At 38.2% G+C, this 144,179-nt stretch overlaps 2 protein-coding genes across 7 annotated transcripts in view; one reads left to right on the top strand and one right to left on the bottom strand.

Moving 5' to 3' along the window:
* A1CF (APOBEC1 complementation factor) overlaps nucleotides 1-24,072 on the top strand; it is an 87,081-nt gene extending 63,009 nt beyond the window's left edge. For 3 of the 5 annotated variants that reach the window (XM_012505857.2, XM_003255157.3, XM_030809303.1), the window contains 6 exons: nucleotides 3,446-3,543; nucleotides 7,821-8,094; nucleotides 10,053-10,234; nucleotides 12,889-13,025; nucleotides 14,053-14,204; nucleotides 17,216-24,072. In XM_012505857.2, the coding sequence (XP_012361311.1) occupies nucleotides 3,446-3,543; nucleotides 7,821-8,094; nucleotides 10,053-10,234; nucleotides 12,889-13,025; nucleotides 14,053-14,204; nucleotides 17,216-17,367 (995 nt within the window). In that variant the 3' untranslated portion in view covers nucleotides 17,368-24,072. Of the gene's footprint in view, nucleotides 1-3,445; nucleotides 3,544-7,820; nucleotides 8,095-10,028; nucleotides 10,235-12,888; nucleotides 13,026-14,052; nucleotides 14,205-17,215 lie in introns of all 5 variants that reach the window. The other 2 variants (XM_012505856.2, XM_030809302.1) reach the window with 1 other exon arrangement.
* Nucleotides 24,073-64,642: 40,570 nt separating this feature from the next.
* On the bottom strand, nucleotides 64,643-125,027 carry ASAH2 (N-acylsphingosine amidohydrolase 2). Of its 2 annotated transcripts, XM_003255155.4 has the most exons (20): nucleotides 124,901-125,027; nucleotides 121,623-121,873; nucleotides 119,595-119,744; nucleotides 113,304-113,480; nucleotides 111,841-111,968; nucleotides 110,606-110,683; nucleotides 95,596-95,716; nucleotides 92,073-92,198; nucleotides 90,297-90,383; nucleotides 88,368-88,472; nucleotides 88,161-88,242; nucleotides 83,331-83,446; nucleotides 82,208-82,302; nucleotides 80,985-81,024; nucleotides 80,147-80,242; nucleotides 76,375-76,470; nucleotides 74,104-74,250; nucleotides 69,975-70,034; nucleotides 66,841-66,929; nucleotides 64,643-64,835 (listed from the first exon to the last, which is right to left on the bottom strand). In XM_003255155.4, exons 1-20 carry the CDS (start codon nucleotides 125,025-125,027, stop codon nucleotides 64,646-64,648), a joined length of 2,361 nt encoding a protein of 786 aa, XP_003255203.2. In that variant the 3' UTR covers nucleotides 64,643-64,645. The 2 variants fall into 2 exon arrangements, with proteins under 2 accessions (XP_003255203.2, XP_003255204.2); XM_003255156.4 differs by lacking the exon at nucleotides 88,368-88,472.
* Nucleotides 125,028-144,179: the final 19,152 nt, after the last annotated feature.

The following is a 144,179-nucleotide window of genomic DNA, read 5'->3' as shown; positions in this document are numbered from 1 at the left end:
CTGTTCTTCCTGGCCCTCTGCAAAAAAAATATGAATTGCAGAAGGTGAACAACTAGCAGACATCTGCTGCATTAAGAGGGAAAAGTCAGAGCTAACTAGTTTATTTTATCTTGTAAAGTATGTACTGTGCCAAGGGTATACTTACCTAGAAAAATTTCTGGAAAGAAACAGGAAAATGACTCTTTAAAAATTCCATTTAAAGTTTAGGTCCCTTAGAGGAACCTACATATTACCTCAAAATATTTGACCATGTATCAGTTTAACCATGATGAACTTGAATAATATTATATTGCCACTCAGAGACACAAAAGATAATTAGAACAAAAATTGAGACCTGAAGATGGTTTGTTCTTCCCCACTGTAGCCTAAGGGTATCTGCTGAATTTCCAATTACAGTCATTCTACAAAATCTGATCTTCCTACAAGAGTTTAGCAGTATTAGAATCACCTGAAGGGCATGTTAAATCACTGATTGCTTGGCCCATCATGGGTGGGTTCAAGCATTTCCATTTCTATTAAGTTTCCAGGCAAAGCGGATTCTGCTGGTCAGGGCACCACACTTGGGGAACCATGACCCTCTGATAACCTTCCCTTTGGCATGCAGGTGTGTTTCTCCTCAGGTTTGTGTGTTGCTGACAAGTTGATAATAAACACAGCAGTAATTTTCCAATTCCTTGCATCATGATTTCAGAGGATCTTTTTCTTCTTTGCTAATGGATGATTGAGTAATAATGATCACTCATATTCTATGGACTCACCCTCTGCCAAATAAGGATCATTTATTAAACAAACTCCTATGCACTAAAGAAGAAACATATTAAAATAAGCCATGTGGTGAATACTATTGTAGAGAAAACCAACTTTTATGACACAGACTCTAACTTTTTAACTTGTCTGTTTTATGAAGCTAAGTTTTTAAATATCAAATTTTCCAAAATGAGATGCACCTGGAAATTATCGTCCAACAGTGTGAGATAATTTCAGATATCTGCAAACAGAATTTCAGAAAATCTAAATTCATTATCATCTCAAATGCCACCTAACTAGTGTAGATGACAGAAGTTGGGATGTGAATTAACTGATAATATTCCCTTATTCCATGTGTAATTACAGAGTAGCTCTTGTGTCCAAGACAGTAGGCAGGAACCAGGTGAAGATGATACCAAGAAGTCTCTGAAGCAGGTCCTGTTCTCAGGGAGATAACAGACCAGTGAACCTAGGTGGAGAATGACATTGAAATATGAACCAAGCAAAGACTGGAAAGATGAAGGTCATCATTGACCAACGTCTTTCTTCTCAGTTACTAAAACAAGTCAGGGGATTGAGTCGTGATCATCACCCCATGTGACACTGAAAGGAATGAAGAGACTATATTGGATATTCAGTTAATTATATGTCCCATGCTTCATGGTCTCAGAGAGCTTTATTTATGCTTAGCCTGGCCAGACAATTTTGCTCTGTATAAACATTGCCATAAGAAGTCAAGGGTCAACTGTTGAAGGGAGTGAAAACATAAGTATTACAATGTCTTTAAATTGTCGTTATGTTACAGGCTCACTATTATTCCAAAGGAAGATAATTCTTAGTCATTGAACCACGTGGGAGAGTAAAAACTCCAATTACCTTTGTTACCTTGAATCTAAGAAGATAATGAAACTTTGGTAGGGACAGAAAGGACTTCCCCCTCTTCTTTTCCCTGGCATAGTGTCTCATCCTATGTTGTCTCCTGGGACTCTCAAGGTACACCCAAGTGAGTGTAGGGTAAAAGAAGATAATTGGCATGCTAAACTAATAGCGGTTAAACAAATTTCCACCTTACCTTCACTCTAAGCAAAAGGTCTATTTTTAAAATGGAGTAAGCAACAACATTTTAAAAATATAACATCCAACTATCTCGGTACAATTCTTTTTCATTTTTATATGTTGCCATCATGCTCAGCAGTTCCTTTACATAAAAATAGATAGTTGGTTTGTTTCGGTTTTCTACACAAATAATATAAATAAACTTTGCAAATATTTGTAAAATACCAAATATATCAATTAAAATATGAAAACCCCCTTCATTCTTCCCAACTTTTCTCCCCATTCCTGAAGTAACCCCTGTTAAGAGTTTGGTCTCTATCTTTTCAGTTCGCTTTCTGTATGAGTGTGTTTATATTTGTGTGCACATATATATGGTTTTGCATTATTAAAAACACAAATGCTGTAATATTGTACTTACTATTTTATAACTTTTTAAAAATTAACAATAGGTCTTGGGCCAGGCATGGTGTCTCATGCCTGTAATCCCAACACTTTGGCAGGCCGAGGTGGGCAGATCACCTGAGGTCGGGAGTTCGAGACCAGCCTGACCAACATGGTGAAACTCCTTCTCTACTAAAAATACAACATTAGCCAGGCACATAGTGGTGCATGCCTGTAATCCCAGCTACTCGGGAGGCTGAGGCAGAAGAATCGCTTGAACCAGGGAGGCGGAGGTTGCAGTGAGCTGAGATCACGCCATCACACTCTAGCCTGGGCAACAAGAGCAAAACTCTGTCTGAAAAAAAAATAGGTCTTTAATATTTCCATGTAATCACATACAGGTCTATTTTCTTTATAGACTCCTTGGTGTTGGTATAAATGTAGCGGATTTAATCACTCATGAAAATAGACATTAAATTGTTTTATTTTTGCTCTTTCAACAGTAGTGTAATTGATATCCTTATGCATGATCCTTGTACATGTGTGTGTTTCTGTATGAGACATTCCTCAAAGTAGAATAGTAGATATTTACATTGTTTCCAATCTTTAGCTATCATGACAGCAAGGCAGGCAAGCAACTTATCTTTGTTCCCAGATGTTCTTTTGGAAACAACTTTCTTTTTCTTCTTTTTGCTTTTTTATTTTAAAGATTATTGGATAAGGATATACGGAATCCAGTTGCAGTTCCTCTCTGTGTGCACTCTAAATCTCAGTTACCTTGTCAGAACTGTAGTTACCTAAGATTTAAATTTTAAAAAGTAATTTAAAGTTAATTACATAAGACGAAAGAGATAAAGACATTTTGCTGGGTTGAAAAGCAAAAGTAATCACCTACATATATGTTTGTAAAATGATCAATAATTGAGTTCGACTCAATTCAACAAATATTTTACCATGCAAAATGTACTATCTTTTACATTACATAAGATGCAAAAGAAGATGGCATTCCCACCCTTAGACATCTTGTAATCTAGGAAGTCAAAAACACAAATCCATAACAAATTACAATAAGTCAGAATATAAATTTTATTTTAAAAACTGCAAAAAAAATCTTCTGTTGAATGTTCTTGATGAGATCCTTACTTAAATATGAGGTATCCATTAAAAAAATCAAATACTCTTTGCAGCTAGGTGCTAAAATATATCACTTTCAGGGCTCTCTTAATTTTGTTAATGGGGCAACCTTCACTCTATTTTACAGGTGCTGTGGAGAGGGTGAAGAAAATTCGAGACTATGCTTTTGTGCACTTCAGTAACCGAGAAGATGCAGTTGAGGCTATGAAAGCTTTAAATGGCAAGGTAAGGTAGAACAAAGAAAAAAATATGCAGATTCCATCCAAGTTTGGTGTGGATATTACATTCAAAAGCGCAGTCCTGCAAGCCTGTCTCACTCCAGCCTTCTCTGACATGGCTGCCTCAGTCCATTTAAGATGTACTAAAGAGAAATGATGGAAAATACAATGGAAGCTGGAGATGTACCTAATATATCCAACTTTACCTCTATTTTTTTTTTCTAATTTGGACAAGTCACTGGCCCTCAATTTCTGTGGAAAAAGGAGATTTAAGTAGATTATTTCAAGATGTTTTTCACAATTCCAGTTTTCTCTCATTACTTCAAATAGATTATCATTTTAGTGCAGTATTTTAGAAGCTGATGAATTAAAAACATGTCAAGATAGCTGTTATTCTGCCTTCATAGTTTGATCTTCTACTTGGAAAGCTTAGAGTCTCTCACCTTGCCAAGAGTAGGGGCTGGGGAAGCTTCTATATCCTCACTACTGAGTTGTCCACAAAAAGCAATATAATATTTATATATCAAGCCAATAAACATTTAAAACCTTCTGTAGACCACTTATCATGCTAGGATACAAAAAGAATCAAAAATGTTTGACAAAGAGTTAAAACTTGATTGGAGGAATAAGATAACTACACAAACTCGTGCAAAGTACAGGCAAGTAAATATCATAAAAAGAGATAAATGTGGTGAGCAAGTTCAGAGGAAGAAGTAGGCTATAAAGAATAAAACATGTTCATGGATATGAGAAGATAATATTTAAGAGATGCCATGAAAATTGGGTATAATTTCAAAAATCAAAATACGGAAAGACAGGCAGTCTTAGAGGCAAAGAATTTGGGAAGAGCAAGACAAGATTGGAGAACAGGAAAATGTGGAGTAACTTGGTTGGAACATAATGCTCGTGGGACTGTGTTACCTATCAGATCTGGCATCAGTCAGAGTCCCAAAAGAAAACAAACAGCAAAGGAATTAATTACAAAAGTGTGAGTTGGGACTAGGGAAATCAAAAAAGAGTGTCAGAATTTGGGGCTCACAGCATTCTGGAGTCAAAGGTCCAGGGGCTGGAGAATTAATAGAAATCCTGAAAGGGGAGAGAATTGTGTAGAGCAGATCTCTTTGCAAGAAGTAGCTGGGTGCAGTGGCTCACACCTGTAATCTCAGCACTTTGGGAGGCTGAGGTAGAAGGATTGCTTGAGCCCAGGAGTGCGAGACCAGCCTGGACAAGACGGCAAGACCTCATCTCTACAAAAAATTAGCCGAGCATGGTGGCATGGACTACTACAGTAGTCCCAGCTACTCCGGAGGCTAAGGTGGGAGGATCTCTTGATCCCAGGAGGCTGAGGCTGCAGTGATCTATGATTGTGCCGTTGCACTCCAGCCTGGGCAAACAGAGTGAGACCCCATCATTAAGGAAAGAAAGAAAATAGAAAAGAAGGAAGTAGTGATTTTGGTCAAAGGACACAGTCAGCCCAAAGTGACCTCTCAAAGAGGGATCCAGCAGAATAAATACCCCAAATTCACTGTTGTCTCCTCTCCAACCTCCTACCAGGGTTCCCCATTGGCTAAATTCAATCACAATCTAGAAGGCTAAAGAGGACCCCAAGTAGAACAGCCTCCCAGAGCAGAGAGCAGGCTGGAGCTGGTAGGTGGTGAATTCCACAGGGAGGGGATCCAGATGGCAAAGGGAGGATCTCTTAGCCTAGGCCCTTCAGACACTGTGGAGCCTCTTGCATATTAGCTCCCCAGGGGCCCACTCAAACTCAAAAATGTTTGAGTACTGGAGGGTTGGGTGGAGAAAGTATTCACTCTGAAATACAAAAAAGAAAACTGCAAAGCAAAAACTAATGCATAAATACATGTCTATAAAGAAAAGCATTATTTCATCTTCACTGATGATCACATTTAGTATCATAAAAGTGTTATTACTTGGAAAACAATTTGTAAGTTAGATTTTCTCTGTATGGAAACATTCCTGAGTATTCATGATGATTGCTGGGAAGGAACAGCCATCACAAATTAAATGACAATAATTACATTGGAATAATTATAATTGAAACATATTCAAATTCCCAATTTTTGCAGCTAGATATTTTTAGAGCAATTATTTACATATATTATTTAGTTAAATATATATTTAATATTATATTTGATTATAATGTGATATGGAAAAATCAAAAGTAAGTTTTCCTAGGAACTATGAAGGTTTTTGAGCATATATATAGATATTTATATTTAATTTGTTAGATGAGGTGAGATCTTGAAGTTTTTTCTACGGTAATTATCACATTTACAATTTAGGAAAATTAGCCTAGTAAGAATTGACTTTTTAATACAGGTGAGAGAAACATGTCATAGAAACTAGTTATAAAGCTATTATAGTCAACCAAATGGGACAAAATAAAGTCTTGAACTTAGGTAGGAATGGAATGTAGGAGACAGCCATATAGAGAACAGTAGCGGATAAATTCAAAGGACCCAGGAACTCATTGGAGGAGATAGGGGTAAAAAAGAAGGACAAGTTATTATAAGCTTCCAATGTGGTAGGTTGTTATGAAAGTCAGGAAGGGAAGCCTATTCAGAGAGAAAAATGATGAATTGAGCTTCAGAATGATTATTCATTTATTCTTTTTGTAAGTCTATGAAGTGAAAGACATTTTACTAAGCTTGGGCTCTACAGATTAATAAGATACTGTCCTAGCTCTGGAAATATCTAAACCAAATAACTAAAATACAATATTGAATTTAAAATGCTTTTGGATGGGACAGAGGAAGGCAGAACAAAATTTATTACAACAAGATATCTGAATTTGCAGCAAAGAATAATTCCATGCAAAACATCTCTTGATATGGAAGTGCCTATAAGCAGAGACCTATTTGGGTCTCTCATCTTCCTCAAGACTGGACTGAAGATATAAAGAATCTTATGCCCAAGGTCCTCCCCTATTTTCAGTATGCCAGGTCTACCTTTTCTAATTACATCAACATCAATATAAGATTGTTGAATATCAGCTGGATTCTGTCTATCTCTCAGAGTATTCCATCTAACTTATTTGACACTGGCTCCTGCTACTAAAAAGTAAGGTAAATACATAATACTGGGGACAAATTGACCCAGGGCTGAACAAAATGGTCAGGATGACCATGAAGCACAAGCTTTGTCCAGCAGACTTCAATAATCCAGGAACCACTGAGTCACTGTTGAAATCAGAGGGTAAGGGTGCACGCTCAGCTGCTGTGAATGGGAATTTCTGTAGAAACACTTTACATAAAAGTGTTCTTTATCTAAAACAGAGGATCTTCACATTCTTATTCAAAAACAAAGCCACAAATGCTTTCTGACAATACTTTGTTCCTTTGATAATAAATACATCAATCTATCAAGAATTTGTTAAGAGCCATCTTTGTTTATTGTGTAGGCAAGCAATACATGGAAGTTAGTAGCACACGTAGATCTACATACATCCATTATCTTTGACATCTGGAGCTGTTTGCAGTCTCAAAATTTGGGTCAGTAATTCTTGAGGACAGGTCTTAAGTGGTGCATGATCTGAGAACCTCAATACTACTCTCACTCCCAACTACTCCTGACCCCTGTCATCCCTGTTTATTAGTTCCCAACTGTTCAGCAGATCAAAAGGTGGCTTCACAAGGAAGAACCTGTGGCAGGCAATGCAACAGCCTCCCGGATTCCTCTTCCTTTGGTAGAGCCACAGTATATCTCTCTTCTCCAGTGAACACTTACTTGTGTGGCTGCTCTAAGGAGCAAGACGGTTAGTGGGCTATAGGCTGGAAGGGCCTTATTTGGCTGCCCATGCTAAATGCTAGTAACGGATAAGATTTCGTTATTGGTTTCCTTTCACCTTCAACTTATTGTGCTAGGTAATGGAGACTTCATACCATCCATAACAAACCTAAATTGCCTTGTAGTTATATAATTATATAAATATGTAATTTAAAACACATATATGACCTAATAAAAAATTACATAACTTTCTGTCTCAGTGACTGTAACCAGATTGTAAATTTATAATGAATATGTCAATGGACACTGGCCAATATGTCACTGTCAAACCTGTTGGCATCTTATGCAACTTACCAACAAAATGACTCAGAAAAAGTTAAACTGGCATCCAAAACAAACCTATAAAATGACAAGATACAATCAATAAACCTACAGCAAATAGTCTAACACTTAGAAGGAGTCATGTTATTAGGGCTCAGCCACGCTTGGTTATCTTCATATCATCTCATGTTGATTTTTCTTTGCTCTCTACAACAGGTGCTGGATGGTTCCCCCATTGAAGTCACCCTAGCAAAACCAGTGGACAAGGACAGTTACGTTAGGTATACCCGAGGCACAGGTGGAAGGGGCACCATGCTGCAAGGAGAGTATACCTACTCTTTGGGCCAAGTTTATGACCCCACCACAACCTACCTTGGAGCTCCCGTCTTCTATGCCCCCCAGGCCTATGCAGCAATTCCCAGTCTTCATTTCCCAGCCACCAAAGGACACCTCAGCAACAGAGCCATTATCCGAGCCCCTTCTGTTAGAGGTAACACCAGTCAGATCTTGCTTTAGAGTAATCCCAAGATTTCAAATGACTCAAATTGCAGTAGCCTTAGATACATTAGATGGGTCCACTGGGAGAAAATCACTGAAAAATTGTTTATTAAAAATCAAGTATTATATCAATAGTTTTCCTTTAATAGGAGTCTTTTTTCACATTACAACTGGTTATTGAAAAAACGTGGTCAGAACATTGTGCAAATGAGCCTAGTGCACAGATCCAAACTTTGCATGGGCCCATAAAACTTGCACAAACTAAAACCTAGTTCTATAATTGTTAGCTTCTTCTGTATCACTTGTCCACCATTGTGTAGTCATCTGTGGCTCATTACAACACTTCTGGAATAGACTAGTATAGTCCAGTGGAAACCAATTACCTCAAATAGCAAAACCCTTTCAAGGCATGTGTGTATTTGAGGTGACTCAGTGGCATTGTCTTAATATACGAATCACAAATTATTATAAATATAATCTGACCTCCTCCAAGAAATATGTGTTATACTTTCTTAGAAGCCAAATTATTAAGGAAATTACTATATTTCTTTAGTACATGGAGAACTGAACACCAAATAGAAAAAAAAAACCCTCAATCAGACTGCTAATAAAACAATAAATATTTCACATTTGAATCCTGTAAGAATTCTAAATGTTTGAGCAGTTTTCCAAGCTCCATTTCTTCAAGGAAGCTAGAAGATAAAGAAAGCCTTTATTTTATTTCCAAGCAACTAGCTTGTCCCTGTCTTTTTGGCTCCTTCAGATGAGTTTTTCTAGGATATGGCTAATGCCGACTGAATCCCAGTTCTATCCTCCAAATACGACATGAATCTGGGCAATTAGATAAACAAACTGTGTATTTAAGTCTATTCTTGGGTTTGACTTAGAAGCAAAGAGGCACATCTAGATTACTGCGGAAACAATTATCTCATTATGTTTTACTATTTTTCAGTATAACTAAATTGATCATCTTAGGAGCTCTAGTCTTCAACAGCCTTAAAAGTTTCATACTCATAATTACTTGCCTCAAAATTGTAATGCAAATGAAATAATCAGGATTTCCTTTAGGGTAACTCGTCTATGTGATAATAAATTATATCATTGCAACATTATGCATTTATAATGTAAAATCACATCATTAACCAATCCATACATTAAATACAAATTGTCAACCAGTTATGATGTCAAAAAAAAAAACAAACTCCACTATAAGGGAAAAAATGCCTATCTTATAACAAGAAAGGAATCAATTAATGATATTCATGGATGAAAGGTAATCAATTTAATTTTTTATCTCTATGCCACCAATATAAAATCAAAGTAGCAACATGGCCAAACAAAAATCAAAAGGAATCTATGCATGAAACTCAATGGAAATTTAAGCCTCACATTGACTGAACATCAGAGAGGATGGTGAACCTAAAAGCATGCTTTCTAAATGTTTGTTTTACAATAAGTCATTGGAGGTGGGATAATTAGGGAAGCCAGAATTTATTTCTGATACACTGATCAGTGACAGTCTCCATGCAAGACTGATTTCAAAATAAGTGGTTGCATTATTTTGGAATGTTCTAATAAATACATTCCCAGTCTTTATTAGTCTGTATAAAATATCAAGAAAATGTTACCTAAAGACAAAAATTGCAAATTTTCTATCCCAAAATTTTTAAGTTGCTTGTGTACTTATCAATAGTATTGTGCTTATCAATGGCATTGTTTTCTTCTGAAGGTAGTTTTTCAAAAAAGAGAGAGACACCTATGTTAAACCTTACCTTATGTTGAGTTTCATTACATTAGAATCCTAGAGTTTCCCACCCATCTCCAGGGCAATAATCAACGTAAATTGGGCTAACTTTTCCATTACAGTAAGATTCAGGGTGATTTTCTGGTGGTTTGATTCAGTTTAATGCCTTCTTACGTTCCTAGAAATTTACATGAATGTACCTGTAGGGGCTGCGGGAGTGAGAGGACTGGGCGGCCGTGGCTATTTGGCATACACAGGCCTGGGTCGAGGATACCAGGTCAAAGGAGACAAAAGAGAAGACAAACTGTATGACATTTTACCTGGGATGGAGCTCACCCCAATGAATCCTGTCACGTTAAAACCCCAAGGAATTAAACTCGCTCCCCAGGTAGGTAATGTTATTCCAGAAATAGTTTCTTTAAGTTGTACCAATAAGCATCATTCACTTTTATCAAATGATTTGACTTGATCCCTACTCAAGCTGTGGATTTTTTTCTTTTAATATGTAAAGCATCCAATCAATGTCACACCCTTTGAGGGAATGCTGGGCATCAGGTGCCATTATTCTATTATAGGTCCTTTCTCTTTTTAAAAAAATCGTAAAGTTTAACACCTTGAACAATATTCCACTGAAATGCAAAGAATCTGAGAGCTATTAAGAATTATCAACCTATACCCGAAATGAGGCAAAGACCCCATCTCAGAATAAATGCCTATTGTATGTGAGCCAGGTTGGTTGGCAAATGAAGAGTATTATGGCTGTGCCCTGAATAGACCATTTAGGACATCTTTTCTTGGAAATACTGTATCTAAGAGAATACTCCACCATGATATCTAGGTGAATTATTAACTATGAGATGTCATCAGTCATACCAAATTAACTCTTCCTCCATAGTTATATTTTGGCAGTGGCATTACAGAGAATTTTTACTGTGTTCATTTAAGAGTTCTAAGTTTCCACACTTCAACATTAACCTGTGGTTTTTATTATTGGAAAATTAAAAGCTATAAAAGTTTCAATATGGAAACTGACTCCAGGGGTTAAAAATAAAACAAAACAGAGTCTATGCTAACCCTGAGACTGTTCCCTGTGGGAGTGTGATAGCTGCTGATCTCTCTGAAATACATTTTGGCTGAATAATCAGAGTTACAGTTCGTGTATCTTGAAGGAAACTTCCCTATTCCCATGACAAAGGTGGACTTATAGCCCCACATTTATGGAAGTAGCCCTTATAATTTCAATCCAGAAGAAAACTGGTTTTCTAAAAGCTCATCTTGGGTAATTTTTAATGGGATTTCTGGCTTTCTTTTATGCACAAATTAGCTTATCTAAGGTTTCTGCTAGCCCCACCCAGGGAATTAAAAAAAAATGCCTATCAGAGTGTTAAACAGCAATCATTTGTTCACATAAGATTTAGTAAACTTCTCTTATGCACCATGTAGTGCACTAGGTGCTGGAGATGTAGAAGTGAATATAACAGAATCCTCACCATGAAAAATTAGATGGCAATCCAGTGGGAAAAAACTGACATGTAAACATATAATTATAATGAAATCTGGAAGTGATATGATGAAGTTTGTTCAGAAAATATAAAAGCCACTCATCCAGTTTCTCTTGGGTTAAAACCCAAAACAAAGAACCTGATTAAAGTATTGGAATACTTAGAAATATTTTAAGAAAATAAAAAATAATAGTCACAAATTCTGAGAGCTGCGATAGTATGAAAAGAGATCTCTTCGTTTTACATTAAACTCAAGTGAGAAATTCATCATGTCGTATATTAATATGTGAGTAACAATCTCTATCAATTACTAAAAGTTCTTTGATTAGTGTCTGACCTTCTACAACTATGGCTTAGAAATGAAGACCATGCCACCACCAGCCAACATAGATGGGGCCTAAACAACCCCAAAGTAGAGTTACAAACTTCCAGCCAGAAGCAGAGAGATAAGCCCTTTCCTGCAAAGTCAGCAGTGAGAGCTGGTGTTCCTTCTGCCCAGGTTTGCTCACCTGGCATAAACAAGCAGGCATAGTATCTACCAGCAAAAGCTCCTTTATTATTGCCCAAGGACTGTAGAGAATGCTCTGAGGATGACAAGAGATCCTACACAACAAGGGTATTAAAAAGAAAATATCAATAGAAAAAACAGGAACAATCTACAATTAATAAACTGGAAAATATCATGCTATTGCAGCTAGGTTAGTTAACATAAATGAGGTAAGAAACCTCAGAGACACATCCTGAGACATTGTTCTGTCTTACAGAGTTATTTTCTCAGCCTTATGCCCTGCTTTCCACAGTCTACTGAATCTGCTGACTAACGAGAGCATCAGGACCTCTGGACAACAGAAAATGGCTTCAGAATAAAGAAACTATGAATCTTTAGAAAATACTCAGTTTGGAGTAATTACAGAAGAAAAAAACATGCAGGAGGATGCTAAAAAGCATACTGTCATTAAGCAAAAACAAAAAGAAAGCCAGAAATAGTGTCTTACCAAACAAATAAAAACATTGCAACTGTCAACACCCATCTAGGAACGCTCAATAAATACCAAGCATTAAACTTTTTAATTCTATTTTTATGAAATTGTGAGATTAAAACCCTATGACAAATGACATGAAATAATATATTCTTAGGTTGTCATCTCCAAACCATTATAAACACAGAGATTGAGAGTAATAATGAGTAAATCTATACAAATCTATACACACAGTGTTGGAGCAACAATTTTTACAAAAACAAATATTCCAAACAAATCATAAAATAAAGCTTTTGGTAAAAAGTTACAGCCAATGGACTAAACTAAAAACATATTACAGTAAATGGTGTGAAAGTGATTTTATGAACTAATAGACCTAACATTTTAAATGGAGTTCAAATTGAGTTCATCTTAAATTTTATGAGTCATTAAACCATGTGGCATTTTATATCTTCAGATATTAGCTTGAACTCTGAAAATTAGAGTTTAAAAACCTGAAAACTTGGGAAATAATGTGAATGTGTCATTTGAGGGGGAAATAACTTTCTTTATTCTTGTAGATATTAGAAGAGATTTGTCAGAAAAATAACTGGGGACAGCCAGTGTACCAGCTGCACTCTGCTATTGGACAAGACCAAAGACAACTATTCTTGTACAAAATAACCATTCCTGCTCTAGCCAGCCAGAATCCTGCAATGTGCGTAACTTCTCCAAATTCCTTACCATTTTAGAGCAGGATACACTTATAAATTAAATGCATTTAGTCACCATCTAAACAAGATACTGAGATCTACTACCTACTCATTTGTCATTAAATGCAAATATTGAGATGTGTAGTTGGGATGTGCCAGCCATGAAACCAGCATATAAAGGCCCCCAAATTTCATATACACAATGTAGGTTGTGTAGTATCACCAGTCAGTGGAAAACACTCAGTAGTGTAAAATGTAATATAAATAAAAACTATAGCCCATTCTTGGCTGGGCGTGGTGGCTCATGCCTATAATCCCAGCACTTTGGGAGGCTGAGGCAGGTAGATCACTTGAGGTCAGGAGTTTGAGACCAACCTGGCCAACATGGTGAAACCCTGTCTCTACTAAAAATACAAAAATTAGCCGGATGTGGTAGCCGGTACAGGCAGGTGCCTGTAGTCGTAGTTACTCAGCAGGCTGAGGCAGGAGAATCACTTGAACCTGGGAGGTGGGGGTTGCTGAGATTGTACCACTGCACTCCAACCTGGGCAATAGAGTGAGACTCCATTTCAAACAAACAAACAAAGCTATAGCCCATTCTTTCATCTGTGCAGTGTTTAGGTTGAAGCATATGAAATTACCATCTCATACATAATAAGACAATGGCCCATCATTTAATTTTGGACCAAAGATATGACCTCTCTGTTAGTGGATATCACCTCCTGAATTTTACCTTCAGCCTGCATTTCTATATATTTTAGGAACAATTTGTTTCACTTGTGCTTTAGAAAAGCCATGTAGTGAATTACTTGTACGTCCCAGGAATGTCATCAACCACTGATGTTCTAGATCAATTTGTAAATATTCCTACATGCAACCTATATTTAGAAGCTTTAATAGCAAACAGAATGAAAAACGCCCACTCAAAATACCACCATCCAGTCATTTTACAAAGCTGATAGTGCCTTAAGTTTCCACCTGACTCAGTTGTACCAGTTTAAAAATGCCTACCCTGACTGACTTGCTTTCCAGTCACCCTTTCACACCTCCAAAGCTGAGTGCCTATGTGGATGAAGCAAAGACGTATGCAGCTGAATACACCCTGCAGACCCTGGGCATCCCCACTGATGGAGGCGATGCTGGCACCATGGCTACTGCTGCTGCTGCTGCTACCGCTTTCCCAGGTATGGGAAAATTGTGCCAGAAATGGCGCCCTGCAGAGAGTATTTGGGAAACTCTTTTTTGGTACCATTGAATCATAGAAATGTTTGTGTACCCTACTTACAGCAATCTGACTTGCACCACCTTGGGCCAAAAAGAGTTTCCCAAACGAGTGACTCATTAAAACACGAGGCAAGAAAATCAAGCTGGGCAGCAGAGTGGGTTCTGGTCTCAGCTCAGCTTTAAACTGCTGTGTGATCTTGAATGAGTCAGTCTCTATGAGTCTGGTTTAATTTTTACTTTTAGTAAGAGAGTTTGAAACTACCGATAGATATATGATGTTTATTAGAGCTCTTACTGTGTGCTAGGCACTCAATTAAATTGTCAGGAAGCGTTATAATATCTTAGTAATGCTCATGATACCACCAAGAGTTAGGTTCCATCAGAAAGACCAGTATACAAATGAAGAGCCCATGTACAGAAAGATTAAGTAATTTGGCCAATGGCAATTAGCTTTTCAGCAATCTTTTCTCCCTCTCCAGTCTTCAATCTACTTTTATTAATTTGATTTCAAAAAAATATTTTTTAAAGTCAAAAATTGTGTGTGTGGGAGTGAGAGACAGACAGAGATCTTTTCAATATGTGAATAATCAGGACTCAGTTCAATTTATTTGTTCTATAATTTTGGTCTGGGGCATATGCTGATTGCTTAAAGCAAAGCCTATCCGTGGATCAACAATGCCTTCAGAGGTCACAATTTAAAAGATTTGTCCCCATTTGTTATGTACCCGCAACAAATGGTAATAATTAAAAATGAATACTTTAGAGATTGAAGGGGATCAGGCAAGAAAGTTGTTTAGGAAATTTTTTCTCAGCTGAAAATTTTTTATCCTTTTTTTTAGTAAAAGATTATTTCTATTGAAGAAATCTGTCATTTTTGACTTGTCATTGTGTCAGTGTGTGCCACATAAGTCCAAATTAGAGCTCTAAGTAGACCTAGAAACATGATATTCTTATCGATTAATTAATTCATATATCGGTCATGTGTAGGTGTGAGAAATTTTATCTTCCTCACACCCACTGCACCTTGGGCTCGTTCTCAGTAGTGTTTTTTGGTTTTGGGTTTTTTTTCTCAAAAGTTTTGAATATATCCTCCATCATGGCCAGTGGGGCTAACATTAATGATGTTTCACATCTGAAAGTGACCTCAATTCTGGCTTTGTTTCTCTGTAAGAACATGGAGACACTCTGTGGTGAGTCCCTCGGAGGTTACCAAGGTAACAGCTGACACTGCAGAGGGCAAGGTCCTTCCTGGGCAGTGTGGGGCCAGCAGCCAGTGCTTGCTTTCCACATAACAGGGTGTTTACATGTCCATTTACTCAGGATGCCTGCCAGGGCTTCTCAGTTCTTAGAGAAAGTTGAGCCCCTGTCTTGCAGAAAGCTGCACCCGAAAGACACCTAACAAATGTACTATTAAACTAATGAGCCACTGTCAGAAGAATTTTAAAGTTTGCTTTCACATTGGAAAGGATTTGCTTTTACCCAAGAATGTTTTATCTTATTCTCACTTCTGTTGGCTTCTGTGAAAAGTTAAAAATATTTGGGGCATGAGTGTTGTCTTGGGAATGCCTAAGGATCTGAGAGCCTCTCTTATAACTTTGCTGTGGAGTCAAGCAAAGAATAATAGGCTCCAAGGGAAGAATTGGTTTGAAACCCAAACACCCTGGCACTTAACAAATTGACCAAGTTGAAAAAGAAAATTCAAAATCCCTAACGGTAAAATCTCTGCCACAAACACATGCATGCATGCGTGCACACACTCACACAATTATATTACTCACTTAGTTTAGAAATACTGTTTCCAAAGCTATGAAAGTAACGGTTAACACGTGTCTCCTATCCTTGGAAAATGGACCAAACTTCACTAGTGCATTAATCAGCATTACTGACCAAAGTGAATGCGCCAAGAATGGATTCAATTTTTGTTCAAAATAATCCAACCAGCTTCCTGCCACCACTTTCTGAGAAGCCACTAGAAAAAAATCAATGTGTCTGGGGTTGGTAAGGCTTCTACTGCACATAAACCAAATGCGGTTTAAAACAACAATGAAAAACAGGTGCCCATTTGTACTTAAGTATATTTCTCTCTTTCTCTTGTTATCTTTTACAATTTCTGGGTAATCCCAGAAATACTCAGGTTTTAAACTAAAACAATACAGAGAAATAATGCTTTAGATAGTAGCTAATATGCTCTCTTCTTCAGAAGTGAATGCTCATCCACTAGACACAATGCTAACGTGAAAGCGCATAGATTATTTTTTTAATTCTCAGATACTTTGGTTCTCTGAGGCGGAGAATCAGCATCAAGGCCTCTGAATACACCAAGCACAGGCTTGATGAGGGGCTTGGGAGGTAAGAAGGTGCTTTTGCCATTCATAGTTAGATCTAAATATGGACAGGTTAGGCATTTGCTTTTAAGGTATTATGGAGAAGCACACTTAACCTTTACAGTATTTCTCCTACTGATCTCCCAGTCTTTACACATCTTCTTGGGTAAAGGCAAATGTTTTAAATGTTTCATTTAGGCAGGTGTGGGGTTACAGGAGAACCAGTCCCACAGATCTCCACCTCCCCACATACGATGCCCAGCCAGCCGCTCAGTCACCTTTTCTCATTTATAAATTTGGAGACCCTCAAAAAGTTATAAATCACAAGCTTTAATCAACTCAGCATCCTGTTAAGTTTCTCTTTCTTGGACCCTATCCCAAGCATCTCTAATTCTCTGAAGTATAAAGTGATTCTGACCCAGGTGGTTGACCCCACTTTCGGGAACATTGTCCTAGGACTTTTTAAATGTCATTGAAAATCACTGAGTCCACTTATTGTGTCCTTAAGGACACTTTTTAAAACATATATATTAACTTTTAGCTTTAAGCAATATGTTAAATGTTCGTATTTCTAAAAGAAGACAAATAAGCCAAAAGGGAGCAAATGTGAACTCCTTTCATGAAGTTTTCTCTGCCTCTTCCTCCAGGATATGCTGTCCCTAATGCAACTGCACCTGTGTCTGCAGCCCAGCTCAAGCAAGCGGTAACCCTTGGACAAGACTTAGCAGCATATACAACCTATGAGGTCTACCCAACTTTTGCAGTGACTGCCCGAGGGGATGGATATGGCGCCTTCTGAAGATACTTTTTTAAATTTAAGAATAAGACACACAAAACTATTAAAAAAAAGAAATAAACCTCTAACTCGGTCCCCCAATGATCATAAATAATATCTTTCCTAAAGAAATGCTTTTCCAGAGACTGTCTAGCTTATACCAATTATAGAATCGTGAAGTAAGAACGTTATTCTGAAATGAAATCAAATGTTAAAGAGCCTTTTGTTTAACAGAAAGCTGGAGAGCCACTACCCCAAAAGTTGTTCTTCCAATCTTCCTGAGTGTTTGGGGAGTATGTTTACAAAACCTGCCAGGGTGAAGAGAGATCTTTTAGCTGGCAAGATTTGGGAGGGAGGGAGCAGACATGGGCAGTCAGTAACAATCCAGTTAAGCCAAGTAAACTCCAGAGTCTTACCTCTGGCTCACAGCTGCTTTTGTGATACATAAAGTCACAAAGAGGAAAAGGGAAGGGAGGAGGTTACTTTTCAAAATGCATTCACCATGGCTCACTGTGTGGGGCATGACTGCAGACCTGAGCTCATGAAAGACTGTCCAAGATTTTGTGGGTTCAACCTCTCTTCAGCCTGAAAATTCCATCCAGTCGATTTGTCACAGATCAGGATCTTCCTGTCCCCTGCAGCCCATGGGGGCTTCCTAGAAATAGATATGATATGTTGTAGATATGGTTAAAACAAATCCAGGCCCCATTGTTTATTCAGCTCATTAGTCCACACCTATTTTTCCCTAGAACTCCTACCTTTTCCAATAATCATGCCAACATGAAATGACCTTTTCTAATTTAAAATTTTTTGACTTTTTCATACTGATTGATTTTCAGCATCTCAGACTCATTTTTCTCCTACCTAATATCATAAAAAAGTAAATCAGATATACAGAATATCATTTATGATACTTCTTCCTTTCAGCAAATTGACTGAAAAGTCATTTTAAAGAGAGAAGTGCAGATTTGCTCTCATTTCTTTGATATTGTTGCAGTATCCACCCCACCATCTAGCAATCAGAAATGCTTATATTAACTTGGGTTTAGCTTTGAATTATCTAACCCATTTATTTTAAATCCGCCAGGAAATCCTCTAACTTTCCTTCCTTTTTGTTTCAATAAGTATCAGGCAGCTTCACCATACCGGAGTCCTTTTGTCTTGAAGCTGCCACAGAGAAATCTTAACATCAATCATTGCTGATTAGAAACTGTTTCAGACAATCAGCATGGGTGTTATTTACCAAATTCCCCCTAGAGTCCTAGGCCTCTTCTCCAGGAACACCTGATGATGAAGCTGGGGGAGGGCAATGGTGCTACAAAACCCGGAACAGAGGTAAAGAGAAGGCACTACTTTCTTGCCATACTTGTAAATGATTGCTTTGTTCAAACATAAGTAATCTAAGTCCAACACCAAATACCTGTTACTCCTACATCAATCTCACTAGTAGTTTAAGACACAGTACTAGAATTTTCATTTTTTAAAAATCCCTTGGCCTTTAAAAAAATTCACAGAACACAAAGGAAAACATAAACACAAAGACATGGAAAATCTCGTCAATTCCTTAATGGAATTCTGTGATCAAAAAGCAGGCCAGATTCTAATCAAAATCAGGTAAATTTCAATCACAATCAGAAGTACTTGTAACATTTCAGTTGTCCTAACTCCAATGAGATAACGAAGCCTCCAAGGCTACAGCTGAAACTCTGAAAGGCCTTGTGTTTTCTATTTTACATTTAGCTTCTAATATTTCCTAGGACAGTAGTTCCCAAAGTAGGCTGTACATTAGAATCTCCTGGAGAGCTTTTTAAATACTAATGCCAATATCATATCTCATAACATTTACACTAGAATTTCTTTGGATAGGTGCCTGGCATCAGTATTTTTTAATGATCCCTAGGTGATTTCAATGTACACCTAGGTTTGGGAATTGCTATATTCTTGTATTTATACTCTATCTCTTTATTTCTTTTCCTTTTTATTTCACTTTTAGTAAATAGAAAAATGCAATTAAAAAATCATCTAAGTTAAGACAAATAACCAAATCATATTTATCCCATAAATAGTATGAATTTAAATGTAACTTATGTAGGCTTCAAACTAACTCTAAAAATGAGAAAGTAAAACAACCTTGTCCTAAAACAATTCTTAGATCCAAATTTACACTCCCCTACAGATCTGCTTTTATTCTCAAAGACAGTGATTACATTGACATAACAAATGTCCACTGGGGCAGGCAAATTTCTACTGAGTCTAAAAAGCATTCCAAATTCTAGGAGCAAAAGTTCTGATTTTCCTTAAAATCTTTGCAAATAAATAGCAAAGGGTATTCTGGATGTCTTGTCAATGCAAATTAGGTTTGATTTAGAGAAGTTTTAAATTTAATCGCAATGAAAAGATTACTTAATACATGAATCTTTTTATGAGAAAAAAAACCATTATTCTGGATAAAGTCATAATTGCTTTTTTACAATATTAAGAGCAGACACCTAAACATACAATAATACCAAAGTATTGAGAAAATTACCACTGGAACACCATCTCAAGTTATCACACCATTTACCTCTTTAGAGCCAGTTTTGTGTAAGTAGGTAGATGTGGTTTTGGTTTTTTTGCTAAAATTTTACCTTATTTTAGTAATATCTAGGGAATACTTTGAATTCCATTAAAATATATTCATAGAAAGTGTTAATGTGTTTACCATGCCATATGTTTATTTTTACTTTCCCCAAGTTAGGTAGATAGAGCAAGTCCTGCTACCATAAGTTTAAAATTATTAAGACAACGGGCTTTTTTAAATTGCTGGTAGAACCAAAGGCTAATTTTGCATAGGTTTATATTTTCAGACTTAAGAAATTAGCACCTATTTAATATCTTCATACCTTCTGCATCACTATCAATTTTTCTATAATTTCTTATTTGAATGCTTCCTAATTCTTTATAGAAAAAATTAAAATTAGTCACCCAACCAGGTGATAATAGCAAAACAATAATTTAGGAACATCCAGTAAATTTGAATTAGTTCTCTAAATTTTGGTAATTAATAGCTTATTGATAATTAAAATCAGCCTAATGTTGCTTAAGTAGGAGGAAATTTATCAGCAATGCAATTGGGTATCTATTTTCTTTCCTATAAAAATGCTGCCTCTTCTCAAACTGCTTTATTTCTCTCCCACTGCATTAGTAGATCTAGAACAGCACCTTCAACTGCAACAAAATATAATTCTCCTAGATGACTAGGATATCCTCCAATCTGGTATCATGCCAAACAACACTGTGTTTGGGAAGCAGCACCCAAAATGCTGCTAAAAAGCTACCTCATATCAAGAAAATACGGATTTCAAAAAATATCTGGCACAGTGGCCCATGCCTATAACCCCAGTACTTTGGGAGGCCAAGGCAGGAGGACTGCTGGAGGCCAGGAGTTCAAGACCATCCTGGGCAACATGGAGAGACTCCCGCCTCTACAAAAAAAAAAAAAGAAAATTTAATTGGCCAGGTGTAGTGGTGTGGGCCTGTGGTCCCAGCTACTTGGGAAGCTAAGGCAGGAGGATTGCTGGAGGCCCGGAGGGCAAGGCTGCAGTGAGCCATGTTCACATCGCTGCACTCCGGCCTGGGTGACAGAGCAAGACTCTGTCTCCAAAAAAGCAAAAATAAATATCTAACAAAAAGGGACCTGTTTCCAAACCACAGTTTCTTAACTTTTTCAAGATGGAATAGAAATTAAACTATAAGTATATACCGATAATAGCTGTGCAGGAAATTGGTTTTTATTTTACTTAAAAGTTTTTTTTAGAAAAAATATTATTCTGATTGCATAGATTAGCAAAATATTGCATCAATATAATTTTCCATTTTTATTAATTTTTATTATATTCTAAATGACTGTTTTATAATTTTGTCTTGGACAACTGGGCCACAATTAGAATCCACATAGACAGGGAGGTTCTTAGGTGTGCCATTTGTAGAATAAAGGGCAATCAAGTTAATATTTGGGGTAAATTTTCATTGCATTCTAACCTATGAAGTTTGATAAAGTATATTATTATTCAATAACTCCAACACTAAAATTTCCTAAAAGTAACTTACAACAAAAAACGAACAATGTGCTCAATATTCACATAAAATCATGATTATTCTCTTCTTGCATTCATATAAAAGTTCCCAGGGGGAAGAAAATGTATCTAAAAATTAGACTAGAAACTTGGCACTTTTTATATATTGTAGATACACTTTCATATATTGTAAATACATCTGTTAAAGATAAAACTAAGTTTCTAACATAGCACTACAAGGAAACTTTGGATAAATATTTTTAAAAAGAAAATATTAATAGGATAACTTAAGATTTTGTATATACTTATTGGAAGACAGAAAGAAATGAGGCAATAAGTATTCCTACCTGACATGCAAGCACTGTCAATTAGGTTTTGTTAAACTGTCAAATTTGATTTTGAAATTTTAGTTTGCTTGAATAATATCTTGAAAATGCTCTGAATTTTACTAGAACATATTCATAGAAAGTGTAATGTATCTACCAGGCTCTATGTTTGTGTTTGCCAACATTAGAAAAACAAAGCAAGTTGCACTATAATGAGTGAAACTAAGGAAAATGGGATTTTTCTGACTCCCATTCCCTCTCTGAAACAGTAAAATATTTAAGCTTTTTTTATTAAATGAAAAATGGGTACAGAATACTCCATTGCCCTCCAAATGTCCAACATTTTTAAAGCCATGTTGTCTAACAATGTTTATACAGAAAATAGAATGCATAGGTTTAATATAGATAGCAATATATATGTAGGCTCATTTGTGGGAGATTGCAAACTTTATGTACCCCCAATTCTCCCTGGTTTTGTAGGAAAGCTAAAAGAAAACCTTGTACTCTCACTAATAATGAAATTCATAGCCAAGTTAGAAAGGGAAAATAACCTGAAAACCAAAATACCTCATTCATTTAAAGATGCCTGGAATAAAATATGGAATACTTCTGTACCTACCTCCCCCTTACAGACTTTTCTCCTGTTTTGAGAGAGAAATTCAAGAAGAAGAATACAGCTTGTTCTCTCTCCACAAATGATACTTTGTCTAAGGGAATAGGAGATACCAAGAAACAGTATCTTTAAAAAAGTAAGCTGCCCACAGGCCTTCTTGCAGAATGAAGAATATCAGCCCCATTCAGGGTTTACCAATGTCTCTCTGAGGTGACAATACATCCTGGTTTTCCAGGACAGTCCTGGCTTAGGTCTGCTGTCCTTCTATAAATATTAACAATGGTCCCTCTTATTTCCAAACGTGTCCCAGTTTAGACAAGAAATTATACAGTGTCCGCCCCCCAACACATACACACATACCACTATCTGTATGGGTTGTCATTGTTTTCTTGTTGTTTTTAATTTTGTAGAATTGGCTTTGCCTTCTCCAAAGCAGATAACAGCTTAAACTAAAGAGCCCAGCTACTTTTTCTGACTGAGCAGGGTCATAGTAAACAGAGAAGAATGGATCACTTCCTCCTCTGAAATCTCCAGCAATCCACTTTCTGTCCAACTATCTCTCTACCCAGCCTATTTTTGGTCCTAGTTTTCCTCTCATAACCCCTGGGCTGTGAGTCCTGAGTTATGCCTTCATATGGCATAGCAAGCTAGTCATTATTATGCCAGGTTAGGCGGCGGGGCAAGACAAAAGATAGCTCTTGGAGACACGTGCTTGGTCTGTAGAGATCCACAGGGCACTAATAGGGTATTAGAGCATTTACTGGTTTCTTTCTTCCTTGAGTTGAGTTACTTCTATCCCAAAACAGACAGGTCTTACGTAAACCTTCACCTTAAAAACGATATTGCCTTTTATCCTTCTGCTTCACAAATTTGCTCCAACACTAATTCCCTTGCATTTGATTTCATCATTATGATTGTTCACCAACCATTCTTCACGAAAAATCCTCACATCATGTCATATAAAGGTTTTATTATTTTTAATGGAAAATAATATTGAGAGATTATTTTCCTTTTTCATAAAATTTCCCTTTTCCCCTCCCTCTATTCTCTTTACTAACATTGGAAATTAAACAAATTTTACAGGCTCTGTTGTTATTAACCCACAAATCTATTCTTCAGAGAATATATGATCAGCCTGTGTTTACTATGCACCTACTCTTATACCAGAAACTGTGAATACAAATACATATATTTCCTACTTCTCTCTTTAATTGGGGCACACAGTCTCATGGTCCATTCTGCATTTTTCAAAATTGAATATAATTGCATCACGTGATAGGTTTTGCCACTTAGAATTCTGAAAATAAATCAACTCTGTTCTAAACCTTAAGTTTCCACTATTATTGCCAAACTCTGGACTGATACAATAAGCCTTTTAAAAGGTGAATTTAACACTTGACCTATTACGGTTATTTAAGTAAAACGAGTTTTCAAATATTTCCCCCAGGAGAAATATAAAGGACTATGCAAAGATAGAAGAAGGAGAACAAGGTTAGTTAGCGGTCCAGAAGGAGAATTCAAACATGGAATTGATAAATTCACCTGCTGAGTTATGATATTAATGAGCAGGTACCTACACATTTTATTTACTTGAAAACATTTTGGCCATTAACTATTTCTGTTTTCTAAATATATCTGTGTTTATAAAATTTTAAAATCCGTATCACAAGCCTTAGTCATGCCTTTCTTTGCAATAAATGATTTGCAGTGAAGTACATATACCTTTTTACAAATGTAAATTTTATTTTGAAACTTGGCATTTTCTTCATAATTCCTAAGATATCTTTGGGCACACAGACTACAGATAAATCTATTTAAATCAATTCATCATTATCACTGGCTTAAATATTTAAAGTAACCATTGGAATTTTTATTCTTATTCCTTCATAGAATTCTCCTTTTCTTCTATGTTTCTGACTGCAATACAGCCCGATATTGTTATTCCCTATATCTTAATGAAAAGCAAGCTGTCAGCAAAATGCATCCATAGTTTCCACATGTTTAACAATCACTTTCTTCTTTTCTTTTTTGTTATTATTTTTATTTATGTGAAGTTAGTTAGCTGAGGTACCAAAAAAGAGACAAAGACAGTATTAAAAAGTGTGCATAAAGCACTTATTTTTGTACTTTAGTACAATGTTTTATAGAATTTTGTGATCTATCTAAATATATTAAGTAAAAGTACACCATTCACTTGTTGGGAAAATAATCTTTGGTTTGGAAGATATTAACATAATGGGCATCTTAGAATCATAAATCACATGAAATGAGAGACAATGCAATATTGTATAATTCCTGCATGATGCAATTGTTTTAATTGAATTTTCAAGTGCCATTATAAAGTTTTAAAAGTTATCAATATGAGTTGTTGCCTAATTTTTTCTTTCCTAAAAATAAAAGTTTTTCTTTTTGTGAGTAAATACCTGAATATTAATAATCCATAACTGCGAAGTGGTTTTGACAACTTCTTTACATGATTCACATCTTCTATATAAGTTCACTCTTCTGAGATTAAATGTAACTTTTAATAATTAAATGCATTGTTTTTCAATCCATAAAAGGACAAGAGAAATACTTAGCAATTAAAATATAGAGAAAACATGACTTCAGAAAGGTAAGTGGGCCCTGAAATCAACATTTGCCTGGGGGCATCTGCTGATCCCTAAGAACTAGAGCAAACTATTCCTCCAGGACCAAATCCAGCTGCCTGATGTTTGTTGGCCCTTGAGCTAAAAACGACTGTTATGTTTTTAAAAGGTTGAGCTGAGAATGTTTTTCACATTTTTGAAAGGTTAGTTTAAAGAGAAAAAAAAAGGAAGAACATGCATGTAACTAAGACCATATATGGCCCACAGAGCCTAAAATATTTACTATCTGTCCTTGACAGTGAAAGTTTGCTAAGCTTGCCCTAAGCTAATACCACATATTTTAGTTTCTGTTACCTGTAGCACCCCACTTCTTGATGCCGAATTCTGAATTAGCTAGGATTAGGTTTGGTTGGCAGTGACAGTATTCCCAAACAGCAATAGTTGAAATAAGATAGCAATTTATTGTCTCTTACCCAAAAGTCCCAAAGGGCAGTACAATTCTGGTACTGTGCTTCACAGTTTCATGAACATAGGCTTCCTTTTGTTGCTTTACTTGAATAGTCTCAATCTCATCGCCTAAGATTTACATCCAAGTAGAAAGATAGAGAAAGGACAAAGAAAGGGAAGGACACCCATGAGCTGTCCCTTTAGGAGAGCTACTGGAAGCTGCCACAGGACACTGTAGTTTATATCACATTGGCCAAAATTTAAGCATGTGGCCACACCTAGCTGCAAGAGAAGATGGGAAATGTAGTCTTTATCTAGGCAGGAAAAAATTCTTTTACTATGAAAGAATGGAAGAATGAATACCAAGAGAAAACTAGCAAAGTCTGCTACAAATTCCTACATCACAGGAAGGATGTGATGTTTAAATTAAGTAGGTATATGAAAACATCTGGTGCTGGCCTTTCATGATGGGTACTTACGAATCTTGCCTCTGTATCCAACCACCTGATGGAGGTGTCTGCCCACTGCACAGACAAAACCAATTCACTGAGACCATGACATTGCAATAAAGAGTTTAACAGACATGAGGCCAGCCATACCATGTGGAAGATAGAGTTATTATGCAACTCAGTCTCCCTGAAAATTCGGAGACTAGGGTTTCTCAAGGATAGTTTGGCTGGCTAGGGAGTTTGCTTCTGGGTGGGGCTATGGGACCAATCAGAGGGAGTCAGTGGGCTTAGGTGAAGCCATAGGTAGTCAGAAATGCAAAAACCTGAAAAGACACCTCAAAAGGCCAATCTTAGGTTCTACTACAGTGATGTTATTTGCAAGAGTAATTGGGGGAGTTGCAAATTTTGTGACCTACAGAATAATGGCTGGTTATCCTTTAGTGGACACCTTAGAAGAATTCAGGCTCTACACCCTCCTAACCTGGTAGTCTTTCATGAGATTTACAAAGGCAGTTAGTTCGAGGGAAGGAGCATTATTTAAACTATAAACTAAATGTCTCTCAAGGTTAGCTTGGCCAAGCCCAGGAATAATTAAGAGCAGCTTGGAGCTTAAAGGCAAGATGGGGTTTGGTTACATCAGATCCCTTTCACTGTCAAAATTTTCTCAATGTTGTAATTTTTGCAAAGGCAATTTCAGCTCTTTTACCCTGCCTTTACCAGCTAAAAGGAAACAGCCAATTTACCTTAGAGTTTCTCGAAGTATTGTCACCCATTGAAAGTGTCACTGTGTAGGGAGGATCCCATTGGCCCCACTTCCCGGTATTCACACAATCGTATAATTTCCTTCCTTTGTGTGCATAGTGGACCTAGTAACTCCATTCTAATGAACAGAATATGGCAAAAGTGATCGGATATCACTTCCAAGGTTATGTTATAAAAGATTGTGGTTTTCACATTGCTGGCTCTTCTTGCCTGTTCACTGTGATGAAGCTGGCTGCCATATTGTAAGCTGGGCTGTGTAAAGAGTCACATGGCAAGGAACTGAAGGTAGCCTGCAGCCAACAGCCCATGGGGAACCGAGTCCTGCCATCAACCACATGATTGCTCTTGGAAGTGGGTCACTCCTCAGCAGAGCTTTGAGAGGACTGCAGCCCTGGCTAATACATTGAGTGGACTTTATGATAAACTTCAAAGCAGACAACCAAGCCAGCTGCACCTGGCTCCTGCCCCACAGGAACAGTGATATAATAAATGTTATTTTAATCTGTTAAGCTTCAGGATAATTTTTTGTGAAGTAACTAATAACCAATGTAACAGTGAAAAGCTAAAAAATTACAATGAATGTGAATGTGTTTATCATCTGAGAGTCACAGCAATCGACGATTAATATAACAGTGAGAAGTTATAAAGTTACAGGGAATTCATATGTGCTTATACCTGAGAGTCACTGAAGCTGTTGTGCAAAATCAGAGAAACCAACTCAAGTTTTGAGTTTATGGATAACTGTTGCTGATGTCAATATCCAGAAGCATATGCCCAATGTTGGAGAAGATAAGAAGTTAAAGAAGTGCTATGTATCTGATACAAAGTAGGTGCTTAAAAATGCTGGTTGAGAGGAAGAAAAAAGGGATAAAGGAACAGATAAAAGAGAGTATGGGATAGAGTGGAGGAAAATGAGAGGAAGGAAGAAAGAGAGAAAGGGAGGAAATGGAAGCGAAAGAAAAATGGAGGGGAGAGAAGAGAGAGGAGAATCTGGACTTCTGAGAACCAGGAATGATATTAAGTAACAGCAAGTGGGTGGTATCTTTGGCTCCCATATTTCAAGCAATTCTGAGTAAAATTTCCTTTTCCTGAGCAATGTCATAATATGAACAACTTTAGATCCAAAAAAGTTACACTAAGAAAAAAAAATCCTCTAAGTCTGAACATTCACAAGGACACCTGATATAGTTTCCATGAAAAGAGTGAACTCTGAAGCAAAAGTCCAGATTCTGGCCCCAGTTCTGCCACTGTTTTATAAATACCTGATTCAGACTCTCAGACTCTATAGCAGAGACTATCAATTGAAACATGTGACTAACAGTGGTGGGCAGACTGTATTAGTCTGTTTTCATGCTGCTGATAAAGACATACCTGAGACTGGGAAGAAAAAGAAGTTTAATTGGACTTACAGTTCCACATGGCTGGGGAGGCTTTAGAATCACGGTGAGAGGTGAAAGGCACTTCTTACATGGCAGCGGCAAGAGAAAATGAGGAAGAAGCAAAAGCGAAAATCCCAGATAAACCCATCAGATCTCATGAGACTTCTTAACTATCACAATAATAGCATGGAAAAGACCAGCCCCCATGATTCAATTACCTCCCCCTGGGTCCCTCCCACAACATGTGGGAATTCTGGGAGATACAATTCAAGTTAAGATTTGGATGGGGACACAGCCAAACCATATCATTCTGCCCCTGGCCCCTCCAAATCCCATGGCCTCTCATTTCAAAACCAACCATGCCTTCCCAACAGTCCCCCAAAGTCGTAACTCATTTCAACTTAACCCAAAAGTCCACAGTCCAAAGTCTCATCTGAGACAAGGCAAGTTCCTTCCACCTATGAGCTTATAAAATTGAAAGCAAGCTAGTTACTTCCTAGATACAATGGGAGTACAGGTATTGGTTAAATACAGCTGTTCCAAATGGGAGAAATTGGCCAAAACAAAGGCGTTACAGGGCCCATGCAAGTCCAAAATCCAGTGGGGCAGTCAAATTTTAAAACTCCAAAATGATCTCCTTTGACTCTAGGTCTCACATCCAGGGCATGCTGATGCAAGAGGTTGGTTCCCATGGTCTTGAACAGCTCCACCCCTGTGGCTTTGCAGGGTACAGCCTCTCTCCCAGCTGCTTCCACAGGCTGGCATTAAGTGTCTGCGGCTTTTTCAGGCACCCGGTGCAAGCTGTCAGTGGATCTACCATTCTGGGATCTGGAGAACAGTGGCCCTCTTCTCACAGCTCCACTAGGCAGTGCCCCAGTAGGGACTCTGTGTGGGGGCTCTGACCCCACATTTCCCTTCCACACTGCCCTAGCAGAGGTTCTCCATGAGGGCCCCACCTCTGCAGCAAACTTTTGCCTGAGCATCCAGGCATTTCCATGCATCCTCTGAAGTCTAGGCAGAGGTTCCCAAACCTCAATTCTTGACTTCTGTGCATCTGCAGCCTCAACACCACGTGGAAGCTGCTAAGGTTTGAGGCTCGTACCTTCTGAAGCCAGAGCCCGAGTTGTATGTTGGCCCCTCTCAGCCATGGCTAGAGTGGCTGGGACACAGGAATGAGAATAGCATGGGAAAGACCAGCTCCCATGATTCAATTACCTCCCCCTGGGTCCCTCCCACAACACATGGGAATTCTGGGAGATACAATTCAAGTTGAGATTTGGGCCAGGACACAGCCAAACCATATCACAGACCAATATTGTTTCAGTAGCACACAGTCAACATATTACTACCACAAGGCCTACTTCCTTGCCACTTGCCAGATTTTCTATCCCCTCTGTATGCTCCTAACAATAATAAATACGATAAAACACCCCAGGGAAAGCAAATATCTGGCACATGGGCAGACACTCTCCTCTCCCATACCCTTGGCAGACATTGAGGAATGACTCATTGATCTCCTATTGGTCTAAGTCACAGCCTCAGAATCCTTTTCAGCACAGAGCTCCAGGTAGTCATTACCAATCAATCAGCATACCAATGAATGATACCACTGTAAATTTCCACTTTCCTCATCATTACATATTCAAAAAACTGAAGGTATCATTAACAAAACCACTTAATAAACAGCTTATTTTAAAAAGTGAAACTTTTCCACAACCAATACTTGAAATATTGATCTATGGAATTAACTACAGATTTCTTAGCTTACATGGCTATATAAATATTCTCTATATTAACTTTCTTCTATTCTCACTGTTTTCTTCCCCTTTCTTAGTAGGTCCAACTGTCTATTATTGCTTCAGTAAAAGTATCTGGCTAAATATCAAACAGAGATTTCCTGCAAGGCTTTCTGGCTGTGGTTTTTCAAAAGCTTTAGGGACTGGAAGAATTTGTGGGGTATTTGAAGAAACTGAAAGGGTGGCAGAAAGTGACAAAAGGAGAGACAAACTATCACAGAAAAGCAAAGGGAGAAATGCATATCCTCATCCACAAAACATCATGGGGATGGGAAGAGAGAGAAGGAAGAGACCTCAAGAACCAAGAACATAGGGAATTTAGTTCCGACTTCCAAGCAGCACCATCCAGAAGTAACAAAATCTCAAAGAATGGCTGCAGAACAAGTTCAAGCAGCCTGGGCTATATATCCATGCCTCAAACATGGCAAGGGCTTCTCTAAGGGAATGAAAGGCACTGTAGAGACAGAGACATTGGCCTTCTCCTAAATCGTCTCTATGACCCAATGATGAAGACCAAACTCTCCCTTTCCGTGGCTATATTCTGGCACTATACAGGATACTAAGGATTGCAGCAGAGTCTCAAGAATGGGAAGATGAGTCTTAGCAAATTTTTATTTTTACCTGTCTAATAAGATGGGAGCTCAGTGAAAAATCAAGTTGAGTTGCAGAAAAATAAAGCAATGTTTTCTTTATGTTGTGTTTATGGGCTGAGACTTGCTACTCTAACACTCGAGGTCCACCTCAACATGACTCCCATTGGGCTTTTTAATCCCATGCTACCTTGCAGAGTGGCATGAGCACTGGCTTGGGAGTACTCACTATTTGATCTTGGAAAATCACTTAAACTCCCTGATTTTGTTTCTTCATCGGTTAAAGAGAAATCATAATGTCTCCCTCACAGGGTTACTGTGAGGATTCATTGAAATTATATACATTAAAATACCTATCACAGTGCCTGACATGGTAAGCATCATAAAAATAACAGACATCATTATCACAAAAATCTGCAAATGTAGCCTAGTAGGGTTTTCACAGAAATTTTCAGGTTCATTTCTCTATGGAACAAGTAAAAATTAAAATTTCAGACTGGAAAGAAAGAAGTAACACTGTCTTTATTTAAATACAACATAATAGTCCAAATAGAAAATTCAGTAGACTCTACAATAAAGCTACTTGTATCTTATTTCTTCTTTAAGAAATAAGAATAAATTTGCTCTTAAAGAAGAAATAAAAGTAGCTTTATTGTCATATTATTTATTTGTCCTATTATTTATTATCATTTCTTTGTTCATTTGTCCTATTTTTTCTTAATAAAAAAACAATAAGTGAGTTTAGCAAGGTTTCAGGGTATAAGATTAATCTACAAAAATCAATTTTATTTCTATATACTAGCAACAAACTACCCAAAGTTGAAATTTAAAAAGCAATACAACTGGCAATACCATCAAAAAATATGAAATAGGGATAAATGTTTTAAAAAGATATAAAAGACTTATGCAATGAAAACTATAAACATTGCTGAGAGTAAATAAAGAAAACCCAAATAAATGGAGAGATACACAATGTTCATGGGTCAGAAGACCCAATGTTGCCAAAATGTGAATTCTCCCCAATAATAGTTTCAGTGCAACCCCAGTCAAAATTCCAGCAGGTTTATTTAGAAGTTGTCAAGATGATTATAAAATTTATATGAAAATGCATATAGGACCTGCTAACACAACTTTGAAAAGAAGAACAAAGCTTGAAGTCTTGTACTACCTGACTTTCAGAATTATTTTATAGCTAAAGTAACTAAGACATTGCAATATTGGTGTCAGATATTAAAGCAGATCCATGGAACAAAATAGAGTCCGAAGATTTTATATATATATATATATATATATATATGGCTAATTGATTTTTGACAGATGTGTAAACTTAATTCAGTGGAGAAAACATAGTTGTTTCAACAAAGGGTGATGAAAGCAATTGAATATCTATTGGTAAAACAATAAAGTTCGATTCATATCTCACACCATACAGCAAAACTAACTCAAAATGCATCCTAGAAAAACATTTAAAACTTAAAACAATAAAACATCTGGAAGAAAACATAGGAAAAATATTGTTACCCTAAGATAGGCAAATATTTCTTAGATATAACACCAAAAGCATGATCTATAAAAAACCAAACTGATATCTTGAACTTTATCAAAATTTAAAACTTCTGGTCTTTAAAAGAGAATGAAACAAGCCACAGACTAGGAGAAAATCTTTGCAAGGAATATATCTTATAAAGTCTGTGTATCTAGGAGATATAGAGCTCTCAACATTTAACACTAAGAGCAAAAGCCTCATTTTTAAAAATGGACAGAGATTTGAATGGACATTTCACCAAAGAAGATATACAGAGGACAAAATTACCTAAAAAGATGTTCAACATCATTAGTCATTAGAGAAATGCAAACTAAAATCACAATTACATATCCCTATACATGTATTAGACTAGCTAAAATTAAATAGACTAGCTGTAAGAAATGTTGGCAAGGTTGTAGAAGAACTGGAAGTCTTATACGCTGCTCTTGGGAATGTAAAATGATACAATGAATTTTGAAACAATTTGGCAGTGCCTTAGAAAATTAAAGGTACACTCACTGTATGATTCAGCCATTCCACTTCTGTATATTTACCCAAGATAAATGAAAGCATATTTCCATATAAAAACTTACGTATGAATGTTCCTATCAGCTTTCTCTGTAATAATCAAAATCTATCCATACAATGGAACACGACTCATCAAGAAAAAAGAAATAAACTATTGATATGCTACAACATGGGTGAAATGGAAAATAATTACATTGGGTGAAAGAACTCAAACATAAAATAACACATACAGTATTAATTCATTTTAAACAATTCTGGAAAATGGAAACTACCCTATAGTGACAGACAAACTCAGTTTCCCTGAGTTTGGAGCTGAGAAATGTAGGGAGATTACAAAGAAACACCAGGAAGCATCTGTGGGTGACTGATATGCTCACTATCTTGAATGTGTTGACATTTTCACAGGTGCATACATATGTCAAAGTTTATCAAATTGTGTAATTTAAATGTGTACTATGTATTATGTATCAATTGCTCTTCAATAACACTGCTTTTTAAAAGAGTTTAACATATTCCTATCATATAATCCAGCCATTCCATTCCTAGGTATTGACCCAAGAGAAACAAAATCATGTATTCATACAAAGACTTGTGCATGAATGTTCATAGTGGCATTATTTGTAACAGCCAATAACTGGAATAAAACCCAAACATTCACCAACGGGTGAATGAAGGAATAAACAAATTGTGGCACATTCATTCAATGGAATGCTACTCAGCAACTAAAATGTAAACATGCTGCAACATGGATGAATGTTAAAATAAGTATGTTGCATACAACAGAAGCCAAACAAAGGAGAGTAGATACTGCATGATTCCATTTATATTATATTCTAGAATATGCAAGTGCATGTAGAGTGAGACAACACAGGTTGTGATTGTTTGGGGAGAGGGGCAAAGCAGCACTAGGAAACTTTCCAGGGTGATAGATTTGTTCATCATCTTGACTATGATGATGGTTTTGTGAGAATAGACATGTCGAAACTTATCAAATGTTATAATTTTATTTCTGTAATTTATTTGTGCAATTTATTGCATGTCAATAATACCTCAATAGAAAAAGGAAAAACAAAATGAGCATAAAATAGCAAAAGCAGTAAATACTTTCTGGGTATAAGAAAGCATTGGCTCAGCTAAATTGCTGTCTGCCCTTCAGCAAGTCCTCTATCATCTCCGGACCCCCATTTCTGATTTTGTTATGTGAAAATCAGCTTGATGCTCTTTCATATTTGTTCCACTTCTAATAGGCTATGCTAATATTTTTAATCATTGACATCAAGGTTCTTCAAAAGACTTTAAAGAGCCTGCCTGTGAGCTTCCTTAAGAACCTTCAGAATTCATTAACTGAAGAGAGAGAAATGGCTCACCGTCCACATTTCTGGGTCCCCAGGGAAGGAACCACATGCTCCCCAACTTGTGCAGGATCTCAGAACAAGTGCCCCAGGTAGTAAAATGTTTTATAAGGAGACCTGACTCATTCTTGTTTTGGTAGCTCCTATAGGTCTGCAATTCTGCCACCATCATCCCACAAATAATCTAAAATTTTAGTGAGAACACAACCAGGGAGAGCTTAATTTGAAAGATGATGATGCTTCCTGCCTTTCCAAAGGCAGTGGGTATAGTTGAAGGCAATATTAGCCTATATCTTCCATCTAACAGTTATGAAAATTTAAACTCCTATTTTTAAGGGTGTGTACCCACCATGCATGTGTATGGTTACATTATAACTTATTAGTACTCAGAGTGAGCTCTCTTTGCTTGCTTTTTCTAACAAGAGCTGGGATAAATCATAACCCTTGACTTGTCTTACTGATTTCCTGTTAGAGGTTGTGGACTTTATTGTTAGCCTAATGTTTCTCTGCTAAGTGCCTTGGGACTCATAATCCAACCACAGTCCCATCCCTGAATCAAAATCATGAGATAAAATATTCATGAGATAAAACACCCAATCAAGTGTCAGTGTGAAGGCCAGAATATTCTGTGGCTTGTCATTCGACGGAGCTTAGGAGAGAAGCAGAACCAGATAATGATTCATACCATCTGCTTCTGCATAGTAGAAATTTCCTAAAGGTACATAATTTTGATGTGGCTCTAAAGTGCCTGGCTCAATGCCAGGGACCAACTGGGGAGTTCAGTGACCTGAGTTCTAGGTCCAGATTTATAACCAATTTAACCTGTGTTTTGGTCAAACCATGTAAGGTGCCTAGCTGGTCAGGCTTCTCTTTTGCAAAAGGACATAAAGGGCTCCTACGCTCCCTTCCCTTAAGGAACTAGTTGGGTGACCCAAATGAGTGAATTACACCTGTAAGACTCCAGGGAGTAGGACACAGTTGTGTCAACTCTGATCATTCTGAAGAGTGCACCTTTTGCCTCGATGCATCCAAGTACAATGAATACTGAGAAAAATAAAATGTGTGCAAAATAAAACTTGCCTACAACCCACAGTTTTTAAACTCTGGCCTCGAAGATTGCCAAAGTCTATTGTATTCCTAAAAACCTAAGATTGTCCAAGCCACAGTGCACTGGACAGTATGTGTACAGTAGCTTAGATCAAGTATGACATCCAGTGGCCTATTTGGCTAATGACACTTAGAGACTTTGAAGGAATCTGGGGAATTCTGGTCTCTTTGGCATTTAATCTTGCAGAAAAAATTTCAACTGAAGAATGGGAACTGGAACTAACTAGTATTCTCCATTGGGTTGCAGGCACTGCAAGAGGAATTTTTGCCATTTATTCTGAACACACCTCACAGTAACTATGCAACCAATATTATTAACTACCAAAATGGACAAGAAAACAGAAAGAGACATAGAGATGAACTAAATTTGCCTAACTATCTTACCAACCTTGCAAATAAGAATTTCTAAATACTATCTGACTCCTGAAAACATGCTGCACCCATCATTCCAAGACTTCAGAGAACATTTTTCCAAGTTTCTATTTTACAAATGTGGAAATTAACCTGAGGAAGGATAAGTGATACCCAAAACATAGCTACTTAAGGACAGAGATGAGGCTGGAACCCAAGGATTGCAGAAGATCTACCAATTAATTATGAGATCCAATATATCATAGAAATGTCTTTACCTCCAAACAAGGCCCTTAAAACACAGACTATGTGGAGGAGGAGCCAAGATGGCCAAATAGGAACCGCTCCAGTCTACAGCTCCCAGCATGAGCAACACAGAAGACGGGTGATTTCTGCATTTCCAACTGAGGTACCGGGTTCATCTCACTGGGGAATGTTGGAAAGTGGTTGCAGGACAGTGGGTGCAGCGCACCAAGCATGAGCCGAAGCAGGGCGAGGCATCGCCTCACCCAGGAAGTGCAAGGGGTCAGGGAATTCCCTTTCCTAGTCAAAGAAAGGGGTGATAGATGGCACCTGGAAAATCGTGTCACTCCCACCCTAATACTGCGCTTTTCCAACAGTCTTAGCAAATGGCATACCAGGAGATAATATCCTGCACCTGGCTTGGAGGGTCCTACACCCAAGGAGCATCACTCACTGCTAGTACAGCAGTCTGAGATCAAACTGCAAGGCAGCAGTGAGGCTGGGGGAGGGGCACCCACCATTGCCAAGGCTTGAGTAGGTAAACAAAGCGGCTGGGAAGCTTGAACAGGGTGGAGCCCACCACAGCTCAAGGAGGCCTGCCTGCCTCTGTAGACTCCACCTCTGGGGGCAGGGCATGGCCAAACAAAAGGCAGCAGAAACCTCTGCATACTTAAATGTCCCTGTATGACAGCTTTGAAGAGAGTAGCGGTTCTCCCAGCACGCAGCTGGAGATCTGAGAACAGACAGGCTGCCTCCTCAAGTGGGTCCCTGACCCCCAAGTAGCCTAACTGGAAGGCACCCCCCAGTAGGGGCAGACTGACACCTCACACGGCCAGGTACTCCTCTGAGACAAAACTTCCAGAGGAATGATCAGGCAGCAACATTTGCTGTTCAACAATATCTGCTATTCTGCAGCCTCCGCTGCTGATACCCAGGCAAACAGGGTCTGGACTGGCCCTCCAGCAAACTCCAACAGACCTGCAGCTGAGGGTCCTGACTATTAGAAGGAAAACTAACAAACAGAAAGGACATCCACACCAAAACCCAATCTGTACGTCACCATCATCAAAGACCAAAGGTACATAAAACCACAAAGATGCGGAAAAAACAGAGCAGAAAAACTGGAAACTCTAAAAATCAGAGCACCTCTCCTCCTCCAAAGGAAAACAGCTCCTCACCAGCCACGGAACAAAGCTGGATGGACAATGACTTTGACGAGTTGAGAGAAGAAGGCTTCAGATGATCAAACTACTCCAAGCTAAAGGAGGAAGTTCGAACCTGTGGCAAAGAAGTTAAAAACCTTGAAAAAAAATTAGACGAATGGCTAACTAGAATAATAATGCAGAGAAGTCCTTAAAGGACCTGATGGAGCTGAAAACCACGGCATGAGAACTATGTCACGAATGCACAAGCCTCAGTAGCTGATTCAATCAAATGGAAGAAAGGGTATCAGTGATGGAAGATCAAATGAATGAAATGAAGTGAGAAGAGAAGTTTAGAGAAAAAAGAATAAAAAGAAGCAAACAAGGCCTTGAAGAAATATGGGACTGTGTGAAAAGACCAAATCTACGTCTGATTGGTGTACCTGAAAGTGATGGGGAGAATGGAACCAAGTTGGAAAACACTCTGCAGGATATTATCCAGGAGAACTTCCCCAATCTACAAGGCAGGCCAACATTCAAATTTAGGAAATACAGAGAATGCCACAAGATACTCCTCAAGAAGAGCAACTCCAAGACAGATAATTGTCAGATTCACCAAGGTTGAAATGAAGGAAAAAATGTCAAGGGCAGCCAGAGAGAAAGGTCGGGTTACCCACAAAGGGAAGCCCATCAAACCAAAAGCAAATCTCTCAGCAGAAACTCTACAAGCCAGAAGAGGGTGGGGGCCAATATCCAACATTCTTAAAGAAAAGAATTTTCAAACCAGAATTTCATATCCAGCCAAACTAAGCTTCATAAGTGAAGGAGAAATAAAATACTTTACAGACAAGCAAATTCTGAGAGATTTTGTCACCACCAGGCCTGCCCTAAAAGAGCTCCTGAAGGAAGCACTAAACATGGAAAGGAAGAACCGGTACTGCAAAAACATGCCAAATTGTAAAGACCATCCAGGCTAGGAAGAAACTGCTTCAACTAACGAGCAAAATAACCAGCTAACATCATAATGACAGGATCAAATTCACACATAACAATATTAACCTTAAATGTAAATGGGCTAAATACTCCAATTAAAAGATACAGACTGGCAAATTGGATAAAGAGTCAAGACCCATCAGTGTGCTGTATTCAGGAAACCCATGCCACATGCAGAGACACACATAGGCTCAAAATAAAGGGATGGAGGAAGATTTACCAAGCAAATGGAAAACAAAAAAAGGCAGGGGTTGCAATCCTAGTCTCTGATAAAACAGACTTTGAACCAACAGAGATCGAAAGAGACAATGAAGGCCATTACATAATGGTAAAGGGATCAATTCAACAAGAAGAGCTAACTATCCTAAATATATATGCACCCAATACAGGAGCACCCAGATTCATAAAGCAAGTCCTTAGAGACCTACAAAGAGACTTAGACTCCCACACAATAATAATGGGAGACTTTAACACCCCACTGTCAACATTAGACAGATCAACGAGAGAGAAAGTTAACAAGGATACCCAGGAATTGAACTCAGCTCTGCACCAAGTGGACCTAACAGACATCTACAGAACTCTCCACCCCAAATCAACAGAATATACACTGTTTTCAGCACCACACCACACCTCTTCCAAAACTGACCACATAATTGGAAATAAAGCACTCCTCAGCAAATGTAAAAGAACAGAAATTATAACAAACTGTCTCTCAGACCACAGTGTAATCAAACTAGAACTCAGGATTAAGAAAATCACTCAAAACCGCTCAACTACATGGAAACTGAACAACCTGCTCCTGAATGACTACTCGGTACATAACGAAATGAAGGCAGAAATAAAGATGTTCTTTGAAACCAACAAGAACAAAACACAACATACCAGAATCTGTGGGACACATTCAAAGCAGTGTGTAGAGGGAAATTTATAGCACTAAATGCCCACAGGAGAAAGCAGGAAAGATCTAAAATTGACACCCTAACATCATAATTAAAAGAATTAGAGAAGCAAGAGCAAACACATTCAAAAGCTAGCAGAAGGAAAGAAATAACTAAATCAGAGCAGAACTGAATGAGATAGAGACACAAAAAACCCTTCAAAAGAATCAATGAATCCAGGAGCTAGTTTTTTTTAAAAGATCAACAAAATTGATAGACCGCTAGCAGGACTAATAAAGAAGAAAAGAGAGAAGAATCAAATAGACACAATGAAAAATGATACAGGGGATATCACCACCAATCCCAAAGAAATACAAACTACCATCAGAGAATTCTATAAACACCTCTACACAAATAAACTAGAAAATCTAGAAGAAATGGATAAATTCCTCGACACATACACTCTCCCAAGACTAAACCAGGAGGAAGTTGAATCTCTGAATAGACCAATAACAGGCTCTGAAATTGAGGCAAAAATTAATAGCTAACCAACCAAAAAAAGTCCAGGACTGGATGGATTTGCAGCTGAATTCTACCAGAGGCACAAGGAGAAGCTGCTACCATTCTTTCTGAAACTATTCCCATCAATAGAAAAAGAGGGAATCCTCCCTAATTCATTTGATGAGGCCAGCATCATCCTGATACCAAAGCCTGGCAGAGACATAACAAAAAAAGAGAATTTTAGACCAATATCCCTGATGAACATCGATGCAAAAATCCTCAATAAAATACTGGCAAACCGAATCCAGCAGCACATCAAAAAGCTTACCCACCGTGATCAAGTGAGCTTCATCCCTGGGATGCAAGGCTGGTTCAACATATGCAAATCAATAAATGTAATCCAGCATATAAACAGAACCAAAGACACAAACCACATGATTATCTCAATAGATGCAGAAAACGCCTTTGACAAAATTCAACAAGGCTTCATGCTAAAAACTCTCAATAAATTAGGTATTGATGGGATGTATCTCAAAATAATAAGAGATATCTATGACAAACCCACAGCCAATATCATACTGAATGGGCAAAAACTGGAAGCATTCCCTTTGAAAACTGGCACAAGACAGGGATGCCCTCTCTCACCACTCCTATTCAACACAGTGTTGGAAGTTCTGGCCAGGGCAATCAGGCAGGAGAAGGAAATAAAGGGTATTCAATTAGGAAAAGAGGAAGTCAAATTGTCCCTGTTTGCAGATGACATGATTGTATATCTAGAAAACCCCATCATCTCAGCCCAAAATCTCCTTAAGCTGATAGGCAACTTCAGCAAAGTCTCAGAATACAAAATCAATGTGCAAAAATCACAAGCATTCTTATACACCAATAACAGACAAACAGCCAAATCATGAGTGAACTCCCATTCACAATTGCTTCAAAGAGAATAAAATACCTAGGAATCCAACTTACAAGGGAGGTGAAGGACCTCTTCAAGGAGAACTACAAACCACTGCTCAATGAAATAAAAGAGGATACAAACAAATGGAAGAACATTCCATGCTCATGTGTAGGAAGAATCAATATCGTGAAAATGGCCATACTTCCAAAGGTAATTTATAGATTCAATGCCATCCCCATCAAGCTACCAATGACTTTCTTCACAGAATTGGAAAAAACTACTTTAAAGTTCACATGGAACCAGAAAACAGCCCGCATTGCCAAGTCAATCCTAAGCCAAAAGAACAAAGCTGGAGGCATCACACTACCTGACTTCAAACTATACTACAAGGCTACAGTAACCAAAACAGCATGGTACTGTTACCAAAACAGAGATATAGACTAATGGAACAGAACAGAGCCCTCGGAAATAATACTGCATATCTACAACTATCTGATCTTTGACAAACCTGACAAAAACAAGAAATGGGGAAACGATTCCCTATTTAATAAATGGTGCTGGGAAAACGGGCTAGCCATATGTAGAAAGCTGGAACTGGATCCCTTCCTTACACCTTATACAAAAATTAATTCAAGATGGATTAAAGACTTAAATGTTAGACCTAAAACCATAAAAGCCCCGGAAGAAAACCTAGGCAATACCATTCAGGACATAGGCATGGGCAAGGACTTCATGTCTAAAACACCAAAAGCAATAGCAACAAAAGCCAAAATTGGCAAATGGGATCTAATTAAACTAAAGAACTTCTGCACAGCAAAAGGAACTACTATCAGAGTTAACAGGCAACCTAGAGAATGGGAGAAAATTTTTGCAATGTACTCATCTGACAAAGGGCTAATATCCAGAATCTACAATGAACTCAAACAAATTTACAAGAGAAAAACAAACAACCCCATCAAAAGTGGGCAAAGGAGACGAACGGATACTTCTCAAAAGAAGACATTTATGCAGCCAAAAGACACATGAAAAAATGCTCATCATCACTGGCCATCAGAGAAATGCAAATCAAAACCACAATGAGGTACCATCTCACACCAGTTAAAATGGCGATCATTAAAAAGTCAGGAAACAACAGGTGCTGGAGAGGATGTGGAGATACAGGAACACTTTTACACTGTTGGTGGGACTGTAAACTAGTTCAACCATTGTGGAAGTCAGTGTGGTGATTCCTCAGGGATCTAGAACTAGAAATACCATTTGACCCAGCCATCCCATTACTGGGTATATACCCAAAGGATTATAAAACATGCTGCTATAAAGACACATGCACACTTATGTTTATTGTGGCACTATTCACAATAGCAAAGACGTGGAACCAACCCAAATGTCCAACAGTGATAGACTAGATTAAGGAAATGTGGCACATATACACCATGGAATACTATGCAGCCATAAAAATGATGAGTTCATGTCCTTTGTAGGGACATGGATGAAAGTGGAAACCATCATTCTCAGAAAACTATCACAAGGACAAAAAACCAAACACTGCATGTTCTCACTCATAGGTGGGAATTGAACAATGAGAACTCATGGACACAGGAAGGGGAACATCACACACCAGGGCCTGTTTTAGGGTGGGGGGAGGGGGTAGGGATAGCATTAGGAGATATACCTAATGTAAATGATGAGTTAATGGGTGCAGCACACCAACATGGCACATAGATACATATGTAACAAACCTGCACCTTGCGCACATGCACCCTAAAACTTAAAGTATATATATAAAAAAAAACACAAACTATGCTCAAAGACCCTTTGCCTTACTTCAGAAAAAGAGGTAGAGTTACTATTAAGCCCCTACCCTGACAACTGGGAGACTAGAAATGAGCCTATTATAATGAATTGGCAGCAGAAAAGGGACAAAAGAAGAATTAATAATTTTTAAAAATATCTCTTGAATGTGTGTAGTGCTATTAGCATTGGGGCAAAAAGTCTGATGCACTTTAAGTTCCAAAGGCTTTACCCTGTACAATCTTGCATAATAACTAATGTCCACAATGATGACACTGGGCCATTAAGGGAGACTGAATTATTCTTATAGTCCTATATTTAATCAAGTAAGGAAATATGTAATCTAATTTGGAAATCTTTAAGATTCAAAATAATGAGAGTTAATATTTTGTGTGCAGCTAAATATCTTATCTTGAAGACAGGCTTTCATTTGCCACATTCTTAAACCCTTGAGTGTGGTCTATAGAAGTAGTCAGAAGTCATCTCCCATCTGGCCCAAAATTCTTCTCCCATTATTCTTTGGTTTATGCCACAAATATAAGTGCACCATTCCCAGATAAGGACTATATTCAATATCCACAGCCAGCCTGTTTTGCCATGACAAAACCTGGTCCCTTTCAGTTCAGTCTCAGAACAGTCACATTCAAGAAGCAGTTTATAAGGAATTCAGATTTTTACTTACATTTCCCAAATGACTGAAAGGAATTCAAATATAAAGTCCGGAGTAACCTTGGTAAAGGTGTCATCTCGCCTTTTTCCACTTCCCTCACATACTGCATCTTCTCTGGGATTTTCAGTAAATGTTTTTTCTGCTCCCCTATCAATGAGGCTTTTCTTCCACCTGAAATTTCTCCCCAATATCCACCTACTTTTTTTGTCTACTTTATCTTCTTAGCCTTCCCATTTGTCAAAAGTTAACTCCTACTTTAGAGTTTAACTCAAATACAATAAAATCTCCTTTTCAAAGAATTCTTCAATCCTATCACTGAAACTGAATTCCTTCTCTACTACTTTACAATGACTTCTTTAGTTGACATCCAAGAGTAATAGGTAGACTTAAAGAAAAGATAAGAACAGGCTCTAGAGCCATCAATCCTATTTTATTTGTTTAGTTACCATATATTATGCCCCTTCTGTATGCCAAGCATGTTGCATGCATTTTGCATGTGTTAACTCTTTAAGTCTCGCTGCTTGCCTATGAGATAATTACTATAAACCTCATGCTTTAAGATATGATAACTGTAGTTTAAAGAAATTAAGTACCTTGCCAATAATCACATAGCCAATGAGTGGCATAACCAAGTTTCAAATCCAGAAATGCTGACTCCAGAGCTGAGGTTATTAACCAGTGGGGTGGCCATGGAGGAGTGCCACTCAGACCTCCTTTAAGAGAACCTGCCACAGTGAGCACAGTTGCATCTGCCACATTGTTCATACTGTTACGGTAGGTAACTAGTCAGACATGAGTAGGGCAGGAGAAGGCTCCCACTACCCCCACACACACCAAAAATGTTAGACCACTATCAGGTGATGATCAGGCAGTTGTTAGCTATCGCTCTAAAATAATAATTGATTACAGCTGGTGCCAGGGAAGGCAGCCTCCCAATAGATAGAAACACGGAATCTGGTGATCAGCAGCTTCCCAACAAGATCTCGGGAGTTGGGTGAGTGGGCTCAAGCATGTGCATTAAGAGGCAAATGGTAGAGTTTAACTGGTATATGACCTGCTAGGATCCTTCTTTTGGAAAGAGAACACCGTAAGTGAGCATGCATCCAACTCCAATAAACACACTGCACATGCTCACTTCCCAAGTTCTAGCAGGCCACTGCACATGTGGACAGCCCAATCCAAGAGAAGAATCAGTGGAGAAGGGACACAAGACCCCAGAAGAATGCCAACATACAAAACTCCAAGTCAAAAGGTGAAACCACACACTTGATCTCTGAAGTTGCCCACTTGGCCCTCTTCTTACTTCCTTTCATTCCTGCTCTAAAACTTGCCTCGGTCTCTCCTTCTGCCTTATGCCCCTCAGTCAAATTCTTTCTTCTGAGGAGGTGAGAATTGAGGTTGCTGCTGGCCCATATGGATTTGCCAGTAACAATAACAAGATCATACTTTCCCTGGGTTACCCCCCAAAAATGGCTAAGCACAGCACAAGGACAAGAGCTGAGCCATTATTGTCATTCTTGCCCAACACAAGATCCCTTTATCAAGCATTCTTTGCTGAGGAAGTCCTCGCCAGCCTGACTAATGCTTTCTCAAGACTGCACTAGAGTGTGAGGATCTTCCTTTTCAATCATGCCTTCCTCCATCTCTCCTTTCACAAATACCATATCTGCCTGCAGTCTGAAGGTTCACCAAACTGTTTCTGCTCCTTTCCCCTTTACCCCAAATAGGTGTTTTTCCATTAAATCTCTAGCATGCCTAAGGCCACCTCAGCTTCTGCTCCTTGAAAGACACAGGTGGTACCATAAGTGGTCCAGGAAAACAGGCAATATAATGGGGTTCCAGGACTGGCTCACTCACCACCCATTTGGCAAGAAGGACTCCATCCCAAATAGAATATCAAGAACAGATAGTCCCTAGCACAGGTGACAGGCCAACTGCTGAAGTTTACATCGACGTTGACCTGGGAAGATGCCCTAGTCACAGTTCAGTGATTTGGTGGGAACAGCTCAATGATTTGGGCATTTGAAAGATATTTGGGACCTACTCCTGCAAAGACAGCAGAGCTGGTAAATAGTTATCAAGTTATTATAATGCTTCACAGGGACATCATGTGAAAGTGAGGATGATTGGCAACCAGCTACAAGCTAAGTGAGGAAACCACGGAGCCTCTTTGTTAATTTATCTCTTGCAATATAAAAGCAGACATGGCCGAGGAGCAGATTTAGAACTCGATAGTTAGAAATGCAGAGTTTCAGAGACATTTAAATACACAGCCAAAGTAGGTCAGTTATACTAAGGCCAGGACTCTGGTTAGGAAAAGATGGGACCCTGGATTATGGGATGGGGATATCTGAGTGGATGGCCACAAGGATTTTGGCTCTGGAGACTATCCAGACCTTGCAGAGGTGGCCCACTGCACCACAGTAAGAACCAGCACTTCACTTAAGTGGAAGACACTGCAGAAGCTTTAACTCCACAAGGCAACGGGTAACTTCCAAAAGAGATGCTCCCATCTCCTCTTTTTACTCCCACACCACCCCAATGGGTACGATTATATCCAACATAACCCAGCTCAGGACACACTGGGCTTCATAAGAGGGAAAAGATTATATATACTTCAAAGGAATGGCAAGAATTACCTAGTAGGTACACACAGGAGCTGGGACTGGATTGGATTGGGCTTTGGCTTGATCAAGAGGCCAAAGCATAAGACTTGGAAAGGAAGAATTCATGGACTCGAAGGCACTTTCTTGAGATATAGGATTTAATGCTCTGGGAAGGGTCCCTGGGCAAGGGGCAAACTCACTACTGAGTGGGATACTAGTTTCCCATTGCCGATGTAACACATTACCACAACCTTAATGGCTTAACACAACACAAATTATGTAACTTACAGTTGCAGAGATCAGAAGTCTGAAATAGGTCTTACTGGGCTAAAATGAAGGTGTTGGCAAGCTGCATACCTTCTGGAGACTCTAAGGGAGAATCTGTTTCCTCATCTTCTTTGGTGTCTAGAGCCTGCTTATGTTCTTTGGTTCATGGCCCATTCAACCATCTTCAAAATCAAGTGTAGAATCTTCAAATTTCTCTCCCTCTCTAACCATCCTGCTTCTGTTTTTCACTTACAGGGACCCTTGTGGTTATAATGGGATACTGGGATACACCTGAGTAATACAGGATAATCTCCCTATCCCAAGATCCTTGATTTACCGTACCTGCAAAGTTCATTTTGCCATGTAAAATAATATGTTCACAAGTTCTGGGGATTAGGATATAGACACCTTTAGAGGGAGGGGGCATTATTCTGCCTACCTCAGGTAACTTTTTGGAACCCGAAAAACCAAAAGCCCACACTGATTGAAGCAGAAATACTTAGATTTTCCTGGAATATGGAAAATACCTGGAGACTTTGGAGATTATTGGATATAGGATTTAAGTTTATATTAACTCCTGGAAATATCATCAAAGCATCATCATTATCACCTGTTAAAGTGGAGCTTATTGCGTATCAGGTAATAAATGGGAACTGGCTAAAGTCTGGCTTACTGGGGCCCCACCAGGTCCACAAACCCACCTAACGCTAACTGCTATTCACCTGAGCCAGTGTTGTTGAACAACAGTCTCCCCGAGGAAAGAAAATAAAAGCCCAATGCCTGGTGGTCCTCTTTGTTTCTAGAGAGAGAACATTCCACTCCTAGATATAGTGCTGTGGCCAATCTACAGGATGCGATACAAGCCGGCTGCCACTGGGGCCATATGAGCCTGCAGACCTCGTGGTGTGGGAGGGATCGGGGACAGGATGAGATGCATTGTGAAGTGTATGGCAAACCCTAAGGACACATTTGCACCACAGGCCAGTGAGTATCTAGCCAGGCCATATCATCCACAGCGAAGAAACAGCTCCCGGCTCATTACGGGGCCCTGCTATCAATGAAATGCCTGACACCTGCTTCTCAAATGGTCTGAACTCACAGCCCCTCTGTTAAACTGAATCACTTGTTCCAGCCTCCCTCCTCCTGGAGCTGAGAGATAGTCCAGAGGAGGCCAGGCTAGAAGCCCAGCTGAGGACCATCACACACTAACGCATGCAGCAGCCCCTCCACAACAACAGTGTACCTCACCTCAACCCTCTACCACAGTGAGCTCCTTCCCCATCGAGTACAGTGTGTGGTGTTTAAATGATTTCCTCCAAAACCAAGAGGGGTTTTCTGAAGGAGCTTCACTCTAGGAGTATATTTTTCCTTCTACCAAGCTCCTCAACTCCTAAAGCAAGTAGATCTATGCACATTTGCCCTGGAATCTCAAGAGCTTTGTCCGTTGCTCCAGGTCCCTGGTGCAATTGTTTACTATTCTCCCATTCTATGCCATTTTACCAAAACCCTTCCTCCAAATTCACCACCCTCTCAAGGCCACAGCAGCTTACAGGCAGATTCTGAACACGGAGGATTGCACAATCATCTTGAAAGTGAACATCGGCCCCAGCTCACTTCTAGCCACAGAGTTCTATGGCTTCCCCTGGAAAGAGAAGAAGAGTAAGGAAAGATCTTCTGGCCGGGCGCGGTGGCTCACGCCTGTAATCCCAGCACTTTGGGAGGCCGAGGCGGGCGGATCACGAAGTCAGGAGATCAAGACCATCCTGGCTAACACGGTGAAACCCCGTCTCTACTAAAAATACAAAAAATTAGCCAGGCGAGATGGTGGGCGCCTGTAGTCCCAGCTACGCGGGAGGGTGAGGCAGGAGAATGGCGTGAACCCCGGGGGGCGGAGCCTGCAGTGAGCCGAGATCGCGCCACTGCTCTCCAGCCTGGGCGATAGCAAGACTCCATCTCAAAAAAAAAAAAAAAAAAAAAGATCTTCTAACTTGGGAACCCTAAAGGGAAGAGAGGGGCCAAAAAGCCTACACTAGCACCTAAATTCAAACCAAACATACAATTGGGATGAAAAGATACAATTATTTTCATAATCTTCCATAATAAGATTTATAATCCAAAGTCTAAGCTTTCTTCCTATCTCCTCAAACTTTTTCATCCTCCTTTTGTAAGTCCACAATTGAAGAATTGAAGCCAGGGGGCAGGACAAATGAATTCTACAACATGGGGCAGACACCCAAGTTTCCTCTACATACTTCATAAATCTTGTCATCTGCTTTCCTGCATAGTTGTCTTTGTGGGGTTTTATAGACCCATAATAGTTTGGAATAAGAGAATGAAATATCCAGGATCTCATTTGGTACTCAGTTCAGCCCAAAGACATAAGATAAACTATTTCCTGTTGATATGTGGAGAAACTGAGCCACAGAGGGACAGAGAGTGAGGGACACAGCCAGGATTCAAAGAGCTCACCTTGTCCTGTCCCCTATCCTGAAGGGAAGCTCTCAACCAGCTTTCAGATATAAAGGACCCAAATAGTCATCTTAAAAAAATAGCTCTGGACAAGTGACCTTCTAGAGTTGCCCATTCTTTAATATTTGTTTCTTATTGGTAAGGTACAAAATCTGTGATCTCTTCGAGAGAGGCTTTGAAAATTGAATCCAATATAACTGAGTCATAAATTCTGCTTTTGTGGCTAAGAAACCCAGAGCTTAGTAGAGACCTGGAGGTGACATATCTTATCCAAATTAAGAATTCCTTGGAGACATTCTTTCTCTCCAAGTATCCCTCAAAACAGAGCCAACTTTAGGAGTAGTAAATGGCTGTGTTTTTGAGGAGTTACACACGAAGACCACTCATCACAAACAGGATACCATTTCCAACATTCAAAGGAACAAATCACTTGCTTCTCTAAGAAGAACCTTTAAAGTGTCTCTATTCCAGGGAAATGTCAACTGAAAAGGGGGGCTCTTGTGACTCACCTTGTCAAGCAAATGAACTTGACCTCAACCACGTGAAAACCAAAATGACCTATTGAGAGGCCATGTAATTCAGTGAGAATAGCATGAGCTTAGAAATCAGGCAGGCCTGAGTTTTCATTCTGGCACTGCCATTTTCTAACTATATGCTTCATACAGGTTGCTTCAACTCTGTCAACTCCTACTGCCTCCTTTGTAAAACAGGGATAACATCACAAGGCTGTAAGGAGGTGTAGTCAGTTAATATGGCTGAAGCACCTAGCACAGTATCTGGCATCTGAGAGACCAGTATTGGGAACACATTAAAATAAACAGGCCATATTCAACAAAATGTAAGAAACATTGAATTAGACAAACTTAAACAGGTTTCTTGCCTTCAGAGCTTCTGGAAACTTGTGTTGTCCTAATGTGCATGGTAATTCTTCAAGAGAGGGACTATTATAGCAATTCCCAAATATATTGGATCATAGAACTTTTTTCGTGGCACTAACATAAACAATGCTGAAAAAAACAATTTGGAGCAAAACCTAATAGACCCCTAACAGACATTACTTTCCTCCTTTCTTCTCTCATCCAGACTTCTTTACCTCCTAAAACTAACATACAAATAAGACACTTTGGTCTTTGTGACTTCAGGGACATCAGAAGTGTACTTTTGGGTTTTGATATTTTAACCTTAAACTCTATCATTTAAAATAGTAGTTTTATGAAAGGAAACAGCCAGGCACTGTGGCTTAAGCCTGTCATTCCAGCTACTTCGGAGGCTGAGGCAGGAGAATGACTTGAGCCAGGAATTTGAGGCTACAGTGAGCTATGATGACACCACTGCACTCCAACCTGGGCGACAGAGTAAGACTGCAAGACCCATCTTTAAAAAACAAACACGCCCAACCCCCCAAAAAAGCAAAACAAACAATTTAACATGTATTGACAAGATACTTATGAATGAGTGTTATTTATACTGAATTTTTAAAGATGGCTTTGAGAACCTCTCCAAAGGACTCAAACAAAGCACTATAATATAAGTTCAGGTAAATTATGAGATTAAAATATATGGCCTTAAATAACAAGCAAAACATTTTCCTTCATTGTCATCTGGCCTACATTTACAGTCTTTGCATTATTTCCTGTCCGATTCAGTAGATGGCGCTGCAGATTGAACATAGAGAAAATCCCATAGAGTTGGTGTGGATTCATCCTTGGGTGAATACTGATTTGTTTTATTTTGCTAACCCTCGATGTTGTTCATCTGCCAAGAGGGGAACTTGTGTATTTTGTGGGAGTGGGATGGGGTAAAGTAGTGTAAGTAATGATTTTCTGCCCCTACTGGAAACTCTCCCTGTGCCTCCTAACCCCTTGAAAATTGGCATTTATAGAATTCCCTAGCTCAAGAAGGCCAAATGCAGGACTATCATTTGACTACCAATGCAGACCCGGCCCATATCAGACAGTGCTAATCACCACCCCAGGCCCGTGACCAGACAGTGCTGATCAATCATAGCCACTTTTCCACTGGAGCCAAACAACATTTCTCAATTCTTTTCAATACACTTTTCCAAGCAGCTACTATAAATCTCTCAACAAAGGCGCAACGATGCAATCTATTTCTAACACCTGCCAGAGAGTTCAGAGTCTTTTCAAGATTAAATCCTTGATAATACTCAAAGTTGTTAAGAAATGTATCCAAGCTTATCAGGTGATTTGTGACAGAAGCAGGACAAGAATTCAGGACCCTTGACTCTCGCGGAAGAGTTTATATTCCACCCTGACTTAATGCCCTACTGCTAAGGGTCAGACTGCTGAAGTACAGCCCCTGAGGACCAAGTTCAGATAACCGAGCACAAAAGGTTTGTCTGGTCTCTGGTGGCCCCACTCATCATTTGGAGATAGGGAGGGGAAAAACAGGCAGAAATTAAACCCAAAAACAGTTGATGGGGGCCTGTACTATTTGCGCAGGCCAATTTTGTGCTGGCCCAAGATAATCCTGCTCCATGGACCCAGAAGGGCTTAGCCCTCCAGTTGCTCCTCCTTCAGGGCTGTCCACCTTCAGTTGCAAAGAATTTTTATCCATTTTTTTTATAACGCAATCAGGTATCAACTTTGAGTCAAATGGTAGGTCCCTTCATTAATATTGCATTTCCAGGAACAGCTTTTTCAGCTTCTGATTTTGTTGTCTAAACGTGTTTTGGGGAAAAAAGAGGGTGAAGCTCTTAAACTATATCCTCTGACTTTTTTCCCCCCAAACTACTGATGATGTCAGAATGAGCATTTTCAGTGGGTTTGGGGGCATTTCTAGATGAAATTCAGTCATAAATTTAAATATCATGCGTGCAAAATTAGTATTGCCTCCCTCGGTCTCATTCCTGATTTTCATCTAGCCGTTGAAACTCTTAAAGACACTGCTATTCTCCAGTCAACTCAGATTTGAAATCTGTCATTTTGAAATCCCCCCTTTCCTTTATCCTGTTTCCACCAATCGTACTAATTCTTGTCTCTTCTGCACCTACCTTTTTTTTAAATGTCAATGAAATATTTCAAGCCAGTACAAAAGGTCAAAATAATAACCTAATGGACACCCACGTACTCATCATTAAGTTCTGTCAAATGTTTGCATTTTGCCAAACTTTGTGGTATTTTTTTAATAAAAGTCATGTTTACAATTAAAGGCCTTTCAAATCCATCTGATTCCATTTATTTATTGCTTTAGCTAGCAAATATTTATCAGTCATTACTAAGTGCTAAGCCCTATTCTAGGATTGGGTGCACATCAGTAAATGAAAGAAAGCCCCTGCTTTCCTGGAGCTTACATGACCCAGAAGTTACCTCCATCCCAAATTTGGTATAAATGGTTTCACACACATTTTCTCATTTATTCCATTTTATATACCAAAACAGTATACACTATTATCATGCATGTTTTCAAACTTTATCTAAAGAGCACTTTATTAACATGTAGTACATATGCTTCTGCCACTTACCTTTTTGCTTCACAAGTTGATAATTATTTTGAGACCTGTAGCTCCAGTTCATATATGTTAACTAGAGTGTTCCATTGTGTAGAACACCATAATTTATTGATCTACTTTCCCTGTTGAGGAACATTTAGGTTATTTTGCAATTTTCATAAATAAAAAACATTCTGTGATGAATAAGTCCCTCTCCCCAGGATTATATTTAGATGGCCTCTTTCCCACTCATTACATTTGCCAATGCCTTGTTCCTAAGAGGAGTTCAGCCCGTATGTGCTGTCTTGAATATTCTTCTAGAGTTGACCGGAAGTTTATTAGTGGACCACTCTATCTTTCAGAGAGAGTGGAGATTCCTCTCCTATCTTCAGAAAAGAATTTACATAATACAAGGATAAGAGAAAACTATCCCCATTACTAAAAGATACGATTTTATTGGAAGAAGTATAAATAAGGTGAATTGGAGCAAAATGCCCTTTGTCTTCTTTGGCACAAGCTTCCTTGAGTCCAGCACTCCTTTATTCTTCTTATCAGTATAGTAGTAATATCTGCAATGGTCTTTCTCAACCCTGACTGCCTATTAGAAGCCCTGGGAAGACTTTAAAAAGCCTGGCCCTCAACCACTCATCATACCAATCAACTGAGAATGTCTGGAGTGGGTTCAAACATTAGTACATTTTTTAAAGTTCCTCAGATATCTGTAACTGCAGCCAAGGTTGAGAACCACGGAGCTAGGGCAGGGGTGATCCTCAAATTGTGGGCCCCAGCATGCTGCTGTGTGCTGAGCTCTCTGCCAAATTTTGGTCAATGTGCACAATTTATTTGCACTCTTACTAAAGAAGCATGTGGTTCTTAGATTCTTAAAATGATCACCATTTAGCATTCTGTCACCATTTGTGTAGAATGGCTCACTGCGCTGACCATGTACTTATGTAACCCCAAGGCTACATCCTTCCATGTTCCACTAAACTTGTGACATTTCTCTGGCTTCAGCTGAATGTTGTCAATGCCTCTTACCTACAGAAGACTGAGTGCCCTTTACCCCTGTACAACATGTCACACAATTTTTTTCTTGGCTCACTGTTCTGACAGGTGCCATTATAATAGTGTGTTCCCTCTCTAGTAGTAAAAATGAATTGCACGCATTTACTGAAGTATACAGTGTTGTCCAGCCCCGTGTTCTAGAACTAATATAAGGATCTTTTTCCATCTTGAAATTTGTTCTTTATATCAGTGGTTACCTTTTAATCTCTTAAAATGTATTACCAAAAATTCAACTATTATAAATAAATCATGAAGCTTGAAAGATTAAAAAGCCACAATCTAGAGGGCTCATATTAGGTTGTGAAAAGCAAAAGGGTTCAAGGAGGCTACTTCTTCTGGTTTTAGTGTACATTCATGTTTCTCAAACTTAGGTCTTTCTAGGAGTTCAATGGTTATCTATAAGAAATTTATAATGTTGTATTTTGATTCCGAGCAAAGTCAAAATATTTATATAAGTGCAGGACTGTTCTCCAGGCAGCCTTGGACTGACCAAGTTCTCCCCTTCTTTCTTGTTTGCAGTTCTTAAGAATAACTAGAATGTGCTGAAAATACAATATCCTGAGGAAGGGAGTAACTGCATGGAATAGCATAGGCCTTATTCCTGTCCCTCCTAGGGAATGTGATATTCTGAGTTAGACAAGAACTGCCTCATACAGCTCAGGCTTTGTTCCTCTCTCCCCTGGAAGCAGGATGTTCTTCAAAGTTTTGCTTAGTGAACCACATTGCCCCTGAGGTATATAATCCAGAAGAGGCTGCCTTTCTGGGTCCTTCAGCTGTAGCACAAGTGGGACACATGGAGTTGAGGCACCATCTGCCCCAGGAAGGTTTCTTGAACTTTGGGGGACTGTCTCACATTGTATCCTAGACAGGGTCTTGCTCTGTCACCCAGGCTGGAGTGCAGAGGCAAGATCTCGGCTCACTGCAAGCTCCACCTCCCGGGTTCACGCCATTCTCCTGCCTCAGCCTCCCGAGTAGCTGGGACTACAGGCGCCCTCCACCACACCCAGCTAATTTTTTGGATTTTTAGTAGAGACGGGGTTTCACCGTGTTAGCCAGGATGGTCTTGATCTCCTGACCTCGTGATCCACCTGCCTCAGCCTCCCAAAGTGCTGGGATTACAGGCGTGAACCACCGCACCAGGGCCCTAGGCTTCTTTTATCACTTTCTGCTGTTTGTAGTAATAAATCTACTTCATTTAACTTGTTGCATATGAGTGTGTTCTGTCTCACAAGCTGCAAACAAGTTGGTAACCAGTGCACAGTGAACTTGCTCCATAATAAGCACACTGGGAACTATATTGAGTACTTCTTATGTGCTAGGGATTCTAAGTGTTTAACATTCATATCTCATTAATCCTCAGAAGGTGGGATAAAGTATTACATTAGAGTTGAAGAAAAAGCATAGAACACTTATTAGCTGGGCCTAAGGATGCATAGCTGATAGGTGATAAGGATGGGACTCAAACCCAAAGCATGTAACTCCTAGGCCCACCTTTGTAATCACTACACTATGCTATTCCTTAAACTATCACAGCTTACTGAAGAAAGAAGTGAGATGGGCTTAAATGTAATTGATGCCTTGTGCCATGTGATGATCAACTGATGCCTTGGCATCTGCTCAAATATGAACTTCATGATAGAACAAACAGAGAAGAGTGATGATTAGAAGTGAGTCATCAAACTCCCTATAGCATAGTGGACTCAAAAAGACTCATACAAGAGAGGTCAGAAACATAGTCACATTATAAGTGATTTAATTTCTGTAATAGAGCTTCATGAACCACATTTAATAATTATTATTTGATTCTTCTGGTTCATAGGTATTCAGTGTATTCAGTATTCTTTACTTATTTTTATTGTTGCAGGAGATTGATAAATAAAATGATTTATTCCTAATTTTTTCTACATACTTAACTAATATTTTAATACCAATTTATAAGAAAATATGGGATTCATGAGGATTGTTTTTCCTTTGAACTCCATTTATCACTCAAGTTTAAGGAACACTGATGTAGACTTAAGGACAAAGATGCACCAGACGTCCCAAAGTTCACAGAGGGTCCAGTCCTGGTCCCCAGGGCTTAGGGTCCAAAGCCCCAGTGTCTCTTGCCCAGCCTTGTGCTGTCTGTTTGGATCCAGCAACACAAATTATCAAGGACAGCTGACTAAGCATTCAGGTTTTCCAGGAACCTATTTTACTCCCATTTTCTTACCTCTATAACTATCTAACTTGTCCATAGATGTAGCCCACTGATATAGTTTAGATTTTGTCCCCACCCAAATCTCATGTCAAATTGGAGGACGGGCCTGGTGGAAAGTGACTGGATCATGGGGACGAATTTTCTTCTTGCTGTTCTTGTGATAGTGAGTTCTCACAAGTTCTGATGATTTAAATGTGTGTGGTAATTCCCCCTTCTCTTTCTCTCTCTCCTGCCACCCTGTGAAGACAGTGCTTGCTTCCGCTTCACATTCCGCCTGATTGTAAGTTTCCTGAGGCCTTCCAGTCATGCTTTCTGTACAGCCTGCAGAACTCTGAGTCAATTAAACCTCTTTTCTTCATAAATTACCCAGTCTCAGGTAGTTCTCTTTAGCAGTGTGAGAACAGACTAATATACCCACCATCACAGGTGACCATACTTTAAATGAACACCCTACAAGTAGAAGAAATAATTTCAGAGCTCAGAGACAAGGCTTTTTGAATTAACCCAGTCAAACAAAAATAAAGAAAAAAGAATGAAAACAAATGAACAGTCTCCAAGATATATGGGATTATGTGAAATGGCAAAAACCTAAGAATAGTTGGTCTTCCTGAGGGAGAAGAGAAGATAATAAGTGTGGAAAACTTATGTGAGAGAATAATTGAGGAAAACTTCCCTGGCCTGGCTAGAGAGCTAGATATCCAAATCCAAGAATCGCAGAGAATTTCTGGGAAATTCAGTGCAAAAAGATCTTCAGGCTATCTAAAGGCAAATAGTCATCAGTCTATCTAAAGTCAATATGAAAGAAAGAATTCTAAGAGCAATAAGGCAAAAGCAACAGGTAACCTACAGAGGAAAACCTATCAGACTAACAGCAAACTTCTTGGCAGCAACCTTACAAGCCAGAAAGGATTGGGGTCCCAGCTTCAACCTCCTTAAACAGAACAACTGTCAGCCAAGAATTTTGTATCCCACAAAACTAAGTTTCATAAATGAAGGAGAAACGGTCATTTTCTGAAAAACAAATGCTGAGAAAATTTGTCACTACCAAACCAGCACTACAAGAAATGCTAAAACATGAGTTAAGCTATCTAGGTAACAACATAATGAAGAGAACAGTAGTTCACATCTCAATATTAACATTGAATGTCAATGGCCTAAACACTCCACTTAAAAGACACAGAATAGCAGAATGGATTAAAAAAAATTACAATCCAAATATCTGCTATCTTTAAGAGACTCACTTAACACAGAAGGATTCGTATAAACTCAAGGAAAAATGGTGGAAAAAGGTATTCTATGCAAATGGAAACCAAAAGCAAGCACGAGTAGCTATTCTCTTTTATTTTGTTTTTTTTTGTTGTTGTTGTTTTTTGTAGACAGATTCTCGCTCTGTTGCCAGGCTGGAGTACAGTGGCATGATCTTGGCTCACTGCAACCCCGCCTCATGGGTTCAAGCAATTATCCTGCCTCAGCCTCCCAAGTAGCTGGGACTACAGGCGTGTCATGTTAGCCAGGATGGATCTCCTGACATCGTGATCTACCCACCTCAGCCTCCCAAAGTGCTGGGATTACAGGTGTGATCCACTGCACCCATCCAGAATAGCTATTCTTATATCAAACACAACAGACTTCAAGGCAACAACAGTAAAAATATATATATATATGAAGATGGTCACTATATAATGATCAAATGAATTGATAATCAATTCAACAAGAAGATATTATAATCCTAAATTTATATGCACCAAACACTGGAGCTCCCAGATTCACAAAACAAATACTACTACACCTAAGAAATGAGATAGATAGCAAAAAAATAATAGTGATAGACACAGCACTAGACAGATCTTTGAGACATAAGGTCAACAGAGAAACAACACACTTAAATGACATGCTAGAACAAATGGACTTAACAGACATTTACAAAACATTATACCTAAGATCTGCAAAATATAAATTTTTCTCATTAGCACATGAAACATTCTTCAAGATAGACCATATAATAGCTCACAAAACAAGTCTCGATCCTTTTTTTTAAAATTGAACTCATATCAAGTATCTTTTCAGACCACAGTGGAATAAAATTAGAAATCAATTCCAAAAGAAACCCTCAAGACTACAAATACATGGAAATTAATCTGCTACTGAATGATATCTGGGTTAACAGTGAAATAAAGATAGGAATTAAACATTCTTTGAATTGAAAGATAATGATGACACAAGCTATCAAAACCTCTGGGATATAACAAAAGTATGCTAAGAGGAAAGCTGATAGCACCAAATGCCTTCATCAAAAAGTTTGAAAGAGGACAAACTGACAACCGAATGTCACACCTCAAGGAGCTGGAAAAACAAGAACAAACTAAACTTAAAGCTAGAAGAAGAAAAGAAATAACAAAGATCAGAACAGAACTAAATGAAATTCAAACAAATAAGAAGATCAGTAAAACAAAAAGTTGATTCTTTGAAAAAACAAACAAAATTAATAGATCATTGGCTAGATTAACCCAGAAAAGAAGAGAGAAGATCCAGATAAGCTCAATTAGAAATGAAACTGGAGACATTACAACCGACACCACACAAATACAAAAGATCATTGAAGACTATTATTGTAACTGCCCAGTGGGTTCACCTTGCCCGCTGCCTAGACAGAGCAGATTTATCAAGATAGGGGTGTTGCAGTGGAGAAAAAGTAATTCATGCAGAACCAGTTGTGCAGGAGACCAGAGTTTTATTGTGACTCAAATCAGTCTCCCTGAGCATCACGGATCAGGGTTTTTAAAAATAATTTGGTGGGTAGGGGCTTGAGAACTGGAGAGTGCTGATTGGTCTGATTGGAGATGAAATCATAAGGGGTCAAAGTGAATTTTTCTTGCTGTCTTCTGTTCCTGTGTGTGATGGCAGAACTGGTTCAGTATTCTTGCCAAAAGAAAAAAAAATTGACCTGAATCTAATCTAACTGTGAGATCTAGCTAATATTTAAAGGAAAGAGCAAGGATAGAAGAAGTTAAAATACACCATGAATAAACAATTGGTCCAAAGAAGAAATGGGAAAATCTACCAGATAAACAACAGGATTTCCTTAACAAACAAAGGCATGAAAGAAGAGATCATGAGAAATGTTATATATTAAAAGTGACAAAAGAGACAAACCAAATGCTATATATGGAACTTGTCTGTACTCTGGTTAAACAAATCCAGTGTAAAAGACTTTTTTTTAGATAATCATGGAAATTTGACCACAGACTGGGTATTGGATGATGTTAGGGGGTTATTGTTAACTTTGTCAGACATGCGAATGACCCTGTAGTTAAGATTTTTTAAGTCGTTATCTGTTAGAAAAATATACCAAGGTATTTACAGGGTAAATACTCTCCAGTTCAACCTCCCTCTCCATTCCAGAGAATGGTGAGGAGACAGATGAAACAACATTAGCAAAATGTTTGTACCTTCTGAAGCCGGATAATGGGGTAGGTGGAGTATCATCAGACTATTCCCTCTAGCTGCTTGAATGTTTCAAAATTTCCATAATAAAAGGATTTTTTAAGGTCTCAGAATACTCAATGACAGTCTAAGGTTGGAATCAGAGTGGAATTCTCACGACGTGCCTCCCATGGTAGAGGCACAGGAAGAATAATATGCATGGAAGGGGATCCTCAGGTTCCCCTCGGCAGCCTTCATATTCCCCAGCAAGGAGGAAACAGTATTTCCACAGGACCCCACTACATTTTCTGCTAAAAGGTGGACACTGTTTAAAGAAAATAAAAAGCACCCCAAAGGTTGGAAGATCTCTCTTCAATAGGGTCTGTAAAGCATTCTCTATTCATAAACGCATTTCCTGAAATAGAACATATTCACATATTTAAATGTAAAGTGAATCACTTACAGAAAACACTGTTATTACTTTCTGCAATGCCTTTCTACAATCTGAATACAACTGTCTTCTGCCTTAATTTAAAACTAGGCCTACCATATATGTATGTATATAAATATATATATATATTTATTTTATTTTATTTTTTTTTTTTTGAGATGGAGTCTCACTCTTTCGCCCAGGCCGGACTGCAGTGGCACTATGTCGGCTCACTGCAAGCTCCGCCTCCTGGGTTCACGCCATTCTCCTGCCTCAGCCTCCCAAGTAGCTGGGACTACAGGCACCTGCCACCGCGCCCATCTAATTTTTTGTATTTTTAGTAGAGACGGGGTTTCACCGTGTTAGCCAGGATGGTCTCGATCTCCTGACCTCGTGATCCACCCGCCTCGGCCTCCCAAAGTGCTGGGATTACAGGCGTGAGCCACCGCGCCCGGCCTAGGACTACCATATTTTTTAAAGTACAGCACAATTCCTTTCTGGTTTTGCCTCCATGTAAACAGAAAGGACTATACACTGACATGTCCCCTATTTGCTGCAGAGCTTATAGTACTTGCATAATAAATTAGAGAGGAAAAAGACCAACTCAGTTCAACTGCAACTGAGAAGAAACTGCATAATGATACTTACCCTGATTCCGTCAACTTGTAAATATGTATAATAGATATTCACACTTAGCTGCAACCCATAAAAGATCAATTTCCAAAATTGCAGAATATTTATTCTCTGTAAAATTTTAGTTAGAGCTGCATCCCAGCTGATTCATTTGGCATTTAATGGTATGTAAATTAGTTTCGGAATTTACTACAGTCTTAGACAATGATAGACGACATTCATAGGCAATCAATGATAGACAAGATCACTTGCCATAAAATGACTATGTTATCCAGGAAAGTAAAGAAGAGACATAGTTACTGGCCCTCTAAACTGGAAGGCACCCAAGAATCTCTTTTAGCAGGTGACTAAAGGGGAAGACATTCATCTATTGACCAGTGTGCTTATTTCCAAAGCCTGCCATAGCAAAGTAACACAGATGGGGTGGCCTAAACAACAGAAATGTATTGTCTCATGATTCTGGAGGCTAGAAGTTCAAGATCAAAGTGTCAACAGTGCTGGTTCCTTCTGAGGGCTGTAATAAAGAATCTGTTCCATGTCAGCCTCCTAGCTTCTGATGATCGCTGGCAATCTTTGGCAATCATTTGCTTGTAGAGACATCACTTTGATCTCTGCCTTCCTGTTCACATTTCATTCTTCCTGTATGTGTCTCTCCATGCGGCATTCTTTTTTATAAAAATACCAGTCATATTGGATTATGGGCCCACTTTACTCCAGTATGATGTCATCTTAATTAATCACATCTTCAATGATTTTATTTCCAAATAAGGTCGCATTCTGAGATACTGAGGGTTAGGACTTCAACATATCATTTTGGGGATGCACATTTCAACCCATAACAACTCAGAGAGTCAAAAAAACAAAGAGGCCACCATACCATTTTCCATAGGTCAACTAGTAAAGGCCTGCTTTCTGATTGTATACATCCAGAAATAGGACCAACAGAAGCTGGGTCCCTGATAACTTGGCAGTATGCAGGCCAAGATGCTTTGAATTTTATGTGGGTGGCTCAAATTTTTAGTATTCACAAGTATTTATGAACTTGTAAGGCTGGAACTCTGAACTCTATCTAAAGGGAGAGGATGGTCTTCATTGGCTATACTTGCCATTTTAGCAGGTACAACAAACAAACAAACAAAAAACAAAAGAAATCATAGATTTGGAAATATGAAATTGACATAAGCAAAAGAAGTATCTTAATAATTCAATTCCATGGGTTTGTCTATGGACAGGGTTATAGCCCTGAAGACAGAAGGATGACACTAAGTGGTACTGGAAACTGGGAGTCAAGGTAAGTTTTTTGGTTATAGAAAGTGTATTTTATTATTAGAGCAAGTGTCAAATACATTCAAGGACACTGATGTTATAGGAGAACAGTCTCAAGGGGGAAAAATGCTAATACAAGTATAAAACCAAATTGCTATTTATGAAGGTAAAGTTTAGTGCTGCCTCACTGTCAACTCTTTCCTTATACTCTAACTACAGACTTGATAAAGTACTCAATATTCCCTCTACATGGAATAGTTTATTTGCCCAGTACACAAACACAAACACACACAAATACACACAACACCATTGCCTTTCTTCTAGCTAATTTCTATATATCTTTTAAGTCTGAGCTTATATGTTATTTCTTCCAGGAAACTTACTGAAACATCCCCAAGACCATATTAGGTGCCCTCTCTAATTCCCTGAACAATAACAATATGGGTCACCCTGTACAGTAATTACCTGTTCATCTGTTTGCTTTGTTCATTAAACTCTAAGTTCCTTTTGGCAGGGAATAGCTTTGCCTTCATTATTGTTTCATTCTTAGGATTTAGCATAATTTCTGCCATAAAGTATATAGGTGCTTGATATAAACCTGTGAAAGGAATGTATACATTTTGCAATACAGAAAGCAGTTTTTTCATCACGATTCCGAAGTGTGTTCTTTTCCAAAATATATTTTCTAGAGTAAAACTAGTTCTAATTATTTCAAAGAGCAGTTAAGTTGGATATGCAGATATTATTGCTTGCCCGTTGTGGTAACATTTATGGCTGCTTGCAAGCATCCTGGTTCCGTCACCTGCCCAGTGAAAAATGCACAGTAATGTGGGAGCTTCACGAACTATTGCATGATTCTCCCTGTCCCTTCCCCCTAATCATGGAAGCACCTGTTCCTGTTCCCTCACAATGGAAGAATGTTTAGAATGGAAGTCTCTGTCAGGCTGTGAACTCAAATGAGATGTGGAACAGATCCTTCAGCTAACCCCAATGGACAGGTCGTGAGATCAAGAAATAAATCTCTCATGTTGTAGCATAACTAATCTGTCTTGACTAACATACTTTTATAACAGTTACTTTGGCTATCTCTTCTTTCTTACTATCAGAACTTGCCTCACTCTCTAGAAGCACAAAATACTAAATATTCTTTTTTCCAGCCTCCCGTGCAGGTAAGAGTAGCTGTGTGGCACAGTTCTGAACAAGGAAATAGAAGGAAAATTCAACTTGTGTTCTTACTATTTCCAACTTCCAAAAGAGGATTATAAAGAGAACTCTCTTCTCCCATTTTGCTGCTGCATTCAACTGTATGTAGACATGAGGTAGCGATCTTTCAGCTAAGGGGATAAGCCTAAGAATTAAGTCAATATATTAAGAAGAGCCACCAAACCTGAATTTATCACTTCAAGACTTACTGCTATGTGAGGTTATAAATGTCTTTAGTGTTTGGATGGATGTTGATCAGGAATATTTTCTGAGTTACAGTTGAATGCATTCTAACTAATTGTGTAAGGAATGTGCAAATTTCCCTCTCTGATACCCTATCACTCTAAAATTTTGGAAGCCAATATAAACCACAGCAAGTCAGGTTGGATACCCAGGAAGCAAGAGCATCATTTGGAAGAACTAAACACATGAGAAGTTCATCTAGTGATGAAACCTTTTGGCTAAAGATAGAATCCATGCACTAATCTTAGAAAAAGACAGTAAGCTTACTTACATTGGAGGAGAAGCATAAGAGGGCACATTAGAAAAGGACATTCATAAGTAAATTCATTCTTTGTCTTTTTGTTCAGAATTAGCTCATGAAACAATTTCATAGTTAGCTACCTGCCTGGGAAATTTTTTTGCCCAACTAGTAAAAAAGAGAAAGAAAATAAAAGAAATGCCAACCATACATATGTTTTACCAGCAGTACATCTTCAGAAGTTGGAAAGGAACTGATAAAGAAGTGGTTCCCTTGTTCTTCAGCAGTTATTTACAAGTCATTTGTATCACTTTCCAACCTAATTTACATGTAATCTACCACCTTTTGTTCCACCTCTTTTTTTAAAAAAGTGTTCGTTTGTCTACATCACCTTTCATTAGACAATACTTTTATGAGTGTAATTCTTAATTTATTATTAAATAATCCATTGAATATTGACAATTTTACACAGTACTCATCAAAAAATCTAGACCTGGAAAAGAGATTATTCAGTGCTTTTCGAAGAAGTCACAGAATCCTCAAAACCAGAGTAGGCAGGGTACAGCAAATAAAATGCAGACACTTTAACATGAGAAACAAAATCTTCAAAATTGTTCTCCTACCTACCCAATCTGCCATATTCCACTTTTTCCACCAATTTCAGGAGCTTCCGCCACATGGTTTGGCTCCAATGAGCCAGTCCCTGCAGCATCCACAGACGCAAATTGGATCTGTGTTATTATATCAACAGATAAGTTCAATTACTTCATGATATTCTTTTATGCACAGGTAAAGAACTGATGATAATCCAGGAATTTGGTTTTATTTTTACACATGAACTGCAAACATAGAACTGCATGCCCTAGAAGAAATGACAGCTGGTGAGAAAATAGGTTTCTGTGGATTATCTGGGGCCAAGAGTGCTAGGTGCAGAAGGATCAGTAGATGATACAGTGGCCACCTTGGTACAGTTGCCAGTGAGCTATCAGGAATCACAAGTAGATTGAGGAAAGCTTCAATTGAAGGAATAGAGGTAGTGGAAACTGATTCATGAACCCTTCTGAATAATAACAAATACTTTAAAAAACCACATCATGAGTTCTAATATAATTTTCTTGTCTGGGATCAGCTACTTTCAGGATCACTTGTTCTTGTAGGCTTCTGAACTTTTACACTAAAGACTGTGGCGTCATTAGAAAAATGATCACAACACTTGGAATCCCTGATTACCTAATCCTCCAGCAGTTAATGTCCATGGAAACAGCCTCTAGGATACCAATTCATCAAAAAGTGTTCCAAGTTCATTCTAATTCAATAAATTACGTTGAGATTAAGTTATACAAAACGGATGTTAATATTGCCATTATTAATATTGTTATTATTTTCAAACCTTAAAGTTTATTTTTGAAATACAGATTGGTTTTTTTCCCTAAAATGCTAAAGCTTTTACATACATACAAAAGTATGACCTGGGGTTTGGAAATTTGCTTTGCAGTCTGGGAGCTCATAGTTAACTTAAAGAATTTTAAATGCAATTAGTACTTTCAGGCAATCGATGTCAGATTGTCATATCGTATTCTTTGGGGCATGAGGCTAGGTATTTTACAATGCCCAAAAATAACTTTCAAAATAGTATTTAGCAAACTGTCTGGAGCCTCTTTCCCCCCAAATTATAGTATCCAACACAGATGATACACAAGATGTAACTTGAACATTACTGATTTTTTAAATACCTCCCCAGAATTTACAATTAAATTGATTATTTTCTCCTTCATAATAGTTACCTTTTGACACTTACACATTCACCCCAAGTACAAATTCACTAATTATCAAGGCCTAGGCACTATTATGATTCTGGGCATATAAATCTTCAATATTCTATGATTGAATGGGTCCACGAGTGAGTGAGTGAGCAAATGGTAAAAGAACAGATAAATTAATTTAGAACCTCTGCTTTGAGGAGTGCTTTCCCAGCCAGTAATACTTTTAATATCTATGCTAATGGCAAAACTTTCTGGTTCGGGGTGAATTTGATTAATGAAAAGAGTCAAAAATCCTTTGGAATAAGTCTTGGGAGTAAGAGACACAATCCAGTGGGATGAGGACACTTAGGAAAACACAAGGCATGATCAAAATATTAGAAGTCTGACTTTCTCATAATTGGGTTCTGAAGGCAATTCCAGAAATGATTTGAGCATCCACAGCAGCTCTGAACTAGGCATGTTAACTCCAGAATGACTGCTTAGAAAGACTATGTTATTTTGAATGAAGGAAAACTGACATGCTGATTTTCTGTTTCTCTAATTAGGATCATACATTTATGGTCAAGGTTTATATCATATTTTGTAAATGTGATTAGAAGAAAAGACCATTTTTCTTATACGTAAGATGAAGGGTAAGACTAGATGATTTCTATAAACTTTCCCCATACTAACATTCAGTAATTCTATATATAAATAAATAGTTTAAACATTGTTCACATTAGTGAGCCATTCTCACTAATATTTCAGAGGTTTCATATTGAAGGGACTCTCCTTTAAGCAACCCCAAGACTTCAAGAGAAATCATACTTTAGGCTGTAGACCACAAAATATATGGCTGCTGGAACAACATATATGGGACAAACCTCTCTCTCTCTCTCTCTCTCTCTCACACACACACACACACACACACACCTCTGCCCCATCAGCAGTAAACTATCTGTCCCCAAATAGGGACTATTATAGAAGTCAGCATAGCAGTTCACTAGTTCACATTCATTCGAAATCACTTATATAATGTGTACAGAGTAAAGCTGTTCTTTAAATGATCTGTCAAATTTTCACTAAGTAGTTACAACTTCAAAAGACGGGGAAGTGCCTTCAAATGAAAGTATGACAGCAGGCTTCAAAATGTCCTGCTTCCGATTGTGTCCAAAATATCTTACTCTGTAGATTCCAGGCTGGGCAGTGTCTGGAATATGCCATTCCACTGTTGCATTACTCAGACCCAGGAGTCCCTTGTGCCAATAAAAACTGTTGATAAAAAACAAACAAGCAAGCAAAACTCAATTTTACTTTTAAAAATGTGTAATTAGAAAAATACGTGATTATTCATTTAATGAATATTCAGGGAATACCTACAATGAGCAAGGCACTATCAAGACATTGAAGATACAGCAATGAACAAAACAGACAAAAACGTCTATTTTCTAGAAGAGAAACTTTAAAGAATAGCAATTTGTAGAAATAGCTTTTTTTGTTCTACCTTTCTACCTACCTAAATTATACTCACCCAGGAAACCTTACCTGACAGCCACAAGATGTCTCTCCTGCTGTAGAATTGCAAAGCACTCTTTTAGCCCCTATCTGACACTTATTTTCACATCTAGATTCATTTGTTTTATAGATAGATGATAGATGATAGATAGATAGATAGATAGATAGATAGATAGATAGATAGAATGAATACATGTCAGACTCTCTTCTAGAAGTACTGAGGGTACAGTAAGGAGCAAGACAGACATGGTCCCAAGTTTTATGAAGCTTATGTTCTACTGAGTTGACGATGGAAATAAATGCAATAAACAAAAAGCAATAAATATAAAAATCTTAAGAATGACAAGTGTAATGTAGAAAACAAGACAGAAGTTGTTTTAGGGAGATGTCATTTAAACTGAGTCTGCAGAAAACTGGAGGAAAAAACATTCTAACAAGAAGGAACAGAAAATACAAAGTGTCCAAAGCAGGAACAAACTTGATGTGGCCACAAAGCAGAAAGCAGGTCAGTTGGTACAGGGAATGGTAAACTATGGAAGAGTGCTTGAGATGAGAGAAACAGATGGACCAGATCATGTTGGCCCCTGCAGATCACAGCAGAGAGTTCAGACACTCTTCTAGACTCAGTGAGATACAACGGGCTAACTGATTGATATCCTCAGTTACGCTGAAAGTAAATCTCTTGGGCACAGAAAGTGTGCTCGACATTCTATGTTTCTCAGTGATGGGTTCAGTACTCTCAACATTTGATTATTCTGCTGCTAATGAACAAGGCAGAGATCTAAACATATCCTCAGTATTGACTGCTATTAGCTAAAAACTTTTAGCATTTAAATATAAATCATTCTTTTTATTACCTGTATAACCTTTTTAACAATAAGCATACATTACTTGTTTTAAAATGTACCTATACTCTACAGCTCTAAATACCAAAGAAAAATTTTGCCCATATTTGTATATGGCTATCAAGTGGGCCATGGTCAAATTCCTATGTTCGATTAACCATCTGAACCATACTAACAGACTTACATTTAACAAACTAATATCACTTAGTTTGAGGCAATCTGAATTAGACCCAGATTGCCAAAAACTGTACCTACTTCCATGCCACTGTCATGGAATGTTAAATTTATAGACTTAGAAACAGAAATATTGTCTTATTTCAGACACATTGTCAAACCTTCAAAATATCTATTCAGCTCAGGAATTTGGTAGCAAAAGGCAAAGAGATACGTCTCTCTGGGGAAATTGCCTGAGTATATAATCTCCTTGCTCAAGTCATTAATAGTTAAACACCCAAGCCTCTAGTGTTTTAGTAACTCAAATGAAGAATCGTTGATCATATACAAACATGCGATACGTGTCAGGTATAGGCTCATTTTCCCTATAGAAATATCAAGCTCTACAGAGACATCTCAACACTCTTACTCTACACTCCTTTCAACCAATTTGCAAGGAAGCTAGTTAGATTTTACAAATAATACCTGTGTCCATGGGAAAAAAAACAGAACAGATGTCTCTAAGAATGGAAGCCATAACCTCATTAGCACCTAATCTTACAGAAGCACACACCACATTGTTTTGTAGAAAAATGAATCAAAATGAAATCTAATAAATCAACTAAATATGTCCAGAAACCTCCTTGGGAATTCGATATCATTAATACCTTGTATTGAGCCAGTCTTTTCATTTGTCTTCCCAGCATTACAAGCCAACTGTTTTCAAAGCTTGAAAGACAAAAATATTCAATAAATGTGCTCACCGAGTCTCCCAGGAGGCATCATTATACACTATCTGCCACGATGTTGAAGTAGCCTCATATTTCTCCACAGTGAGGAAGGTCTGATGGGTCTGAAATGCAATTAATAAAACTGATCAGGTAATGCATAGTCACAGAAGGAACCTGTTTGTAAATACTCCCCTTGTTGACCATATGTTAGCCTACCAATACCTTGTGTGAAAATGTGTTAGAATTTCATCCAAATACTTAGGCTTTCCTCTTAACATTCTATGCAATGTACTCAGAATGTTAATTTATCCAGTCTATTAAAAAGCACGACTTTTTTAGAAATGTGAAAGAAGTATAATTTTAGAGTTAATAGCAAATTTTGGAAATTAGGGCAGAAAAGAGGCTGAGAATAAAACTTACTTGAGATTTTATAAAGGTATGTCAAGCCTTTTCATGATATGCCTATTGATCTATATATACCAAGACTTTCTCTGGTCACCTCAAGATTTAGAAGGGAAAATGGTAAAGTTTAATCTACTTTCCATCTCCAGGTGAATGAATTATTAGTTAACGTACCTCCCTGAGTGAAAGAATTGTAAAGAATACAAAAATCTTCCCTATCCTGGGGTGCTAAAGGAGGTCTGTAGATTTTTTATAATAGATTTCTAGAAACCACATCATAAAAAGATTTTATTTCCCCATTGGAAGATTATTATAATAGAAGAATTTGTTTCAGACCAAGAATTCAGCTTCAAACAAAGCACAGATTTGAATGATATGACAAGTTAATAAAGACAAAGGCTATAAATTTCTAGTATCCCTTTAAACCCTTGAGATTGTGACCCTAAAAGGCACATGTCTAATTCACCTATATTTATCACAGTCCTTTACATCTGTCATTTACTGGTGCTCAAATAACCCCTTGCTAAATGTATCACCTATTTACACGTGGGCATGTAATTGTTTAAAATTCTTCTTTAAGTATTCGACTGATGAATTACATTCAATAGGGAAGTTTTCATAACCATAGGAACTTGTAAAGAGAGTTATTTCTGTCTCTTTATGGCAAATGACATTGGGAAGGCCTTAGATGGAGAAGATATGGTGGGCTTTTTGAATATGTCTAGAGTATAGACTGAAGAACATGTCTAGGCCTCTGAATACCAGGGATAAAACATATGACAATCTTTTCCCAACTGTTCTACCGTAATCTCTTCCAGATGCATAATTAGGTAATATAAGTTACTTTATCTCTCTAGGCCTCAGTTTATTCATCTGGAAAATAGTGGTAATAAAACTTAACTCATTGGGTAGTCGTAAGGATGGAGTTAATCATGTGATAATGCATATAAAGCACTTTAATAGGAATACTTGCAAATACTACCTGCAAAATAGTAAGCATTCCGTAAATAGTGATGATAATTACTAATAAAGAAGGGTGCTAGAAATTGTTTTAAACCAAGTCCCAGAGCATTCTTTGAAATTAATTCTATTATCACTATAGTAGTTTAAATGTTTTGTTCTCCTGCTTCTCCATGGCAATAATGATGTCAGAATTTCTCTACCCTAGGGATATCAGGTGACAGCTAAACATGCAGTTTTGATATAACACTTTGATATCTTCAGAAAATAATGTTATAAACATGTAACTATTGTGGCACAGATTCACTTACTAAAGAAATTACTTCAAACAGGTGCATATTGACTACCTAAGAAGTAGAAGACTTTCCTCCAATGTCATATTTGAGAATGTCATATTGCCACAATTGTTATCTTGGCAATAATGACATTTTAATGAACAGGAATGGGAAGGTTCTTTTGGAAGGAAGGTATTTTTGGATTATAAGTGACTATGGGCCCTGGGAAGAACAGCTAATTGATATAAGGAATGCATCCTCAGCCACAGTGAAAACCATGACCTTGAAATCACAGTCATATGCCCACTCTTTTTCCACTATAAATTCCTTTATTATTTGAGGTTTTACAACTAGAATGTGGCCAGTTATTGCTTGTGTAGTTATAAGTACATTTTAAGGAAGTTATAGAAGTATGCATTAATTTTATTAATAGATATATTACATATGTATATAGTTTATCATACATATGATAAAAACAAAAAAGTCTGAAATGCTTTATTAAAAAACTCTTAACAGCTATTACCTCTGGAAAGCAGGTTCATGGGTAGAAGAGCACTTATATATTCTATTTTCTACACTTCTATATTGTTTTAACATTGGGCATGTATTTTGAATGTCATTTTTTAGGTTTAATAAATAAATGCTCTATTGGCACCAGTAGTAAATAATAGGGAAATGGCCAATGCAAGATAAAGTAAAGCACATGCACCAGGACTCCAAGCCAGGAGAGTATACACCCGGGGATCCGTGACCGTTCCACAACAGTACAGGTAGGACCAGAGATGGTAGTGTAAAGGAGGAGGGGAGAGCCAAAAAGAGAATAAGAAGCCAAAGACACACATCCTTCAGCTGGCCCTTTGACTATTTCACAACATTTGGTAGAGTTCTATATATTTGAATATAGGCATATATCGGATACATCCTGAGAAGTGCATTGTTAGGCAAATTCATCATTGTATGAGCATCACAGACTTAGACTTACACAAACTTAGATGGTGTAGCCTCCTACACACCTAGGCTATATGGTATAGCCTGTGGCTCCTAGGCTACAAATTTGTACGGCCCATTACTGTACTGAATGTTGTAGGCAATTGTAACACAATGGTAAATATTTGTATATCTAAACATACCTAAACATAGAAAAGGTACAGTAAAAGTAGAGTGTTATAATCTCATGGGACCACTGTCATAAATGCAGTTCATCTTTGACTGAAACATCATTATATGTGGCGCATAACTATATATATGGGATTGTATTCAACTTAACATCTTCTTGACAGACAATGCAGTCATACATGCATTATGCTATACTTGGTCCTAAGTGGAGCCAATTATATGTTTCCTGTGTGCTTTTACCCAGACTCAATCCACATTAACTACCTATTGAACATTTTCCTGTACCTACAAAATAAGATGGAAAACAAGTTGGAACATTTTGTCTTTATGTTATTAACCTCTAGAGGGATATTTAAATGAATGAATGGCTAAAAAGTGTATTTACATTTGTAAAAGAAAATCATTGATGCCTACCTGGTTTTGTACTGAATTCTTCGGGTTAGCACCTACAAATATAACTTCAGCAACTTCTCCCTGAAAGTAAAAATTCATTTAATGACTTCTAATAAAAGGATTTTTGCTATAATCATATTTTGGGCATCATTTATTATAAATTATATGATTTAGGGTGCCTTTATAGATTTTGTTCTATTTAATCAAGTAAGTTATCTTCTAAGAATATTAACCCTTGCAACAATAGACATAGCAATGTTTGGCCAATGAGTCTGCTTTTGGTAGACTCAGATACAAGTGAAGATCTAGAGCTGTATTTTATATTAGTGACAGCATATTAAAATGGCTTCTTTGGGCCTTGATAATTCCTCACACCTCCCTCCCAACACAAATACAGGGAATATTTGAATCAAATTAGAACAGTCAAAACTTTCCACAGATTACTTATATTTATGCTTACATTTATAGTTAAGCTTTTATTTTTATAAGAGATAGAGTGACAGGATGTGTATTTATCCTCCCACCTGAAACAACTAAAAAACTGGAAAATATATATATATTAAACAATGGATTTTCAAGTGACAAAGAAAGACAGTAATATTTGAGTGGCAGCAGACAAACAAGAACCCTGTAATCCACCAGCTCAATGTCATCAGAGTTTAGGGCCACGGCAGAAGGAGGAGAATTCAGGCCAAGTCTGGCAGTCTAAGTTGAGGATATGGAGCTGGGTGTCCACAAAAGCCAAATAGTCTTGAGTTTATAGCACAGAGCATCATAGAGAGGATAGCTGCACAGAGACAGAAATCTGGATATTTGCAGAAAGCTCCCCTCAAGTTTGCATGCATATAAGGGAACTACTGGAAGCCAGGAAAAGAATGGGCTAACAGAATTACAGGCTCATAGAGAGTTGTGACAAGATTCTGTTCCCACCAGGCCAGACTGGAAAACCTCATAATTCAAAAGAATTTTACATCAGTGCATGAGGGGATGAGGGGTGCTGGGGGAAGTGAGGAAGGGATTTGCTCAAGATGAAAAGCTGCTCTGGTCCTGCCTAAAAAATTTAGTAATAGGTAATGCAATAGGTAAAAGCAATAAAACTAAATGCTAGTTCTTTGAGGACACTAATTACCAAAATTAGAAAGAAAGAGGGGATATCATTGTCAACTCTTCAGAAATTAAAAGGATTATAGGGGATTATCATGGGCAATAACAACTTTTATATTACACCAACAAATTAAACAGCTTATATGAAATGAGAAAATTCCTAAAACAATACCAATTCCTATAAAGATAAATTCCTAGAAAGACACAAAATTGATGCAAGGAAAAAAATAGGACATATGAATGGGCATATAACAAGTAAAGAAATTGAATTAGTAATGAAAATTTTGCCATAAAGAAAAGCCAGGTCCATATGGCCTTGCTGGTCAATCCAATCAAATATTTAAAGAGTAAATAATGCCAATCTTTTGGATACTTTTTCAGAAAGTACAAGAGGAAACATTTCCCAACTCATTCTTTGAAATCACTATTGCCCCAATACCAAAGGCAAAGAAAACACATAAAAAGAAAACTAAAAATATCCCTCATGGACATGAGTGGAAAACTCCTTACGATATATTAGCAAATCAAATTCAGCAACATCTAAAAAGGATTATACACCATGACTAAATGATCTGGCATTTATTTAACATCTGAAAACCAATGAATGCAAGTACCTTATTAAAATAACAAAAGACAAAACCACATTGTCACCTCAGTAGAAAAAAAATTGCAAAACTCCAACACTGATTTCTGACAAAAACTCTCAATAAGCTAGGCATAAAACATGAAAAAGAGAATCTACAAAAATCCTAAAGAAAACATCATACTAAATGGTGAAAAACTGAATACTTTTCTACTAATATTGGAAACAAGACAAGAGTGTCCAGTCTCACAACTTCTATTTGACATTGGATTGGATCTTCAGCAAAAAGAACAAAGCTGAAGGTACCAACCAACCTGACTTCAAAATATACTACAAAGCTATAGTAATCAACACAGCATGGCACTGGCCTAAAGTAATCAACACACCATTGGTACACATAGACCAATGGAGCCCAGAAATAAGCCCGCACATTTATGGTAAATTGATTTTTGAAAAAGGTGCCAAGAACACACAACGGGGAAGTGACAGTCTCTTCAATAAATGCTGCTGGGAAAACTGGATATCCACACGCAGAAGAATGAAATATAAAAATTAACTCAAAATTGATTAAAGATTTAATATAAAACCTGAAACTATAAAACAACTGAAAGAAAACCTAGAGGAAAAGTTCCATGATGTTGGTGTAGGCAATGTTGTTTTTTTTTTAATATGACCCCTAATGCAAAAGCAACAAAAGCAAAAACAGACACATGTTACATCAAACTAAACAGTTTCTACACAACCAAAAAAACAATTAACAAAGTGAGGAGACAACCTAAAGAATGGGGGAAAACATTTGCAAACTATGCATCCAATAAAGAGTTAATATCCAAAAGATATAAGGTACTCAAACAACTCTACAGCAAGAAAACAAATAATCCAATTTGAAAATAGGAAAAGGACCTGAATAAACATTTCTCCAAAGAAGACATACAAATGCTCAACAGGGTATTTTTTTAAATGTTCAATGTCAGTGATCATCGAAGAAATGCAAATTAAAATTACAACAAGATATCACCTAATACCTGTTAGAATGCATAATATTAAAAAAGACAACAAGACAAGTGTTGATAAGAATGTAGAAAAAGGTAACTCTTGCACACTGTTCATGAGAATGTGAATTAGTGCAGCCATTATGAAAAGCAGCAAGAGGTTTCTCAAAAAATTAAAAATAGAACTACTGTAAGATATTACACACAATACCATTTCTGGGTATGTAGAGAAAGGAAATGAAATCAGTTTATTGAAGAGATATGTGCACTCCCATGTTTATTGCAGCACTGTTCACAATAGCCAAGATATGAAACAACCTAAGTGTCCATCAATGGATGAATGGATAAAGAAAATGTAGTACATATACACAGTGGAATACTATTCAGCCATAAATAAGAATGAGATCCTTACATTTGATAAAACATGGATAAACCTGGAGAACATTAGATTCAGTGAAATAAGCCAGATACAGAAAGATAAATACCACATGATCTCTCTTATATATAGAACCTTAAAGAGTTAAACTCGTAGAAGTAGAGAATAGAATGTTGGCAGAAGGTTAGTTACCAGGGGCTAGGAGGCTAGGGGGTTGAGGAGGTATTGATCAAAGAATACAAAATTTCATTTAGACAAGGGGAATAAGTTCAAGAGGGCTACTGTACAACTTGATGGCTTCAGCTAAAAACAACATATTGTGTTTTAAAAATGGTTAAGAAAGTCTCAAATTTTCTCACAACAAAAAATAATAAGTATGTGACATAATGTATATGTTAATTAGCTCAATTGAGCCATTCCCCATGTATACATATTTCAAAACACCATCTTGTACACAATAAATATATATAATTTTTATTTATCAATTAGAAAATTAAATAAAATTTTTTAAAAAGCAAAACATTCTATTGAAGGTTCTAGCCAGTCCAATAAAGAAAAATAATTAGGTGCATTTGGAAAAGAAATACAGGAAGGAATAAATAAGTTTATTTGTATTCACAGATGACATGATACCATATGTAGAAATTCCTAAGGAATCCAGACTCCCCTCTTACTCATCCTTCCTCCCCCCAAAAAAAACTGTTGAAACTAATAACTGATTCAGCAAGCTTTCAGGGCACAAGATTGATATAAAACAGTAATGGTACAAATTCTGCTTCATTTCTGTACGTTTTTCCTATCCTTGACTTAAGAGACAACTCTCAGTGCCAGTGAATAGTTAGTTCCATGATCATTCATTTAAGAAAAGGAATAATTTGGATTTTAGAATTTCAATTTGACACGATTACTTACAAAAAATAAATATTTCCCCATTCTCATTACTTTTGCAAAGATAAGAACAATTGTCAAAATTATCATTGCTAACAGTTTGTCTACAGCGTGATTAGAGGCAAATGGTGACACTAAGTGACATCCTTCCCCTCATCCCCCAAAACAACCCTCTAAAGAATTCCAAGGTCTGCGCATGAGTCTCACCACTCTGTATTCAGGTTTTGCTGGCTGCAGGACATCCCCAAAAGTTCTGCCTTTTGGTGCTCTATCCACAATATTAGGAATTAATGGAACTATTAATTGTTTGAAAAAGGGAGGTTCTGGACCTCTGCTCAGGTTGGCTACCGTGTCCTGGAACAGAGAGCATTTGTTAAGGAGTGCACATGTAGAGTTAAAGACCCTTTCCCCAGGCCTCCAGCCCCAGAAATGCCTGCATTAATGGAACAGCGCACACACACGTATACATACTCCAAGAGCTAACAACCTTGAGCAAAATAGGAAGGTAGCCTTTCTAAGCATGAGCCTAGAAATTCATAATTTAAATTCTTGTCACTGGAAGAAAGTGTTGGTCATAGGCAACTCTTTTATTCCCCTAGACAACATAAGGACAGTGACCAGAGTACAAGGTTGGAAGCATACTCTCAAATTGTCTGACTTTGTACAGGGGCCTAACATGCAAAAAAGGTAATTATAACATGACAGTGTAATTATTATTTTAATTTTTAAAAAGTATTGAGCCACTCTCACCTGGAGTCAGTACCAAGTTTTTTCCTAGATTCTTGTCTGTGCTAATAAAAGAATATAATAAATATATTTTTAATTTAAAATTTAATATCATCCCATATCCTGACCGGTTTAATCTATGTTGCCCGCAAAGTTTACCATTTTTAATAGTGTCATAAAAATACAAATCTCAATTGTCAAATATCCCTATGTATACATTAGGTTGGTACAAAAGTAATCGGCATTTTGCCATTACTTTCAATGAATATTTAATGCTCTTTATTCCTCACATTATAGATTTAATCTTTACAACTGCATATGAGATAGGTTATGTAATACCATTCCCATTTTGCAAATGAGAAAATAGGCTTAGACACATTCAGTGGTTTTTTTCAAGATCACATAGCTAGTTTTAAGGTGCTTGACCAGAAATTTGACTGTAAAACAAATTTCCACCAAATTAATTGCATTTTTCTTCATTGTCACTACAAAATTTGAAGAATCTATTTTCATGGGAAGAACTATAGACCTAAGAGCATAGTGACAGTTAAACAGTAGTTATCTCTAGGGATGGGTTATAGGTTTATGCTTTTCTGTATAATCTGAATGTCCTACAAATAGATTTGGCTTTTATAATAGAAATAAATAAATACAAACAGTTATTCAAAAAAAGTAACCTAAAACTGAGAGCAAAATTATGATAAAATGAAAATAAATATCAATTGATTAAAATACGTGCAAAGAAATTATATAAAATACTGAAATTTCAAACACACAATCTGTAACTAATAATACAGGCATATGAAATTTTCAACATTCGACTGATGCGACCTACAGAGACAACCATTTCATTTATTTCAATTTAATATATTCAAGCTCTTTCATTAAAAGGGCTTTATTTTCTGTGCTATGCCACAATTGTTTCACATTTTTTATTGAGGTTTACATATTATTATATAAGGGGCTGCTTATTATTTTAAGCTCTTTATCTTGTTTGTTGATTAACCTTCTGACATCACAGTTGCAGCTTCATAAACAACTGTATCCAAAGGGAAGATTTCCACAAGTGAAGTTCCTTTAAATCAAGTAAACTTGTTCAGTGGTGTATATTTTAGGTAGATGCAATGTGTTCATTCCAAGGCACCACTATTTTTACATCAAATCTAAGCTTCCATTGATTTAACAACTCATATTATCTTTTGAACCGCCAAGAAAGTAAAAGCATGCTACTAATTATAATAATAAACTTCCTCTGATTGGAAAATGCATCCCAATTTCCGAGATATTACAATGTGGAAAATGGGCATCTTAGAATGCTGACCTACTCAACTTTTGGGGTAAGTGGGGAGAATCTGGCAAGGATTAGAGAACACAGGTTCAACTCCCAGGTGTAGTAAGCTTCATCACTTACTTCAAGCCTGTGTGCTCCTCTGAAAACTGGGGAGAAATGATATCTCCTTAACTTCACATGATGGTTGTAAAAATAATAAGATAATATATATGAAAGAAGCTGCCACCATGAAAGCATGTTAACTAGATCCAAAATTTGGAAAGAAATTTTATTTATTTTCTTAGAGATACCACAAAGCTATAAATTTTGTAAAATATAAAAGTTGTCAAACTGAACAGTCGAAGCTAAGGTTCTCTTTTGCTTCCCTCTGCATTTTCTTACCCAGACACAGACACATACAGACATACACACACACACACACACACACACACACACACACACACACACAAATATTTGATTACCGTAGCAATAGCCTTAGCAAGGTTTCTGAAGAGCTGAATGTAAGCAGATAATGTGTGTGGTCCATAAATTGTCGATGCTGCCTCATATCGCTGAGCCTGCAGGAAAGGCAGGGAGAGTTGTATCTGGTTCTGCATTTTTAAATCCATTTACAGAGGTGTAGCATTTTAGGTAAATGTGATGCTTGACATCTCACATTATTCAAAACTGGCATAATCTTCAAGATTATGTATGACAAAAGAGGATGGGCATTTCCATTTACTGGCCAAGGTAAGTGACTCCTATGAACTACCTGTTAAAAGCAGTGGGTTCTCTCTGCTTATGCCGTTTAGACTGTCATTCTACTTACTATGAAAAAGGGTGCTAGCTCCTAAGCTTTAGTCTGTTCTAAGTACTTGTAATATAAATGCTTTCCCTCAGGGCCTATATCAGAAGAAAAAAAAACAAAATAAAAAGAGTCCTGGTAACTTCTGGATAAATAGTTAGAAGGTACTAACTGGAGGACATTTAATCCATCATAAAGCCATGAAATTGAGCCAAATGCATGTTTTAGCTGACCTCCAGGCCTTTGGTTCTTCTACAGGAACTTCAAAGTTATCAAATCTAAAACCAACCTCACCACTCCAGACATACCAGCTTCCTCCACAACATTCTCATCTCAGCGAATGTCATCTTTCCAGTCTCCCATGTGAGGATCAGCCGGCAGTTACCTTAGACTCCTCTCTCCCTCATCCTGTAACCTGTCAGTCTCCACATCTGGTAATTCTGTCTCCTTCAAATCTCCTGAGATCTTTCATTTTCCTGTCTTACTTTCTCCTAAGGTATAAGTAGATTTTACCTTAGTTCAAACCCTCATTTCTCACCCAGATCTCTTTTTTTATATTTATATTAGGTTCAGGGGTACATGTGCAGGTTTGTTATATAGGTAAATCACATGTCATGAGGGTTGGTTATACAGATTATTTCATCAGCCAGGTAATAAGCACAGTACCTGATAAGTAGTTTTTTGATCCTCTCCCTCCTCCCAGCCTTCACCCTCAAGTATGCATGTCCATGTCTCGCCCAGATCTTAACTATACTATGGCTTCTTAATCAGTCTTCTGCCTATACACAAGCCCTTCCAATTCATTTTCTACACTGCCATCCTATTGACCTTTCTAAATCACAAAATTTTATCAAAGCATTCTCTTGCTTAGAATCCTACTGCAGTTCCCCCAAAGCCTTCCTTACTGAGTGAAGGGTCAGTAGCACAGCATGTAAGACTATCCATCAGTTAACCTGTGGTCTCCCACTCTGATTCCCATCTCCTTACCATCACCCTCCCCATACTTACTCCATGCTACTCAACTAATTATGGTCCATCAATGTGCCTGCCCTCTGGACCTTTGCATATATAGTTTCTTCTATATAGGATACATTCTTACTTTTTATTTGCTTGACTCTCACTTGTTCTCAAGAACTCATACAGATGTTACATCTTCCTGAACAGTCCCAGTCCTCAAATACCCAGTCTGGGCTGGTGCTCTTTCTCTTTATTTTCATAACACCTTGTGCATGCCTTTCATGAAAATGTAATCATCTGTTCTCTTTTCTGTCTTTCTACTAGACCCCTGGCTTCTAGTGATCTTGAGGGAAGGGACAGATTCTTTTCATCATTATGCCCCAGAAAGCGGCTAGCACAGTATCTGTCACAATACATATCTGTTGAATGAATGAAGTAATTAGTAGTAATCCTTGCGGGAGTATATCCCTGTGATATGGACAGGAGACAGGAAAATACTGGGTAGAAGAGAGTGGTTCCCTGGCAAAGGCCCCACCCTTAAGCCTGGAAACCTGTGGCCCTAAACAAGAACAAGCATTTCTGTTTTTGCACCCAAACATTCCTGTTTTGCCTTTTTGTTCACTATGCACCCCTATCCTGTACCCATATAAGCCCCAAACCCCCAGCTCCACAAGCAGACCAGGAGACGAACAGAAAAGCAGAATGGCAAAATGGCATGGCAGAGAAAAGAGAAGGAGCATCTGAACTCTGAGAGGAGTTCGGCTGTGGATGGTTGGAAAGGAGATTGGCCACTGGACAGCCAAACTCCAGGGGAAGATCATCTTCCCACTCCATCCCCTTTCCAAGTCCCCATTCATCCCTCGGAGAGCTACCTCTACCACTCAATAAAACCCTGAATTCATCCTTCATGTCTATTTGCAACCTGATTCTTCCTAGACACTGGACAAGGACCTGGGTACCAAGAGGGCACTGAGCTCTTTAACACTTAAGCTATCTGCAGACAGCAAAGCTAAAAAAGTGCACTGTATGTAACACATGCCCACTTGGGCTTCTGGAGTAGCAGGCACCCATACCTAGATACTGCTGCAGGGACCACATGGAATTTGCTCCTGCCAGCACCCAAAAGCACTTACCTTGGCTCCTGCACCTGCCTGTCTGTGTGCTCCCCTTCCCATTAAGGGTTTGAGCATATACAGCAGCCAAACAGATGAGCCACACCCCTGTTGCACATGCTGCAAGGGGGTTCAGGGAACTTTCCCGTCTCACTTGGACCAGGAGACAAGCTAGTAGGGGTTCCTAACCTTGTTTGTGACATGGACTCCTTTGGCAGCCCTAAGGACCTCCCTCAGAATAATGTTTCTAAAGGTGTAAAATAAAATACATGGAATTGACAAAGGAAACCAGTTAGGTTGAAATATATTTACCATACTAGAATAAACCAATGTTGTGATACAGTAATGTATGTGCTTCTTTATTATGCTATTGAATAACAAGATATATCTGTGGATCTAATAACTACTGTGATTATAAAATAGCAATAAGAGTAAAAGGCATTTCTAGACCTGCAATCACTATATGTGATATGAAAATATCTGTGGTGCCTATTGGTGACAGAGGTACTGCTAAAATAATTTGTTTGTTTCCTATATTTATAATTGACAGAAATGCTTAATAATAGTTAGAGGTAGTGAAGAAAGGATGTAATTATTCCTATCCAAGTTTAGCATCATTAAGACCCCTTTCTCAATGGGAATTCCTAGAAGGCAGCGACCTTCAGGAAAGCCAACAGAGGGTAGCAGGGCAGAGTCTACTCTTAGAATCACTGAATATTTACCAAGGAGTAGACTGTATGCCGCTGTATGCACTGCTGTTATATACCAGCAGATATATTATTAACAGAAATTATTAATTATGAGACTCTTGACTGTTTTCATGTTTTACTTAAAAAGTATTTGGGCTGCTTTCTGGACTATTTATAAACAATGAAATATTACCAGCTACCAGCCTCCCTCAAACTCTCTGGGACTCTGTTTCTTAATATATATCATCAATATAACAGTACCCTACTTCTGGATATACTGTGAGGATTACTTTAAATAACATTTGCAAAGTCTTAACCAGTGCATTCAATAAACAGCTACTAGTAGGAGTTTTCTCCAGTGCTACAGAGGCTTAAGGCATCAAATGCGTTCAGAATAGTGTTAGAAATGTTTTATGCCACAACCCAGGCTTATTACCAGTGCCCCTGACAAAATAATTAATTTCAGGGAAAATGTAAGTCAGTAAAACTAGAATTCTGACCTGGCCTTAAAATGATGTATTTGAAACTCTTAAATACGACCTCTGGCTTATCATTCTCTTACCTGCTATACCTAAAACATAATCATCTCTCAGAAACATGACTGGGAAAGTTTACACAGCAAGTCTGCATTTGACACAATAGTCTTTACTGGGGTATAATTCATTTAAATGATGAAAACGTTTTGCTTTACCTGGTATTCCTCATAAGTGGTAATGTAATGTGTATAGACATTGCATAGACCTGAAATAGCAACAGTCATGTTCTGCATCCCATGAGATGCAAATTCCTAGGAGAGAAAGGTAAAACCCAATAAAATTACTCTTCATCTTTAATTATATTTTCATTCTGTTATCCTTAACACACAAGCATTGATTACATTATTAGTTTAAGATATTTTTCTTAATAAAATTTTTCTAACTCTGCACTACAGTTGGACAAGTCAATGGATCTATAAATACCTTGATGATCACAGTTGCAGATGTAGAAACTTCTTACTACTAAAATAAGGATTTAAAAAATCAACTTATTAAAAAATCTAATGGGTGGCTACTAGCTAACCAGAATAGTAATTTCCAGCGCTAAGTAACAAGACATTTTTGACATGTCATTTTAGAACCATTTACAATACTGCCTGAATATAAAGAAAATTCAAAATACAGCACAGATAAAATACAGCATTCCCAAAATGTAATACATTTTATTTAGACTGTTCACAGGAATTTAAGATATTGAGGTACTTAGAGGTTACTTAGCATTTAATGTATACAAACATTATCAAATTTTTAAATATTAATACATAAATACCAATAAAATATTTTTAACCTAATGATAATTCCCTTATGTTTTTTAAGTCTAGTTCTTATACTACCAATATTTCATATTAACCTTAGCCATTAATTTCAAGAAATGTGGAACTCTAGTCATCTTAAAAAAGATTAATTTAGAAGATATAGGATCATAGAGATAGGATATACTTTCCTCTTCGCCAAATATGAACATGTAGATATGTTATTTTATTTTTAACTTACTGCCTGAACTGCCTCTCGAAGTCTTCGTCCAGACATGGTCCTGAGTCAAGAAAACAATTATGTAAACATTTTCCTACTCAGACGTGTGCAGAGTATGCAGAAACACTTGCAGTGAAAGCCAAAAAACTACCCTGGCTCATCACACAATAGTAAAATATGTAGGAACCCAATGACTGTGAAAAGCTAAACTTGAGCTTTTTTCCTGCCTGTCCTAGCTTCAAAATAAATCCTAAACTGAAAACAGTCAATTTGACTAAAAGAAGGAAACAGAATCAGTGGTTATCACTGGCAAAAATCATCATTATTTTCCATTCTTGAGTCAACAAAATGATCAGTTGCAGTCTACGTTTATAAAAGCTGAGGTAGGTAGAAAATACATTACTGTATAAGTGTAATAAAGCCAATGTGGCTGAATCAGAGGTGAGGAAAGGGGAGAGAGGTAAGAAATCAGATAGGAGAGCTTGATGAAGAACAGATCATGTAGGAGCTTGCAAGTTTGAGAATTCACCTGGAATGAAATGAGAAGCTACTGGAGGGTTTTCAGCAAAGACATGATATTATTTAATTTATATTTTAAAGGGCTTAATCTAGCTGCTGTGTTGAGAAAAAAAAACTGCAGAGGAGTAAAGGCAGAATGAAGCAGACCAGACAGCAGGTTATTGCAAAAATCTGTATAAAAGATCATGGTAACTTAGACCAGGAGCGGAAGTGACAGAAGGTGTTGGGTAGAGTGTACAAAATTTGCTGAAGAATTTAAAGAGGAAAAAACAGAAAAAGAGGGAATTCAAGGATGACTCCAAGAGATAGGACCTGCTGGAAAGATATAAAATTGCCAGTTACCAAGACAGGAAGACTACGTATCAAGGAGGTTTAAAACATTCTTCCATGCTTTTAATACCTAATCTGATTATTTCAAGTACTTGTATTTTAATATGACTGCAAATCTTTCTACTGATATAACAACTCATGGCATCATTTTAATTTGGGATAAGTTTTTTTTTAATTTTCATGTCTGCTTCAGGTTAGCCATCAATAATAAGCATAGAGATAGTTATTCTTCAGAGGCCCCAGCAAAAGAGGGTAGGAATATGTGCCACTGTCACCAAACAGTACAGTAGGATACCAAGGGGTCAGTACAGAATGATCTTTTCATGATAAGAAGCAATTCCAACAGAACGTACAACAAACACATTTTTAACTAAGTAATAAAAAGAAGAACTTACGTAAACTCCCCGGGGATGGCAGTTATGGCCAAGGACCCAAGGGTAATAATCTGAACATCAACAATGTCTGGATGCCAAGGATGAGGTTTTGATAGCTGAGAACCCAAAACAAGAAAATTATGTTAGGGATAACACTCTCTCTATGGTCAACAGACACATAGTGGTCCCAGAAGTTCCTCTAGTTTCTAATTTATGATGTAGTATTAAATATTCTATATGGGCATTTATGTCCTAGTCATAACATGAGAATTTCAAATGCCAAAGCCCCATTAACCTGCAGAAATCAATGAAGTTTTTGGTAGATCTGTCATCGTGAAATCACAATGTGTAACACATAACCAAACATTTTCCTAGAGTACTGTTGGTGACTATTCTTATACACAATAAATAAGGAATTCCATTTGGAATAGTTTAACTTAATAATTTCTCTTCTTATTATAATCGCACTTTAAGTTTACAATTTCCAAGTCTTGCTTTATTTTCCAAGATTTCTCCCAAGAGAATTTAACCCTTTCCATATTCCGAATAATATAGCCTGTCCCTCTATTCCTTCCTTTCCTCTCTTCTTTCAAGAATTTTAATAGGATATTAGGAACAAAATGTATTTTTAAAATGCTTCTAACTCAACAATCCAAGTTTTTATGAATACTGAAATGATCTTTTGACATTTAGAATGCAAAATATATGTTTCAAAGGAGTGTAAAAGAAAATTGCTTTAGTTGATAACGTTGCCTGAACTGTGAGAAAATTTAGACATGAACTTGTTTTGTTTTAGATGACCTGAAATGTTTTCTTCTGCAGAAAATTTGGTGCTGACTCCCTTCTTGGAACCAACAAAAATAAATTCTGAATAAGATAAATGTTCATCTTATTCTGCCTTTCCCACTGTCCTAATTGTTGTATTTATTAATCATAAGTGCCATAGGTAAATCAATATACTTCATAACCATAACCTTCATTCCTTAGAGTCATAGAACCCATTTTTTTAATATTAAAAACTTGATATGGGAATATTTAAATAAGACTTCCCATCTCAGTAGATATCTACCATTCATTACCTGACAGTTCACAAATTTAAAAATAACAATATGCTAATTTCACTATGATAATGAAAATGCATTACTTCTCCAGTGTGAAGAAGGATGGGCTTTGGTTTATGACATTCTTTAATTTCTTCAGATGGCTTTCCCAGGATCTGGTCCCGAATGGTGTCCCAAAATGGATCCCCTTCTTTTTTCCCTATTAGAAATGTTATGATTAGTATACTTCCTGGAACCAACCCTCTGAAAAAAGTCATTATTTTGACAAATATTGTACAATAATGTTTTAAGGAGTTTCAGAGATTTTATTAACGTTGTTTTTCAATGATTCCAAAAAGTTTGAATAATAGAATAGGAAAAATGTCCTGTGCATCCTAAGACATGAGTCATTGTTTAATTAGATCTTCAGTGTGGTCAAGAGAACAACAGAGTGTATTTTGTCAATGTCCTTAAAGTTTTGTTTCTATTACTCCTGCTCATTCATGTTGCAAATAAAAACGGTTTGACATAATTAACTGCAGATTTGTGGACTAAATCACTTTTTTCCTGTTTTGAAAGTGAAAAATGACACCTCCAACTCACAATACCAGTTGTCTGACTTATGGTCCCTGAAATAATTTCTCCTGAATACCCATTTAATTATCTACACACACACACACACACACACACACACACACACACAAAGGCAGTAAAAAACAAAAATAAACTTCAAATGCGTAATCTGGGGTAAAAGGTTTTGTAACTATAAAACTTATGAATTAAGACTCTATACTCTATTCGAAAAATGTAATAATTATAAATGTCTGTGCAGCATAAACTGAAAACTCACAGAAATGAAGGAAGAAATACACATTTCAGTAACAATACTGAAATTTTCAATAACCCACTCTCAATAATGGATAGAACAACTAGGCAGAAGATCAACAGAAAATTTCAACTAGACCTACCCAATCTATAGAATACTCCACCCAACAACAGAATATACATTCTTCTCACGTGCACATGGAACATTATCTGGGATAGATCATGTGCTGGCCAAAGGACAAACCTCAATAAATTTAAAAAAATAGAAATAATACAAAATATGTTTTCCAAATACAATGAAATGAAATTAAAAATAAAGAATAGGAAAAAATGGGGAAACTTACAAATATGCAGAAATTAAGCAATATGATCTGAAATAGCTAATAATCAAGGAAGAAATCAAAGGAAAATCTGGAAATACTTTATCATGAATGAAAATGAAAACACAACACATCAAAACTTAGGGTATGCAGTGACAGCTGTGTTCAGTGAGACATTTATAGCTGTAAATGCCTGTATATTAAGAAAGAAGAAAGATCTCAAACCAATAACCTAACTTCTACCTGAAGACATTGGAAAAGGAAAGCAAACTAAATCAAATGTTGAAAAAGAAGGAAATAATCAATATTCAAAAGAAAATCAATTAAACAGTGAGTAGAAAGAAAACGGAAAAATCAATGAAACCAAAAGCTGGTTTTTTGAAAACGTCAACAAAATTGGCAAAACTTTAGCTAAATTGACCAAGAAAAACAGAGAGAAGACTTAAATTATTAAAATCAGAAATTAGAGAGAACATTAATACTGACTTTAAAGAAATAAAAAGAATTATAAAGGAATACTATAAGTAGTTGTACGCTAACAAATTAGATAACTTAGATAAAATGGAAAAATTCCTAGAAAGACAAACTACCAAAATTGACTCAAGAAGAAATAGGCAATCTAAAAAAAAGCAAAGAGATTGAATTCATAACACATTTTTAACTACTTACAACAAATAACAGAGCTCAGATTGCTTTACTGCTGAATTCCACCAACCAAAGAATTAGTACTAGCTTTTCCAAAACTTTTCCAAAATAATAGAAAAGGGAACACTTCCTGATTCATTCTATGAGACCAATATTATCCTGATATAAAACCAGACAAAGATATCACAAGAAAAGAAAACTACAGAACATTGTCTCTGATAAATAGGACACAAAAACCTACAACAAAAAACTAGCAAACTGAATACAGCAACACAGAGAAAGAATTGTTATAGAACATGACCAACTGGGATTTATTCCAGGAATAAAAAGTTGGTTAAACATTCAAAAACTGATTAATGCAGTACAACATATTAATATAATTTTTTAATTACATGATAATCTGAGCAGATACAGAGAGAAACATTTGCCAAAAAACTAATACCATTTTATGATAATAACACTCAACAAACTAGGAATAGAAGTAAATTTCCTCAATCTGATAAAGGATTAAAAACCCAGAGCTAACATTATACTTAATGATGAATGACTGAATGCTTTTTCCATACTATTAGGAACAACACAGAATGTATACTCTTTTCACTTTTATTCAACATTGTTCTGAAGGTTCTAGCCAGGCAATTAGGCAAGAAAAAGAAATAAAAGGCATTCAGATTGGAAAAGAAAAATTAAAACTATTAATATTTCTATTTTAAGATGACATGATCTTGTATAGAGAAAAATCCTAAATCATCCATTAAAATATTAGAACTAATAAATGAGTTCAGCAAGGTTGTAGGATATACGGTCAATACAGCTATCAGTTGTATTTCTATACATTTTCTATTAACAATCCAAAAATGAAATCAAGAAAAAATTTCCATTTACAATAGCAAAGAGTGAAATACTAAGAAATAAACAACAAAAAGTACAAAATTTATTTTTTGTATTTGTCTTAAAATTACAAAACATTGTTGAAAAAATTAAAGAAGATCTAAATGAATCCTAAAACATCTATGTACATGGATCAGATTACATAATATTGTTAAGATGGCAATACTTCCCCAAATTAATCTGTAAATTCAATGACATTCCCATCAGAATCCCAGCTGAATTCTTTGTAAAAATTTACAAGCTGATTCTAAAATTCCTGTGGAATCGCAAGAAACTCAGAAGTCAAAACAATCTTGGAAGAGGAGAACAAGGTAGAAAGACATAGTTTCTGATCTTAAAGGAAACAGTAACCAAGAGACGGTTATACTGGTACAAGGTTAGGCATATAGATTAATGGAATATAGTTGATAATCCAGACATAAAGCCATGTGTCAACTAATTTTTAACAAGTGTGCCAAGATTATAGAATGGGTAAATAATAATCTTTCCAATAAGTGGTGCTGGGATAACTGAATAGCCATATGCAAAAGAATAAAGGCAGGCCATTACCTCCACGATACACAAAGTTTAACTAAAAATGGATCCAAGACTTAAATGGAGAGCTAAAACCATAAAAATCTTATAAGAAAATAGGGGTAAATCTTCATGACATTGAATTTGGAAAAAGATTCCTATATATGACACAAAACCATGAGTAACAAAAGAAAATTTAGACTTCATAAAAATTAAGAATGTTTGTGCTTCAAATGATACAATCAATAAAGTGAAAAAACTACAGAATGGAAGAAAAAAAATTTGGGGGGGGACATTCTCACTCTGTTGCCAGGCTGGAGTGCAGTGGCACGATCTTGGCTCACTGCAACATCTGCCTCCTGGGTTCAAGCGATTCTCCTGCCTCAGCCTCCCGAGTAGCTGGGACTACAGGCGTGCGCCACCATGTCTGGCTAATTTGGTATTTTTAGTAGAGACAGTGTCCCACCATTGTTGACCAGGATGGTCTCGATTTCCTGACCTCGTGATCTGCCCACCTCAGCCTCCCAAAGTGCTGGGAAAATATTTTTATATCACACATCTGATAAGGGAATGTATACCGAATACACAAAGAACACTTATAACTCAATAATAAAAAGAAAAATAATCCAAATTTTAAAATGAGAAAACTATTTTAATGACATTTCTCCAAGGGAGATATACATGTGGTTAATACACACATGAAAAGGTGTTTGACATCATTAATTATTAGGGAAATGCAAATCAAAACCACAATGAGATATCCCTCCACACCCACTAAGGTGGCTAGATGCAATAAGTCAGATAATAACAAATATTGGCAAAGACATTAAAAAATCAGAAATCTATACACTGCCTGTGGAAATGTAAAATGGTGCAGCCATTTCAGAAATAGTCTGGCAGTTTCTCAGATGATTAAATATACAGTTATGTAATCCAGCAATTTCACTCCTAGATATATACCCAACAGGAAAGATGAAAACAAACACCCACATAAAAATCCCATGAATATTTATAGAATATTTATAGATTCATAATAACCAAAACATGGGATAACCCAAATGTTCATCAACTGAGGAAGGCTTAAACAAATCTGATATGTTGATACAATGGAATATTATTCAACCATAAAAAAAGAATGACGCTGGGAGCAGTGGCTCACACCTGTAATCCCAGCACTCTGGGAGGCTGAGGTGGGTGGATCACCTGAGGTCAGGAATTCCAGACCACCATGGCCAAATGGTGAAACCCCATCTCTACTAAAAATACAAAAATTAGCCGAGCATGGTGGCAGGTGCCTGTAGTCTCAGCAACTTGGGAGGCTGAGGCAGGAGAATCGCTTGAACTTGAGAGGTGGAGGTTGCAGTAAGCTGAGATGGTGCCACTGTACTCCATCCTGGGTGACAAGAGCAAAATTCTGTCTCAAAAAAAAAAAAAATGCATGCAACAATATCAATGAACCTTTGAAACATGATGCTAAGTGAAAGAAGCCAACAAAAAATGCCACATATTATATGATTCCATTTGTATTAAGTGTCCAGAATAGGAAAATATAGAGACAGAAATATTAGTGGTTGCTTAGGTCTGGTGGGGGTGGTACATCGTCATGTACAAGCCTGGAAAACCAGCAGACCCTGAGTTTAAAAATTAATAAATGTATTGGCTACAATGAAACCTGATCAGAGAACAGAACCCAGAAGCTTCAGAAGCTGAAACCATAGATTTCACTGGACTTCACCTTACCCTGTGTAAAATTGAGGCCTCCAACTCCATCAATAGTGCCAGCTGCAAAACTGTAGCCCAGTGCTGGTTTACATGTTTTTGCCTAAAGGAAAAGTTTTAAAAACAAAACAAAAATGAAAAAGACAAAAGTTAAGCTGAAAGTAAATAATGAGATCAAACCAAAACTTCACCCTTGGGGCATAATCAGGGTGTCTCAGCAGCACTTACTGCATGTGTGGAATTGAGCCAGACGGTCACATTTGTCATATCCACCCACTGGTGTGCTGAAGCCAGTGGTCCCGTTACCTCCTGGGAGGCAGAGGCATACAGTTCCTAGAAAACACACAGGCTTACTATTCCAAGCAAAAAGGCTAAAGTGAGTATCTCCAACTGTACTCAGGAAGTACCAATTTGATGCAATTTGGAAATGCATCTCTCAGCAAAGCTTTTGTTTTACTGGTTGCTTAGAATTGGCCACCAACCACATGGGTCTCTCTCTACCAAACCCAGGAGTTTCCCAGAAGCTTGAAGTCTCCGAGGCTGTTGACCTGTGTCAACTCCCCACAAAAATGAAATTATAGTGATACAGGCTGCGGCACAAAAGGCCCCAATCTCACTTGAAAGATCACCAAGAAAATTTAAGATTAGGAATAACTGGACCAAATTACTTTCTTTGCTAGAGTGAGAGTGTATCTTTGTGTGTTCTTATAGGGTCTTCCTTTCAGAATACTTGAGTCCTGCAGCAGGTTGGGGCCAAGGTGGCTTGGAGGACTTCAAGCCCTGCTTTGTCTGCAGCAGCTCGCCCACCCACAATCCACTCTTTGGTGCTTTTGCTTTTGTGTTTTAATATGGTCAATTGATGCTTTTTCAACCTTATGGGAAACATGAGTCAAAACAAGTTTTAAAAACTCTTTGTTTTTATTAATTCGCATTATATAACATAGGCAAATCCTGTTTCATCAAACATTCTCTTGCCTGACACTTAGCTCATTTCCACTCTGTCCCCACCCCAGTTTCAATGGCCACATGAGAGCTCTCGTAAGTCATCAGCAAGACCAGCTGCAGCCTGCCACTCCTAATTAAGAGAGAAGTTGTGCCTTGCTGAGAAGATAATGCAGAATGTGGGTCAAATCTCTATGACTCTCAGGCTCAGAATGGGAACAAAATTTCTGACACTAAAGTGCGTCACGGGTGCACACCCTAAATAGAATCTGTGCATTTAGAATAATCCACTGATAATACCACAGTAATTAAAAAGAAACTGCAGCAATTAGGCTGGCTGTTGCTACCAATTTTGTGTCAGATTGTTGTTTAAAGGCGCTTTTGTCCCTCCTTAGTTGCTCTTGAAAGATTTTAGAACCTTGGAATAAACTAAACACACACACACACACACACACACACACACAGCAAAGGTATGAATAAGCTATGAAAAGAAAGAGATTTAAGCATATCAAGGACATCTCAGCTCGAGATCTTTTTTTCGTCTTTTTGCCTAGAAATCTGTCTCCACAGAAGCTGAAACAAAATATGGGGACAAAATGGGAAATAAAATTTAGGAGAGGGAGGAAGTCAGAGTAATTCATAGTAATCTCACTGGAGATCAGATTCTCTCTTCATCAAAAAGTTTTGTAAAAAGAAAAGAATAGGTGGATGATCTTTGCATATTGAAGAACACTGGGAACTAATTTAAATCCAAGTTTCAAGAACTGGAGTTCTATGGCTCAGCTTCCTCTTGTCACCAAAAGAAAAGTTAAGAGATAGTTGGGTGACTTTTGGCAAGCAAAGGCCTTAGAGACTTCTGAGAATTTGAATCAATCTGGTCATATCTAATGCCACAAGAAATTGAAAACCTTATAGTCTATCTTCCTACTATCTGAAGCAAGCACTCTGGCTTTCTAGACATTCTAAAATAAAATGTTTTCCTGATTACTTGGTTTTAAATGTACTTCCTATAAGAAGTCAGACCTGAGCAGTCAGACAGAGCTTCCCGTGTGGATTGCAAAGGCCACCTCCCAAGCTGACCTCTTCCATACTCCCCAGCACAACCTGAACATTTGCTGTTTTCTTTACAATATTCAACTTCCTAATGAACCATGTCAATGGATTTTTAAAAGACAATTTTAAATGAAGATTAAAGGAGCGAGGCCCATGGCTTACCTTTGCTCTCTGATACATGGCCCGTCCTATAATTTGTGTGCTGTCAAACATATCCTGTCCAGGTCCCTTAGCAATGCACATGCTAGGCTGGAACAAAATAAGATAGGATGCATTCTTGGCCAAGTAAGCAATTATTTTAAGGAATGAAGAATTATAACTGAATCTGAGCAAATAGATTTTTAAAACCACATTCTAGCATTTCTTTTCAGGTAGTCACTCAAAGTACAGACTATAAAAACAAAATCATACGTGGAATTAGAACAGTGAATGTCTTTAGAAATGATCTATTCTGGAGCCTTTCTTTTAAAAATAAGGAAATTGAGGCTTAGGTTAAAAGATGTGTCGGTGATTATCCAAGTAGCTAACATCTGAGCTAAGACTTGAAGCCAGGTCTTTCTATTGACTGCACATCTTTCTACTTGCTTGTTCTTGCCTCTGATTCTTACTCATGATCACATTTAACTGAAACTCAGTTAAAATTATGTTGGAACAACTAGCTGGACTTCTGGGGAAAAAAATCAATAAACAAATCTGGCCCTATTTCCTACTTCTTATATCAGAAAAAAATTGAGATTGATCAAGCACTTAAATATTGTAAGTGGAATCAAAAAATTACTAAAAGAAAATATGGATAAACATCTTTTGTAGTATGAGGGTGTGGGCAGACCCTCCTGAAAGTTATCTAGAACAAGCTTAGTTAAACTGGACAGCTTACACATCTTAAATTTCCATACGGGGCAAAAGACATAAATAAGACAGAAAGACAACTGATAAACTTTAGGAAAAGTTTGTACTATTTTGACAAAACTAAGACTTTAATATATTGGGAGCTTTAAAAAGTTGATAAGAAAAAAATATCTTTATTAATACTGGTATTAACCCCATTGGGTGGAGTTGACTGGTATGGAATAAACATCCCAGAAATAGCATACAAAAAAGCATTATCACAGGTGAAATGTTCTACAAACACAAAGAATAAGAACCCAAAAAGTAGCATCTACTGCTCATGTCAAAGTTGAAAACAAAGCTAAATGAACATTGTGGGAGTTAAATAAATGATGGTATAGCCTTACTTGCTGTCTTTAAAACATATCACACAGATCTGGATATACTCATTGAAAAGTTTCTAAGACAAATTAAGTGGAAAACTCAAGTCCTGGATACAAAATTCAAAATCCATAAATAAGTCATATAATGTTGTTTATAAATGCATAGGTAAATACATAGGAGGAGGTGTGAGAATAGTAACTTCCTGGCAGAGCAAAGTATAGAAGAAAGGGAGGCGAAGAGGTACTTTCATTTTTTACTATTCTCTGCACTTCTACGTTATTTGAATTTTTACAGCAATTTTTTTTTGCTTGTAATTTTTAAAAAAGGAAAAGGAATTTTGGTCTTACATTAAAAACCCTATAAACTTTATAATCCATGAGAAATGTCTCAGGCAGGCAGTTTTTAGTACAAACTTGTGACTTTCGAAATTCCAAAGCAAAATGTTTCAGATTGAACAAGTTTGGGGAAGGGTAGAGTTAATCTCTGACAGTTACTGAATTGTCTCATCATTCAAAAAACTTAACAGTCACTCAGATGGAAAAATATAACTTCACTCAGTTAAAATTTAGTGGGTTTGGACAGGTGCTTTTGAGAAGAGCAGATGCTAGGGAGAACTAGGCCAGTGTATACTAGAAGACAAGGTATCTGTAAATTAATGATAAATGTTCAAATATAAAATGTATTTGAGATGCAAAAACAAAGATTTCATGTGCCATAATTACCTACCCCACCAATGGGACAAGTGCTATTGGCGTTATCACAGGACTCTCCCGTGTTGATGCAACGTGGGCCGAGAATGTTGGGGGACACATCTCCTAGGTTTGATGAAGCAAAGGCTGCCACAAATGGCCCCTGCAAAAAGAAATGCCAAGTTGCCTTTTATTCTTTCCTATTTCCTATAATGACTGCCATTAGAAATACAAACATTAAATCCACTCTGGCAAACTATTCAAAATCATTTGCAGACAATAAAAAGAGGATATAAAATATTCTGTAGGTTGCCTGCTCACTCTGATGATAGTTTCTTTTGCTGTGCAGAAGCTCTTTAGTTTAATTAGATCCCATTTGTCAATGTTGGCTTTTGTTGCTATTGCTTTTGGTGTTTTAGTCATGAAGTCTTTATCCACCCCTATGTCCTAAATGGTATTTGCCTAGGTTTTCCTCTAGGGTTTTTATGGTTTTAGATCTTACGTTTAAGTCTTTAATCCATCTTGAGTTAATTTTTGTATAAGGTGTAAGGAAGGGGTCCAGTTTCAGTTTTCTGCATATGGCTAGCCAGTTTTCCCAACACCATTTATTAAATAGGGGATCCTTTCCCTACTGCTTGTTTTTGTCAGGTTTGTCGAAGATCAGATGGTTGTAGATGTGTGGTGTTATTTCTGAGGCCTCTGTTCTGTTGCAATGCTCTATATATCTGTTTTGGTACCAGTACCACGCTTTTTTGGTTACTGTACCTTTGTAGTATAGTTTGAAGTTAGTTCAAACATTGGGGAAAACAGTGTGGTGATTCCTCAAGGATCTAGAACCAGAAATACCATTGACCCAGCAATCCCATTACTAGGTATATACCCAAAGGATTATAAATCATTCTACTATAAAGACACATGCACATGTATGTTTATTGCAGCACCATTCACAATAGCAAAGACCTGGAACCAACCCAAATGCCTATCAATGATAGACTGGATAAAGAAAATGTGGCACATATACACCGTGGAATACTATGCAGCCATAAAAAAGGATGAGTTCATGTCCTTTGCAGGGACATTGATGAAGCTGGAAACCATCATTCTCAGCAAACTAACACAAGAACAGAAAACCAAACACCACATATTCTCATAAGTGGGAGCTGAACGATGAGAACACATGGACACAGGGAGGGGAATATCACACACTGGGGCCTGTCGGGGGGTGGGTGGCTAGGGGAGGGATAGCATTAGAAGAAATACCTAATGTAGATGATGGGTTGATAAGTGCAGCAAACCACCATAGCACATGTATATCTGTCTAACAAACCTGCATGTTCTGCACATGTATCCCAGAACTTAAAGTATAATAAAAAAAAAAAATCCAGAAAAAAATATTCTGAGAAAACTTTTTATTCCTGTAAAGGCTCACATTACAGTCGGTATACATATTATTACTGAAAATATTCCAATTATCACTGATTCAAGTGGGAGAGTTTCAAATTATGTCCCAAACAGAAATATTTTAACGAGAAACACTGTGTGCAACAACAAATTATAAAATGCTGACCAGTCAATCTAGTCTATTGTGTTTTATCTGGAGCTCGGAGATCCCATTGCCCTTTAAAAATAAATATGCTATTGGCTTAAACAGAAAAAAGCAAATACAGACTTTCCTGTTGCACAATGAAACTAAATACACCATCCACCATCTGGACTTGCCCTCGATGTATCTTTTCTCTCTCTCTTCAACCTAATTAGAGCCACGCAAGGCCTCTGTCTCAACCCAACCACTCTACCATTCTACCTTAAATGGCTCTAATTTTCTTAGGGAAAGAGATAACTAAGTATTGGAGATATAAATCTTTTCTGATACTAAAAAGATAATTTATTTCATAGTGCCTAGCACTCAGGCAGTGATCATAAATAGAAAACTCTCTTCTTTTCCCTAAAATGCAGGCTAAAGTGAAAAAATAGAAAGAGTGAGTTTTGCCAACAAAGGAGCTTGCTTTGGTTTGGATGTGGTTTATTCCTGCCAAAACTCATGTTGAAATTTGATCTCCAATGTGGCATTGTTGAGAGCTGTAGCCCGGTAGGAAGAGACTGATCCCTCCTGAATAGAATAATGCCCTCCCACAGGATGAGTGGCTTCTCACTCTCTAGGGAATGGATTGCAGTAGTTCCTGCAAAAGCAGGTGGTTAAAAAACAGCCTGGCTTCCTCAGTTTTTCTCTCTTGCTTCCTCTTTCACATGTGATCTCTTTGCACATCCTAGTTCCTCTTGTTTTCTTTTTTTTTTGAGACGGAGTCTCTCGTATTGTCCCCCAGACTGGAGTGCAATGGCACGATCTTGGCTCACTGCAACCTCTGCCTCCCGGGTTCAAGCAATTCTCCTGCCTCAGCCTCCCAAGTAGCTGCGACTATAGGCACACACCACCATGCCCGATTAATGTTTTGTATTTTTAGCAGTGACAGGGTTTCACCACGTTGGCCAGGCTGGTCTCGAACTCCTGACCTCGTGAATCACCTGCCTCTGCCTCCCAAAGTGCTGGGATTACAGGTGTGAGCCACTGCATTCAGCCTCCTCTTCTGTTTTCTATCATGAATATTTATGTACAATATTCTGAGAAAATTTTTATTTTATTGGTAATAGCATGAGGCCCTCACCAGATGCAGTTGTTCAGTCTTGAACTTTTCAACCAACAGAATCATAAGCCAAAATAAACCTCTTTTCTTTATAAATTACCCAGTCTCAGTTATTCTGCTAACACAAAACAAACTAAGACAGAGCTAAATGATCAGGCTGAATGTTAGTGGAAGCTAATATCTTTATAAGGGAATATTAATTGTAGGTAAGGGCCTGGGACTCTTATTCCATTATATAGTCTTCCAAATTTGGGTCTGGAGCAGTGGCTCATGCCTGTAATCATAACATTTTGGGAGGCCAAGGTGGGCAGATCACTTGAGGTTAGGAGTTCAAGACCAGCCTGACCAACGTGGCGAAACCCTGCCTCTACTAAAAATACAAAAATTAGCTGGGCGTGGGGGTGTGCACCTGTAATTTCAGCTACTCAGGCGACTGAGGCACAGGAGTTGCTGAACCTGGGAGGCAGAGGTTTCAGTGAGCTGAGATCGTGCCACTGCACTCCAGCTTGGGTGACAGAGTGAAACTCTGCCTCAAAAAATAAAAATAAAAATGGTGCTTAATCCTTGTATAGCTCTAAAAACAAAAGTAAATATCAATAGTTTGTCATATTTTCAGCTTAATCAAAAACTACTGTTATTATAAAAATCTTGAACTTTGCCCTTCCTTATTCAAGTAATAACTTTATGAAGCAATGAATATAGGGACTATGTAACACAAAAAGCAAATGGAGTAGTACTCATTTTTTACTTTTCTTTCTACATTAGGGAGGATGGTAAATGCTGTCTATCCAAGCATACCAATATGTGAGATTGATGATGACACTTTATTCTGGAGATTTGAATCACCTCTTCTGAATGCAGCATGAATGATGACACTCAGTGAATCAAGATGAAGCTTTCAATGATATAAATTCTCACCTGTCCAGGTAGATATCCTTTGTTCTTCTCTTGCTCAAGCAGGTAAGATGCATAGCCCACATTGTCACTGTTTACAAGATGGTTACTGTTGTTCATGCTGACCGGATGGATGGCAAACCAGCTGTAAAGGAGCAAGAAGCTCTAAGTTAATCAGGAGAACCAGAGAACTGGGGCCAAGAACTATGACTGGGAGCTTAAGTTTTCTCCAGCAGGAAAAAATATTTTTAAATGATAGACATTCTACATCTAGATTCTTTCATTGTTCATGGGCTTAAAAATACAATGCAAAAAATGTACTCAAGAAGTCTGATCATTTTCTTAAATTAAAAATACAAAACTCCATTTTCATGACTATTTCATCATTGGCATCATCATTGGACTGGTCAGTTACCAGATGACATACCTAAAGAACTGTATATACATGGACTTTGTCCTTCAAGATAGGCACACAGGTAGTAATTATTCAAATTTATCCAATCCGACATTTACTAAGGGTTCCTGTATGCTAAGCACTGAATAAACTGTGGTTTACTTTCAGAATCTCACCAAAGACACAGATGTGAACAAATGGCTTTAACACAGTGTGACACATGTTGCGAAGAAACAGGCATAAAGTTTTCAGGTACCACAGATGACTAACAATTAATTCTTGAGGACATTACAGGGAGAGGAAACGGCAGGGTAAATGCACAGAGGCGTGAAAGAGGATATTAGGCATAATTCAGTATATCCTTATGCCTAGTAATACCTTGTTTAAGTGTAAAGCTATACAGTTTACAAACTAATTTCACATCTGTTACCTTATTTGAACTTCACAACAACTCTGAGAGACAGGGTGTTTTACCTCTACTCTGCATAGGTGACCCAGAGAAGCAAAATAATGGTCCACTGTTCACAGAGGCCCAGGACTCAAGTCTGGGTCTTATGACTCCGTGTCCAGTGGCCTTTGTAGACTCAAACCCTCACACAGGTGAAAAGGATATTTACAGAGTGGAAGGCAGTAAAGCAGATTAACTGGAACGCTCAAGAAAAGAGAGATGCCAGTTCATAAAGTGTCAGGTTAACTAAGAATTAAAAAAAAAAAATTGTTGATTCAATTCTTTGTTGAAAAATCTTTAAACGTTTTCGCTTACATTCCTATCTAAGCAATGTAATGCACAAAACTAAGCATCTATTTAATGGCTAGGAAGGGTTTAGGACTTCAAGATCATCTTTCAAGCATCAGTTCTTATTGCCTATCAGAAGCAGATGTAGGGCAGAGGTGGCCTGCTCAAAGCCCATTGGCGCTAGGCAGGCAACACAAATGAGTCATACTAGTTGCTACAATAGGGACTGGTGTGGACTGTAGAAAACTTGCAGGGTCTAAATTTCACAGCCTCTACTCAGCTCCAGCCAAGTGTTGCCTTATGGGAGTATAAACCAGTGCTGCCAGCTCTTCTCATTTATTCAAAAGTAGCCACAAATCCATGTTTTCATATGTATTTATCAACTTTAAAATTGTTCAGGAAGTAAATGTCATGGAAACAAAGTACGGGAACTGCTATACATTAAGAGACTTAAAACATGTAGCCAACAAATGTAGTTTGTGGTCTGATTCAAACAAAACAACTATTTGAAACAAACAAACAAAAAAGACTTTTTGATATAATCAGGGAAGACCAAACACAGATTGGGTGTCAGATCATATTAAGAAATTAATTTTAATTTTGTTGGTTGTAATAAATGATTGGGGTTACATATTTTTTAAAGTCTTTATCTGACGGAGATAAATACTGAAATATTTATGAGTGAATTGTATCTAAAGACACATGTACACGTATGTTCATTGCAGCACTATTCACAATATCAAGACATGAAATCAACCTAAATGCCCATCAATAATAGACTAGATAAAGGAAATGTGGTACGTATACACCGTGGAATACTATGCAGCCATAAAAAGAACAAGATTATGTCCGTTGCAGGAACATAGATGGAGCTGGAGGCCATTACCCTTAGCAAACAAACACAGGAACAGAAAACCAAATACCACATGTTCTCACTTATAAGTGGGAACTGAATGATGAGAACACATGGACCAACAGACGCTGGGGCCTATTGGAGAGTGAAGGGTGGAAGGAGGGAGAAGATTAGGAAAAATAACTAATGGGTACTAGGCTTAATACCTGGGTGATTAAATAAAATCTGTACAATGAAGCCCCATGACACACATTTACCTATGTAACCAACCTGCAAATGTACCCCTGAACTTAAAATAAAAGTTAAATTTTTAAAATAGAAATGTATAATGTGCTGGTATTTGCTTTCAAATACTCTAGCCAAAAAAAAAAAAAAAAAAAAAAGTGAGGGGAAGTATAAAACAGAATGACAGAGTCTTGCTAATTATTGAAGCTGGGCAATAAGTTATATGGAGATTCATTACATTAATCACTGTAGGCATTTGAAAATTTCTATATAGTTTCTTTCTTCATGTTGGCATCCATTTTGAATTTTTCAAAACACAATGTCAAGCCAAATCACCAATAAGTGAGCTGAATTCAGTCCCTGAAATGGCTATTTGCCCCTGTGCTAAGGAATAATCATTTATTAGGCTGAAGACATTCTAAGAGTCATCCCCTCGCAGTTACTTGCAAGGTGTTTACATTTAGGAATATTCTTCTATTACGTTTGTGTGTGTGGTTTGTCTCTTTCTCTTAGAACTCAAGTATCAGGAAATTCTAATCAACTAGTGTTTTCCAGTTACATGGATTTTGCTTTTTTGGAGTTCCTTTAGTTTGGAAGAAAATGTGGTGGTGGCATTTTGGCTTCCCAATCAAAACATTTCCATCTGATACCATCACGCTGAGGTCAGCCAGCTTCAGCCAACACTGAATATTTCCATTACAATCAAAGAAAAACCATAGAACTATTCTGCTGACATTGACTATATTTAGCTCTTATTAGACAAAGGACTTTATATACAAGATCTCATTTTATTCTCACAGGGAACCCTTTGAGTCAAGTACTATCATTATCTTCATTCTGCAACTACGAAAACTAAGTCCCAGAGTGGTAAAATTACCTGACCTAGGTCACACAATGGTAAGTCAAGAAGCAGAGCAATGAATTCAGGTTGTGTGTGTGTGTGTGCGTGTGTGTCTGTGTGTGTAGATAGATAGATAGATAGATAGATAGATAGATAGATAGATAGATAGATAGAGATAGAGATAGATATAGATACAGATATATGCTCTTATCCACTGTGGAATCCTGGTTCTGTCCCTTCACTTCATTCACTTGCTCATTCACTACACATTTGGTTAACTTTGACTCTGTGCCAGCCACTAGGAACATAAAGATGAATGAGGTATCATCTTGGCCTTGAGAATGCTTCATAAAAGATGTGACACTTGAGCTAGGTCTTAAAAGATGAGGAAGAGCTATGCAAAGGAATCACTAGATAACAAGTAATCACAGCAGAGGAAATAACATCTGCAAAGGCATGGAGATATGAAGGAGGGCCCTGTGCTCAGAGAATGGATAGTCAGGGTGGCCAGAGCAGAATGGATATGGACAAGGAAAGATGGCAGTTGTATCATTCATTCAATCAGAATGAATTTATTGGGAATCATGTTGATTGGCATTGTGTGAAGGATAGTAAAGAGGAATCAGATGCATTTCCTGCCATCAAGGACCTTACACAATTGGCCATAGTGGTATCTGTGGAGAAAGCATGTACTAAGAATTTCACTCTACTAGTTAGATACAGACTTGATTTCGTCTTCTTCTTTTGAAAAAGTGTCTCACTCTGTTGCCCAGGCTGGAGTGCAGTGGTGCAATCATGGCTCACTTCAGCCTTGACCTCCCAGACTCAAGTGGTCCTCCTACTTCAGCCTCTCAAGTGGCTGGCACTACAGATGTGCACCACCATGCCAAGTTAATTCTTTTTATTTTTTGTAGAGATGGGGGTCTCACTATGTTGCCCAGGCTGATCTCCAACTCCAGCGCTCAAGCAATCCTCCTGCCTCACCTTCCTAAAGTGCTGGTTTTACAGGTATGAGCCACCACACCTGGCTTGATTTCTTCTTTATTCCATTTATTTTAAGCCTTAGAAAATAAACTGAACTTTTTCTCTAGAAAATTAAAATAAAATAAGTGTTCAGAAAAAAGTTATTTAAATTGAAGGAAAGGAAGATGTCATATTTTTCCTCCTTTGTCCTTTGAAATGTGCACTATTAAAATAGCAAACTTGTCACAGCAACCAAAGTACTATAGTTATGGATGAATATTTATAAAGATATGCAGAAAGGTGATCATTTTAATTTTAAAACACAGTACTTATATTTTATTTTATCTGGCCAAAAAATATTCTTCAAAGCAAAGTTCAAAAGGAAGGAAGAAAGCTTTAGTTTCAGAAGTTAAGAATTCAGACATAAAAGGATGAATACATCCCTAATAATAAGCATTTTTAAATAATGCTTATGTCACAGCTAAATGTAAAGTAGGAAGCAAGGTGCTACTTGAATCAGCATGATGTAATTAAAAGTACTGCAGAAAGTCAAGAGATTGGGGACCTTATCCTGGTTTGTAGCAAAGTTAGTCAAAATTTCTGGACTAAAATTTAAAAATTATTGAGACTGAAAAATAATAGATTTCAACTATTATAGAATCAGTAAACAACATATTAATATAAAACACTACAATTTTTTTTCCTTCTGCGTAAAGGAGGCATTTGTAGAAAAAGATCTCTAGTGATTCTTTCAATTCAGACATTGCATGTGCCCTACTCTGAAACAAAGATAAAAGCAGATTCCGTGCACTCAGACCTGGGCCTCCGTGTCCAGTGTGCAAGTTGTTTCCTGTACAAAGAACACTGGCAAAGGGGGTAAGTAGGTGGTTAAATCCAGCCTCCGTGCAGCTCACTGAGCCAGGTACTTCAGCCAGCCCAGAAGAGGACGCATTTGTGTAACTTAGACAAAGGTTCTATGTGCTAGCATGGGCCTCCCCGACCTAAATGTCCACAAATAGGGAAATAGAATACTGTGTATCCATTCAAAGGTACTGTTCATGAAGATTCATAGCAACATGGGAGCTCTTTAGGAAATAAAATATAGGAGGCTGTAATGGGTTGAATAGTGTCACTCAAAAAATGCATGCTCATCTGGAACCTCAGAATGTGACTTACTTGCAAATATGGGTTTTATAGAGGTAATCAAGGTAAAGATTAAGTGATATTACACTGACTGCATGTAGACTCTAAATCCAATGACTAGCATCCTTACAACAAGAGGAAAGGAACAGAGAGACACCCAGAGACATAGAGAACAAGGTGATATGAAGATGGGGCCACAGATTGGAGGGATGCGTCTACAAGCCAATCAAGCCAAGGATTGATGTCAACCACTAGAAGCTGAAAGAGATGCATGGAACAGATTCCCCTTTAGAGCTTCCAGAAGGAACCAACGCTGCTAATGCCTTGAATTTGGACTTCTGGCCTCCTGACCTGTGAGAGTATTCATTTCTGTCGTTTTAAGCCACCTAGTCTTTGATAATGTGTGGCTTCCCTAGGAGACTAATACAGAGGCTAATATTGCATTACAGTAGCTGAAAATACCAGCTCTGGGGTCAGACATGAGTTACTTAATTTATTTGAACCTCAGCGTTCATACCTGTAACATAATGATAATAGTAGTACCTGCATTTGACAATTAAAATAACTAATACTTGTGAGGTACTTAGCACAAAGACTGGCTGATACCAAGAATGGAATAAATGTTCACTACAAGAATATTGGTGATGCTATACTGATACTACTGCTGCTGCAGCTGCAGATGATGATAATGATGATTAAGGAAAGAGATACAAAGCTCTAAGCATAAATAAATATATATACACACACACATATATCTATGATTCACAAGATTAATACAATGTTAAATATATGGGGGCAGTGTTCAACATTCGCAACACATGTGTATTCAACCCATATGGTATGGGCATGAAATGATTCAGTGAGGATAGCCTGCCCTCTTGTGACAGAGACATGAGTGCTCACAAAATGCCCATGTACTCTTCTATTTCCCAGTCTCATTTGCAAGGTGGGGCGTGTGAATTGCTCTGACTAATAACATGTGTGCAGAAGGACTACCCAATCTTTGTTAGACTTTCCATGAGTGGAAAATAAGTCTTCAATGTGTTAAGCCACTGGAATTTCACATTCTATCTTGTGTGGCACTTGCCATTAATTACCTTCACACCCTCGTTTTCACTCCCTCACAATCATCCTCATCCCAACCCACCGCAAACTGTTTGGAGAAGAAGAGGAAAGGGTGTTTCATTGTCTTATACTGGAAGCATTATTGGGCCCAGACTCTTACCCAAAGGGCAAGTTAAATTTTAAACCAGCAGAAGAAAAGCATACACACTGGACTGCTCAGATTTTAAAAAGACAATGAGCTCTAGCCAGAAGAGCCCTCCTAAAGTTACAGGCACACCTGGGACAAGCATCCTGCAGATTATTTCTACCATCTCCACCCCAGAGAAGAGATGTACATTCTCAAGGAATCCTTTTGTTATCTTCAAAAATCCTGAATGAAAAAGTCCTTCTAAATAACAGTATTGGAGAAATATCTCATTAGGGTAAATTCCATTAAGTTACAGCAGTCAAAATCCTTGGACCACGCCTTTAATCCCAGCACTTTGGGAGGCCAAGGCAGGCGTTTGAAACCAGCCTGGCCAACATGGCAAAACCCCATCTCTACTAAAAATATAAAAATTAGCCGGGAGTGACAGTGCACAACTGTAATCCCAGCTACTCGGGAGGCTGAGGCAGGAAAATCACTTGAATCCCCAGGAGGCAGAGGTTGCAGTGAGCTGAGATCAGGCCACTGCACTCCAGCCTGGGCAACAGGGCGAGACTCTGTCAAAACATAAAAATAAAAAAATTTAAAAATCCTTGCACATTACATGGTAAGTGCAACAAGAAACAGGAAATGGCCAATAGAGTATTTTTTTTTTATTTGAGCCAAACCGTGAATTGAAGAAATTCAAAGGAAAACAACAGTGATTTGACTTTTTTAAGCCTGTTATTTGGCAACAATTGTTAATAGTAAGATTGGCAAGAGTATGACAAACAACATTCTGCTCATGTTTGAGTAATGGGAGAGTAAACCAACAAAGGGGTGTTTGGCAATTTATAGGAAAAGCTTTAAAATATAAACATTCTTTTTGGCTCAGGAATCCCATTCTAGGAATTTAGCTTAAGGAAATCATTGGCAAATATGTATCTGTTCAAGAATGCTTATCATAGGCCAGGTGTGGTGGCTCACAATTGTAATCTCAACACTTTGGGAGGCCAAAGCAGGCAGATCACCTGAGGTCAGGAGTTTGAGACTAGCCTGGCCAACATGGTGAAACCCCGTCTCTACTAAAAAACTACAAACATTAGCCAGGTGTGGTGGTGCGCACCTGTAATCCCAGCTACTCAGGAGGCTGAGGCAAGAGAATCGCTTGAACCCAGGAGGTGGAGGTTGCAGTGAGCCAAGATTGCACCACTGTACTCCAGCCTGGGCAACAGAGCAAGACTCCATCTCAAAAAAAAAAAAAAAAAAAGCTTATCACGATGTATTTTATGACGGAAAACACTGTAAACAACCTAAATAACAAATGATCGCTGATTAGTTGAGTACATTATGATACATAGAATGGAATACTACAGAGCAATTTTTAAATGGTGATTTAAAAAATACTAACTGGCATTGAAAGATATTCATTAGGTATTGCTAAATTAAAAATAGAGTTAACAAACTGTAAATATAATAAAATCCCACTTTTTAAGAAAAATATTATAAATGTGCTTAGAAAAAGTCTGAAAGACTATGTAACAAACTTTTAATAGAAGCTGGCTCTGAGTGTCAGGATCCCCAGATGATTTTTTGACTTTTTAATTTTTTTTCTTACTGTGGAAATTTTAGAAAATATATAAAAGAAAAGAAGACTTAAAAATTACTTGATACAACACCAAGAATGAACCCTAAGGTAAACTATGGGTGATGATGATGTGTCAGTGTAGGTTCATCAGTTATAAGGAATGTACCACTCTGGCTGGGGATATTGATAGTGGGGGAGGCTGTGCATGTATTGGAAGAAGATGCATATGGGAAATCTCTGTACTTCCTGCTCAATTTTGCTGTAAACCTGAAACTGCTTTTAAAAATATAGTTTATTAATTAAATAATAATAAAGTAAGTCTATTTAAAAAAAAAAAACTAGGCCCAGCACTGGCACAGTATCATTTCTGCATTGTTCTATTGTTCAAAGCCATCACAGGACCAGCCAAAGTTCAAGAACCAGGAAAATAATCTCCACCTTTTAATGGAGAGTGGCAAGGTCACTTTGGATAAAACATGGAATAAGAGCAATTGTTGTGTTGTTGCAGCCATTTTTATAAACTACAATCTGCCATTTAAATATATATTTTAAAAATAGCTATCAATCCAAAAAAAGTAAGAGGTGAGAGAGGAGGAAAAAGAAGCACTGAAAAGGTGAGACAAACAGCACAAAGTGAGGAGATACAGAAAAGTTCAGATATAATAATCACAATTCCTGAAAATACAATAAATTCACTTAAAAAACGAAGATTGTCAGAATACAAAAGAAATAACTAAAGCTATATGATATTCATAAGAGACACCCTTAAAATGTAAGAACAAAGAAAGTTTCAAAGAAAATGATAGAAAAATATACATGGCAAATTCTGGGTTAGCGACATTAACAGACTATGTAGACTTTAAGACAAAAAAAATCACATTATTAGATAAGAAGAGGATCACTACAAAAACAAACAGATACTTGATGGTCTCAGTACGTGGAGATAACATTGTTAATATTTTTATAGTATTTTAAAGCTTCTAGTGCACAGTGAGTGAAACCAAGTGAGCACTCACATTTACAGAATGACCTTTTAGTCATGTGTATTTCTTATTATATGTTCCACATAGAAGAATGAACAGAAGCAAATGCACCTGAATATTAACCATGATTGATTTGGGGTAGTATAATTTTAATTTAATTTTTCCTTCCTTTCTACTTTATTTTTCAAGTTTTCTATGGTAAGCACACACTAATTTTATACCGAAAAAAAAACTTAGAAAAAAACAATAATCTCCCAGATTTTTTTCAGGTTAAGTAAGAACTTTCCAGAAATCTAACAATCAAGTTGTCCAATATCTCCAGCCAACTGTTTTTTTATGGCTTTGGTTTCTAAACTTGGGACAATTTAAACTACACAAGGCTGATCAATCTTTGTTATCAGTCAACAGTCACCTTCTTGGTCATCAAAAAGCCCTTCTAGGCACCTTCACCTACGGGGCAGGGGAGGGGGTTTTACCTGACCCAGGATGAAAGCTCACTGCACAACCATGACCAAGCTCCACTGAAGAAGAATACAGGCAAGCAGAAAGTAAAGTTAGAGCAGGAAGACAGCATCAAGCTTCACAACATGGAGCAGAACAAGAAAAAGAGGTTCAGTGAAAGATATAGAAAAAGAAAGCAGGGGCCAAGCACAGTGGCTCAGGCCTGTGATCCCAACACTCTGAAAGGTCAAGGTGGGAGGATCCCTTGAGTCCAGGAGTTCAAGAACAGTCTAGGCAACCTAGCGAGACCCTGTCTCTATTTGTTTTTTAAATAAAAGCAATAAATAAAATAAACAGAGAGGAAGGCTTTATAAAGCAGAATTCATGCTAATGATAGAGAAGGTATTTAGGAAGACAAAGACAAGATGAGATGAAAAAAGAGAACAAGAATGGTTTGGTAGAGGGCAGTCACTAAGGTTTCAGCATTTGCAATTTGAGTGGGGTTAAGTGGACAGAGGGGAGAGTATAGAGTCAGAATACAGAAAACCATAGAGAATAAACAGTCAGACATTACAATTAAAGAAAAATAATTCAATTATTCTGTGTCAATTAAAAACAAAACAGTTTTATGTAAAAAAAAGTTTTTAAATAAAGAAGTCATAGTCATAGATGATAGAGAAGATTTATATATATACTGCAACTGAGTTCTATAAGTCAATACCATTTGAATAAATTAGTGTAATAGCACAAATAGGATTTTTCTAAATTTTTACACAAATGATTCAAACAGTTTACACAACTCACTGCCCCTGTCATCTTAAAAATATGCCTTTAAAGGGCTCCCTTACAAGACCACTGACTATAAGAATAAAAGGGCTTGCAATATATAAATAGAAGGCAGTAGAGAGGAGAGGAGAAGAGAAGAGAGGAGAGGAAGAAGAGGAGGAGGAGGAGAAGGGGGATGAGGAGAGAGGAGGAGGAAGAAGAAAAGAAGAGGAAGGAGAAGGAGAAGGAAGGAGAAGAGGAGTCCATGTGACTGCTACAAATTCAAGGAAGAAAACTTGGCAGAAGAAAAGAGGAAGGCAAAGAGAAGAAAAGCAAGACAAAGCCTTTGCAGTTGCAGCATCCTTGAAGAAATAAATCGGCCTCTTCACCTGTCTCAGAGCTGCCTTCATAAGTGTAGCTATGTGAGTAGTAGCTCTTCCACTGACAACCGCCACTCAGATTATCTGCACTTGTGACTTGCTTCTTGATATAGACATTTGAAACCTGTTATGCTTTCTCCCTTCATGTTTTCTTCATACACATAGTGTCTTATTGCATCCGAGACTCTCAAGGTTCTGTTTATTCTCCTCTATTGGATGACAGACTCTTTGAAGTACCTTACAGAGTCTCCCAAACTGAATTTTGTAAATGTTACGCAGCTTATATTTTAATTAACAATTCAGAACATCCACATGTTCTCCATGTCTGGAGAAAAAAACATTGAATGCTTTTGTGCAAGGGGAAAAAGGCACAAAGATAGCAATATTTTTCTGACATAGAATTTTCTAACATAGATTTTTCTGACATAGAGCAACTAGAGCAAATGGTGTCCTCACAATTGTAGAGGGCTTAACTGTTCAGGGAATAGTTTCAGGAACATAATTTTATTTCATTCCTCAAGTCTACACTCTTCCCAATCCTTCGACAACCCCAACTCCCAACCCAAGTTTGAAACACTTTAATGAGTTTTCATTCCTCTTGGTATAGAAAAACAAATTCTTTGTCGTGCCATCTAATCTCTATTTCTTACTTTGTCTTGCAACGCCCTGCCCCGTTGACCTCTGCACTCCCGCCACACACACCTTTTACCAGTTCTTCAAATGCTTCCCCATTTGTGTTCAATGTTCTTTTCCAATCCCCCCATTTTGCCAGTTAATTCCTACTCCAGTTTCCATCTCCCATTGTTGTCACTTCCTCAGGGAAACCTTTCCCAATCTCTCTGACAAGGTCAAATTCCTTTAAGAAAGTTCTACACACCTGCCTTTCTTAGCACTGAGCCCAATTATAATTTTACATGTATTGTATGCCTATCTGTATGCCTTCTGTCTCACTCAGTAGACTGAAGTCCTATAAGGGCAGCCACTCCATCTATATTTGTTCATCAGTGTATCCCATAATAATCTCTGTGTGGAGAGAAGATATGATAGCCACATTTGAAAATATGGCAACTGAGTCTCAGAGAGTTTAATGGATTCATTCCAGTAACACAAACATGGCTACTAGATTCCAAGGTACTAGATTCCTGATTTCAAGGCCAGGGAATACATCATTCCGAGGAAGTATTGCATGGCTCATAGCAGGTCCCTAGTGCAGACTTGCCGAATGAAAAACTGAAAACAAAAATGAAAGTAAGAAGGAATGAATTATGAACTCAAATATGGTTTTCATTGTGAAGAAGATAGTCTTGGCTGTGATGCTGGGCAGGTCACATCACCTTTCTAGGCCCTTGTCCCTCTGCTGAAGGTTGAACTACGTCATCTCCATGCTCTGTGATTCTGAGTTGCTGTGCTTCCAAACTCCTCACACCTTGGGATTCTGTCTAACAGCAGGCACCTACATATGGTGGGTAAGTTACCTAGCAGCCCACATTTGACTTTATATTTTGGATCATTTTTAACGTATTCAAAGAGCAATTACACTGTGCAACAAGAGGCAATTGCAGGAGCAATTACATCAAAGATAACATACGGCAGCTCAGAAACAATGGAAAGTTATTGCAGGGTGTTAAGCACAACAGATGGAAAAGCTTTGCTATAACCTTGACAGTTGACCGAAAGACTTCCAGATACATGATATAATTGTATGTATGGAAGCAAAGAACATCTGGCCAAAATAACAGTATTTTTGAATTTTCTGTTCCAGTTATTAAATGATTCAAAAACTGGCCAGGTGCAGTAGCTCACACCTGTAATCCAAGCACTTTGGAAGACTGAGCTGGAGGATCACTTGAGGCCAGGAGTTTGAGATCAGTCTGGGCAACAAGCAAGACCCCATTTCTACAAAAAATTAAAAAAAGTAGCCAGGTGTGGTGGTGAGTGCCTGTAGCCCCAGTTACTAAGGAGGCTGAGGCAGGAGGATCACTTGAGCCTAGGGATTTGAGGCAGCAGTGAGCTATGATCACACCATTGCTCTCCAGCCTAGGCAACAGAGCAAAAGCTTGTCTCAGGAAAAAAAAAAAAGGTTCAAAAACTACTAAAAGGGAATTGTAAATGGTCTTGGTCCTTCAGCCAAGAGTTAAATAGAAACTATAAGGGCGACTCTATCTCCTTGTCCCAACAAATTTGGGATACTCAGTGTAACTAGCAGAGATGTATGCTCTTATCCTGCCCTTCTTGTAATTGAATGCCCCACTAAAGTCCTCTAGAATCTGGACCTGTCTTACCTTTCCAGTCCACCTCTTACTGATGCCCTGACCTCACCCACACTCTGGCCTCATGACTCTGTTTTTCATGACTCCATGAGAAATCCCAAGACTCCTTGAAGGTCCAGCTCAAATGTCATTTTCTCTTGGAAGCCTTCCACAGTGCTCTCAGGAAAAACTCAGGGCTACCTCCTCCAAACTCCCACAGCATTATTTATGCCCATGTGATAGCACTGCTGGTCATCTGATTCATGTTATGGTTACTTGTCTATATATTTGTCTCTGTCTCCTGTCCCAATCACCCCACCAGCTTGTGAGACCCTTAAAGATAGAAACCTTGCCTTATTCTTCATAACATACCCCACTCACACAGTTACATGCCTGACATTTAGAAAGTGTGCTGAGTTAAATGCTAAGGAGCAACTAATCAAGAGATAAATTTATTGTAATAGAAGAATAAGTCCTATTATGTCAGCCCATATAGGAAATTTTATTAGGGAGTTTTTAGTGACTTCACTTTTAACACAAAAGAGAAACTCAAATCCTAAGAATTTCAAGCATTCTAATATGCTAGTAATGGAACTATTTAGAAGAGGTAGAATATGTTTTCTATTCCTTTTTAGCTAAAATGATTAAACTTTTTTCTATGTCAGGCACAGAACTAGAGTTTTGTATGCATTATCTCATTTAATCCTCAGACAACCCTATGGGGTATTATTATTCCCACTTTCAAATAGGATAGTTAAGGTCTAAGTGGATGACGTTACTTTCTCCAGGCCACAGGGTAAGTGGCAGAGGGCTGGGACTTGAAGCCAAGTCAACCTTACCTCAAGACCTGAATTTTTTTTTTTTTTTTTTTTTTTTTTTTTTTTAGGATAAAAAACCAAACACCGCATGTTCTCACTCATAGGTGGGAATTGAACAATGAGAACTCATGAACTCATGGACACAGGAAGGGGAACATCACACTCCTGGGACTGTTGTGGGGTGAGGGGAGGGGGGAGGGACAGCATTAGGAGATACACCTAATGCTAAATGACAAGTTAATGGGTGCAGGAAATCAACATGGCACATGGATACATATGTAACAAACCTGCACATTGTGCACATGTACCCTAAAACCTAAAGTATAATAAAAATAAATAAATAAATAAAATAAAATAAAAAGACCTGAATTTTTTATTACCATGCTGTTCTCCACCTAGTTTTAGGGCCAGCTCTGGTGTGTGAACTGTGAATCATAGTTTTTAATGTTTTTCTTTACCACTTTGTCAATCTTACTGCAAGTTTTATTCACATAGCATCTTTCACTTAGATATTTTATAATTCTATTTGGCAGACCCTTTATCATCTTTCTCATCATTATTATTAACATTTTAAATACTTACTTTATCCCATGGTATGCACAAAAATGCTTAGGGATGAGAAACAGGAAGACAGGGTAGTCACAGAACTTGTCTAAAGTCACATTGCTAATAAGGACAAGAGCCCAGAGTGAACCCAAGCCATTTGACTCTAGCACCCAGCGCTATCTGGTACTTCCCTAGGGCATGTCTGCATCATTTGCAAGTCCATAGGTCAAAGAGTCTGGAACCATGCTACCCACGCAGTCAATTCCTGAGTCAGGCCAGTTGCAGTAACCAAAATCACATGTGAATGCAAATGCCTTATTTTCAAGAAAACAAAATCCATGTGTTCTCCTAAATGCTGTCACTCCCAGATAATTGTGCTAAAAGCTGGCCCCAGCTGTAATTTTCCCTCACTTGCTTCCTTTAAGTGTTCTTAGTTCTATTTTATCCCTACTTGGCATTGTCCTGCATTGGACTTAATCCTTTTAGGGAAACACAGGTAAATAATCTCACAGCCATAATCACTTTCCTGGTTGGTCAGATTGTTTTTTCATTTTATTAGGAGATAACTGTTTACCATCATGGAAGTTCCACATATGAGATCTTGATAACATAATAAGCGTTAATGTTTACTGAGTTTTTATATCATACGCAAGATGCTGTGCCAAGCTCTTCACCAAGATCCCTCATTTATCTTCCCTGTATTAAATCTGTTTTGCAAGTGCAGAACTAAGCCCTGAGAGACTGAGAACCCTGTACAAGGCCCATGGCTGGACCCCAGTTGTGTCTGACTCCAGAGCCTGGACTCTTAACCACACAACTTATTCTCAGTGTGTGCTGGTACTATTCGAGTCTCTTTTCCCTTCTCTTTAATTAAGAAAAGCTACCCAGACAGAATTATTTTTAAAAAGGAAATACAGTACCTGATAAGGCCCAAGTCATCTCCATTCAAATCTACCATTTTCAAGACTATCATTTCCTTGTCTGTATTTGAAGAATACCTAGTCAGTAAAACAGAAAAGCACAGTCAGTTCTGTGTTAGAGCCTGACCCTCATGTAAGATGAACAGTAGCAGCTGACACAAAAACAAAAATGCCTCTCAGTAAGTGAGATGTCTTGACAAGCAGTAGTTCTGTGAACTGCATCCAGTACCTCATTTATCAGCTAAGGAAAGGGTATGCCATTGCGATCAAAGTTTGGGGGACTAGGTCAAGCAACTGGAGCTGAAATACACATATTTTTATATAACATTCAATATTATATAACATATATCTATTTCTTACAAAAGGGATTTGTCTTTGAAATTTCTACTCATATCAATTTTTAATGAAATCTCTTTAAAAGAGCAGGGAATTTGCAAAATCGAAAGAATTCAAGACCTGCAACTTAAGTGTTCTTTTATGTCCTCTCAAGGGAAATCAGATTACATTTTCTAAAAATCATCTCCTTTGAAAGCTATTGAAAAATATGCAGAAAAATGTTAAATGTCAAATGGTCAAGTTGAAACTGTGATATTATTTTACAGTGGTACAGTAACCAAGCACCTCTCTTCTGTCACAAACCTGGTTCATCACTTAAAAAAAAGACAAAAAGGCAAAATAATCCTCTCCCTTAGTTTTTCCATTCAAGTATGTGGATTTATTTCTTACTCTTCTGTCCATATTCTGTATCCTTTTATTTTCTCTGTCTTGCCACACTCTCATGGACTAAGATGATTTATTCTGGATAACACATAATAAAAGAGTGATTCATTAATTTAATAAATATGCATTGTGCACATTTTTATCTCCATTTTACTGATGAAGAAGCTGAGTGACAATAAATTAAGATAAGTAAATCACTAAAGGTCACATAACTAGAAAGCAATAAAACTAAGCTGAGATCACAGTTGTTCCTGATTTCAAAGCCCAGAGTCCTTCAAACATCCACACTGGCTCCCATAATCAACAAAGTGGAAAGATACATTAATAAATTGGTGTTTGTTTCTACATTCACTTTTTGTTTCTGCCTGTTTTAGATTATAAAGATGTTTTTAAGATATAGCTGTAATACTGTCTTGGGACCTCACCATATTCACCAAATAACAGCCCTGTACTTAGATTTTGTTGCTGTTCCCTAAAGGGAATGAAACAATTTCATTTTGATGATTCCTCCTCACCTTGCTCTCTCTGACTGCGGATTTTGAAGGTAAGAATAGGGACTTCTGTTGATCTGCACACCATCCACATTTCCTTTATTGATGAAGATTTTGCCTGGTTTCATATTTGTGTGTGCTATGTCGATGCTCTGAAGGTTAAAAAAGAGGGGGATGTTATAAGCTTAGAAATCCTGGTGGGGATAATAACTTAGTCAACATAAACAGAAGAGCCCTGTGAACAATTTCCTTTGTCTCTAATGTGTCCACATTATGGGATAAAAGCTGGAGAACCACATCGCTGTTGCCAATCTGGAGGTAAACAGAAATGGCTTTCAAGGTTGAGATAAAGGAAATGCCGTGTTATACAGAAGCACAGTACTGATTAATGCCTGAGCTCACAAAATGTCGCATCTCTTGCTCTCTCAGGACTGCTAAATGAGGCTCAGTTTGTCACTTCAGATAGCCAAAATGGGAGACTTGACTCCTACAACACTAATACAAGTTTTGCTAACATGTAAGTGTTTCCACCTCCCTCCCCTTGCCATTCTACCACCACGGCAGAGTTGTTCAAACTTTTTTGACTGTGAACTACAGTGAGAGATACATTTTTCATCATAACTTGACACACATCAACATATGCATCCCAAAACAAAAGTCCACAAAGCAAACTATATCCTGACTGTGTGTCATACACTATATCTTACAATCTATTTTTTAGCGTTTTTTATGTAATGCTTTTTGCAATCCATGAAATTGATTTCATAAGCCTTTAATACATTGCAAGCCTCAGTTTGCAAAACATCAATGTAAAGAAATTTCTGCCTATGCCAGCTGGATCTCTGAATTTTGGGGGTGACATTGTAAGAAAAAATCGAGAATAAGCCTGGAATACAATAAAATGAAGCAAAACATTAGCAAGGATCCTATGCAACAAAATAATAAGCTGAAAGACAGAAAAGAGAGGAGCATAAGCTACTGAAACCAGAAACAGGAGAGGAGTTTAAGGGTATTTGTCAGGAGCTCCACGGAAGTCTGTATCTATAGTAGAGAACTTGAAAAATTGGGATGTGTGTTTATAAGTTGGATTCTCTTTGTACTTTGGGAAATATTTTAAAATTTTAGAATTATTTGTAATTACGTTTGGCTCCTTCATGGGTTTGTCTTTGTGTGACTTTGTGCAAAGAACAAGCCATATAGTGCCCTCTATAAAGAACCCCAAACCAAAATGTTTTCTGTCTGTTTAAATATCTACATTGGGCTTACTCCCATAGAAGCCTTCTTTTGTAATCATCCATGCCTCATCCCTAACAGCCCATAGCTCAGAACAAGAAGCTAAGATAGAGTCAGGGAGGAGAAAGAATGGTACATGCTAATACTATGCTCAGACCCAAATCCTATAGGGACTCTTCATATCACATCCAATCACTCCTAAAATACCTATAAGCAATGTTAAAGAACAGCTGCCTCTGGGGCTCTTTGCCTACCTTCAAGATACCAGTGACCATGTGCTGAAAAGTTCGATTGCTAAATCCTTCACTGGCAATTACAAACACAGTATACTGGAAATATCCTGCAGGACCTGAATGAGTGTGAGTGCCACTCAGGATGACATTATCTCTTCTGTACAGGGAGCCATATTTACTCTGCAGTCTGTTCAGGACCTTCAAGAAAAAAAGTAATTGAACTAAGAAGAGGGATAACATAGGAGCTCAACGTTAGAAAAGGCTTTGATGAGTTCAATCACGGATCCAATAACATCTGTATGAGTCCATTCTCATGCTGCTAACAAAGATATACCTAAAATTGAGTAATTTATGATGGAAAGAGGTTTAATTGACTCACAGTTCAGCATGACTGGGGAGGCCTCAGGAAACTTATAATCATGGCAGAAGGGGAAGCAAATACATCCTTCTTCACATGACAGCAGGAAGGAGAAGTGCAGAGTGAAAGGGGGGAAAGCCCCTTATAAAACCATCAGATCTTGTGAGAACTCACTGTCTTGAGAACAGCAACATCGGGGTACCCACCCTCATGATTCAATTACCTCCCATGGGGTCCCTCCCACGACTCATGGGGATTATGGTAACTAAAACTCAAGATAAATTTTGGGTGGGGACATAGCCAAACTATGCTAACATCTCTTTCAAATGGCCCCTCACTGTATGTTTGAGGATATTATCGTAGTAATAACAACTAAATAATAATAACAATACCTAACATTTTATAGATTCTTGCTATAAGCAAACACAATGCTAGGTATGTTATATATAGTACATATTTAAAAATCTTTATTACAATTTCAAGAGCTACACAGGTATTGTTAAGCCCATTTTTAGCCGAGAACATTGAATTATACAAAAGTTAAATAAATTGCCTATTGATCTAATAAGTAGCAGAGCCAGACTCCAGACCCACGTCTAAATAGAGAACCAGTACTCTCATTCATTCATCATTCAACAGGTGCTCTAAGCAAAAGAACATATGAGGTTCCTATCTTGAAGATATTTTTATTCTAATGAAAGACAAAGACAGTAAGCAAGCAAATAAATATTAAATATTATATCATAGAGTGATAAATGCTATGAAGAAAAACATTGTTGCATAAGGAAAAAGAAAGTAGTGGGTGTTAATGAGGAAAGATCTTCTAAAGAGGGGCTCTCTTTTACCAGAGGCTTAGATGAAGAAAGCAAGCCGGCTGTGCAATATCTGGGGGAAACGCAACTCAGGCATAGTGAGCAGAAACTGCAAAGGTTTTAAGCTACTCTAGTACCTCATGTCCCAAATGAAGAATTCAGTATGCCTTGAAACGAACTCTTAGACTTGTTGGTCTAGGGGAAGCCATCCACTATGCTGCAAGGACACCCTAATAATCCTGTGGAGAAGCCTAAGTGGATAGGAAGCAACCTGTCAGCACTAACTTGCTAGCCATCTGAGTGAGCAACCTTAGAAGTAATTTCTTCCGCCTTGGTCAAGCCATCAAACAACTGTGGCCCTACCCAGCATCTGAGTGCCACATCATGACACAGAAGTGACGATATATGACTTGTTCTAAAACAAGTCAGAATCATCTAACTAAGCCACTCTGGGAATCCTGACACACAGAAACCTTGAACAGCATTTATTATTGTTGTTTTAAGCCACTAAGTTTTTAGACGACTTGTTGTACAGCAATAGACAACCAATACAAAGAGACTTAGTGAATGAGTCAATCAATGAACATCCAAATGCACGACTAATGTCTTCATATGGTGCATACACATCCAGAAAACACCAGAGAGAATACCGGTGATGTTGCTGAGTATCTGTTGCTGATTATGCTTTAATAAGTTACAATCTAAAGTTTGGTATCATCGTGGCTTTTTTGTGAAAGATAATTAAAAAATGATCCAGCAGTTTGTAACACAAAAGATAAATGCTTGAAGGGATGGATACACCCCATTTTCCATGACGCGATTATTAGGCATTGCAAGCCTGTATCAAAACATCTCATGTACCCCATAAATATATGTACCATGTACACATAAACATTAATTAAAGGAAAAAAAAGATCCAGCAAAAGTGTCAAACCCAAAGCAATGGTTAGCAATGTTTGAGTATGGCATGGGCACTCTGATAAGCTGTCTCTCTGGAACATACAATAAAATTAAAAGCCCTCATTTGTATTGTTCACCAATTTCTGTGGTGTAAAAACTTCCTGTCCTGCCTCACTGCACAGAGATCTTCCATAATCTTCATTCTGTGCTGGAAATTTCATCTATCTTAAAGCCGAGACTGAGAACCTACATAGAAGCAGGTGTTATAAATAATCTTAATGGCACTTATTTAGCTACATTTATTTTTCACACCTTCCTTTGGGTTAATTTGGGAAAACTAAGTGAGTTCATTTAACAGCCTTCCCACTGGGTCTTAGATTGCTCGGGGATGTAAAAATAGGAAGAGATAGATAAATGGTGCCCACTATTGACTTGATAACATCTACAAACCAACACATTAAACTCCTCCCCATTCTACCCGCCAAAGTCTAACTTTTGGTTCTTTTATTTCTGCCAATGACCATACTATTTCCCAAATAGAGCCATCTCATTTTTCAGAAAAGCCATATAGTATAGTAGAAATGAGCATGAATTCTGACACCAAGATGCTTAAGTTTGAATCCCAGCTCTGATAGTTCCTAGCTGTGCAACCTTGGGTAAGTTACTTGGCCCTCTGCAAACTTGGTTTCTCAATCTGTCAAATGACATAATAATAATACCTCCCTCATAGAGTCATTTGGAGGAGTAAGTACATTAATCCGTACAAGGCACTGACGAGAGTTCCAGACTCAGCATGAATGTTATGTTAAGTATTGGCTTTGTATGTCTATTCATCTCCAAATCTCACTCACATTTAATTTCTTTTTTTTTTTTTTTTGAGTCAGAGTCTCACTCTGTCACCTAGGCTGGAGTGCAGTGGAGTGATCTTGGCTCACTGCAACCTCCACCTCGCAGGTTCAAGCGATTCTCCTGCCTCAGTCTCCCAAGTGGCTGGGACTACAGGCGCCTGCCAGCATGCAACTGATTTTTGTATTTTTAGTAGAGACAGGGTTTCACCATGTTTGCCAGGCTGGTCTCAAACATCTGACCTCAAGTGATCCACCTGCCTCAGCTTCCCAAAGTGCTGGGATTACAGACGTGAGCCACCACACCCAGCCGACTCACATTTAATTTCCTATCCCACCACCACATAGTCTCACTGCCATCACATTGGTTTCAGATCTTTGTGCCAGCCTCACGTGATAAAGGGGGAAATTGTTAGGCAAAGTTATAAAAAGTAAACACCCTTCCAGCAACTCCAGCTTCCCTTTCTTGTTCCTTCAGCCTTTTAATATCTTGTAAAACTCCCCTGGGTGAAATCCCTCTGTTTGAAATACCTAGTATGATGATTACTGTTTTCTTAACTGGACCCTCACCAATAGAGCCTCAGTATCACTTTAAAGAATCTGCTAATTTTTGTCCTCACTTCTAGTTCCACTCTATTCCAATCCATATCAAACATCTCTACCTGCTTAATCATCCTAAAACAAAATGGTGTTTACATCACTCTGCCACTCAGAAGATTTCCCAGAGTCCATATCACCCACAGAATTAAAAACAAGCCGGCATCTCAGGCCCTCTGCAATTATGATAAACATATCTTCCAGATACATCTCCAACTACATGCCTCCATATGTCCTAATAGATCTCCTCTGTTCCCTCATAAAAGAGTCTACAACCCTCCTTTGTGCCTCTCTGTGTTCATTCTGTTTCTTCCATCAGATTTCTCTCCCTTCCCAACCTAACCATTTAAAATTCTGCTCACTCAAGTGTCATTTCCACCATGAAAATGTTTTCCTAATTTGCATTCCTGAATCCCTATTGGTGATCTTAAAAGACCATATGTCCACAAAGTCTCAGATATTTTGTCCTTCAAGAAGTAAAGCTTACTTTTTCACCACTGAGTGTGGGCTGGACTTAGTGATTTGCTTAATGAATAGAACAGGGTGAAAGTAATGGTGTATAACTTCTAAACCTGGGTCATACAACGCACTGTAGCTTCCTCCTTGCTCCTTCTCTTGGGTCACTCACTCTGAGGGAATCTAGCTGCTGTGTTGTAAGGATAGGAAGAGTGAGGAACTGAGGCCTTTGGCCAACTTCCACATGAACAAACCATCTTGGAAGTGGACCTTCAAGCTTGGGTCAAGCTTTCAGATGACTCATACTTCGCCATCACCTTGATTGCCATAGAACCTAAACCAGAGCCACCTAGCCAAGACAGAATTCCTGACCCACAGATCATGTGAAATAATAAATGTTTGTTGTTTTAAGCCACTACAGTTTGGGGTAATTTCCTACCCAGTAATAGACAACTACTATCCCACTGTACCTTCCTTCAGTTAATTATAGCTATCTGTATATTTCTGTATATCTCTATATTTCATAGTCCTTCCTTCTATCCACCAGCTAGAAAATGACCTCCTAAGGGAGATGAATTGTGACTTATTTAGTTGTGTGTCCCCTGAAGTGACACTAGCAAAGTACCTTACAAAAAGCAAGTGGTCAATGCATTTTTCCTTCTAAGAGTATAGAATAATGTCACTTTTAAGAATGTATCTACTATACAGACACTTGCACACATATGTTTATTGTGGCACTATTCACAATAGCAAAGACTTGGAACCAACCCAAATGTCCATCCATGATAGAGTGGATAAAGAAAATGTGGCACATAAACACCATGGAATACTATGCAGCCATAAAAAGGGTGAGTTCATGTCCTTCGCAGGGACATGGATGAAGCTGGAAACCATCATTCTCAGCAAACTAACACAAGAACAGAAAACCAAACACCACATGTTCTCACTCTTAAGTGGGAGCTGAACAATGAGAACACATGGACTCAGGGAGGAGAACATCACACACTGGGGCCTGTCGGTGGGTGGAGGGCTAGGGGAGGGATAGCATTAGTAGAAACACCTAATGTAGATGATGGGTTGATGGGTCCAGCAAACCACCATGGCATGTGTATACCTATGTAACAAAACTCCACATTCTGCACGTGTACCCCAGAACTTAAAGTATAATAAAAAATAAAAAAAAAGAATGTGGACTCTGGGATTAACCATACCTGTGTTCAGTATCCAGCTCTACCGTTTGCTAACTGTGTGAAATTTGGAAAGTTACCTACCTTCTCTAAGACTCAGTTTTCTTATCCAGAAAATGGAAATAACAACAAAGCCACCTCACTGTTTTGTGGTAAGTGCAGGAGTGGGGAAAACACTTAATCCCCTGTTCCTCATGTGGGGATGCTTCCCACATGTGATGGGGGAGGCTTCCACTCTCCTCCCCAAGAGGGAGCAATGTTAAAGTGATGCTTTTAGGCCATCTCATTATCCCTCTCACTGGCCCCTTCACATAGCAGGAGGAGAAAAGTGTTTAATAGGTGAGGCTAGTAGAACCTGACATTGAATGATGGACATTTATGGTCATTGTTCTGGTCAATGCTCCAGCCGCTCCTCTTTCTCACATTCATGAATATGTTAGCAGACGTTAACAGAACACATTGTCTCTTAGTGACCTGATCCCATGCAGAAAATATAACTGGGTCAGGGCTTCGAAATTGCCTTAGAAACATAGAACTGGAAGTTCTATCGTTCACTTGCTTGGTTGGTTGCTTGCCTGCTTTCTCTCTCTCTCTCCCTCTCTCTCCATCTCCTCCTCCTTTTGTATGGATTTGACAATTTCAAATTCATACAAAAATAATCAGAATACTATAATGAATCCCTATGTGCCTATTACCCAGCTTCTATAACTACCAATTCACAGTCAACCTCATTTCAATGTTGTGTTTTAATTCGCATCCAATTCCTCACATGTATTCTCAATTGTCTGAGAACTTGAGGAAGCACTTAGTGATTAACTGGTGCTCTCCCAACTTCTAACAAGGAGGATTAAATAAGGGAATATATATATAAAAGTCACCTGACACATTATAAGCTTTCAACAACAACATTAGCACTAATAATGATGATGAGTCATCAGCAAAATTGAAAGCAAATTTTGACCAAGATAACTTAGATTGAAATAGTGAGGATCATTCTCCTTGTAAGATTATCTGGTATATTGTCAAGAGTGTATAATATTGAAGGTAGTAGAATTTCACTGAATGAGAAACCAAGAGGAATTAGTTCCTGTCACATTCATCCACTTTTCCTTAAACCATGTGATTTCTTCATTCATTTCTCCTCTCAAATCACTTACCTCCAGCCTGAGCCTTTGGGATACCATGCCTATGTCGATGCTGACAAACACTGTTCGACTGGACCCATCAGGTTCTGCCATGATGAAAGCACGACTGTATAGCCTGGTGAGGATACCCTGTGCATTCTGGCCGGATTTGCCGTAGCCCATCTAAAGAGGAAGAGACAATCAGAGCTGCTCTGTCTCACTCCCCTGCTACTAGAAACCAGGCACAAACATACAATATAGGCGACTGAAGAAAGACAAAGAAAAACATCCACATGACATGGTGGCTCTGAGCGAGAGAATATATGTTTTCAAAAACTAAAAAGAAAAAAGAACAAAGAAAGCCAAAAAATATCATAAAAGAGGCTTGAATCTTCTGTGCAGAAAAATGCAAAGGCAAAGAATCAATCAGGTTGGCAGAAACTGTTCCCTGGCTTATGGGCAGGAGGGAGCTGGTGAGGCTTTGGAAATTCTATTACTAACACTAACACGGGAGATCTTTCTGGCCTTTCTGGTTTTGGCAATGGCTCTTTTTCTCCTGCCTGTCTAAGGTACTACAGGAAAAAATATTTCCTCTACCTCCATTCCACATTGCCCAGGAACATTTTAAAGAATGAAGGCTTTCTCATGTTGGTTGTTTAGTGTATGATTTTGTTTTCTGTAGAAAATGGTATATTTATAATTAAGTATTCTTCACAGAGGGTACCTCACCCTGGCTTTTACCATAGTAAAAGTCGTGGGTCCTGTCGTGGGTGAAACTGGCTGGTAAATTCCTTTATCGCCCACAACATGGGGCGGTAAAGAAATTTACCAAGACAGTCATAGGTAAAGAAAGACAGATTTTTTTAGGCAAAGTATGAAAATATGTTGCAAGGGTTCAACAGGCAGCACAGCAGAGAAGGGGCTGTCTGCAAAGAAGCAGGGGCTGGAGGGAAGTTTTATAGGGTCATGCTGAAGCGGGGCATATGCAGAACGACGTTGTGCTGCTGGGGCTACATGCAGAGTGAGGTATTTGGGAACAACATGTTGTGGCAGCAGGTTGTCTATGATTAGTCATCTCTCAGAACAGTTGTTCTCCCCAGCCCTGGGACCCCTGACTTATCAGGACTCTACAACTCCCTAAGCCAAATCAGATCACATATACCTATCCCAAGCCACTTCGATCACCATGTCATAAAATTTACCCATAAAACTACACCAAGATCTTTAGAATGCCCCCTCTACTGTTTGCATTACCCCTCCTGGGAGTGTTTATTTAGGGTTCACATTCCAGGATCACTTTTCAGAACACATAGTCAAGAATCATACCTGGAAAGTAAAGATTACTTGGAGGGAGGGAGTGAATCCCATCAGACAACTTCATGCTCTGGTTTCCTAGGGAAGCACTGACATAAATGGGTATTTCCATCACATAGCCAAGACTAGCAGTCAGTAGGGCCACACGTGTCACATAGAAGTTTTATTTGCTTTCACAGTATGGTCCAACCTAGGTTTCCAGTTTTAGCTAGAGTTGCCTTTATTTTTTAAGTAAGAGATTTGAATCTTCAACTCTGTAATCTGGGGATTTGGGGGCTTCTTTTAAAAAACTGCAAGATAGGGCAGCCCTGAGCCACCATTTCTTATATGGCAACAATCAGCCAGATCCATATACTTTCTTTGTGCCTTTTTTTCCCCCCAAAGTTCCCACCATTTACTACTACCTCTCACCCCCAAACTTAGGATTCACTAGACGTTTCTTATGTTACACTGGCCTGGTGATGTCATTTATGGTACCTGCTCACTCCCTGTAATATTTGAGTTTGCCATCTCTGCCACTTCTGCTCATAAAAAAAAAGGCCAATGGATTTTACAGGGGATTGTGATTGAATAAAAGTTTTCCTCTTCCTTCTTGTATGAAATTCATAGTGCTAGACAGCAGCAAGGTCAATTAAAAAGCTAGAAGAAGATAATGATGATGTTATAATAATCAGAAATGAATGCAGGTTGTAAAATGATAAAATTACTTGTTTCACAGTCTCCTTAAGGAGCCCATTGTCTACTTGCCAAATTGATATCTGCTACTTGTCCTGTGCAGTCAGCTCGTCCAACACCAATATGGTAGCCACTGAAGTTCTGAAATAGAGGAGGCTCTGGGGTTGAAGTCACTGGAGAAGTTTGAGTGGCTATGGAGCTCTGGGTGGCTGTGGAGTGCCGGGTGGCTGTGGAGCTCTGGGTGGCTGTGGAGCCCTGGGTGGCTGTGGAGCCCTGGGTGGCTGGAGGGCTTTGGGTGGTTGACAAAAAATGGCCTCCTAAATCTAAAACCGAATAAGAGATTTGAGAAACAACATTTCAGCCCTCTTATTTGTCAACATCAATTAGAGTACAATATATAGGCTCAGGTTCATAAGGAAAACTCTTTATATATTTTCTTAAACATAAAAATATATAGAGAGAAACATCTCAAGAACTTGTTTAAAAATCATAATCCTAAACAGGATGAGAGATGCTTCAGACTAACAATCAAGGCCTCTGTCAAATATCCTTCAACTCCTCATCATGAGCCATTCTTTGTCAAACTCACTGCCTTCACTCAACACCCTGCTCTTCTTTTCCAGCTAAACTAAACAGGTGCCAGGTTTACTAAATGCAACATCTGGGGATTGGTTTCTTCCATTTTTTCTATCCAGACTCCTCACTCCTTTCCTCTCCACCTACCAAACTCCACCACCTGCTTCAGAGTTAGTCCATTTCCATCAAACCTAGATCCAACTCAACTCCTCACCTGCAGGATGCCACCCCACTGGCTCTACCTTGGCTCTGATCCTCTTTGACCTTCTAAAGACTTATTTTTAATGCAACCTAGATCACTGTATACATGTTGATATAATTTCATCTTAATTATTCTAATTTTTATATATTCATATCTATATGTGTATGTCTTTATACACATATATTCTATATTAATGTATGCATATATATTTATTATACACACACATACAAATATCAAGGGAAGCAGAATGACATATAGGATTTTTGTGAGAAGGCAGATGCAGAAACAAACTGCCTGGGTTTGAAACCTGAATCTACCACTTACTAAGTGATCAAATCACTTAACCTATTTCACCCCAATATTCTGCTCTATAAAATGAAGATTATAATAACATCCTGCTTCCTGGGGATGTTTTGAACAATAACTATGTTCACTAATATTATAAACTTGGAACAATGGCTACTATGTAGCTTTGATTTTCTTTACCTATTTAGACATGTTATATATTCATCATTTTGTTTATTTCCCTTCCTCAGACAATAGTCAGGAGTTGCCAAGGCATCAAATATCAGTGTCACAAGGCATTTGTGGTCAGAAAGTACTTAGGCAAGAGATTTATAGCTGATTCCTTCTGAAATCCTGGAAATCCAGAGCTCAAAAAACTTAGAGATCACCTAACATAATCTCCTCAGTGTTACAGATGAGAAAACTGAAAATCAGAAAAGTGACTTAACCAATAGTTAATGGAGAGCATGTGATGAATGTGGTATGCAATCCAGATCCTCAAACTGAGGATCTGATGCTCTTTCGACCAAATTCTAGGTGGAGTTAGAATCCATGTCTTCTCATTCCCAAGCCGAGATTTTCTTGAAGACATCAAATATTGCAAGGAGTGGAGCAGGCACCTTCACTATTGCTTCACTGCTACCAGCATAGGAATGTCATACCAACTAAAGCCAAACTAACACATAGCCAAGGGTAAGTTATTTGCAATCTCAGGGTCTCCGTTTCCCCAAGTGTAAAATGAAACTAATGTAAACAGTAGGACTAGCCTCCACCCTTACAGGATTTTTGTGAGAATTAGATGAGAAAATATTCTAGAATCCTCACTATAGTGCTCAACATAGAAACCATTTAATAAACAGTAACTACTGCGGTAAGAATAGTTACTATAATTATTAATAACCTCCCCGAGTCTCAGCCTCCTGATTTCCTAATTTTAAGAGCTAAAACTGAATAATTCTTTTTCTTTTTTTTTTTTTTAAATGGAGTCTCACTCTGTCACCCAGACTGGAGTGCAGTGGCATGATCTCAGCTCACTGCAACCTCTGACCCCTGGGTTCAAACGATTCTCCTGCCTTGCCTCAGCCTCCCGAGTAGCTGGGATTACAGGCATGCACCACAACCAGCTATTTTTTATTTTTTTTATTTTTAGCAGAGACAGGGTTTTGCCACGCTGCCCAGGCTGGTCTCAAACTCTTGACCTCAGGTGATCTGCCCACCTCGGCCCCCCAAAGTGCTGGGATTATAGGTGTGAGCCACAGGGCCCAGCCAAAACTGAATAATTCTTAATGATCCTTTCACTTCTATCAGTCTATGACCCTGCTGTGCCTACTGCTGGATCAGAGGATCTCTGATCCTCTGTGTTTGCCAGGAATTCAAAGCCCTGGGACATGGTAGAGAATGTGCAGGAAAAGACACAGGCCACAAAAGGGAAAACTGAGGTAGAAAATACCATCTTCTCCATTTGACCTAAGGCCAGCCCTGTCTTTACTTTGGTCAGAGCTTCAATCTTTACCTGTCTTCTCTACTCATTTAACAGTTATGTAACCTAACACTGACTGGAACAGAGGCTCCACCAAGACCCACTGCCAATCTTTGCGTAAATGTAGCCTACATTGTTCTCAAAAACGTTGTTTCCAACATTTTAAAAAATCATGAGATATCTAAAAATTCCAATTTCCAGCTTCTCTGGAAAACTCAGGAGATCTGAGATCATGTGTTCTCTCTACAACAAACAGCTGCCACCTGGGAGAGGCTGTAGGCCTTCTTCACAAGCATTGCACCTGTCTCCTCCTTGGTCCACCTCCTCACTCCACCTCATCTGCAAAACTTGATTAGCCCTTGTAAGGATTCATGTTTGAGACCCCTTTCTCTAAAGCTCTTCACAGACTAATTGACATTCATTCAGTGAGTCTTTCATTCTCCTTTTGCCCCCAGGAGAAAATGATGTCTACAAGGAGGCAGATTGAAAGATTAGAGGTTCAGGGCAAAAGCTGCCATTACTAGACCTTGACAAATCTTGGGCTGTGCTTAGATCAATGGAAAAACTAATGGCAAACAAGTACATGTCAGAATGCCTGTCAGCTGGCTATTGGGGACAAAGGTAAACTTGATAAAAACTGCTCTCAGTGCAGAATGGGCAATTAATGCAAAGGGAGACGGCTATTCCAGGCTGCTTAAGTACATGTAGAACTATCAGCAGACACTGTTTTTCTCTTTGGTGTCCACAGTAATCAAGAAGTTTCATACAGCCCTAAAAATTGCATCTAAGAGAGCCCATGACACTTGCCTTTGTGATTTTCGGTGGTCCCACTGGTGATAAACAAGAGGCTGAGAAGGGCCACTGTGATGGCACTCATCATTACAAGGAGGAAAATCAGGAATGTCTCCAAGTTAGAGAAGGTGCGTTTGGCCATTTCTTCTCAGGTACAGCAGAGATGGAAGAAGAAATACTGAAGAGGAAGAAATCACAAATTAAAATGCAAATGCTTTAATCCAACCGAGCTTAAGATATCTTAGTTCTTTCATATTAACAGACTATACCAAGGACGACAAGTACAGAGCACTTACCACTCATTCCATAGACCAAGCCCATGGCAGACAAGACCAATCAATTACAGCATTCTTTTTGAAAAGCTTGAATGTGGTTTCCAAATCTTTCTCAACACAACACTCCTCCTGGCAGCAACAATTCATGATTTAGCATTGGCCACTGAGCTCAACTGAGCTAAAATCTATTTGCATTCCTCAGCCATATCACACTGCTTTCATTTATGGTAATGATGCTGTTTATGGATCTGTACCACGGGTCTGGGCTGAGAGTCCCTCTGTTAACAAGGATGACTGATGCACGCATACTTCTTGTATTTGGGAGAAGGCTGGCTGGGGTTAGAATTATCTTGTTCACCTGGAGGTGAATCCCGTAACTTTGGCCTTTACACTCTTATGTTTTAACTTTCAATTACTATCTGGTGAGAAATGGGCATGGAAAAGGGAATTAGTACCTCAGGTCTGAAGGCAGGCATTACAAAAAAAAACCCCCTTCAGTGATCAGAAGGATCCCAAAGATTTTGCAAACGCTGTATCAAAGGATGAGAATTTAAAATGTTCCTATGTTCTACAAAAGTATCAAATGTCATTACAGATTCCTTAAGATGTTTTAAGGGAGGGAGAATTAATCATTACTCAGAGGAACTATACAAGTTAAAACCCCATATAATGTAATAGAAAGAAATATAACATGGTGGTTAAAAATTTAGTTCTGAAATCTGACTCCAGCAGTCAAATTTCATTTCTGCCACTTACTGGGTGACTTTGGGAAATCTTCCCCCAATACTGAACATCAGCATCACCATCTATAAATAGGAATATGATTATGATCATCTTATCTCAAAGTTCTCATAAAACCTATCTCATAAATTTCTTATAAAAACAAGATGAGATGAAGCAACAGTACTTCTTTTGTTCAATAAATGCTCAAACTGGTAGCATTTATTAATAGATTCCAAAGTAGCAAAGAGTCTCTGCTCTTCCCTGTCCTTTAAGGTAATTTACAGGAGGCTATTGTTAAAGGAGGATTGGAATCACAGGTGGGACCTTCAGAGCCCATTTTCTTAACCTGTGCTTTAGGAAGCCTGAGAGGTGAAATGGTATTGGAATCCCAGGATTTGCCCCCAAAATAGGGGATTTGTGGCTAAGATGCTGCTACCCCCAAGAGTTAAAAAATGGCAACAATGTAGGTGTATTTAGTACCGTCAATTTTTTATTCAATTTGACTTAGGTAACAAGATATATAAAAAAATAGCATTTAGAGTTTATAAAGAGTTTAAATTTACAATCCTGAAATTTCAAATTATCTCTTAAAATAATTCATAAAATATGGTGACACTGAGCTAGCATTCCCATGTGCCAAGAGTTTCCTAAAACTCAGTGCTGTTGTTTAGATGGGGGATATATTCTTCAACCTGCCAATCTCTACCCAGCAGGCCTTATTTATCTAACTTACTACCTGGTCTGTGCAAGCATTTGATTTTGCAACTCCTGGGCTAGAGGTGAAAGATCAGTCTAACAGCAGACACTTCGGAGGGTAGGCTGAACTGGGAGTGGGCAAAGAGACTGGAACATCTTCCCAAATTTTCTGGTTATTGGGAGGCTTTCCTCATCCACTTATCACCACCATAATCCCCTTAACCACCAGCAGCAGGGACAACTTCAAACGTGGAGCAAAACAAATCAGATCTGTGACTTATGACCAACTTCCATTGTCAGTTCCCAGGAGTCGGGAAACACATCTGAGATATGCCTCTGAACTCTAAGGATCTACAGAGAATTACTACTCATTAGCAGCTGTTTCAACAGCAAACTTCAAACCCAGTATCTCTAGTTTTTGCTCAGAGCTTTGGTTCTCTAAGCCTTCCTAATAGCCAAGATGACTGACAGCTGGACCTCCCAACCCCAGAGCATGGACAGGCAGACTGTGTACGTAAATGTGGTCATGTGTTAGAAACCTGTGTATCAAACAGAGAGGGTACAAAATAATACTTCTTTTTTGTTTCTAGTTTTGTGTTGGTGAGCTGATGACATTTTATACCACTCAACAATGGCACTTGATTTAACATTAGTGTTTCCACCTATTACGTGGACTTGAATGATCTACCTCATGTGTTTCACCATTCTGTTTAGCTGCCAGAACTGTTGCCAACACAGTAATATTCTTTTGAACCACTTTAGCTGACTTGACCACCACCTTTAAGGAAATTAAAACTTGGGTTAGCACTATATATTTCTCATTGGTGATTAAAATCTGAATTTGAATGCTAAAGCAGATGCCTTCCCTGCCTTTAGAATGCAAACACTCTTTGGTAGAGCTAAGCCAATAATTACATCTTAAAGGATTCTAGATTTTATAATGGTTCACACTTAATCTGTAGTAATCCTGAAAACTCAATAATGAGGCTCTAATGGCACAATAGCAAGCCATTTGCCACACCTTCACATAACGGGGTCCCTGTTTTTCAAAGAGAGAGTAAAAGGTAACAATTTGGCAAAAGAGGGTTCCAAAGCTATGAGATAAATTGAAGCTTTAGGGTCTCTTCAAGATCTCCGAGACAATAGGATAATTCAAGAGCCCTCCTTCCCTCCTTCCCCAAGAAAACATAGCTGTCCTTACCTGATTCTAGTACTTAAAAGAGGTTTTGCATCCCAGTGAAGCAAATGGCCATCCAGAATCCTGTCCCCTTTCCCCTTGCACGTTGCTGGGCTTATACCTCTCAGCACTTTCTGAAAACTACTGAGAAAAATTTTCAGTCAAGTCCAGGAGCCTTAAAGCTCTCATTAGCATACCTTTGTGGGCTTGGTACAAGTATGAGATTAAAGAGTATTGATAACAAAAGGCTTATACGTGAACTCTCTCTTAGGGCAGACTGTTATCAGAGGTAGAAGTTGCAGAAGGCCTGCTGGACTGAAGGTCATTTCACTTTTTCTATAACTTTTCCAGCATAACAAGTTCTGTGCAAAGCTTATAACCTGAATCACAAAAAAAAAAAAAAAAAAAAAAAGCACCTACTTCATTTACCACTGGTCGTTCTACAGCGAAGAGAGTAGTAATATATGCTGGACATCAGTGTGGGCTATGGATAGCAATGGGCAATATTTCCACCAATTTCAGAACAGAAAACTAATCTTAATTTTTATGAGTGCTCATAAAAAGAATGCAAAATTTTAGATTTACTAAATGTCAGTAGTAAATAATACAGCAAGACTGCTATGCAACTATTAAAAATCATACTGAAAATGATTTAACGACATGCAAAAATTGCCAAATATTAAGTAATTTTAAGTTTACAAAACAATACGATCCCATTTGTAAAGTAAACATATGTAATGTTTACTTTACATTATATTAAACATTACATATGTTTACTTTATATACATTATATACTTTATATATATTATATATTAAAGACTGTAAGTGCAGGAAAATGTTAAGTTATTATGTGGTGATTATGGGTGGTTTTGTTTTCAACGTTTTGTCTCTTGGTATTTTCTATCATGGGCATGCATCACTTTTGAAATGGGGAAATAAAATGTTTTTCTTCCTCTTGGAGAATATAGACTACAGCATGAAGTTAAACAATGGACCATGGAGACAAAGATAGCAATAAAGAAACCAACGAACCCATTCCCTTTTTTTCCCTAGTAAAATCTAAGCTGTCTAGGACACATTTTAAAGAAGGCCACAAAAGCCGCTTAATTCCTTGCAGAGTTTGATCAGAGACAGGCCTGCAAAGTTCCAACTGAAGTATTAAAGACACAAGTTTCTTCAGATAGGGCATTTAGTAATGCATCTTAAATTTCTCTCTGCTACTACAGAGGGGGAAAGATTAAATCATGATATTAAACAAGGTTTTTTTAGTGCATTTATGTTAGAACTCTTGGTTGCAAGCAAACACCAAATCTAGTTAATGTAGGACAAGAGGGGAAAAAGAGACGAAAAGTAAATTCACCGGAAGACAGCAAGAAAAGCTGCAGACCCAGGCTCACAATGGCCGGGAATCAGGGCATCTCTGTGGATCTAGGTAGAAGGAGCTACCGAACAATCTCTTCAGGGCATCACCATTGAGATGGATGGACTGCAACTGCTTTAGGTCTTGTGTTGCTCCACTCAGGGGCCAATTTCTGAAAGACAGCTATATAATAACTTTATCCTTTCATTTGAAGGGATACTTAACTGGGAATCTTAAAAAAAAACATTCACAAAGAGAGAAGAGTAGTTCTCCAAAATAAAATCAAGGTGCTATAGCTGATGAGCCAGTAAAAACAACAAATACCCAGTAGTGACCTTCCATTGGATTTCCTTCTCCCACCTTTCTCTCTTGCAGTGGGGAGGCCTCTTGACTGCCCCTGTGGTCTCCTCCAGACTTCCCCAGCCATCTTCCTCATCATAAAAAGGAGCCATGCTATGGTCTATTCAGAATCCTGCTCAGTGACTCACAATCTAGACAGACGAGATTATTTTAACCAGGGTTTTGGTAGACGACAAAGGCATAACATGTCACCTTTCCTAGACTACATTTGAGGGTCCACACCTGAACAATAATAGGGTGAGAATCGAGAAGATTCCAAGCGCTATGGAGAGCCAATGGAGAAAAGACATTGGGCCCAGGGGACTCATAATGTCCATCAAAACAACTGACTCCTATAGACAGGAACAAGACTCAAGACTCCCCTGGGGTGAGATGAAGATACGGTCACTGTGAATATTTTAACTTGTGCACATATTTTATTTCTGTCTGGAATGATCCTCTCATTAATCCAATTAGCTAAGATAAGCTAACTGCTCTTCTCTACACTACACCCCCCAAAATTCACTCATGTACACATACTCTACCCATTTTACAGAGGAGGAAACAGACACCAATTTTCAGAACATGTAAGGGTGGTTAAAAATGAGCATGATTCAGCAATGGTATTCAAGGATGTAAGCTCAAGTCTCCAGACTCCTAGACAAGAGCTTTTGCCTCTCACCAAATTCTAACTGTCTGCATCATCTTGACCTGAACCTTGCCATGGCAGCCTCTGAGGATATGAAAGTCCATGTGTTCACTCCTTACTAGCAATTGATGAAGCAAAGCTATGTCCTCTGTCTCTTAACACCCCATCACAGAGGGAAAAACTAATCCGCACAAAGTAAAGGCAGCTGATGAATAATTGTATTCAAGCTGGAAGAATACTTCCCCCAAAACCCTAACTCCTAAATGATTAAGCAATAATCACTAGCATCACAATTTTTCTTAATATTTGACTTATGGAGTCTTAGAAGGCATGGTGCTAATTTCATATACTTTGTGCTAAGGGTCATATTATTTCATTCTTTAACTCTTAGAGTCGTTAAAGATTAAATAACTTCTGGCTGGACTTGGTGGCTCACGCCTATAATCTCAGCACTTTGGGAGGCTGAGGCGGGCGGATCATGAGTTCAGGAGATCAAGACCATCCTGGCTAACATGATGAAACCCCGTCTCTACTAAAAATACAAAAAATTAGCTGGGCATGGTGGCAAGCACCTGTAATCCCAGCTACTTGGGAGGCTGAGGCAGGAGAATTGCTTGAACCCAGGAGGTGGAGGTTGCAGCAAGCCAAGATCGCACCACTGCACTCCAGCCCGGGATACAGAGAGAGAGACTTCGTCTCAAAAAAAAAAAAAAAAAAAAAAAAAAAAAAAAAAAGAAAAGAAAAAAATTTCTAGAAAAAGTATACTATTATATATAGCATCCAGATTGTCATCTCTAAATAACATTTCTTGCTGAAAGGAACTGGAAATCCTTGGAGAAACAGCTGGTTCTGGGTCTGGGAAGGATTTACATGAACTAAGCCGGGAATATTTTATTATGCCAGAAGTCAAAAAAGTCATCAAAATTAGGAAGACAGTATCTAAAGAACTAGAGCGCTTCCCACTAACCAAAGATTAGTTAACTTGAGCATCAATTTAAAAAATAACTGCAATGGGTTGAAGCAAATCAAATATGCTTAAATCCATGATGTCATAATGATACTTTTTAAAAGATGCTAGGGAACCAATTTGTTATTCTGAAAATTGGTTTAAAAAAAGGACAGGAGTAGGAATCAAGAAGTCAAGGATATACTCTGCTTTTCCTGCATACATGTACAGCAGGAAAGCCAAATAGTTGATGAGGGACAGTTTCTCATGATAAAAGTATTCCAGCTAATAAGTGAGGAAGGAATGACAAACTTGAATCTAAATATTTTGCAATCCCTGATGAAATGATGGATCTAGAAAAAGATCATCAATAGCTGATTAAGTCACCAATAGAGAAAAAGAGAGACAACAAGATACTGCAGCCTCTGAACCACGTACACAACCGCATACTGCAACCTCTGAACCATCTACACAACATTCTCAATGTTACCAAAAAGCAAAACCTAAATCAGATCAGCCTCTAGATCTAAGTGCCTGTTCATAGGAAATACAAAAGACAACTGAATATATATGTTAAGGACAACATGGGGGTACAGGAGGCAAAATTTAGACTGTGAGATAGTAAGACCAATGATCCAGTTTGTTTAAAAAACATGTTAGAACTGAAGAGAAAGAGGAAGAAGTAGGAAGGGGGAGGCGGTGAGGGGGAGACAAGAACAAGAGCAAGAATGGGTTGGGGAGGGGAGAGAAGGACAGAGGCAAAGGGAGAATGGCCAGGGAAAGGGAGGGCAGAGGAGAGGAAAGGCGAGAAGAGGCTGCAGATTAAAAGAGGCTTAAGAGACAGGTCAAACCACTGTATGTTGTAGGCTCAGAACCAACATTATTTGGAACCTGATTCAAACAAAAACAAAAAATTTATGAAACGGGAGATTTTAACACTGACTAGATATATAACGATGTTCAAGGATTGTTTAAAATATAATAATGGTATTGTGATTATAATTTTTAAAGAAATTTTTATGTTTTAGAGATGCATTCTGAAACACAGATTTAAAAAAAGAAATGGTATATTAATAAAAAGTGCAAACATCAAACGGATGGATGGATGGACAGATGAATGGATGGATGGTTGGTTGGACAGTTAGCAGAACAGATGGGAGGACAGATGGATGGACATAAGCTTTGTTCTTGAAAATGCTAGTTGACAGGAGATAGGCAGGTAAGGAGCACTGTAGCAGATACTGCAGAAGGCTCCAGTCAACACCCATTTCAAATTCTAGCATACAGAGAAGCTGGACCCCCATTTGCCTGGAGTTCCAGAGAGAGCTTAGGTTCTGCCTTTCAGATGCATTGGCATGAGACTTTGATTCAGAACTGAGCCAGTTGGGGAGTGAATCAGGGCATGGGCCATCCATTTTCATGGTTTGGATCATGGCAGCACAGCTCTGAGCTGGTAGTTTGGTGTCTGTTTCCAGATGCTGCAGCCTGCTTCCTTGCTGTGTGAACATGGTCAAGGCAGCCCACCACTAAGAAGCTCAATTCTGCAATTTAAGCTGGGGAGTTGTTCCTGAGGGCTCAGCTTCAACTCTCTGTCTTCAGCCTTCACAATAATACTGCAAGTTATCTCAATCCCTTAATAAATCCTTTTCTTTTTAAGTTCCCTATAGTGGATTCTGTTATCTCCAACTAAGAACATGGTCAAGCTAAATCTCACAGAAGTGAGTGTTGGACCTCACTGTAAAGAATACATGCATTCTAATCAACTGGACCCTGTGTATGCCACGTTGCCTCTGGGAACATTTTTAAAGTTGAAAGTAGTGCGCAGTCTGCCATAATGCATTTTTATTGGATCCAAAAAGAAATTTGTTTTCAATACACAGGGATGCTATGGTGATACTTTACTACTTCATGGGTTTTTCATAAGACTGAAAAATCTCTTTGAACTTATGATGAAGCAGTCTCATCATAAGTTAACTGTGGATTCACCTTTTCAATGGTCTCTATTCTACTTTGAACTCAACCTGCAAGCAAGAGAGGAGGAGCATCTTTTGTACTGAGCTGAAATGAATGTTTCTTATTTAACCCCTTATGCATCCATCATATATTAAGCCTGAGACTGCAACTAAAGATTGCCCAGTGTGGTGCAGAGCCCAGGTTGATTCCGTGAGGGAGTTCTCAGCTCTGACCAAAGTAGCAAGGCTTGGAAGAAAATAGAGCATGACAAGAGAGCACACCATTGCCCTCCTTCCCCCAGGAAATTTACAAAGCCCCTGATTCCAGCAAAGAGTACAAGTAGATGCTGACAATCTTCTGCTTTTCTCAGAGAGCAGGGCAGATAAAACTATTCCAGGATTACAGAGTTTCTTCCCTCAAATTTACCCCAGTTCTGCCTTCAAAACAAAGGAAAAAGATAAAGGGAAGCACTGCGGATATGAAAAGAACTGGGATTTAAATCTAAAGTTTAAGATGTGTATGTTTGTATGTTTGTTTGTTTTCAGGGACTTTAATTTCCCTGAGCTTCATTCATTTCCTTATACATACATAAAAAAAACCACAGAGACTAACAAGAACCCACCTACCTTGTTAAAAGATCACATAGATAATATGTTTTCTAAACTTCTCTGTTCGCTCTATAACAGGAGGCAAATTAGTTTTTTTAATTATGGACGAATTAATTCTGGATGCCCCAAGAGTGGCAGGTTGTATGCATTTTAAACTCTATAGCACAGTTACGTTTTCCTGGTATATTCCTCACACTTGGTTCTAAAGATCTCTCCATTGAACTTTGATAAATTCAACCTTAAGGGAAAAAAAGTATCTTTTGCTATTTTTGACACATCCAGAGAGTTTAAATTCTAGATAAAATTAGAATTGCAAAACGTCCCTATTTCTCCACTGTTAGATAAACACTGGGGGGCTGTATAACCTTTTTCAGAGTCTTTGGAAATTATTCTTTGATGATTTATCTTTTTCTAAAACCACAGATAAGAATTTATTTCATTTGGCAATGACAAATTTGACCTGTGTGCTATACAAGATTACAAAGGCAGATTGGGAGAAAGCAGGATGCAGTCGCATTTATCATTATTTCAAGGACAGGGTGGCAATATCTTCTGATGTAATGCTTGCCCTCTATATAAACCTCAGATGGTTCATATCTCTCACCTGTGCTGTGCACCTGTGGAAAAAAATACCACACTGTCCTTCGATAGATCTTGAAAAAGAAAGGACCAAGAGAAGCAGAAAGCAAATGATAATATCAAAGTCCAGCCTGATTCAATCGATGCTCCCTCAGGCCAATGTGAGGAAGGAGGGAGGAGAGTCTGAGAGGAGCTTGGCATGGAGGCATGAGGCATATGGTCTTTCTTATATTGGGCAGAATCAAACCTGAGGAGGAAACCCACCAGGTAAGAATTGCTCTCTTTCCTGGAGCAATCTCACTGGCAACCATTCAGAGAATCCCCCCATTAGATCAGCCAAGAAGTAAAAGGTGAGGGGAACCAGACCTTCCCTATGCCAGGAAGTGAATGTATGGCATTTCTCACATTCTCTCTTGCTGCAATGGTCTAACACCTTCCCAAGGACAATCCACTCTAGACCCAGGAAGAAAAAGAAAAAGTTATTGCTCATGTATATCTACCTGGAGGGATAATGCCTGCAGGAGGACTTAACATCTTGGATTTATCACTGATGTGGGATGGTTATAAGGGCCAGGAGACATCTGAAATACCAGGCTCAATGGTGCAGTCAATGAAATAAAAGTAGGTGATGTAGGAAGTATATGATGTTCCCTCAACTTTGTGGATGCCAAGACATTTGAACTGGAGGCTGAGGCAGGGGTTGGATCTTAAGAGGCTGAGGTTAGGGGAGGAAGTTCCCACCTGAGCTAGATGGGTTCCCTAAGAGTCAAAGGGGCCAGCCCAGGAAAGTCTGTGAGAGAAAGGCAGAGCTCAATCACAAGGGGGAAACCACGAGGAATCTTGAGCTTGCAAGAGCCAAAGGCAGGATCCAACTCAGATTTCAGAGCCAAGATGAAGCCAGGCCAGGATGGAATCTAAGCTAAAGCAGATGAGGCACAAGTCCAAAGGGGTTGGCAGTCTTGGCCCCAGGTCACCTACAGGTAGTATTTGTGACTCCATTTTATTATTAGTCAGTAGATTAGAGAGATCTGTGTGGGTTGGGCTGGCTTATCCAGCCAGAACAAGAAAGATGGTTATTAAAACAACAACAATTTATTGAGCTCTTACTATGTAGATACTTATCAAGTGAGGGCAAGAAGGACAGTCATCTTTTTAAATAATAAAAAATAAAATGCAATTAACTTACTGAACTTATTATGCTCCAGACACTGTTCTGAGGCTATTACAAGAATTACTTCATTTAGTATTCACAGTAACCCTGTGAGGGTGGTACTATTCCTATCCTCATTTTACATTTGAATTAAAAAATAAAAAACTAAGTCACAGAGAAGTCAATCAAAGAGCTGATAGTTGGAGTTCATATAGCCTGTAAGATATCAAGCTGGATTCAAAACAGATCATCTGCCCTCAGAGTTCTCTAGCTTAACCATCAGCTACACTATGCAACATAAGCATCTGCCTTCTACTAGTATCAATATATTCATGTTTTTATTTATTTATTTATTTATTTATTTGAAATGGAGTTTTGCTCTTGTCGCCCAGGCTGGAATGCAGTGGTGCAATCTCAGCTCACTGCAACCTCCACCTCCCGGGTTCAAGCAATTCTCCTGCCTCAGCCTCCCTAGTAGCTGGGATTACAGGCACACACCACCACGCCTGGCTAATTTTTGTATTTTTAGTAGAGATGGGGTTTCATCATGTTGGCCAGGCTGGTCTCAAACTCCTGACCTCAGGTGATCCACCTACCTGGACCTCCCAAAGGGCTGGGAGTGAGCCACCACAACAGCCTATATTCATGTCTTTAGAGTAACAAAAAGATAATGCATGTCAATTTGTGAAAGCCATAAAGCTGTTGTAAGAAGAAATCAAACCTTTTGTCTCAGTGACTGTGAGAAGAGGTAAGGATTCTGAAGTCATCTAGGCCAACCCCCTTGTCACAGAGAGAGTTATTCACCCAAGGTCACTGTGGTGGAGTCTTGCAGTGCCCATTCATATCTGGTTCTCCATTCCTTTATGGGCATATGGGAAGGTTATACTTTCCAGCCTCCTGGTACTGGCAAATGGGCTGTGAGTGGCAGTGACATGCATCACTTCTGGAATGAAGCATTTAGTGCTGAGGCATTTGAGAGGGGGTATATGTTCTGCATGCTCTCCCTTCCTCTGCCTTGGTGACCCTGAGTGTCACATGTCCCAGATGACAGGTTACAAGTTCCTTGAGATGCCACTTGGAAGCAACTGACCTCCAAGAGTTGCCAGACCAAGAATGGGCTTTGCATAAACAAGAAATAAATGTTTACATATTAAGCAACTAAGATTCAGTGGATTTATTTGTTACCACAGCAAGCCTCCTGCCCATCCTGACTAATATGCTTATAATGCCAGCTTATTAAGATGATTTCTTAGCTAAATCATAAATATTACTTTTAAATAATTTCAGCCCAATAAACATCTCAATCAAATGATTTTATTTCTACTTTTCAAAACATATTAAAATCCCTCTAATTCAGAGATAAAATTTCATGCAACCTCAAATACAAAACATAGCTAAAAACATAGAGGAAATATGAAAGGCTTATAGGTTACAAAAATTCATGACATAAAGTCCACATATTTTACACTACAGGAGAGGCTTCATTCAAACAGAGGTAACTTTAATTTACATAAAATTCTAACCAGCTGTCCTCTCTCTTTTGATCATAGAAAATTAACACAGGTTTCTAGAAGCAGACACACAGGTAGTAAAAGTGATAGCTTAAAGAGACTCAAGTGAAAATTACTCTGTGCAGGACAATAATTAGTGGTCATGGTGACAATTTGAGTCTTTTAACAACCTCTAAAACAGCAGAATCTGAAACACATTTAAAAAGACTTTTTTCTTTTAATTTTGAGGTTTAAAAGAAAGAACTCCAAGTAGTAAAGCTACCTATAATATGAAGAGGGAGACAAAGAGACAACTAGACTAATCCATCTCAAAATGTAAAAGTGTTTTGTTAGCATGGGATTTAGGGAGCTCTTTACTTAACCATATTTAAATTTTTTCTGCAATGATAATGTATTACTTTTGTGATATAAAGGTAATTTTTTTAAGGGGTTGAATTCAGGTGTACAAAAAAGTCACAAGGAGTGAATAATTCCCCAGATAGGCTAAAAAAAGGAAGTGTCAACTCTACTAGCCTATTCTTACGCATCATCAAATGAAGAATAACCACTGCTAAAAATAGAGCTTCTGTTTCTTTTCTTAGACATATGAGGAGGACTGTGCTGACCTCAGATTCTATCTCGGATGAGCTCAGAAGTCAGTGGTCTGGGTGCGTGGGACTTTTGGAAGTAAAGAATCATCAACCAATTCATTCAGGACTAATGGAACAGAACAAGTTCTACGGCTTACTCATGTCACTAATCAGAGAACAGGCTGAGCTACCTATTCATACCCAGATGAGCTGAACCTTGGATGCACCATAAGAGATAAAGATTCTTCTGAATAGGATAATTACCATGGTGTTTACAGAAGAAATTTGATAAAACCAGGTTGCATGGAGCTGTCACCAAGTTGTTGCCTCATAAATGAGTCCACAGTTCAAGATAATCTTGAAGACTAGTATTTTTTCCATTCCAATGTGTTGGCTCTATGACTGATATATTCAAAATATGTAAATACTGGTTCAGCCTGGGCACTGATCAATTAGAGAAGATGCAAGAGTACACACATGGTAGACCTGTCTGGATGTATTCCTGCTGAACTTCAGCCTTGGTGAGCTTCTCTTTAAAACATGGAGTTATGCATTGGCTGAGGGGTTTCTTCCTTCCAAGTCCCAATTATTGAGTTATAAGCCTTATAAACAGAATGAGTAGTCATTTTTTAAAACCTTCAATTTCATCATCTCACACTGCTGAAAAACTACTTCAATGCATCATGAGGGGGACATGCCACCCATAGCACTTATATGTTGCATCTTAAGAGTACCACTAGAGGGAAAACCATCAGAAAACTGGCAGGATGGCCAGGCGAGGTGGCTCGCACCTGTAATCCTAGTGCTTTGGGAGGCCGAGGCAGAAGGAGCACTTGAGCTCGGGAGTTCAAGTTCAAGATCAGCCTGGGCCACATAGCAAGACATTGTCTTTACAAAATTACAAAAATTATCTGGGCATGGTAGCATGTGCTTGTAGTCACAGCTACTCGGGAGGCTGAGGAGGGAGGACTGCTTAAGCCCAAGAGTTTGAGACCTCAGTGAGCTATGATCATGAGACTGCACTCCAGCCCTGACAACAGAATGAGACCCCATCTCTAAGTTGGAAAAATAAAATTAAATAAAATTAAAATAAAATAAAAAGGAAAGCTGGCATGACATCTTTCAGACCTGCCAGCATGGCTGGGTGAGAATACTTCCAACCAAAGCACAATTGCTGCCCTAATAACACTGAATTACATGACAAAGGAAGAAAACAGTTTAGGCAGTTTATAAGATGAATTGTACTTGAAAGCCCTTTGGAGAGAGAGAAAACAAACCTAATTTGCAGAAGAGGAAAGTGAGACCATAAGCAATGCTTAAAATTGTGCCCAGGAGGGAAGCTGCCTACATCACACTCATATTTAAGGCAGAAGTAAAGAAGTGGGCATATTTGTCAAGTGCTCTCCTAAGTGCTGAGTGCTTTATAACAGGTATGTATGTGAGGGAAACTTGTAGATGTCTGCAAGAGAACAGCACAGAGTGGCCGAATAGGAACAAATCCAGTCTACAGCTCCCAGCGTGAGAGATGCAGAAGATGGGTGATTCCTGCATTTCCAACTGAGGTACTGGATTCATCTCACTGGGGAGTGTCGGACAGTGGGTGCAGGACAGTGGGTGCAGCGCACCGAGTGTAAGCCAAAGCAGGGCGAGGCATCGCCTCACCCGGTAAGCACAAGGGGTCACGGAATTTCCTTTCCTAGTCAAAGAAAGGGGTGACAGACAGCACCTGGAAAATCAGGTCACTCCCACCCTAATACTGCGCTTTTCCAACACTCTTAGCAAACAGCACACCAGGAGATTATATCCCGTGCCAGGCTCGGAGGGTCCTACGCCCACAGAGCCTCGCTCATTGCTAGCACAGCAGTCTGAGATCAAACTGCAAGGCAGCAGTGTGGCTGGGGGAGGGGCACCCACCATTGCCGAGGCTTGAGTAGGTAAACAAAGTGGCCAGGAAGCTTGAACAGGGTGGAGCCCACCGCAGCTCAAGGAGGCCTGCCTGCCTCTGTAGACTCCACCTCTGGGGGCAGGGCATGGCCAAACAAAAGGCAGCAGAAACCTCTGCATATTTAAATGTCCCTGTATGACAGCTTTGAAGAGAGTAGCGGTTCTCCCAGCACGCAGCTGGAGATCTGAGAACAGACAGGCTACCTCCTCAAGTGGGTCCCTGACCCCCAAGTAGCCTAACTGGGAGGCACCCCCCAGTAGGGGCAGACTGACACCTCACACGGCCAGGTACTCCTCTGAGACAAAACTTCAGAGGAATGATCAGGCAGCAACATTTGCTGTTCAACAATATCCGCTGTTCCGCAGCCTCTGCTGCAGATATCCAGGCAAACAGGGTCTGGAGTGGCCCTCCAGCAAACTCCAACAGACCTGCAGCTGAGGGTCCTGACTGTTAGAAGGAAAACTAACAAACAGAAAGGTCATCCACACCAAAACCCCATTTGTATGTCACCATCATCAAAGACCAAAGGTAGATAAAACCACAAAGATGGGGGAAAAACAGAGCAGGAAAACTGGAAACTCTAAAAATCAGAGCGCCTCTCCTCCAAAAGAATGCAGCTCCTCACCAGCAATGGAACAAAGCTGGATGGAGAAGGACTTTCACGAGTTGAGAGAAGGAGGCTTCAGATGATCAAACTACTCCGAGCTAAAGGAGGAAGTTTGAAACCATGGCAAAGCAGTTAAAAACCTTGAAAAAAATTAGACAAATGGCTAACTAGAATAATCAATGCAGAGAAGTCCTTAAAGGACCTGATGGAGCTGAAAACCATGGCATGAGAACTGCATGACGAATGCACAAGCCTCAGTAGCCGATTTGATCAACTGGAAGAAAGGATATCAGTGATGGAAGACCAAATGAATGAAATGAAGTGAGAAGAGAAGTTTAGAGAAAAAAGAATAAAAAGAAATGAACAAAGCCTCCAAGAAATATGGGACTGTGTGAAAAGACCAAATCTACATCTGATTGGTGCACCTGGAAGTGACGGGGAGAATGGAACCAAGTTGGAAAACACTCCGCAGGATATTATACAGGAGAACTTCCCCAATCTAGCAAGGCAGGCCAACATTCAAATTCAGGAAATACAGAGAACGCCACAAAGATACGCCTCGAGAAGAGCAACTCCAAGACACATAATTGTCAGATTCACCAAGGTTGAAATGAAGGAAAAAATGTTAAGGGCAGCCAGAGAGAAAGGTCGGGTTACCCACAAAGGGAAGCCCATCAGACTAACAGCTGATCTTTCAGCAGAAACTCTACAAGCCAGAAGAGAGTGGGGGCCAATATTCAGCATTCTTAAAGAAAAGAATTTTCAACCCAGAATTTCATATCCAGCCAAACTAAGCTTCATAAGTGAAGGAGAAATAAAACACTTTACAGACAAGAAAATGCTGAGAGATTTTGTCACCACCAGGCTTGCCCTAAAAGAGCTCCTGAAGGAAGCACTAAACATGGAAAGGAACAACTGGTAGCAGCCACTGCAAAAACAGGCCAAATTGTAAAGACCATCGAGGCTAGGAAGAAACTGCATCAACTAATGAGCAAAATAACTAGCTAACATCATAATGACAGGATCAAATTCACACATGACAATATTAACCTTAAATGTAAATGGGCTAAATACTCCAATTAAAAGACACAGACTGGCAAATTGGATAAAGAGTCAAGACCCATCAGTGTGCTGTATTCAGGAAACCCATCTCACATGCAGAGACACACATAGGCTCAAAATAAAGGGATGGAGGAAGATCTACCAAGCAAATGGAAAACAAAAAAAAAGGCAGGGGTTGCAATCCTAGTCTCTGATAAAACAGACTTTAAACCAACAGAGATCAAAAGAGACAAAGAAGGCCATTACATAATGGTAAAGGGATCAATTCAACAAGAAGAGCTAACTATCCTAAATATGTATGCCCCCAATACAAGAGCACCCAGATTCATAAAGCAAGTCCTTAGAGACCTACAGAGACTTAGACTCCCATACAATAATAATGGGAGAATTTAACACCCCACTGTCAACATTAGACAGATCAATGAGACAGAAAGTTAACAAGGATATCAAGGAACTGAACTCAGCTCTGCACCAAGCAGACCTAATAGACATCTACAGAACTCTCCACCCCAAATCAACAGAATATACATTCTTTTCATCACCACACCACACCTATTCCAAAATTGACCACATAGTTGGAAGTAAAGAACTCCTCAGCAAATGTAAAAAACAGAAATTATAACAAACTCTCTCTCAAACCACAGTGCAATCAAACTAGAACTCAGGATTAAGAAACTCACTCAACACCGCTCAACTACATGGAAACTGAACAACTGCTCCTGAATGACTACTGGGTACATAACGAAATGAAGGCAGAAATAAAGATGTTCTTTGAAAACAATGAGAACGAAGACACAACATAACAGAATCTCTGGGACCCATTCAAAGCAGTGTGTAGAGAGAAATTTATAGCACTAAATGCCCACCAGAGAAATCAGGAAAGATCTAAAATTGATACCCTAACATCACAATTAGAAGAACTAGAGAAGCAAGAGCAAACACATTCAAAAGCTAGCAGAAGGCAAGAAATAACCAAGATCAGAGTACAACTGAAGGAAATAGACACACAAAAAACCCTTCAAAAAATCAACGAAACCAGGAGCTGGTTTTTTGAAAAGATCAGCAAAATTGATAGAATGCTAGCAAGACTAATAAAGAAGAAAAGAGACAAGAATCAAATAGATGCAATAAAAAATGATAAAAGGGATATCACCACCGATCCCACAGAAATACAAACTACCATCAGAGAATACTATAAACACTTCTATCAAATAAACTAGAAAATCTAAAAGAAATGGATAAATTCCTCGACACCCTCCCAAGATAAAACCAGGAAGAAGTTGAATCTCTGAATAGACCAATTACAGGCTCTGAAATTGAGGCAATAATTAATAGCTTACCAACCAAAAAAAGTCCAGGACCAGATGGATTCACAGCCGAATTCTACCAGAGGTACAAGGAGGAGCTGGTTCCATTCCTTCTGAAACTATTCCAATCAACAGAAAAAGAGGGAATCCTCCCTAACTCATTTTATGATGCCTGCATCATCCTGATACCAAAGCCTGGCAGAGACACAACAAAAAAAGAGAATTTTAGACCGATATCCCTGATGAATATCGATGCAAAAATCCTCAATAAAATACTGGCAAACCAAACCAGCAGCACATCAAAAAGCTTATCCACCATGATCAAGTGGGCTTCATCCCTGGGATGCAAGGCTGGTTCAACATATGCAAATCAATAAATGCAATCCAGCATATAAACAGAAGCAATGACAAAAACCACATGATTATCTCAATAGATGCAGAAAAGGCCTTTGACAAAATTCAGCAACCTTCATGCTAAAAACTCTCAATAAATTAGGTATTGATGGGATGTATCTCAAAATAATAAGAGTTATCTATGACAAACCCACAGCCGATATCATACTGAATGGGCAAAAACTGGAGGCATTCCCTTTGAAAACTGGCACAAGACAGGGATGCCCTCTCTCACCACTCCTATTCAACATAGTCTTGGAGTTCTGGCCCTGGCAATCAGGCAGGAGAAGGAAATAAAGGGTATTCAATTAGGAAAAGAGGAAGTCAAATTGTCCCTGTTTGCAGATGATGTGATTGTATATCTAGAAAACCCCATCGTCTCAGCTCAAAATCTCCTTAAGCTGATAGGCAACTTCAGCAAAGTCTCAAGATACAAAATCAATGTGCAAAAATCACGAGCATTCTTATACACCAATAACAGACAAACAGAGAGCCAAATCATGAGTGAACTCCCATTCACAATTGCTTCAAAGAGAATAAAATACCTAGGAATCCAACTTACAAGGGACGTGAAGGACCTCTTCAAGGAGAACTACAAACCACTGCTCAATGAAATAAAAGAGGATACAAACAAATGGAAGAACATTCCATGCTCATGGATAGGAAGAATCAATATTGTGAGAATGGCCATACTGCCCAAGGTAATTTATAGATTCAACGCCATCCCCATCAAGCTACCAATGACTTTCTTCACAGAATTGGAAAAAACTACTTTAAAGTTCATATGGAACCAAAAAAGAGCCTGCATTGCCAAGTCAATCCTAAGCCAAAAGAACAAAGCTGGAGGCATCACCCTACCTGACTTCAAACTATACCACAAGGCTACAGTAACCAAAACAGCATGGTACTGGTACCAAAACAGAGATATAGACCAATGGAACAGAACAGAGTCCTCAAAAATAATGCCACATATTTGCAACTATCTGATCTTTGACAAACCTGACAAAAACAAGAAACGGAGAAAGGATTCCCTATTTAATAAATGGTTCTGGGAAAACTGGCTAGCCACATGGAGAAATCTGAAACTGGATCCCTTCCTTACACCTTATACAAAAGTTAATTCAAGATGGATTAAAGACTTAAATGTTAGACTTAAAACCATAAAAACCCTAGAAGAAAACCTAGGCAATACCATTCAGGACATAGGCATGGGCAAGGACTTCATGTCTAAAACACCAAAAGCAATGGCAACAAAAGCCAAAATTGACAAATGGGATCTAATTAAACTAAAGAGCTTCTGCACAGCAAAAGAAACTACCATCAGAGTGAACAGGCAACCTACAGAATGGGAGAAAATTTTTGCAATATACTTATCTGACAAAGGGCTAATATCCAGAATCTACAATGAACTCCAACAAATTTACAAGAAAAAAACAACCCCCTCA

This window comes from Nomascus leucogenys, chromosome 3, assembly GCF_006542625.1.
Source record: "Nomascus leucogenys isolate Asia chromosome 3, Asia_NLE_v1, whole genome shotgun sequence".
NCBI classification, from domain to species: Eukaryota; Metazoa; Chordata; class Mammalia; order Primates; family Hylobatidae; genus Nomascus; species Nomascus leucogenys.
Note: the sequence above shows the minus strand (reverse complement) of the source record. Positions and strands in the feature narration are given on the sequence as shown.

Excerpts from the sequence above, each read along its gene's own strand:
- ASAH2 (XM_003255155.4), bottom strand. The coding sequence starts at position 125,027 with ATGGCCAAACGCACCTTCTCTAACTTGGAGACATTCCTGATTTTCCTC. Across the intron at positions 113,481-119,594 it reads CCCAAAGGCTCAGGCTGGAG|GTCCTGAACAGACTGCAGAG; the intron begins GTAAGTGATTTG and ends TTTTTCTTGAAG. Across the intron at positions 90,384-92,072 it reads GCACTTGTCCCATTGGTGGG|CCTAGCATGTGCATTGCTAA; the intron begins GTAGGTAATTAT and ends ATTTTGTTCCAG.